General features: G+C 41.1%; 5 protein-coding genes and 1 long non-coding RNA gene across 11 annotated transcripts; 4 read left to right on the plus strand and 2 right to left on the minus strand.

The window, feature by feature from the left end:
• Positions 1–3,278: 3,278 nt before the first annotated feature.
• On the plus strand, positions 3,279–13,770 carry klhl41a (kelch-like family member 41a). The gene is made up of 6 exons (XM_055637997.1): positions 3,279–4,902; positions 5,454–5,611; positions 7,773–7,880; positions 8,785–8,970; positions 10,980–11,126; positions 13,608–13,770. Exons 1-6 carry the CDS (start codon positions 3,775–3,777, stop codon positions 13,717–13,719), a joined length of 1,839 nt encoding a protein of 612 aa, XP_055493972.1. The 5' UTR covers positions 3,279–3,774; the 3' UTR covers positions 13,720–13,770.
• A 563-nt stretch (positions 13,771–14,333) lies between these two features.
• fastkd1 (FAST kinase domains 1) lies at positions 14,334–49,425 on the minus strand. Of its 4 annotated transcripts, none has more exons than XM_055637993.1 (15): positions 49,297–49,425; positions 43,435–43,925; positions 42,381–42,449; positions 38,561–38,686; positions 36,053–36,451; positions 35,544–35,654; positions 35,302–35,433; positions 33,628–34,114; positions 31,943–32,057; positions 29,352–29,480; positions 21,814–21,945; positions 18,585–18,698; positions 17,612–17,756; positions 16,655–16,769; positions 14,334–14,924 (listed from the first exon to the last, which is right to left on the minus strand). In XM_055637993.1, the coding sequence occupies exons 2-15, from the start codon at positions 43,782–43,784 to the stop codon at positions 14,838–14,840; spliced, it is 2,511 nt and encodes an 836-aa protein (XP_055493968.1). In that variant the 5' UTR covers positions 43,785–43,925; positions 49,297–49,425; the 3' UTR covers positions 14,334–14,837. The 4 variants fall into 4 exon arrangements, with proteins under 4 accessions (XP_055493968.1, XP_055493969.1, XP_055493970.1 ...); XM_055637994.1 differs by lacking the exon at positions 49,297–49,425 and adding an exon at positions 44,693–44,848; XM_055637995.1 differs by lacking the exon at positions 21,814–21,945.
• A 120-nt stretch (positions 49,426–49,545) lies between these two features.
• On the plus strand, positions 49,546–93,887 carry ppig (peptidylprolyl isomerase G (cyclophilin G)). Of its 2 annotated transcripts, XM_055637991.1 has the most exons (14): positions 49,546–49,725; positions 60,384–60,457; positions 65,352–65,433; positions 69,035–69,109; positions 76,842–76,949; positions 77,813–77,857; positions 79,968–80,055; positions 80,846–80,875; positions 80,973–81,112; positions 82,343–82,544; positions 83,127–83,288; positions 86,702–86,789; positions 87,598–87,740; positions 90,657–93,887. In XM_055637991.1, exons 3-14 carry the CDS (start codon positions 65,373–65,375, stop codon positions 92,326–92,328), a joined length of 2,814 nt encoding a protein of 937 aa, XP_055493966.1. In that variant the 5' UTR covers positions 49,546–49,725; positions 60,384–60,457; positions 65,352–65,372; the 3' UTR covers positions 92,329–93,887. The 2 variants fall into 2 exon arrangements, with proteins under 2 accessions (XP_055493966.1, XP_055493967.1); XM_055637992.1 differs by lacking the exon at positions 60,384–60,457.
• Positions 93,888–102,728: 8,841 nt separating this feature from the next.
• cfap210 (cilia and flagella associated protein 210) lies at positions 102,729–134,213 on the minus strand. Of its 2 annotated transcripts, XM_055637998.1 has the most exons (10): positions 134,062–134,213; positions 127,274–127,351; positions 122,226–122,449; positions 119,903–120,076; positions 117,225–117,430; positions 115,498–115,654; positions 110,676–110,815; positions 109,587–109,779; positions 105,997–106,161; positions 102,729–103,595 (listed from the first exon to the last, which is right to left on the minus strand). In XM_055637998.1, exons 1-10 carry the CDS (start codon positions 134,126–134,128, stop codon positions 103,233–103,235), a joined length of 1,767 nt encoding a protein of 588 aa, XP_055493973.1. In that variant the 5' UTR covers positions 134,129–134,213; the 3' UTR covers positions 102,729–103,232. The 2 variants fall into 2 exon arrangements, with proteins under 2 accessions (XP_055493973.1, XP_055493974.1); XM_055637999.1 differs by lacking the exon at positions 119,903–120,076.
• Positions 110,822–117,936, plus strand: LOC129698765 (uncharacterized). Its single transcript, XR_008723722.1, has 3 exons — positions 110,822–110,974; positions 116,584–116,720; positions 117,883–117,936. It is a non-coding gene; the product is annotated as an uncharacterized LOC129698765 (long non-coding RNA).
• phospho2 (phosphatase, orphan 2) lies at positions 134,203–139,645 on the plus strand. The gene is made up of 2 exons (XM_055638000.1): positions 134,203–134,489; positions 137,651–139,645. The coding sequence occupies exon 2, from the start codon at positions 137,666–137,668 to the stop codon at positions 138,389–138,391; it is 726 nt and encodes a 241-aa protein (XP_055493975.1). The 5' UTR covers positions 134,203–134,489; positions 137,651–137,665; the 3' UTR covers positions 138,392–139,645.
• The last annotated feature ends 4,534 nt before the right edge of the window (positions 139,646–144,179 follow it).

Here is a 144,179-nt window from a genome sequence, read left to right on the forward strand (position 1 = left end):
CCAATCCATTAAGAATTTTATATGTTTCTATAAGATTCCCTCTCATCCTTTTAAATTCCAGTAAATACAAGCCCAGTCGACCCATTCTTTCATCATATGTCAGTCCTGCCATCCCGGGAACTAACCTGTTGAACCTGCACTCCCTCAACAGTGACTGATGTACAAGCACACCCAGGTCTCGTTCCACCTCTCCTTTTCCTAATCTGACACCATTTAGATTAGTAATCTGTCTTCCTGTTCTTGCCATCAAAGTGTATAACCTCACATTTATCCACATTAAACTGCATCTGCCATTCATCTGCCCACTTGCCCAACCTATCCAAGTCATCCTGCAGCCTCATAGCATCCTCATCGCAGCTCACACTGCCACCCAGCTTTGTGTCATCCCCAAACTTGGAGATGTCATATTAAATTCCCTTGTTTAAATCATTACTATATATTGTAAATAACTGGGGTCCCAGCACCGAGCCCTTGCGACACCCCACTAGTCACCGTCTGCCATTCTGAAAAGGACCCGTTAATTACTAGTCTTTGTTTCCTGCCTGCCAACCAGTTCTCTATCCATGTCAATACCCTACCCCCAATACCATGTGCTCTCATTTTGCACACTAATCTGTTGTGTGGGACCTTGTCGAAGGCTTTTTGAATGTCCAGATACACCACATCCACTGGCTACATCTACTTGTTACTTCCTCAACAATTTCCAGAAGATTTCCCCTTCATAAATTCATGCTGACTTTGACTGATCCTGTCACTGCTTTCCAAATGCGCTGCTATTACATCTTTAACATTCGACTCGAGCATCCCCCCCCCACCAATGTAAGGCTAACTGGTCTATAATTCCTTGTTTTCTCTCTCCCTCCTTTCTTAAGAAGTGGAGTTACATTGGTTACCCTCCAGTCCACAGGAACTGATCCAGAGTCGAGAGAACATTGGAAAATCATCACCAATGCATCCAAGATTTCTGTGGCCATCCCCTTGAGTATTCTGGGATGCAGAACATCAGGCCCTGGGAATTTATCTGCCCTCAGTCCGAACAGTTTACCTAGCACCATTTCCTGACTAATGTGGATTCCCTTCAGTTCCTCCCACACACAAGATCCTCGGTCCCCTAGTATTTCTGGGATATTGTGTCTTCCTTAGTGAAGACGGAACCAAAGTATGTGTTTAATTGTTCTGCCATTTCTTTGTTTTCCATGATAAATTCACTTTTCTCAGATTGTAAGGGACTTACATTTGTCTTCACTAATCCTTTCCTTTTTACATATCTAAAGAAGCTTAGTCAGTCAGCTTTTATATTCAAGCTTTCTTTCATGCTCTCCCCCCCCCCCCCCCCCCCCCTCTTAATTAACCCCTTTGTCATCTGTTTCTAATTTTCTCCCAATCCTCCAGTTTGTTGCCACCTCTGGCCAGTTTATATGCCTTTTCCTTAGATTTAACACTATCCTTGATTTCCCTTGTTAGCCACGGTTGAGCCGCCTTCCCCATTTTATTTTTTCGCCCCACAGGGATGAACAATTTTTGGAGTTCATCCATGCAGTCTTTAAACCTTTGCCATTGCATCTCCACTGTCAATCCTTTTATTATAATTTGCCAGTCTATCCTAGCCAATTCCATACCTTCAAAGAGATCTGGGACTAAAAGGTAAGACTCGGCTGGTGCTCCATTTGTATCAGATGAATTTAGTTTATCTTGGCATTATTTTAGGCACATCGTGAGCTGAAGGGCCTGTTCCTGTGCTGGACCTTTCTATGTTCAAAACCGCCCTCAATTTTCATTGTTAAATCTCACTGTCCTCATTTACTTCTCTGTTAATTTTGCTTTCATTTCTAACTCACTTGTCTCATTTGTAGCCTCCCCTTCCTTTCCTTCGCATTAATCGGTCTGGGAGAGCCCTAAATTTACCAGTGAACAAGCTCATGAATTTGTAAATATGGGGGAGCTAGAAAGTCATTGGATGGAATAGATAAAATGAACAAGTAGTATTGAAATTTTAAAAAAAAACACAATGCTGGAAACACTCAGCTGGTCAGGCAGTATCTGTGGGAAGAGAAACAGAAAAATGTTCAGATGGGAGACCCTTCACCAGAATGATAGATGTCTGGATGAGCAGGCAGACTGGTTGGGTGGACTGAAAGCAAAAAATTGAAAAATACATTGGTGTATTGGGAAACCATCAAGGTGCTGAAGCTGTGCAAAGGGGCAGCGTGTAAACTAAGATTCAGGTAGATGCCATATGCTGCTGACTATAATCAAGATTGCAGTAATCAAATACGGGATAAGTCGAAACAAAACTTCCAATGACTAGTCTCAGGACATTTTGAGAGGCAGATGGTCAGGTGGAAATGTCAAAGACTAAGAGGGCTTAGATTTAAGGTAAACAAAGTTTAAAGGAGACATGTGAAGCAAGTTTCTTACAGGGAGAGCGGTAGGATATAGAACACAGGCAGGACGGGGAGAGTTAGGTTTTGCTTGGCATCGTATTCGGCACGGACATTGTGGGCCGAATCACATGTTCTGGGTAAATGTCAAAGTAAAACAAAAACGGATGAACTAAAGCACATGGAAAGTGGGTGAGGGGGATCAGATGTCCAGGGAGCAGCCGACGATGAAATGCCATACATGCCATTTCCTGCACCGTGATATACTCTCAAAAATATATATATATTTGAGAAAGTATTGTCGAAAGTAAATTTCGTGGAATCTTAGTCCATGCGGTGCGGGGACACGAAAGACACAATCAAGACATCCTTCATTCCTAATGTATCGAGTTGAAAACTAAAACTAAAATGGTTGTTGGTTCTGTTTGTGTACATTTAATATATCGGGGTTCCCACTGCATTCTTAGCAGTTTGGTTGTCTATAAAGTATTTATAGGTAGTTGTGACACAATACATTTGCAAAATGTTAAGCATATTAGCAAACTTGTGATGTGGGAGATGAGTCACCTTTTTCTAAGGTAGCAGGACAGCGAGACGAATCTTAAGTGTACTCATGAGTAAGGTTGATAAACTTTCTAAATCTAAAAATGGACGAGCTGAGGTGACCACAACTTTCAGCTGTTCGGCAGCTGACCTTGTGAGTTACTTGGAAACATGTTTTTATTTCACAATATTTAAATGTGTCGGACTTCTAAATCTGCGGATTAACAATTGAAAAGCAAATTTGTAACTGATCACTAGACGTCAAATTGTAAGGACTGACGGCACATCAGAAGCTCCAGGTTGCATTCCGTTCCGCTGCCGCCTCAACGCAAGTCTTACAATAAGTTTACTCAAATAATGTGTACAATTTGTATTTTAAAGTCGTTTCTGAAAGGTTCTAGACTTTCGTCAATACTGGAAAAGCATTTATGAATAGTCGGTAGCAGCTGTATGGATATGACATGCGATTTAAAGTTAGCATGAAGAAGATGGTAGAAGGATTGCTGGATATTCGTGGCCCTGATACACCCTGGCAGTGATGCACTCTCAATATTAGAAGCATTCTAAATTTAAATCCCTAGTAATCGTTCCTTTGGTTATTGTCTGTTTGTCCTGTTTTACTTCTAAGCTCATCACAGTTGTCTCTTTCCGTCTGCGACAGCTGCCAGAATGATTTTTTTTTTGCAAGTCGGTGAACCTGCATTCCAACATGCAGTTTATTTCTATAATTAGCTGGAAGAGTTAAATTACAAGCGCTTCAAGTGCAGCGAGCCACAGCCATCTCACACCCTTTTCCAGCCAAGTGGAGCCCGGCAAACAGCGGCCGTCTTCGCCTCCAAATCCAGTTGCAATGGAAGCTCCACGGAACATGACTGAAGAGTCTCGCCTCTATCAAACCACCCTTCTTCAAGACGGACTGAAGACACTTTTGGACGAGGACAAGTTTGTGGATTGCTCGCTGCAGGTTGGCAGTAAGAGCTTCCCTTGCCATCGGCTGGTCCTGGCAGCCTGCAGTCCTTACTTTCGTGAGTATTTCTTCGCAGAAGAAAACGAGAAGAAGAAGGAGGAGGTAGTCCTGGAAGACGTTGATGATAATGTGGTGTCTATGATCCTTCAGTATCTGTATTCCTCGGAGATAGAACTGACCGATGAGAACGTGCAGAATATCCTGGCTGTGTCCAGCCGCTTCCAGATCCCCTCCGTCTTCACCCTGTGTGTCACCTATCTTCAGGAAAAGTTGACTATCAGCAACTGCCTGGCCATCTTCAGGCTGGGACTTCTCCTAGACTGTCCACGCCTTGCTATCGCCGCCCGCGAATACGCCTCGGACCGATTTGAACAAATCTACAAAGGCGAAGATTTCATGGAACTTGCTGCCCATGAACTGATCGGTTTGATTGCGAGCGACGCGTTGAACGTGGAGAATGAAGAGGTTGTGTTTGAAGCTGTCATGAGATGGGTACGGACTGACAAAGAGGACAAGGCCAAAAGTTTGGGGGAAATATTTGACTACATCCGTTTTCGCCTTATGCCTGAGAAATATATCAAAGACCATGTAGAGAAAGATGACATTGTAAAGTCTAATCCAGAGTTGGTGAAGAAAGTTCAGACCATTAAAGATGCGTTTGCCGGGAAGCTGCCGGAGCCCGCTAAAGGAGGAGACAAAGGCGAAAAGAAAGGAGAGGGTGCCGAAGACGTGGTGAATGGTGATGTTGGCGATGAAAATCTTCTCCCTGGCTTCCTGAATGACATTCCGCGACATGGCATGTTCGTCAAGGAGATGATCGTGTTCATCAACGATACAATGACTGTGGCCTATGATCCAAATCTAAATGAATGCTTCCTGGCGGCAGTCAACAATATGATTCCCAGAAATCACGTTAGCTTGGTTACAAAGACAAACCAGGTTTTTGTTATTGGTGGCCTGTACGTGGATGAAGAAGTGAAAGAACATCCTTGCCACTGCTATGTTTTCCAGGTATACTTTAATCTATTCGGTTTCGAAGTTAGTATTTGGTGTGTATATTTGAAACTGGCGTAAAGTGCTGGATTATCACAGCGAGTCAGGCAGCACGACAGGATAAAGCATTTGAAGAAGGGTCCCCACCCGATATGTCATCTACCCATGTTCTCCAAAGATGCTGCCTGATCCTCGTGAGTTATTCCAGCATTTTGTGTCCTTTTCTTGTAAACCATCCTCTGCAATCAATATTTCAATATTTGAAACAATCTTTCCTGTAAATATTGCTGGAAGTTTGTAAATTTAAAATGATTTCCCAAACCATTGCAAAACTGCTCAAATGAATTAATTTGTGTAAAAAATTATCTCTCAATTATGTACAAACATATCGTTTTTTTGGTTCTGCTTAGAAAGGGTAGACATTGTTATTATCAAGAGGTTCTGCACAAAGTATGATGCCTTAGTGAAATAAATTGCTTCTCCTTCTATTACTCAATCAAAAATGCATTTTGGATTAATTAAAACCATAAGGCAGTGAGTTAAAATGAATTTTAATTGTTGCTCACTAGTTTGACAACATTGCTGGTACATGGAATGGTTTACCACCGCTACCATCACCCAGATGCCTCTTTGGGTTAGGAGAAACCAAGAATTTCCTTTACGTGATAGGTGGCAAGGATCTTCAAAATGAACAGTCGCTGGATTCAACGTTGTGTTATGACATGGCGTAAGTTTAAATTGTTTCCATTTTGGATTAACTTTAGGTTTAAGTTTATTATTGTCATAAATACCGAGGTATAGGGAAAAGTTCTGTTTTGCGTGCTATCCAATCAGATCAGATAATACTATTCATAAATACAATCATCTGCCAACCAGCTGTGCTCCAAGGAGGTTAGTCCTATTCAATCCAACCTCTACATATAACTCAAGCTGTCCAGTCCCAGTAACATGCCTGTGAATCTTCTCTGCACCCTATCCAGTTTAATGATATACTTCCTATAGCTGGATGACTAGAACTGTACACACATTCCAAATGTGATCTCATCATCAACTTGTACAGTTGCAACATGACATCCCAACTCCTGTCCTCGATGTCATGAGTGATGAAGGCAAGCGTGCTAAAAGCCTTCTTCAACCCACAGTCTTCTTGTGTTACCACTTACAGTGAACTGTGTATCTATACTCCCCAGTCTCTGTCTCTGCAGGTCCTTCCCTGGCTTGCCTTAACAAAATGCAACACCTTGCAATTATACTTATTGACAAACTATAAAAACTGGCTTGGGAATTATATTATGCATATGTATAAGAAATATTTAAACTATGCGGGGGAAGAATAGAGCAAGAACTCATGGACAAATCAAATAGTGGTGAGAAGGCACTCAATAAGTGGATGAGAACAGCAAAACACAATCAGAAATTAGATGAGATCAAGAATAAGCACAATTTGGGAGCCAAGGGAAGGACATCCACATAACATAGATACAAAAACAATGTGCTTTTGTAATCATTAGAAGAATAGAAAAAAAGGGCGGAAGATATACTGTAGGTTCAAAATTGACCCTGTCTGCTTCCAAAATGGACAAAAATGGTGATGTAGCCCGGCCCATACAGATTTAACAAATTAATCTTTAGACTATAGATGTTAGAGAAACAGTGCAGAAACAGTGCAGAAACAGGCCCTTCGGCCCACCGAGTCCGTGCCAACCAGCATTCACCCCACACACTAGCACTATCCTACTACTAGAGAAAATGTACAATTTTACCAAAGTCAATTAACCTACAAACCTGTAGGTCTTTGGCGTGTAGGAGAGAACTGGAGTAAACCCACACAGTCATAGAGAGAACATACAAACTCCATACAGACAGCGCCCGTCGTTAGGATCGAACCTGGGCCTCTGGTGCTGTAAGGCAGCAATATTGCTGTGCCACAGAGCCTCCCGATTCCTGTAAAGGAATGACCTAATCTGGGGTGAAATCCTCAATACAAAAATCATGTATTTTAATGCAGATATCAAATTACTGAACAAGGAGAGAGGATGAGTAAGTTAAATGGTTTGATGTATACAAAATGTTGCTGTAAAATTGTTTTTGTTAAGCTGAATATTTTTTGTAAGATATTGAATAATGTGACTTTTATTTTAATATTGTGATTATATTACATTGATTAAATTCCATAATCATAAAGAAGACGAACCATATGATAACAGCATAATTTCAGCATTGCTTTCAATTCTAATACTCAGAATGGGGTTTCATTCTGATTTGGGAAATGACTGCCGCAGTTAAATGTTGCCATTTTATGGAGTGCACAAGATTTAACTGGGGCAAAGATAATGAAGATGGATTAAACAGTAAGGAGAAGTCTTTTTTGGATAAAACATTGCTTGTCCAAAACCATTCTACATCGAGACCAATAACTCATTGTTTTAAAAGCGTTTTCTCCAATTTTGATTCTTTATTAAGCTATTGCACAGTGAAATATTCCACAAATTACTGATGGTACATCAGCCTTGCTGAACAATTTTGTGTTATTCCCTGAAATGCGATTCTATCCATCTCAAGAACTAGACCAATAACCAATTCTCTGACACTCAAAACACATTTAACTCACCATCTTAAATGACATAATGCAAAACGATGCTGATGTTTAATCTGCTAATAAATAATCCGCTAATAAATTATTTTTCCTTCAGATTGATGCAAATAGGTTACCTTGTACTTTTATGTCTGATTCTCCCTAATTTTGGAAAGATTATTTTCTCTACCTCTTTCGTATAATTTTAAACAAATCAGTATTTTAAATGACTTCATGATATTTAAATCTGATAAAAAACATGTCTCAACAGTACTGTGATCATTTCATTTTAATATGTTATTATTTTTTTCAGCAACCTAAAATGGACTCAATCCAAAGCATTTCCTCTGAAGATTTATGGTCACTTTGTGATTTCACACAATGGATTGATCTATGTTATTGGTGGGAAGACTGATGATGCGTAAGTTGTGTGCAGATTGACTACATTAATCACGAGTGTTTTATTGTCATATGTCTCAAACAGAACAATGAAATTCTTATTTGCAGCAGCACAACAGAATATGTAAAATCGTACTCTGTAAATAATATAATAAAAAAGGACAGTGTGTGTGTGTATACATGCGCGCGCCCACACACATATTATATACATATATATATACACACACACACACACATGTATGTATGTGTGTGTATATATGTATACGTCTGTATATATATATACATATGTGTATGTATATGTGTGTATATATAGATATGTGTGTGTATACATGTGTGTATACATATGTATGTGTGTGTATATATATGTATGTGTGTGTGTGTGTATATATATATATATATCTATATGTATGTTTATGTGTTTATGTCTATGTGTGTGTGTATATATATATATATATACATACATATGTGTATATGTATGTTTATATATATGTATATATGTGTGTATATTTTATATACATGTATACATATATATATATATATATACATATATATATATATATACACACACACACACACATATATATATATATATATACACACACACATATATATGTACACATATACACATATACACATATATATATATATATATATATGTATATATATATATATGTGTATATATATATATATATAACAAATAGTTCAGAAATACAAAACCAATGCCTCCAAGTCTATGTAGTGCAGAGCATATTTGGAGGTTGTAGTATTTAATAGTCAGATGGCTGTTGAGAAGAAGCTGTTCCTGAACCTGGATGTTACAGTTTTCAGACTCCTATATCTTCTTCCCGATGGCAGGAGTGAAATGAGTATCGATTCCTTTCACATCAGCACTATTGATCATTTTAATATTTCTAATCTACCCACAGTAAATGTGTCAACAAATTATTTGTCTACAACCCTAAAAAATCTGAGTGGAGGGAGCTGGCAGCCATGAGCAAAGCCAGAGCTATGTTTGGAGCTGCAGTGCATCAAAACAAAATCTGGGTTGTTGGAGGGGTGACGGAAGAAGGCTTGACTGCTGCCGTTGAAGCATACAATATTGTGAATAACAAGTGAGTGAAATATCGTGCTTTTTCTGTTTAGCCTGCAAAGGAGCTGAAATATTAAACTATGATAGATGGACAAGAGAACAACCGGGAAAGAAACAAATGAATGATGCATTTAATTTGAGGTCTATAAGTTTACATTCACATATGTGTGAATATAATCAAAGTGATGCTCAATATAATCGTTTCCAGAAAGGTGAACACAAAAAACTGTATATACATATATATTTTGGAAACAATTGTGTACTGTAATGGCAAGACCATAGTTTCTTTCTGAAGATGACGGTAATTATCTTGTGAATTTATTTTTCATGTAATAAGATTTAGTAAATAGTGGGATAACATTAGGAAGATGGTCTAGTTTAGGGTTAGGAAATAACAGATTTAAGAGAGTGGAGATGAAATACTGGGCCAAATTGAGGAAAGATGAAAGATAGCATCAGGTAAGAGTCCAGATCCTTTTTCATCCTACCAGGCTGCAACCATTGTAAGACGCTAACACATGTCTCCTCGTAATGCTGTAGCTATGCCATTGCTCTCCCTCCCCCCTCCCAGTTGCAACAGGGACAGAATCCCCCTAGTCCTCACCTTTCATCCCATTAGCCGTTACCTACAGCACATAATGCTCCAACATTTTTGCCACCTCCCCCTGGATCCCACTAGTCACATCTTTCCATCTCTATCCCTTTCCGATTTCTGTAGAGACCGTTTCCTCCACAACTCCCTGGTTAACATCCCTGCCCGCCCAAATCACCCCCTCCCCATGTACCTTCCCCTGCAACCGCAGGAGATGCAACACCTGTCCCTATACCTCCTCCCTCGTCTCTGTCCAGGGACCCCAACAGTCCTTTCAGGTGAGACAGAAGTTCATTTGCGCCTCCTCCAACCTCATCTACTGTATCCGCTGTTCTAGTTGTGGACTTCTATGTATCAGTGAGAGTAAGCGCAGGCTGGGCTGGGCACTTAACACTTTCGCTCAGTCCGCATTGTTTCACAGTTTAATTCCCCCTCTCATTAACACTTTCGCTCATTGCCAAATGCAAATTGGAGGAACAGCACATCTAAATTCACCTTGGCATGTATGAATATTGATTTCTCTAATTTCAAGTAACCCTTGCATTCCCTCTCTCTCCATTCCTCCCCCACCTTAGTTGTCCTACTAGTTTCACTATCGTCCTGCTTAGTTTCACTGTTTCACTCGTTACCACATTCTCCACCGCCAACAATAGACCATTGCTTACCCTAGCACTTTGTGTCTATCTTTGGAATAAACCAGCATCTATAGTTATTTGTTGCGAGAATAATGTTTAGTTTTGGTAGATTAGTTAATATTATTATTTTGTTAGCGTTGAGAAAAAAAAATTGTATTTACAATTTAAGTTTGCATTAGACTTTTTAATGTAATGTATGTACTAAATCTGTCACATTTTATGAGACATTGGTATAGTGAATTTATCTAATGTATTATCACAGCCGTGGCAATACTGAATACCAAGCTCATGTGCTTCCATAGGGGTTTCAATGACAATGCATCAAATGCAGGAATATGTTTTGTCCATGAAAAAGCTAAACATACAGACAGCTGGCCAAACCCTACTTAAAGGCTATGTTTACAAACACAAACAGTTTCAAATTGAAAGTTTTATCGGCCATATTTGCCTCCATTATAAATACTTGCAGATGAATGCTGGTGCAAAATTATTAAGAACGAGCCAATAGAATCATCTACAGAAAGTGATTATTGTGGCGGTCTCTGGTGGTTAGCCAACTGGTGGTGCGAACCCTCGACTCTGGGGGTTGGGTCACGTGACTTGGTTTGTCGGGAAGAGCGGATCACGGGTCTCACCTGGGGTATATATACTGCTGGTAACGCCCTTGTCCCTTGTTGTGGTTCTGAGAGCTGTTCTGTGTTAATCTAATTCAGATCACTTGTTTGACGACACGAGTCTCGCTGTATTATATTGAGTTACTCAATTACTATTGAAGCATACAATATTCTTGTTTGACCACTGCAGGTGGGAAACATTTCCTGAATTTCCACAAGAGAGAAGCTCGATAAACATGGTTGATATGGCCGGATCACTCTATGCCATTGGAGGCTTTGCTATGATTGAACAGGAAAATAAAGAATATGCTCCTTCAGAATTCACTGATGTGTGGAAGTAAGTCAACATCATAGAATGCCAGTTGGCCTTGCATTTGTTTGGTCAAATTTTGTCTGAGAAATATTGCAATAGTTAATGCTGAGCTGAGGTTGCGCATCCGTTCTGAAAATGCATTTATTTTAAAGATTAAATAGAAACTAAATGTTGATACAGAAAAACGATTGTTCAGGAACTCAACTTTCATCATCAATTCAGGTCAAGATTACAAATGAAGCATTTAGGAAATAACTAACTGTTTCTTGTGACTTCCGAATGAACGAACCGTGATTTCATTTTTGGATCTCTTTTTTAAGAGTTAATTCAATGCCAGTGTAATGTTAGTAATACATTATGTGTTCTTAAATCTAAAAATTGTCCCACTAATTTTCTCAATTTACATTCTGCTTTCCATTCCCTGGTGATTAGAAATTACTGCTACAACATTGCCTCACCAATGACTGAAAATTTGATTGCATATTGCTGTTTCTTTTCAACATTTTGAAATATAAATTCAAATGTTCCTTTCCAGAATTAAAAAAAGACCAACATTTGCAGCCTCTTCAGCATCAGTTTGACCGAGCCTTTCTGATTGTTAGCTTTTGGTCCGCAGGTGCAACCACCTTATTAAAACCCCTATCTATGCTGCACTCAACATCCTGAAAGATCCTGAGAGCAAACAGCTCCAGTTCCCTAATGTCGGATCTGCAGGTGGACACACTTCCCACAAATGTAAATATCAAAAACACTAGAAGATTTCCTTCTCTCCCACATTCTGCAGGCAGAACATACCGCTGTCTTAACTGTCATCCTAACTGCACTAAGACAAAGAGTAAAGTTATAAACACCTTCCCTGATCTTACCTTCACTCTCTGCGCAGGCTCCTCACCGTAGCCTCTCAAGCTTTAGCACATCCTCAATCACCAAACTCCTCAAGAGTCACTCACAAAATCCGCTGTTCCACTTTCTTCCCTACAGCACTCAGGGCTTTCACTCTTGGAGACTAACGGCTATGTTTCAGATCTGCAGCGCTCCTCTTTTCAATGCCAGTCTCTGCTGTCCTTGCCTTTAGCCCCAAACGCACTATTTCACGTTCAAATGACTCTCACGTGGAATATAGGCTTACCTGCAAAATGCTGTGCCTGTTCTAGCTTTGTCAGGCTTTTTCTTACAATATCGAAATTAATCTTTCCCCAATCCAGGATTTCAATTTCAGGACATTTTAATGCCTGCAGTTTTTAAAGCACAAAGCCTTTTCCATTGAAGTTCTGCTACTATTTAACCCCAATCAACTGACTCCATATACAATACCTGACAAAGTTGAAGCTTTAAAGTTATGATCACTATCTCCAATTGTCTCCCATCAATACCTCTGCTACATGCTTGGTGACATTCCTGAAGATTAACTCCAGTTTGGCTCAAAAACATCTCCGTAAATGGATGCATTTCAAATATTCCACCACCGCTTGGCCTTTCACACTCGGGTAGAAAGTTGAAATTCTCAACTATTATATATCTTGGTAAAGAAGTTAAGTTTTATGGGGTGGGCTAAAATAATAAGATGGTCATTGATTTACGAGAATTTCTTGCATTTGTTTACCTATTCCATTCTTTTGTCTGTATCCCTTACTCCTTGATAATAATTTTAATCTTATGAATGATTTCCTTAGAAAAAAATATTCAAGGCTTCAGGAAATTTGTAGTTTTTAAAGCACAAAGCCTTTTCCATTGAAGTCCTGCTACTATTTAACCCCAATCAACTGACTCCATATGCAATGCCCTCCATAAAGTTTTGGAGAAAGACCCATCATTTATTTATTTGCCTCTGTACTCCACAATTCGAGATTTGTAATAGAAAATATCACATGTGGTTAAAGCGCACATTGTCAGATTTTAACAAAGGCCACTTTTATACATTTTGGTTTCACCACGTAGAAATTACAGCTGTGTTTCATAGCCCCCCCCCCCCGCCATCAGGGCCATAATGTTTGGGATACAGCAATGTCATATAAATGAAAGTAGTCGTGTTTAGTATTTTATTGCAGGTGAGGTGGTCGGTTTCAGAGAGCAGGGGAGAAGGGAGAAATGTAGGATCAGAGAGGGTACAGGAATAGGTGTGAAAAAGCAAGTAGACAAGGGGAAAATGTGAGAGGTCATGAAACATGAGGGGGAGGATGTGAAGACATCAGACACTGTGCAGTAAGTTAACTTTCTCCCTGTAAAGAACATGTAAAGTTACAAGGCTTATTGGCACATGTGGCCTGAGAAACAATTGCCAACACAATTAAAAAGACATTTTTTACTTGAGGATGATTGCTCAACCATGAACCATGAATTATTAATGTTTGGTGACTGTTCATTTTGTACGTTAACAACAATTCAGTGAGAGTCTTGATGCAGCAAGTGGTTTGTTAAATACTTTGCTAAAATTACAAGAATGATCAAACAAAAATAGCTAAAGCCTCGGAGCATAAATGTAATTTGTTTTTATCCTTTATTTAGATTTGAAGATGAGAAGAAGGAATGGAGTGGCATGCTGAAGGAAATTAGTTATGGTTCAGGTGCCACCTGTCTTCCTGTTCGCCTCAACATGTTCAGACTTACCAAATTATAAATTGTATCATCAATATTGCTGCTAAATAAAACACAAATGTTTTGTGCGAAATGGAATTTTACTCCACATATACAAAAAAAACTGTACACAAAATTGACTTATACAAATCTCAAACTGCACTGTTGCTCAGTCCGAATGCAGTCAATGATTTCAACATGATACTATAAAGGGTGTAGAGTACAAGCATACAAGTCCTCCCTGGGTTACAAATGCCTGACTAATGGGTAGCACAAACCTACAAACAAGCCTTGGGAGACAGGCAATGTGGATTTGCTATCTGCTGTTTAGCTGCAGGCATCTTCTGCCGGTAGGAACAGGGCGTTTATATGTGCGTTTGTCCACCATCTCACATTGAACCTCAAAAACCACACCAAGCACTCGCATCTTCCTGCACCCGTTTCCTCTCCCATCACAGCTATTTCTCTGATCCCTTCCCACTTTGTTTCCATTCATTTCTCATTTACAGACAATTAAGATGACAAACGGTTCCCAGGAACTGAATCCTGTCGTGACCAGTGGTGGATCTGAACCAATATGTAAGATTATTTGCAATGCTACACAAATTAGTTAAGTTGATTTAAAAGTAAAATAAATATTTCCCATATTCACAAAGCTCACATCATATCCTTTTAATTCCTGAAAACATTTTATATAAAAAAAATAGTAAGTCATTAAAATTGTGTCTCCTCAGAAGTTTTCATTCAGTAACTGAATTTCCTTCTCAATGATTGTCACATTAAAAGAATAATAGCTTTCCTATACTAATTGTGAGAATTGCATTGATTACTCTGCACCCCACCCCAGATTTAATCTGAAAGCATTTATCCTCCCAGCATCAGTACAAACATACATTCTATGAAAAATATAGTAATCTCACTCACAATTTTGCATATTAAATATGCCCAACTTCCAATCATGGAATACTTGTTACTAAGAATTATATTTATGAAATGACCCACATTTTTACATTACAGTGTAAACGGATTTCAATGTTTTGATAATGGTATGGTATTTAGAAATGGTTTAAAATATTAGAATACACTTGCATTATTAGGAAAGCCAGTAGATTTACACGTGAATGTGGTATAAAAACATTTTCAAAGTTTGATTTATGAAGATTATTCTGCAAATATCTTTTGCTTGAGGTATTCTATCCATGCATCCTTTGTTGACAATTCCATGGAATTCCATTCAAAATGAGGTATCTGTGAGGGCAATGCCAAGAAAGGCAAGATTTTAATATTTAACAGCAAAACTGACAAAAATATAATCCGAATAAGATATTTGTTTCTTTCTTCCAGTGACCTGTTGAGCCATTTGTAAAGCTAGATTTGTCAGGTTACCTAATTTGCTTCAGCAATTATTTCCGGTACAACTTTCAGACATACTGTGTGATTTAGTAAATTAAAATATGATTTAAAGTCCTTGGTATAATTAATTATTCATTCATGATAGGTGAGTACTGCTCACAAGACAAGCATTTATTGTCTCATCTTAAATGTTTGTGATAAGTTGGTTATGTGCTGCCTCATGGTAGTAAAATACTTGTACTGAAAGGTGGAAAGTTCCAGGAATATGATGAACTGACTGGAGGAATGGCACTATATATCCAATTTGGAAAACTGTGCGACCTGGATGGAGATTTGGCAGAGGTAGCGTAGCCCCAGACCCAGGTTCAATCCTGACTATAGGTGCCATCTGTACAGAGTTAGTACATTCTCCCTGTAACCACGTGGGTTTTCGTTGGGTGTTCCGGTTTCCTCCCACATTACTAGGATGTGCAGGTTTGTTGATTAACTGGCTTCTGTAAAATGCCCTAGCGTGTAGGATGCGAAAGTGGGATAACAAAGAATTAGTGTACAGGTGATCTCTGATCGACATGGATACAGTGGGTCGAAGGGCCTTTTTTTACACGCAGTATCTCAAATTAAAATTTAAGTTGGTGCCATTTAATTTATCGCTTAGCAATGAGATACAACTCTTTGCTATCTATCACCTTTCTCAGATCTGAGGAAAGCAATTACCTTTGATAACTTATTCCTATTATTTGATTTCAGTACACTCACTTCAAATTGAGATGGGCATGTGTGGAATCCAGGCATTAGAAAATCCTGAATAGTGGAGGGTAGAAAGGCAGCTGAATAGTTTCCTCTTATGTTCAGGTTCCACTCACCCAGAAATTCTGTGGGAAATCTTGCCCACGGAATTATCTTGATACAACTTAATTTCACAGTCCTCACAAAGACACTAACATACAAATGAATACCTTTGGATACTCAGACAGAAGTAATAATCATGAACATAGACACAAGAAGCTGGAGTAACTCAGTGGATCAGGCAGCATCTCTGGAGAGAAGGAATGGGTGACGTCTCGGGTCGAGATCCTTCTTTGGTCTGCTGCCTGATCTGCTGAGTTACTCCAGCTTTTTGTGTCTAACCGGTTTAAACCAGCATCTGCAGTTCCTTCTTACAATCATGGTTGGCTGCCAATTTGGAAACCGATGAGTGTTTCTTTTAAGCACTGCTTGTTATAAAGGAAAAAATCCAATTGCTGATTTAAAAGAAAACCAACTAAATGTTGACAGAAGGAATTGTAAATGCTGGTTTACAACAAAAGACAGTGCTGGAGTAACTCAATAGATCAAGCAGCAACTCTGGAGAACACTGAGATGACATTTTTATGTCAGGCATTTGCAGTGATTAGCAGGTGCAATGCTATTTTATATAATTTTACAAGACAAAAATCATTCTTACGTACCTGATAATAATTGCAAATGATGTTACAATGCAGGAACGATATTTTATCAAGGCAAACACAGTATTTTGCAACTAGAGCTTCTCAGGTTAATAAATTCAGATTTGAGTGCGTCAGGCACATATTCTTTTGATTCTCGGTGTCATCATTTATGTATTGTCTCAGAACAACAAACTATACCTGTATGACACGGTATCCCAGAATCTCCAAGTGTCTCTTTTTCATTGCAGCTTCTCCTTTAATATGATGAGAGTTCTTGCAGAAAGCTTTAGCATTGAGAAACTCTATAACAACTCTGTAGGAAAGAAACATCCTGCATTAATTTTTAAGGCAGATCAAATGTCAACTATTGAAAAGAAAAAACAGTGATCACAACTCATGTTTATAGATAGTTACGGAGAAGGAAAAGTCTGGACTTTGTGTGAATGTGCTCAATTGTGGGGGGATCAAATTACAACTATATTAAGAAAGAACTCGAGCTTTATTTTCAAGTGACCCTTGCATTCTCTCGCTCTTTGTCCCTCCCCATCTTAGTTGTCCTGCTAGTTTCTCTGTTGGTATATCTTCCTTATAACTTCTACAGCCAACAATGGACCATTGTGGGATCATTGGCCACCAGTGCCAGTTCTGATTTGTTCTGCACCTTTTCATACCTCTAGTTTCCCTCTCCCCTGACTCTCAGTCTGAAGAATGTTCTTGACCCAAAACGTCATCTATTCATTTTCGCTAGAGATGTTGCCTGATCTGCTGAGTTACACCAGCATCTTCGGTGTAAACCAGCATTTGCAGTTCCTTCCTACACATCTCAAGAGAATAGATTCTGAGAGCTGTTATTGAGTAATTACACATTTGACATGTGGGAGTTATTTAAAAAACTGATCAGAATTCAAGACCAGATTACTGTAGTCCTGATCAAGCTATAAAAACATCATTACATAAACAATTCCAGCATGTTCTGGTTGGGATTATTGAATAGAATAATAAACAAAAATATATATTAAAAATCATTATTATTTATTAATCGTAAGCTTGTTATAAAATATAGAAAATATCTTGCTAAAATAACCTATTTTTGTAGAGGTACAGTTCATGTATTTTCACAGGAAAATATTTTAGAAACGGTGGGTATACACAAACCTTTCTCCTCCAGGTGGCAGATATTTTTCTTCAAGAAATTCCTTGTCTGGTCTCCAGGGCTCTCTTCCATTTTTGGATAGAAATACAGTGTTCTGATCCACATAAGGAATAGGCTTTCGGTGTTTGTCAAGTACACATTCAAAGTCTGAAGCAATAGAAGATGCATTTAGTCATCCAGGTTGCTAATTGGGGATTTAAAAAAGCCATTCATGTCTTTCACTATATTTCAGTAAAAGGAAAGTACAAAATAACTAAACCGATTCTTTAGTATGAGCCAAAATCTTAAACTATCGGATATAAACTTTGATATTTTACAGGTTGTGGAGACACTCAGAAGCCAGGGAGGTACGGTGATGTTTTACATTAAAAGATTTTATTTTGAAATGCAAGTGCTGTATATTGCAGCGGTTGACAGGATTTAAAAAAGAATTGGAGAACATAATTTGATTAAAGCTTGTTACTGGAGTTTGTTCTTGTATTACAATTTGTTTGACCCAATAATGTTTTGTTTCAAATGTATAATGCATATTTTCAATATTAATGCATTTCATATTTAAGATGAAATGTATTATTACCAAAACAAAAGACCAATCACTGAATCAAAATAATCTTTTAGAAAAAGTACAGTTAAAAGCCAATAAACTTTAACTATCAAGTAATCTAAGAAATGATGAGGATAGATTATATCACTAGAATTTTCAAGGGCACAAAAATCAATCCAGCAAGAATACTAATTTAAAGGCACAAGGAATTGCAGATGCTGGAATCTTGAGTGAAACAAAGTGTTAGAGCTACTCAGCTGGGCCAGACAGCATCTCTGGAGGGAATGGAAGGGTGGACAGGTTTTGGGTTGGGAACCTTCGTCAGAGATGCTGCCGAACCGTCGAGTTAATTCAAAAAATCTATTTTACCTTCCTCTAAAGAGATATCATAATTATAATTAAAAGAGGCTGCTACAAGTGGAATAACATACCTGTGAAATAATAATATGGGGTGAATACAGCAGCTTTGACATAGTTACTTCCTCCCAGTAGCTGGCCCAGTATTTCGTGGATTTGCTGCTGCACTGGACCAATAGAAACATTGCCTACACAAGAAACAATTTATATGACAATTTAACATTATGTTGCACTCAAAAATACACATATTTGTTTGCATTTCAACAATAAATGGTTAAATTCAGCTAATAACCATACAACATCAATTTATTTAAAGAAATGCAAGATAAAAAGTTTGATACAATTCCCACCACTTAAACTCTGCACTAAGAGCAGGCAATGATCGATATGGTAGTGTCAATAAAACAAATCTTTTAAAATCTTTCTGAATGAAAGTTCCACCTGTGCACACACAGTAAAATACACAACCCCCCATAAATGCCTAATGATATCATGACTGCTCGTAGTAAGAAGTTGAATTAGTACCAAGGAATCCATGAGGACTCCACCAACACTAATGCCAGGGAAAAAAACGATGCTAAGTGTATATTTACTTTGATATTCTTTGTGAAAGCCCTTATAATTAAGCTCACTGTTAATAAAACCACAGACACTCCAAACCTTGGTGAACACCTTCTATAGAGGTCACACACAGCAGTTGGGATACCATACCGGAAGACCAGAGGCGGCCGACATACCCCCATCCACATAAACGGGACTGAGGTGGAGCACGTCTCCAACTACAAATTCCTCGGGGTACACATCTCTGAGGATCTGTCCTGGTCCCTCAACACTGCCAAACTGATTAAAAAGGCGTAGCAGCGCCTCTACTTTCTGAGGAGGCTTAAGAAAGCTCACCTGTCCCGTCCAGATCCTGTCCAACTTCTACCGCTGTACCATAGAAGTGGCGGCGCTGCCCTGGCAGCAGCGGCTCGCCTGCAGTCCGTTCGTTTTTACTTTTTTTGTGTTGTTTTTTTCGTTTTGTCTAGTTAAGTTTTTGGTTTTTAGGTTGTGTTTATGTGGGTGGGATGAGGGGGGTGGGGGGTTGAAACGGGGTTTGCTGTCTCTCCCTTCAGGGGAATGCGACTTTTTTGTCGTATCCCCCTTCTCTGCCTCCGTCTGCGCTGAGGCCTAATGGTGGAGCTGGCGACCTCGAGACTCCGGAGGCAGAGCCAGTCAGGACTTGCCCTGGGCTCGCTCCCGTGAGGGCGGCCCGGCTCGGGGCTGGAACGGCGCTCCCGTGAGGGGCTGTGACGCTCCCGTGAGGGCGGTCTGGTGCGGGGCTGAGACTCTCCCGTGAGGGGCTGTGGCGCTCCCGTCGGAGTGGCCCAGCTCGAGGGAGGAACGGCACTCACGTGAGGGCGATCTGGCTGGGGCTGGAACGGCGCTCCGGTGGCTGGGACGGCGTTCTGGCAGCGGTGACCTGAGTCCGGGTTTCAGCCGCGGGCCGGTGGCTGTGTCCGCTGGGCTGGAGGGCGGCAGCTTCGACCACCCCGGGCCGCGGTGTTTGAGCCGGCCCCTTTGCGGGGTTCGGTGAGCCGCGGGACTGTCTGTGCCATCGCCCAGTGGGGTATCGCCTCAGCGCAGAGGGAGAAGAGGAGGGAAGAGACTGCAGCCCCAAGGTTTTTGCCTCCACCACAGTGAGGAGGTGCTTGGAGGACTCACTGTGGTGGATGTTAATTTGTGTTTATTGTTGTTTATTATTGTATGATTGTATGTATGTCTGCAGGCACGAAATTCCGTTCAGACCGTAAGGTCTGAATGACAATAAAGGTACTATTCTATTCTATTCTATTCTAGAAAGCATCCTGACCACCTGCTTCACGGTATGGTGCAGCAGCTGCGCCACAGCTGACAGGAAGGCACTGTAACGGGTGGTGAAAGCCGCCCATCACATCATCGGTGCCCCGCTCCCTGCCATGGCTGCCCTTCACCACAAACGGCGTCTGAGACTGGTCGGGAAAATCATCAAGGACCCCTCACACCCCAACCATGGACTGTTTGCCCTCCTCCCATCAGGGAGGCGGTACAGGAGCCTCAGGTCTCGCACCAGCAGGCTAAGGAACAGCTTCTTCCAAAACACCATTACCCTGCTGAACTCACAGGCCTGGCGTTAGCCCCCCCCTTCTCATCAGTATTATTTATAGTTTATATAATTTACAGTTAAGCTCTATTCACCAGAATTTAGCACATGTCAATCTTTTGCACCTTAACAATTATCTGTATATATGTATATAGATCAATATATCCTCATTTGTATATATTGTTTTAATCAGCATTTTACTACTTTGCACTCTGGTTAGATGCTAAACTGCATTTCGTTGTACCTGTACTTGTACTTGTGCAATGACAATAAAGTTGAATCTAATCTAATATGTAATATCAATTTTTCATCACAAAAACAAGAATTAGTATGCCTGCGATCATTGAAAAATTGATAGAGAATAACGATTCAGGGAACTATACTGAAATCATGAACGCCCGTTATGTGATACAAATTTTGACAGTAAACTTCTGATATTTTAATAATCATACCTAATAATCTTGTGTCAGGCATGGAATACAACTCCTAATGAAATATGATAAATAATTACATGGAGTATAGAACCCTACCCTAAAGAATGCCAGTCCCCTTTTTAATACTGATTTACTAATACATACTTATGAAACCAAATCTTTCCATTCTGTTCTCACTTACACTGACCCATCAGCATGTTTCTCCCTAATATGTCCATTAACTATCTAGATGGCTATCCTTGCTGCCTTAGATGCATTTTGCACATAATTGGCATGCTCACTGGTGCATATTTCATATATTTCCCTTACAAATTGTGGTATGGTTCAGGAAGCACAATGGTTTAATTTGTTGCTTTTGCCAACAAATTCTGGGCCTGTGTGTAGTATAAAATACAGGAAAATAAATTATGCTTATAGTATTGGTGTTTAATGGTTGAGCTGATTAAGCAGTTGTGGGGGGGGGGGGGGGGGGGGGGGTCCCATTTTTAAACACCAATGCTGATAGCTGTTGACCACTGTTCTGAATTTGCCCTGGACTGCAATATAGCAAAGAAGGATATTTTCTTGAGGTAAAGTTTCCAGTTTGTGGAAAATATTCGATTAATAGGTCCTCCATAGTGCATGCATAGACATAATCTAACTGAAAACTTAACTAAAAGTATTAGATGTTCTTACCATAAGCAGTGAATCAGCATTAAAAGTAATGAAAATCTAAAATAAATTCTATATACCAGACCAATCACAAACCTTTATTTAACAGCTGCTGGCAGTAACGGTCATGAAACCAAGTGGTCTGGAATTCGGGGCACTCTAAACAGACAGCTCTGTTCAATTCCATTAAACGCAACCTGATCCGCATGTTCAGAACATCTGACAGAGCTGGTATAAAAAATGGAATTGTTGTAATTCACTGTGATGTTTTCATTTTTAACCAATTTTCTCCCCCTTTCAGTTATTAATTCCTTGCCAGAATGTTTCTCATAAAAAGCGCATTGTATAATGGAGTATTTAAGACAAGCATAATAAAACTTATTAACTGCACATAAATCACAGATTTGACCCTGATGTGAAACATTTAGTCCCATATGCTGTCAATGGACAGACTGACCAACTGTAGAGATGGAGGCCTTACTTTTCTGTATGCATCAACTACTTTTCAAAGTGCCTCGCAGACCTCAAGCACTTTTAAGATGCTACCCTCAGGATTTAAAAAGCAAGGAAACTGCAGCAAATGAAATTTGAAAATCAAAAGTAATTGTAACAGTACTAGCGGCTCATAAATCTAACTAACTCTAGATTATCATTTTACTTTCAACAGTTTTGGCTGTGGATATCCTAAGCACAATTAGGATAATGTCTAACATTTTTTAGGATGCTAATATAGTTGGCAAAGCCATTATGTATTGCTCATCTCTAGTTTTCTGAGATGATTCTAGAAAAATATTAAATTCAAAATTAATGGCTTGCCAAACCATTTCATATAGCAGTTGTCAACTACATTGATGCAAGATTGGAGCCACAAATATAAATTTATCATTGTTAAAAAATTTAGTTCCTGAAATATGGAATGTTTTCCAATTTGTAATTTTACATTAATGCAGATAATGTCTCTCAAAAAGAAAAAGTGATTGCTGCAAATTTCCATAGCATCATATAATGTTTCTAAAATGCAATATGCTTTTATGTGATTGGTGATATTAGAGCTGCTGGGTACCAGAGGTCTGCAGAACTGATGCCTGACTGGGGTTACAATCAATTATGTTCTTTGCAGGGATTACTAAAATTACAATAAAAACACAAAGTCCGTGCTATAACACCAGGATAAGTGCTCATCTAAGAAAAAACCAAGCGCAAAGGCAAAGTACTATCTAAACTGAATATACCAACTTATGCTAAGGACAATATCCAAATCCATATGCAATAAACAGCTGCCTACATGTTAACAAGCTGATTGTGTAGATGTAAGTATCATTGGGGTTATCATGTGGGCACTTCTCTTCACTGGTGTTTTGTTGAGTTATGCCTACAACACCTCGGGAAGGCTCAACAGTTAGTTCTGACCTCCCTCCTCAATACCTGCTCTCACTACCAAAGTTACCAGTATCTACTAAATAGAGGAAACTGCAGACAATTAACTCACTCTAACAAATGCTAAACACCTGCATCCTATCTTCCACATATCCTAGCCCATCATTAAACTCATAACATCACAAATATCAACCGCATAAAACCGGGATACATTTACACAGACTACACTTACAAAGATACTGCATGCTATATATTTTGTTTCTGCCCCCAACTGACACCATTTCTTCTCCACCAAACCCACGTACTGCCTTACTCTGCTGCCTTTACCATCTGCTTTATGGCCTGACGCAAACTCAGTCTGCAAATTCCTAGCTCTCCAAATAACAACGTGGTCGATCATGCTATGAAACCCCTACAACCCTCCTCTACCAGACGTACTCTTGCTCTCCATCCTGGCTGCTCAACTCCTGCTGCTAACTTTACATATCTAAGCTTTTTCCTGTCATAAGCCTCATCCACTAAGTTCTCCCATTTTATAGAATTGACGGTGTGTCAGTTCTATAAAATACACTATCCACTGACTAACTGACCACTACACAACATCAGGCCTCAAACGCGTGGTGTGGCGGCGCCTATCGGCAGCGGCACGACGACAGTCCGTCTGTCTTTTTTTAATTTTTGTCTCGTTAAATGTGTGTCTTGACTCTAGTTTTTATTATTTTTCTTTAGCTGTGTATATGTGGGGGGTGGGGGAAAACGTTAATCTCTTCCCTGTACGGGGACCCGACTTTTTCCCTGTCGGGTCTCTGGTATCATTGGGCCTAACATCGTGGAGCCGGCGGCGTCCTCTGGGCTGAGGGCTCCAGTCGCGGAGCCTGTGGAGTTGGCCGTCTTCGGAACGGGGAGAGCTGTGGTGACGCGCGGTTGCAATCCGACTTCGGAGTTTCGGAGGCTCCGGCCGCAGGCCCGGTGGACGGTAACATCGGGAGCTCGCAGGTCCCTGGTGGGAGACCGCTTTTCGGAGCTCCTGCAACGGTAACTTCCCCCACTGGAATTGCGGGGTTTAAAGGACTCGGAGCGGGGCCTAACATCGCCTCGCGTGGCTTAAACAGCCACAGGACTTAACATCGTCCGCCGGGGGCTTTAACACTGGGAGCCCCAGTTCGCTTCGATGCTGCAGTTGGACTGCTGGACCGCGGGAGAAGAACAAAGGGAAGAGATAAGACTTTGCCTTCCATCACAGTGAGGAGATGTTGGAGATCCACTGTGATGGATGCTTATGTCAATCAATCAACCTTTAATGTCATCCTGCAAGCAACAGTTGTACAGTGCAAAATGAAAAGACGTTTCCCAGGGAATACCGGAGCATCGCACATGAAATTTAAAACATTTCACACATAATAACAATAAAAACAATCCAGTCCCTGATGGAACAGTATAAATAGTTAAAAGCAGCTAAAACAACAACGTTCAAATACAGTAAAACCAACCATAAAAATGTCCGGGGCAGCTGATTTGAGTGGCCAGTGCCAGTTATTAACGTGGCCAGTGCCAGTTATTAAAGTGTCCGTGCCAAGCCGCAGAATCAGGTGACTGTGAGTACAGAGTGACTGTTTAGCAGCCTCACAGCCTGTGGTTGGAAGCAGTCTTGTAGTCCAGGCTTTGATGCTGCGATATCTCTTGCCTGATGGCAGGAGATCCAGGTGTATGTGGAGGGGGTGCAGTTTGTCCTTAGCAATTCTCTGAGCTTTTTTCAGACAGCGGCTCTGGAACAGTTCTTGTACCGAGGGTAGGGAGACGCCAATGATCCTCTCTGCTCCCCTCACTACCCTCTGCAGAGCCTTCCTGTCCGAGCAGTTGCAGGTGCAGTACCACGTATTTATGCAGTACGTGAGTACAGACTCCACCTTACCCCTGTAGAAAGTCCCGAGGTTGTTGGTGGGGAATGAGGCCTGTTTTAGTTTCCTCAGGAAGTGCAGTCGCTGATGGGCCCGTTTGATGGTCCCAGTGGTGTTCCTGCACCAGGTGAGACTGTCTGTAATTTGCACACCGAGGAACTTTATGCTCTCCACTCTCTCCACTGCGGTGCCACTGATGTTGAGGGGTAGGCGGCGCGGCTCTGGCCAGCAGCGGCCTCTGCAGCCTGTCTGCGTTTTTATTATTTTTGTCTGTGTTTTTATGTAGTTTTTGTTATTTTATGTTGGGGTGTGTGTGTGGGGGGATGGGGGTGGGGTGGGAAACTTTTGAATCTCTCCCTGCACTGGAGACCCGACCTTTTCTCGTCGGGTCTCAGGTGTCGTTGAGGCCGCAACGAGGAGCGGCCTCCAACGGGAAGAAGCCGGGGACTCTGGTGCCGACTCACCGTTGCCGTCGCGGAGCTGGCCGAGACCGGAGCGGGTGGAGCGGTGGAGGAGCTGCTGCTGCTGCTGCTGCTGCCGATGCCGCTGCTGCTGCTGAGTCGGAGGCTGCTGCTGCGGGTCTGCGGACGGCGGGAACCGGGAGCCCGCGGCTCCCTGGAGGGAGACCGCTTTTCGGGGCTCCTGCAACGGCGACTTCCCCCGCCCGAGTTGCGGGGTCGAAGAGCTCCTGGAGCGGGGCCTAACACCATTGCCCCGCGCGGCTGGAACGGCCGCGGGACTTTGCGAGCGCACACCGGGGGTTCCAACACCAAGACCCGGTGTGCGACCTCGCACCACCCGGCGTGGCTTCAATGGCCGCGGGACAATCGCCATCGCCAGCCGGGGGCTTTGACTTTGACTCTGACATCGGGGGGGGGGGGGGGAGAGTGCAGTGGAGAGATAAGTTTTTTTTGGCCTTCCATCACAGTTATGCGATGGATGTTTATGTTAAATGTAATTATGTTGTGTCTGGGGTCTATTTGTGTGTAATGTATGGCTGCAGAAACGGCATTTCGTTTGGACCTCCAGGGGTCCAAATGACAATTAAATTGACTCTTGACTCTTGGGTGTATGCTTTGGCTGCGCCCTCCTGAAGTCGACAACCATCTCCTTTGTTTTGTCGACATTTAATTCTAGATTATTTTTGCCGCACCAGTCCACTAGTTGTTTTACTTCCTCCCTGTACATTGATTCGTCATCTCCGCTGATGAGTCCCACCACTATTGTGTCATCCTCGAATTTTATGATCTTATTGTCCCTGAATCTGGCAACACAGTCATGTGTGAGCAATGTGAACAACAGCGGGCTGAGCACACAGCCTCGAGGGGAGCCGGTGCTCAGCGTGATTGAGCCTGAAGTGTTCTTGCCAACACGGACTGACTGCGGTCTCTCTGTCAGAAAGTCCAAGATCCAGTGACACAGGGTGGTGTTGAGACCCAGCAGGGTTAGTTTCTCCACAAGTCTCTGTGGGATGATGGTGTTAAACGCTGAGCTGAAGTCAATGTACAGGATTCTGGCGTATGTGTTTTTGTTTTCCAGATGCGTGAGTACTGTGTGCAGCGTGGTAGAGATGGCATCCTCTGTAGAACGGTTGGGGCGATAGACAAACTGGAGGGGGTCTAACGATGAGGGGAGGCTGGCAGTAATGTGGGGTTTCACCAGGCGTTCAAAACACTTCATTATTATTGGGGTCAGGGCGACAGTCACTTAGGCAGGCAACCACTGGTTTCTTCGCTATGGGGATTATTGTGGAAGTTTTGAGGCATGTGGGGACAATGGCTTGACTAAAGGAGATGTTAAAGATGTCTGTTAGCACATCTGCTAACTCCTCAGCACATTCCTTGAGCACACGTCCTGGGATGTTGTCGGGTCCGACTGCTTTCCACGGGTTGACCTTAGACAGGATTCTCCGTGTGTCCATCGGGTCTATGATCAGGACTGGCTGGTCGGTTTGTAAGCAGGGGCTGGCTTTCCCCTTGGGTGTGGTGTTTGCTGCATCAAAACGTGCAAAGAAGTTGTTCAGTTCATCTGGGAGAGAAGTGTCCGTGTCGGTTACCTGCTGCCTTGCCTTGCACCCCGTCAGTGTTTGGATTCCCTTCCACATCCTCCTGGTGTCTCCTGTGTCACAGAGGTGTCCCTGGATTTTCCCCGCGTAGGCACGTTTCGTTGCCCTGATTCCTTTTTCCAGTGCAGTCCTGGTAGATCGAAGAGCGGCTGTGTTACCGGCTCTGTAGGCTGCATCACGAGCCCTCAGCAGCGAGCGCACCTCTGCTGTCATCCATGGCTTTTCGTTTCCACGTGCAGTGAGTGAAGGTTTTCATTATAGTGACATCCTCGGTGCACTTGGCAATGTAGCTGGTTACAGTCTCTGCGTACTCCTCGATGTTGATGAGGTCATCATAGGATGCTGCTGTCCTGAACACATCCCAGTCAGTGTGCAGGAAGCAATCCTGCAGTGCTGAGGCTGCTCCCTCTGGCCAGACCCTGGTGTGTTTTCTCTCCGCTCTGACTTGCTTGTCTGTAGGCTGGTGTTAATAACACTGAAATGTGGTCCGAGTTGCCCAGGTAAGGGCATGGGGCTGCCTTGTAAGCCTCTGGGGTGTTGGTGTAAACCAAGTCCAAGATGTTCTCTCCCCTGGTCTCAAAATCCACACATTGCTTGAATTTTGGGAGCACAGTCTTAAGGCTGGTGTGATTAAAATCCCAGGCCACCACAATGAAGCTATCAGGATATTTGGTCTGGAACTCATTGATGACGTGCTCCCAATGCTTCGTTGGCCTTAGAATTTACATTAGCACTTGGAGCAACATATACAGCCACAACAAAAACAACGGAGAATTCCCTCGGCAGATAGAAAGGCCGACATTTCACGATGAGGAATTCTATCAGCGGAGAGCAGTGTTTCCCGGCTATCGTAGCGTTCACACACCAGTCCTTGTTTATGTACAAGCACAGGCCTCCACCTCGGCTCTTACCAGAGCTAGCTGCCTCTCTGTCCGCACGGAACAATGTCATTCCCTCCAGCTGTATTGCCGTGTCTGGGATATTACCGTGGAGCCATGATTCCGTGAAAACAAACACACAGCAGTCTCTTATATCCCTATATGTTGTTTTGAAAAGACGCAGTTCGTCAAGTTTGTTGTCCAGGGAGCGGACGTTAGAGAGGAGAAGCGAGGACACTGAAGGTCGGGTGGGGTTAGCTGTTAGCCTAGCGTGAATGCCTGCTCTTTTCCTCCGTTTCTGCCTCCTCTCACACCGCTTGCGTCTCCTCCTCCTCCTCTCTCTCCTCTCCCCGGTCGTATTCATATCTGCGGCCGATATGTTTGGCTTCGTAGCCGGTAGTAGTAGTCTATAGCGGCGTATTTGGTCTAGATCGCACCAAAACGCGTTCGTACTACTACCGTGGTTTGCCCCGATGTTTAGGAGCATGTTCCTGCAGTACATATATCTTGGACAGACTGGACAAAACACACAACACTCACTTTTTAATGCTCCAACTATCTCCCGAGGGGCCGCTGCGACTGTGCGTGCCGCCATCTTGGATATCATTTAGGCAGGCAACAACTGTGTTAAGTGTTTTTTTGTAATGTAACACTGTAGAAAATGCAATTTCGTTCAAACCAAGCTGTTTGAGTGACAATAAAAGTCATTCTATTCTATTCTAAACTAGTACTATTTATTTCCTGAAGAACAACAAGCCTTTCTACCTGCGTCTCCCAATCATTGGCTCCCCGTAACTGCGCTAAATCATACCTGCCTGAAAACTTCCCTCCTCTACCTTCCTCACCCTCACGGACAAAATGAATCGCTGCAGTCTCAGTGCTGATGCCTACTGAATTCACTTGTGCTCTGCTCCTGTCAATTGCTGCAGTTATGCACTTCAAGACCTGGTTATGCCACCAAGTATACCAACCCTGTGAAAGACTAGTCCTAAAACCTGACAAAATATGCCTCAATGTTTTCACCTCAGCACAGGGAACACACTGGGTCCCCACTTAACCATTGTTTGAGGTTCCGCAGTGATGGCAGCACATCATAAATAGCCCTTATAAGGAAACTTGCATGACCCCCTCCATGCACCACAGGTCCCTCCAGCTAAACCTCTTTTCTACACTTTCCCAGTTCATCCACTGTCCCTGCTTAGCATGAGCTACTGTCCTTATACACCGCACGAGAAATTTATTGTGAGTTTCCTTTGAGATTAGCAGCAATTGCATTTGCTTTACCACCAAACACCATTTTTTTAGGAAACAACTAAATAAATGATGCAGAATATCTCAAAGCAGCTGAGTGTTAAACACATTATTAGCAACATTAAAATGTACAAGTCCCAATGCAAAAATGTAAAAGGAACTTACTGTCCAGCTGTGAATCCAATTTTGCTAGGAAATTAACACTAAAAATAGTTCTAATTAGATCTTCTGGGAAGTAACTTGCAAGAGCTAGTGAGTAACCAAATAGCACCAGAAGATGAGGGTCAAATGCATCTGTTTAAAAAAAAAAAAGAATTGTGTTCATGTTGCATCTTGACTTCATGACATTTCAAAGCGCATACACCCACTAAAATAATTATTAGATGCAGTTACTGCTGTAAAGGAAAATACCCAGTTATTAATGTTCCAATGTCAAAATATTGAATATTCTAAATCAATTTAACAATGACAAGAAAATGAATGAAGTACTTCATCAATAAGGAAATACTGTATTGTCGTCATTAACACTGGAAGATTTAACAATAATGGTCTAAATTTTGAACGTTATTGCTGTATCCTTATTGCAACATCCACCTGCAACAGGGGCACAAAACTGTGATGTAGTCATCGAATTATCACTTAAAGCTTGGATAAAAAATAATTTAATAGTATTATTTATTGAAGAAATATTAATTCACAGAATTTAATTCCAAGATGGTAACATTCTACAGCCATCTTTGGTTATAATCTTTGAAAATTGTTCAACTGAAAAATTAGAGCTCAAAATTTGAGGAAATTATACCGTTTTTGAAAATATTTAGTTAGACATCTCACAGAACTATTGATAAACAATTGATCTGGTAAGTTGCCTAATATGCCTAAGTACCACAATGTATCATACACATTTGCTTCATATTTGACACCTTACATTTATGTTGAGACAGCATGTAAAAAGAAATACTTGCATTTATATAGACGAACAGGACATATCAAAGTACTTTAATACCAGCACAACAACAGGACATATCAAAGTGCTTTAATGCAACTAAATTACTTCTGAAGTAGTTAAATTTATAATATGGTGATATGACGGGGAGTGAAAAGCCCCACCTGGCTTTCTTGTTTAAAAGTTATCAAATGCAACCATTTAATGTCAGCTGCCCTGATCTTTCTAAGAGGAGAATGGACATTTCCAAATATTCCAATTTTTGTTGTTAAGCACATATTAGTGAAGCACAACTATTCAAAATTTCCAGAGACACGAGAGACTGCAATGCTGGAACCTGGTGCAAAAAAAAAGAAAGTGTGTGGACAAACTCAGGGGGCCAGGCAGCATTTGTGGAGGGAAATGGACAGTCAACATTGAGTCGAGAATCTTCATCTAGACTGAAAGAGTGGAGGGGGAAGGTTTGGATCGAGAGCTAGTAAGCAATTGGTAGATACAGGTGAGATGAGGCCGATTGCCAGGTGTGGCAAGGAAAGGTAGTGATTGCAGTTTAAGCTGGGAACGGATGGGGAGATCAAAATGTTGCTGATTCTGAATCTGAAGAAGGTGGTAACAGATGGAACAACTGAGAAAGGAGAGGGGGCGATCAATAAGGGAAGGGAGAGAAAGAGAATGCAGTGGGAGGAGTGCATGGGGTAAAATGGGAAGAAGTGTGTGTCTGCAAGAAGCAGGATAAATAGGGGAAGAGAGAAAGAGACAGAAGGAGTGCAGGTTACTTGAAATTGGACAATTCATTATTTGTGCCATTGGGTTGATAACTACCCAGGCAGAATATGAGATGCTGTTCCTCTGGTTTTTCCAGGGAAATTAAAATGGCTGGCAACCAGGAGATCCAGAGAGTGCAGGTGTTTGGCAAAGCAGTCAGCTAGTCTGCATTTGTTCTACAATGTACGAGGCCACATCAAGAGCACCAGATGCAAAAAATCATACCTGAAAAATGTCATCAAAGTTTCAACATCTATCTTCCTGGAGAAGGTGGAAGTTAGAAAAATGATAAAAATAATAGGATTAAGTTCTATCTTAATTATCTTCATTATTTTGGTTACCAAGCTACCTCTATATTGTTGATTGTTGCAAACAGTATTTAAACAAGAAGGTGGCCAGTGCAGCAATCCATTCCAATTTTCCAAACAACTTCAGAAACAAAGGTAAATTCAAATAGTAACTTAAGTAACTGCCAGTGAGTAGTTTGATTCACTCTACAATAAACCAATGCTATATGTAGATCATAAAATATGTATAAACTAATAATGAGCTAAAGAATTATGATACTGTATAATTTTATCGTTACTCAAAATGAAATCGAGGTTAAAGCAATCATAAATCATTTTGTGATGCATTATAGTAATTTACACATAGGGAAAAGGGATTAAATGTGCATTCAATGATTTTTCATATATTAATGAAAATGAATACTGTATCTGGAAGCGAATACCACAATGATTATTTTGCATCAACAGATGGTTGGTGCAATTGCAGCACTGTTGGTGCAAAATAATAATTGTGGTAGTCGCTTCCAGATACAGTAATCATTTTCATTAATATATGAAAAATTGTTGGAATGCAATCTAGGGCTGACACTCTAGCACCCATTGAGCACATGGAACCAAACATGCACTTCCAGTATTTCTACCCTAAATTTCGGTCTAAATATAAGTCAAGGAATTCATTGTACTATGAATAAAATATTTGGTGGGATTATGTTAAGATTTATCCGTAACACTTTCATGATATGCTGTATGATACTCACTGAAATGAGGCCTAGATCGCTGTACACATGACTCAAATAAATCTTCAGCTTGCGGAGGATCATAATTGAAGACATTGAATGGAAGCAAGATAGCATATGTGGCTGAAAAATGGATCTACATTAAAAAAAAAACATAATTTTTATTAAACATCTTTTGGCCACAAGATGGTTTCATAAAATGATCAGTTTGAGTCATTGTTCAACGAAAGATTGGTTCATATTAGTGAACAAAATATTTGATTGATAGCAAATTTAGTCCCCCGCATTGAGGGGCTATTTAGCCTAGAGCTTTGCTGGTGCTAGTATTAGAGGAGGAGGCAGAAGAGGGAAGACAAGGGCTGACAAGGGGAGAAAGAGTGGGTGAGGTAGGAAAAAGAGAAAGAAAGGCCAACAGGGGTAGAGAGAGAGGGGGGGGCATAAGAAGGAGCAAAAGCTGACAGAGGTGGGGGAGGAAGAGAAATTGTGTTGTATACCAGACTTGTAGAATGAGATGGAGTACAGGTAAACTTTGGTAATCAAAGAACTGATAAGAGAGGTTTAGCTTTAGTTTAATTTAGCGATACAGCGTGGAAATAGGCTCTTTGGTTCACCTGGTCAGCGCCGACCAACGATTATCCATACACTTCCAGACAGATTCTTGATTAGTAAGGGTGTCAAGGGTTATGGGGATATAGCAGAAGAATGGGATTGAAAGGAAAAGATAGAACAGCCATGATTGAATGGAGGAATGGATTTGAGTTGGGCCAAATGGCCTAACTCTGTTCCTAGAACTTATGAAGACTAGTTCTATCGTACACACTAGGCAATTTACAGAAACCTATTAACCTATAAACCTGCATGTCTTTGGAATGTGGGAGGAAACGGGAGTACCTGGAGTAAACCCACGAGGTAACAGGGCGAACATGCAAACTCCATACAGAGAGCACCCGTAGTCAGGATTGAACCCAGGTATCTGGGTTCACCTACTATGTTCTACTATATTAAGTAAATACACACCAAAACTCATTTTTTAATTATGGGTTAATAACAGTAAAAAAACTTATACTTAAATTTTGGAAAAATGCTAATATACCAACATTTAAAATGCGGATCAGTAATATGCTGGACACAGCACATTTGGAAGAAATGAGACTCCGGCTAATAGACAAACAAGACCTATTCTTAAGGAGTTGGTCCCCATTTATTGATTTCTTGGATTCATGTGGTGACATAGTATCATGAAAACCAACAGTTTCAGGTATGGGTGAAAGATGATTTAGAATATTAAAAAAAACCATCTCACTGTGGCAATGGAATAATCTCCCTCCTGCTTTCCTTCTTCACTTATTCCTTCTCTTTCACTTTTTCTTTATTGGTTTTTCACCCACGCTCACTAATCTATTCTTCACTTTTCACAACCTCTTTTTCTTCTCTCCTTTCTCACCTCTCTTTAAAAAAAAAGGGAAGTTGTACAGAGAATGTAATATGTTAACATCGTTTTTGTACCAATGCATTGTACTCACTTCTAATAAATAAAATATTTTTTTTAATTTTTTTTAAAAATCAAACATAACATAATTCACTTCACTGCCTTCTTACTTGAAGCCCTCGCAAAACTTACTGCAATACTAATAAAGTTTCCAGGTGTAAATAAAGGAGAGGTAAATATGTTTTGTTTCCTACAGGAGGTATAAACTGTTATTTACCTTGTTGATGTGTTGAAGTGTGACAGATGCTATTTGATCCAGCAGACCAGTATGAAGGCAATTTGTTTTGGTTAGAAACAGAGCTAACTCAGCAACATTGGACCAAGTTATTTGTCCTTTCAGTCGTTCAAAGCTTGCCATTGTTTCTTCTGCAAGAACTTCTTCAAACCATTCTCCACCAACATATTTAATCTCTTCTAGCAATAGATCCAAGTCATTTGCCTTTTGTAGTCTCTCCAAGCCACACATATTTAATTTTTGAAGAAGCTTCACATGCACTGCTGCTGTACTAGGCTGGTATGAGGAGCCATTCCGTACCCACTTAGTAATGGCGATAGCAAATGCATTCAAGTCACTTAAGTTGCACTGGGGCAAGACATCATCAATACGTGCAGGAATCAAGTGATCAGTTCGTGGAGAAGGAAGCTGGGAGAGGACACGTGTTAACATGGATATCTCATAGGGGACAACACTGACATGAAGATAGCTGGAAAACAAAAAGAAAAATGACAAAAAAAGAGTATTTCAATATTATCAATGTGCTAGCAGCTTTCCAGTGTGTGCTCATTAACGATGGGAAACATCCAATCGTTAAATATGCAAACCTGTTCTGCAATAATTTTCAAATTAAAAACAAGTTATTCATATTTACTGTGCTGAAGGAGATGAAGCAAGGCAAACCATGACTGATTGTACAAAGCAACTCAATGTGCAAAGTACCCTACATCAGTGGTTCCCAACCTTTTTTAGTTCATGGCCCCCTTGGGCTCTTTAATTTTTCTGTGCCCCCCCCTGACATTATTAGCGGAAAAAAAGTGGCCCCCTTCATTGAACCTGTGGCCCCCTAAATCCCCAAATTTTTCTGTGGCCCCCAAGAAATTTGCCATGGCCCCAGGTTGGGAATCACTGCCCTACATGATGCATCTGATGATCACTAATCAATAATTACAATATACCCGATATGACTTCATTTTAATTATAATTTTAAGGTTAAGAAAATGTTATGACATGCTTTGCTCTTTATCCAAATTTCAGCTAGTTACTTTAAAGAGACAATAATTCATCCCGTAGCATTAATGGAGTGTTCATCAAAGTTAATCTTCACTTACAAGAGAAACAGGCTAGTTGTACCAGCCATAACCACACCCTTTCAGTTGGCTCTACCACTATTTGTGTATTCATTCTTTCCTAATCTCCAGCTCTTGCTCTTTTCTCTCAATCTCTCCACCAGCCCATGCTCTCGGCACAATTTCGTAGTTCTGATGAAAAGTAATTAAACTTAAATTTTATCATTACTTCACATTCCACAAATGATGTCTGACTTGCAGAATGCTTCCAACATGAATTGCTTTCTGTTTCTATTAAAGGTCTATACAACAAACATGTTGTAAACTTAGCTTATTTCGGTTATATTCAGTTTCTCCCTTGCAACTGTGCAGGCTGAACCAGATAGGTTTTAATTATGGCACCCTTTGTATATATCATAGTAATTTTAGGAAAATAAAGTGTTGTATGTGTTATGAAAATATTGCTAAAAGGGTTTGCATGATTGTCCAAGATAACCAATTAATACATTTTTGAATCATCCATTTAACTTGTCTTTCTCAAATATAACTCATACATACTAATCATGAAAATGTGTGTAATAAGTAATTTTTCCAATATTCATTTTACCATATTAACATTTGCCTCAATTCTGCATATAGCTCTGGTTTTTGACAATGAAGTGACAGTAAAGCCTGCGTTATTTTTGCAGCATCCAATGGCTTGTACATATCCAAATGTTTGGACAAATTTGATGCAACTCTAAACAAGGAGAGAGAAAATGAGGAGAGATTAAAGATGATTATAAAACATATGGAGTCAATATATCGGATGCAAATCTTTACATTATGTTTTACTGTGATCTTACTTACTGCTGAATTAGTTGTGGATTTCTGCATTCCATCTCTGCCATGGTCTCTATTACTGCTAATGTTTGCGATGGGCTAAATTCTTCAACCATTAACAAGGCAGCAGATTCAAGTCTTTATGACAGGATAGTAGGGAGGAAGTGAAAAAAAAAAGGTCTGATGTAAATCTGTTAACTGTGCAAGCCAAACCATAATTACACATAGTTTGATATCTTTGAATTACATATTTTACCACATTTCTAATCAATTGAAATGAGGGGATGATAAATGTACATCAATTAGTTATAAACAAATATACTGTTTCCATTCGTTTTTGCAGCGATTTACGTTCAGAATGGACAAGATGATGAAATAAACATCAAGGAGGAATCATTAATCATCTTGAATATTAAGAGTTTTTTTTCACAAGAGTGAAAGAAATACTGAAGCTAAACAATACAACAGATTCTTCTTATACAATAAAAACATAGCAGAATATTTGGATGGCAGAATTGGCAAAGATGGTAACATACCTTTTCCTGACCACTGTCCCCGACAAAGGTCCTAAAACTGCAAAAAGTCTAACAAAACTTGTGGGATCAGTTTGAGTATTAATAAGTTCAATAAGTCTCCACTTAACAGCGAGCCGAAAGTCACAATTGTTGAAATGTAGAGACTGGTACACTCCAAGGATAATGCTTATATTATCAGCATCCAAGCCCTTTATGCTCTGAAGAAATATCGCATTGCATTTTTCCAACAAAGGACGATAGCTGAACTTCACATTGCGTAGAAATTGTACAATTCTGCGGCAATTGTTAAACTGAGAGGTGTACCCAGTGTCCAGTAGAAATTCGGCCTTTTCTATTAAACGATTCCGAAAGCATTTGGAGATCAAAGCAGAGATGCTTAACATTAATGATGAAAGTATTCTATTCAACAGAAAAACATAATTAGCTATGACAGAAATAATATTTTCAAATTAATTGTCATGTACAATATTTTATCTTCCATAATACAAGAAAACGTGCATTTTCTTTTCTGTACTGAGTATTTAGTAAATATTAATTGGAGTTCTACAGAAAACTATGAATGCATTTTTAAATTCTGCACAAAAATTACTTTAAAATATCTGTTATATGAAAATAATGCTGATTTTGTGTATATGATCAACATATATCACTTCCAAAGATCATATTTATAAGCAGTGATTCCATTGTCTGGCAACAGTCTTCTATGTTTTGGAGCAAACAAAAATCCTAAACAATTTGATATTCGACAAGAACACTACCCAAAAATATGATACATGACCTCCAGTGGTATCTGTCTGGAGTTTGCACGTACATCCTGTGACCGTGTGGGTTTCCTCTGAGTATTCCCGTTTCCTCCCATTATAAGGGATGAGGTTACGGTGTACTTAGAAGTTCACAATAAAATAGGCCAAAGTCGGCATATCTTTTTGAAGGTAGAGGACTTGTCTGATAAATTTGCTGGAATTCTTTGAAGAAGTAAATAGCAGGACAGACGAAGCTCAGTAGATGTTGTTTACCTAGATTTTAAGAAAGCCTTTACGGGAGGCTGCTAAGGAAGATGAGAACACCTGGGCAGATACCAGCAGAAGGCAAAGAATGGCAATAAAGGGTCCTTTTTCTGGTTGGATGACAGTGACTAGCGGAGTTCCGCAGGCTTGGTGCTGGGGCTGCTGCTCTTCATGTTGCAGGAAGCAGGAACTCTGCAAAGGACTAGGATAGGTTGGGAGAGTGGGCTGATAGGGTTAGTGTAATGTAGCAAAGTGTGGAGTCATGCTTTTTTGTAGTAGGAATAAAGGCGTAGATTGTTTTCTATATGGGGAGAGAATGCAGAAATCAGAGGTGCAAAGGGACTTGGGAGTACTGGTGCAGGACTCCCAAAAAGTTAATTTGCAAGTCGAATCGGTACTAAGAATGCAAATGCAATGCTAGCATTTATTTCAAGAGGGGTTGTACACAAAAACAGGGAATGCCGAGGCTCTATAATGCGCTGGTCAGGCCGCATTTGGACTACTGTCAGCAATTTTGGGCACCATATCTGAGGAATGATGTGCTGGATCTGGAGAGGGTCCATAGGATGTTTACAAGAATGATCCCAGGAATGAGTAGGTTAACATATGATGAGCGTTTGAAGGTACTAGGCCTACACTTACTGGAGTTTAGAAGAATGAGGGGGGACCTCATTGAAATGTACAGAATATTGAAAGGCTTGGATAGAGTGGATGTGGAATGTATGTTTGCACTCATGGGAACGTCCAAGACTTGAGGTTATAGCCTCAAAATTAAAGAACATTCTTTTAGGAAGGAGATGAGGAGGAATTTCTTTAGTCAGAGGATGGCGAATCTGTGGAATTCTTTGTCATAGAAGGCTGCTGAGGCAAAGCCAGTGGATATATTTAAGGCTGAAATAGATAGATTCTTGATTAGTACGGGTGTCAGAGGTTACGAGGAGAAGGTAGGAGAATGGGGTTAGGAGGGAGACATAGATCAGCCATAATTGAATGGCGGAGTACTTGATGGGCTGAATGGCCTAATTCCGCTCCGATCACTTATGATCTTATGATCCCAAAGAGGTGCAGGTTAGTTGGTTAATTGGCCTCAGTAAAATTATCCGTGTTGGGAGTGGATGAGAAAGTGAGAATACAAAGAACTAATGTGAACGGGAGATTGATGGTCGACATGGACTCGATAGGCTGAAAGGCCTGTTTCCATGCTATACCTCTAAGGACAGTGCAACTAGGAGAAGTTGAGGCCATTGTTGGCCTCAACTTCACTTTCCTGCCTGATATCCATGAGCTTTCAGCTGCAACCCTCCATGATGTAATTCTTCCTCATCTCAATCTTTAAAGGGCATCCTTTTATCCAGTGACCTCCCCCCATCCCCCTTCCACTTCAAGCAATGAATTACTTTCAAGTGCAGGTGACAAAACCTGAAACCAATGTGAGATTATTGACAATATATCCTGCTAACATAAGAATGAACAAATGGCATACTTGCCTATTAACATTTACCTTGCATCATATATAGATTCCAACTTCCTGCTAACAATATCGGCAATTTCTCCCATCAGTGGACTATGATATAAATGCTGATCTGTCAAACATACAGCAAACTTGGATAACATAGGCATACCAAATCTGTTATAAGAAAAACAGCGTAATTAAATGTGGTCTTCAAAAAAATACAAGGCACAATTAGTGTAGTTGGAGGAGGCAACATGTTCCTGTGAATTTTATGCGAGATTGTTAGGGTCTGATATCTGCCCGCAACTTCATCCCCAAAACATTTACTTCTCCCGCACAACATCTCTCTCAGACTTGAATATTTTAAATTACTACTACTCGGGGTAATAGATTCCACAGATTCATAATCTTCTGAGGGAAGACGTTTCTCTCCATTCCCAAGCTGAGTAGTCAACAGTTTACCCTGAGTTTCTGCTCCTGTAGTTCTTGATTCCACCACCAGTGGATCCATCCTCAGAGCATTTACCATATCAAGCCAACTCGGAGTCTTACATCATTCTAAACGAGCACATATTCTAAACCTCAATGAGTATGTAGTCATTTTGTTTAATCTATCCTCATAAAACAATTGCCCCATCCCCCAAATTAATCTGCTGTACGCTTGCTGCAGTTCCTACGAGGGATGTATATGCTTTCATAAATAAGGAGACCGATAAAATACAGAAAACCTAAGCGTGGTCTCAGGAAAGCCCAGAGCAATAGCAGCAAGACTTTCTTACCCATGTACTCTTTTGCTACTGCAATCAAGGTCAGTATCCTAATTGCCTTCCTTAATTAATTACCTGAATATATTTTGTTTCTTGAAAAAGTGCACCAGAACTCTCTCAGTTAAGAGCTAAAAACCAAAAGCTGGAAGGACTCAGTGTGTCAGGCAGCATCAGAGGAGGGAATGGACAGACACATTTTGGGTCAGAGTTTCTCCAGCACTCTGTTTTTTGCTCAAGACTTCACCATCTGGAAGTTTCTTGTGTCAGCGACATCTAATATACTCACACCATTAAACCTTTCTTTGTTTTCTGTTGGTGGTAAAGTTCACATTTTCATTATACCAAATCAGCCACCTTTTTGCCCATGAACAGGAAATAGTGGCCATTCAATTCATTCGACCTCCTGCTTCATTCTACAAGATCTCACTTGATTCCCTTAATATCCAATCATCTATCGATCTCTGTATTGAATATAGCTAGTAATAGAGCTTCTTAGATTGCAAATTTGGGTTGAAATTTTGGTCACGCTAATTCTTAACGACATCTGATGCCTTCAACACTAGTTACCTCTTCATAATTTCTTTCCACTTTCAAGAAGTCTTGTCCAGAATGTTTTGTATGTCATGTGCACCGGATATGAATTGGAACAGTGAAATTCTTACTTGCTAAATGAGATATTTTAGATTATTTATTGGTTGTATAGAATAGAGAATATCTCTATGTAACTAAAAGTCTTTGTGTGTGTGCCCACGATGTGTCAATCTGGTTTTCCTATCTTCTTCCAAATGCTGGGCCACAGCCTTCCCATTTTCACATATCCTACTCACATTTTTCCTGGTGTGGTGATAAACATCTTCCAGTCGCATTCCCACATATATTTCCGAAGTTATTAATCCTTTACATTTCAAAAACAGCCCCAAAAACTCACCCATGTCTCTCTCCCTCTACCCACCTCCCTCTCTGCTCCTCTCCATCTCTACCCCCTCCCTCTACTCTCACTCTTTACTCCCCTCCCCACCCTCTCTACCCCCTCCCCCTCACTCTCTACCTCCCTACCCCTACCCCCCTCTCTATCCCCTCACTCTGAACCCCCTCTCCCTCTTAACCCCCCTCCCTCTCTACCCCGCCTCCCTCTCTCTCTCTTGGTTCTTGGTCCTCCAAAATATTCCAAATGGAATTTAAACTGGAGGTGGTGAAGGGAGGGCTTAAGCCAATAAGGGTTATTGGGAAGAAAGAGCTACTTTAAATTTAGTTGCATTTGGTTGGGTAACTAGTTGGGTGGAGATTATTCCATGCTTTAATTGTGCGGGGGAAGAACGAATTGCTGTACACATCTGTCTTTGTAGCTGGGATCACAAATTGGATCGAATGCCCTCGTCTGCTCCTAATTGGTTTGGGTTTGGTGTAGGTCTTGTAGTCTATGTCGAGCTGACCATTTAACATTTTGTAAAAACAGGTCAAACGGTGAGCTTCACGTCTGTCTTGGAGAGGGTTCCACCCCAGAGAATTCCGAAGTTTGGTGACACTCGCTTCTCTCTCATAGGTGTTAGTAACAAATCGAGCTGCTTGTCTTTGGACACGTTCGATGGAAGAAATGTTTTTATTTGTGTATGGGTCCCATGCTGCAACTGCGTAGTCCAAATGAGGTCTAACGAGGGTGAAGTATAGCTTCTCCTTGACAGAAGTTGAACAATGATGAAAGTTGCGCCTCAGAAAGTTTAGGTCACCTGTTGCTTTCACCGTTGCATGATGAGTCTGACCATTCCAACGCAGATCATTCTGCAATTTGATTCCAAGATACTTGGTTTGTTTGGATTCTTCAAGGGTGGCACCAAGTATATTGTAAGACGTTTCGCCTGGATTCCTCTTTCTGGTGACACGCATGGTTTCACATTTGGAAGGGTTGATCTGCATGCCCCATCTCTACTCCCCTCCCTCTCTAGGAATTGATAGGGTGAAGAGGAGGAGGAGAGAGTGGTGGGGGATGAGGAGAAATGAGCCGTGCCTGCGCAGTTGGGGGCTATGCGTGAGCGGTCCAATATTGCGTTGGGGGGACTGCTTTCGTTGGGGAAATGGGTGAGTGGTGGACAGGGTCTGCACTTGGTCTAGTAGTTACTAAATAAGGCGCACGCTTAAGGGCCTGTCCCACTTAGGCGATTTTTTAGGCAACTGTGGCACCAGTCAATGTTGCGGTATGTCGCCGGAAAAAACGGCTTTTTGCACCCACCCCACGACAATGTCCATGACAAGCTACCACCTAGTCGACGTCAAGCTACGACAAGCTACGTCAACTGGCGACACAATTCCTCGTGACTTGGGACGTCCACCTACAACAACCTTCGATCACACAGACGACAACCTACGACACTGGAAGTCAATCTACCTCCACTAGCAACAAGCTACGACAAGCTACCGACCCTGTCGGCGGCAAATGAAGACAACTGAATACTTCTCTTGATGCCGGAACTGTCGCCGGGTGACATAGGATAACGTAGGTTGGCGCCAATGGAATTCACCAAGGTCATGACCCGGTGACAACAAACGTCACCCGGAGACTACATACAACAGCACCTACGACAGGAGAAGATAGGCAACGTCAAGCCCACTGTCATCGAAAGGTTTTGAACATTTCAAAGTCCAGCGGCGACAAGAAATAAGTAACGACACTTGAGGAGACCGTTCACGACAATACAGGCATCACCCCGCGACCATGTGGCGACAACCTATTTTTTGTCTGTTGCCAAATCGCCTAAGTGGTGTAGGCTATTTAGTGTGCCTAATGTAGCGACTATTACCTCAAATGAAACAATGTTTTGAACATGAAGAAACTGCCAAGTACTTAACATTAGGGTCACATATTTTAAAACCAGATGCTTAAATGTTAATATTTTAATGTTAGCACTTTATTATATGCATGGATTTTTGAACAACTAATAATACACTGAATTTCAGTTATGTTTTTGTATATAAATGCTATAATGTTTTCAACTGGAATTACTATGACCAAACATTTAACTACAAGTCAATAAAGTACTAAATTTAAACAAAAGTTAAAAAATTACTAAAAGCATAATCAATAGAATAAAACTTTACGCATTTACCTTTCAATTCTTCCCCAAGCCTCCATCACAAGTTGTTGGACTAGGGAATCATGTGGTTCAACATTCAACCTTTAATAAATGCACAAGTATATTGATGAGAACCATTATCTTGTAGACGTATTGATTTAACATAATCAGACACAACTTTCTGTTTATTTGGACTGTCTCTAATTTTTCAAATCACACCTTAATTGTTTGAAAGTAGGGAAAATGTGTGATTGACGATGACTGTGTGATTGACATTCTCACAGGTAAGTCCTAAAGTTTTGTTTTTTACAATTTGCTTCGAGGTTTTGGTTAGCATTCCATTGTTCCTCCTCAGACACCTCCATCATGAGTTTAAGAATCAGCACCTCAGGTACCCTGTTGTAGCACAGAGGAATCAACACTGGATTCAACAACTTCAGATAACTATTTGATGTCTAAACAGGCCAGTTTTCCCCTCAGTCAACAGATGCTGCTTGGTCTGTTGAAGATCTAAAAAATATATTTCATTTTGGACAGGCTGCAACTACCATGTTCTCTAGCTTTGTTTTAACTTTGTTTTTTCCTTCCCTCCTTCATTCTTATTAATTTCAATTTATTTGTACCTCATCCAGCTAGATCAGCTATATTAAACAAATCGTCAATACCCTCTCTCAACCATCAGCATCAACATTTGAGTAATTGAACCCTTCTTGGTAATCATCCTGTCATAGGATGTTATAAGATCGGTTTGTCTTCTCCACCTCTTTCTTCTCTGTTATTTAAGAATGCTAATTTTCTAACTTTTTCTGCTTCTGATGAAAGATCATCAAAATATATGTTAATTCTCTTTCCACAAATGTCATTACATCTGCTGAGCATTTGAGACCAGTGAATCTTTACTGCACTTCAACTAATGTCAAGTACATCCTTTCTTAGGCAGGAGACAAAACCTGAACACAATACTCCAGAGGAGGTCTCACCAAAGCTCTAAAAAATTGCAATACGAACTATATACGTAAATTTGATTGCTCTAGGTATTTTTTTATTCTTTTTCCAAAATTTAAAATTCTTCAGTGACTATAGTTACCTCAGTGCATTGTACAACATATCCACCAGTGTTTCATCATCCATCTGGTCAATCTTGTTTTCTGCTAACACACGAAGAACCATGAACTGTGAGTGATTTCTGATGTAGTCTATACTCCTCAGTATCTGTGGCTTTTCCTTTTGAAATTGCCAGAGGAGTTCTATTGCATGGCCCACATGCATCACTGCAAGTTTGGCTTTGTTTTTCCCAACCAGATCAAGTACTTGGTCCTCATTTGAACAGTTGTCTAGTTGATACCACAAAAAATCACTCCCCTTAACCCCTGGGTGGTAAAATCTCATTGAGAGGTAGTAAATGTGCCTGAACCGAAGCATTTTTAATGGAAGCATGATTTTGTACTCTTAAAAGTACATAATTCTTTAAATTTTCAAAACTAGCTATCAAAAAGTTTCTTTGATGTAATAAAAATGCATTTCTCCATACTCCAATAAAGTACACCTTTCATGGACCGTATAGGATATGTGCATTATCTGCAAAACAAAGAAATACAGTTAAGTGACAATAACATTTTTGTACATTTCTGAATTATTTAATTTTAAGTAATGGGCCAAATATCGTAGTTGACGCTGTCGAAAAATTACAATCATTTTAGTGTTAGATTTGTTATTAGTGTAAGACCACAGGACGATGAGTATGTGGAACAATTGCAAGAGGAAGCTTACAGAGGCAGGTACAATTACAAAGTTTAAAAGACATTTGGATAGATATTAACATAGAAAAGGTTCAGAGGGACACGAGCCAAACTCGGGCAAATGGGACTAGCTCAGGCCAACATCTTGGTCAGTGTGGTTATCCATATAATATAGTCAGAAAAACAAAGTGCTTTTGTAGCAATTAGAAATATAGAAACATAGGCAAAAGACAAAGATAGAAGTTCAAAAATGATATTGTCAGCTTCCTAAGTGGACAAAAATAGTGCTGTATCCCTGTCCATAATGATTTAACAAATTAGTCCTTTAAAGCAAGGTCCTCATTAAAAATATCATTAGAGGTGCAGACCAAATGTAATGCAGATATCAAATTATTGAACAAGGAGAATGGACGAGCAAGTGAAATTAGGAAGGTTTTTTTTTACAAATTCAAAAATCAAATAATCTGGATTTGCAGTTGCTATAGAATAGTTTGTTATATGACACAGAAAATCATGGAAAGCGACAAGTGAGAGTTACGTTTGGTTCAATATTTGGAATGGGTATAGATATTGAAACACTGAGCGTAAAGAGCCTGTCCCACTTACACGATTTTTTCGGCGACTTGCCGGTACCCATCATAGTCGCAGCAGGTCGCTGAAAATTTCAACATGTTAAAAATCCAGCGGTGACTAGAAAAAGATACGACTCTTTGGGCGACTACTCACGACCATACATGTCATGACATGTTGCCGGCAGTCGGCGAAAAAATCGTGGGATAGGCTCTTAAGTAAATATTTTGAATGGCATCCAATATGAAATAAAAGTTGGATTGAAAAGGAATGAAATTCCTGCCAGATGACAAGAAAACCAGACAACATTATTTGTAAGACACAGGAAAATCAAGCTACAGACAAGATACGTAAGGTAATAGTTTCACAAAAAGACATTTTATGGAAAGTGTTTAAAAATAAGGCAAGAACAGAAGTCATTCACGGAAGGATTTTTAGTGGCCACAATAGAAGTAACATAGAGATCGCACAAGTTTATTTATTTATTCCTTCATGGAATTTGGATATGATTATAGAAACATAGAAATTAGGTGCAGGAGTAGGCCATTCGGCCCTTCGAGCCATTATGCCACCATTTACAGCCCATCCCTATATGCACCCGGATGAAGGAAGCAATAAAGAGGCAACAACACGAGTGGGTCTGAGGGCACACATCGGCCAGGTAAAGATGGCAGATACCCTGCGTCTTCTTTCCCATCTCCTCCCACAATCCCTCCCGCACCCATCCCTCCCTCCTTTCCCCTACCCTCAGTCACTTCCTCCCTCCCTCCCTCCAATACTCCTCTCCCGTCCCTACCCCCGTCCTATCCCTCTATCCCCCACTCCTCACCTCCTCCTATCCCTCCTGACCTCTCTCACTGCCCTCCTCTCCCTCTATTCCCCATGCTCTACCTCCCCCACTCCTCTTCCCCTCCCCCAATCCCTCCCTCACCTCTCCTTCCCTCTAAACTCAGTCACTCCCTCCATAAAAAGCAGCATCTGCAGTTCCTACCTCCACAGGTCATTCATTGTTAGCTGTGGTTTAGATCCCGTTGATTTGGCGATTGGACCAGTTTGTATCGTTCGCGTGTGTGTTACTCAAACTCCATGCATATTGCTCGGCCACCCTGCAACCCGACTCTCTCCCTCCCTCTCTCTGCTCACTCCGGCTCAGCTGTGGCTCGGCTCGTCCCCGTCCTGTCCGACCAACTACTGCTGCCGCTCGGCCCGTCCCAGCCCTGCCGTCCGCTGGCACCGCTCGGCCCGTCCCTGCCCTGCCCACCCGCCTACCTGCTGGGGGGTGGGTGGGGGAGATGGAGTCAGTGTTCGTCACAGAGTTTCGATGAACTAGTGGAGAAGAGGCACAACAGAGGATGTACACCCTGTGGCAGCTGAGGAAGCACAATCTGCCCCAGGCAATGATGGCCCAATTCTACACGGCCATCATAGAGTCTGTTCTCACCTTCTCCATCATCGTCTGGTTTGGCTCAGCCACCAAGCACGACACCTGGAGGCTGCAGCGAATCGTCCGATCAGCAGAGAAGATTATTGGCTGCCAGGAAGCGAGCGGGCAAGATCATCTCTGACCCTTCTCACCCTGGCCACAATCTCTTTGAATCACTTCCCTCTGGAAGGCGACTCCGGATTGTGAAAGCTGCCACAGCCAGACATAAAAACAGTTTTTATCCACGAGTAGTTGCTCTATTCAACAGCCAAAAATCTGTAGCCTCCCTTTCATCTGGTATTTTGTTGGTTCACAAGCTTGATCAATGGTATTTTATCATTAATGTTTTATTATTATTAATGTTTAGTGTATTCTGAGTCATTCGTAACTGTCACTGAATGTCATGTTGTTACTTGTGGGCGGAGTACCAAGGCAAATTCCTTGTATGTGAATACTTGGTCAATAAACTTACCTACTTATTTACTTACATACGAAAAGAAAACGCCTCTGAAGCAAAATTTATCTTTAAAAAAAAAAATTGCAAACCATACGTGGGTTTTGAATTACATTTTACTCAGATGCAAGCCAATGGCATAATTGTTAGCTGTTAATTGGACATAATCAACCTCAGCAAATTGACAATATCCTATTGAAAGGGAGTGGGTGTTTAAGCTGTCAGGACATTTTATTATTTGCCAAAATATACATCTCAATAGCATAATGATAGAAAACTTACTTTTCCACACACCACTCGTAAGTCTGGAGATTTTTTTAATGATAAATTTAGCTTCAGAAGCAATTTCTTTTTGCATGTAAAAACCCACTTCAGAACCATGGGCGATTTTAAAATTTTACAGCCAGATTTATCACTTCTGAAACTTTTTAGCTACCAAAGGAATCAAGAAAAAACACAAACAATGCCTTACTGTTGATGAAATGCAGTGAGCAAACGCGATAATTCCCAATATTTTCAATCTTGATAACTGCATGGCCGTTCTACAAGCACTTTAGCTGTCCCTTCAGCTCTTGCTTCGCTTTACCTTCATTTCGCTTCACTTTTAGAAATTGAAGTAGGATAGATGGCTCTCACGGTTACCCCGACTTCCACAATTATTTACAGCGCAAAAATTCACCATTTTGGCGGTTTTTAACTGGTAGGAAAGTACGCGTTTCGTGTATTAACATATATATATACAACATATACCAGAAGCTGTGATGTCCTCCAGATGGATTGAACCTTCTGAATTTTGTAGTCGGCAGGGCAGTACCCTACATATCGCCAACTTGGACAATTTAACATTTTTATCAAGCCAATCAACCTACAAACCTGTACTTCTTTGGAGTGTGGGAGGAAACCGAAGATCTCGGAGAAAACCGAATCAGATCACGGGTAGCACATACAAACTCCATACAAACAGCACCCGTAGTCGGGGTCGAACCCGGGTCTCTGGCGCTGCATTTTGCTGTAAGGCAGCAACTCTATCGCTGTGCCACCGTGACTGCCCATTGACCGGATTGAGCGGCTCCGTGCGTCAAGCCCTTTGACCCGGTGACCTTACGTTCAACCCCCCTATGGCCTCCAGAGGCGATATCTCTTCCCTTGTGCGAGGCATTTCCAACATGCTCTGTCCAGCAGTGGAAGCACGTTACTTTGTGGTTCTTCACCCCGCTCCACCCCTTCCCATATCCACTCCACCCATCCCACCAAAGATCCTATAGCGAAGCAAGATGGGTTACTCTCACGCAACGGTGTAGTACGCTCATGGGCGGATTCATGGGTGATTTTATGACTCATTTTAGCAACCAGCCCCTGCCATCTTGCTCAGCCATCTCGCTTCCGGCCAAAGATTGGATCCGCAGCGGGGAGAGGGAGTGCGGGGAGAGGGAGTGTGGGGCCCGGGGCAGCGGGAGAGGGAGTGTGGGGTCCGGGGTCCGGGGCAGCGGGAGAGGGAGTGTGGGGTCCCGGGGCAGCGGGAGAGGGAGTGTGGGGCCCGGGGCAGCGGGAGAGGGAGTGTGGGGCAGCCGGGGTAGGGGGGGACATTGTAGTGTGGGGGCAGGCGAGGGAGTGCCGGGGGGGTAAGGCCTAATGGGGGGGAAGTTGCCTAGTGTGTGTGAAGTTGCGGGGAGGTTTACAATGTTTCTTATTTACAATGTTTCTTATTTAATGTCCCTTGTCTAGTCTGAAATAAAGTTCATTATTGGATTAGAAGAAATATAATTGTGTGTGTTATATGATTATATACATTTATATAATTTAATGTATGTGTGTTTATAAACATTTTATTATTTAACAAGAATTAACAGAATTATGAACTAACAGAATTACGAATCTAACCCTATCTCACACACAAAAAGTTCCCCCGCAATGTCAATTACCCTGCGAGTCGGGTCGGTTCCGGTTACTACAAAATCAACTCAAACACTACTTGTGAGCCATTTAAAAAGAAATGATTTAAAAAACATTAAAAAAGACAATTACCAGAGTCAAATTTTATTCTTGACAAGAAGTTTGAACTGACAGATTTATGAATCTAACCCACACAAACTGTTGCCCCGCAACATTGATTACACTGCCAGTCGGGTCGGGTAGGCTCAGGTTGCTAAAATGGGCGGGGAAAAATGCCCAGGATCCCCTCCATAGCGTACTACACGTCAGCCCATTGCATTTAGCAGGAGTAGCCTATCTTGCTCTGCTATAGGATCTTTGCATCCCACTACGTTCCACTCATTCCACTGACCCCACTACACCCCCTACCCCATGTACATCCAACTGCCCCCCATCCATTCCACCTCTCTCTCTACCCACTTCACTGCACTCACCTTCACACCACCGACCCGTTACACCCCATCAGGTAAACCCCTACCCTAGCTCCACTACCCACCCCCCACACCAGAAAACCCCTGGCCTCCCGGTACCCTATCGCCTCCTTCGCCACACACACAGCCTCCCGTGCCCGGAGTGTGGTGAACAAATGGCGGCTGCCTTGCGCCGCTGTCGCCAGCAGGCGGGGGGGAGGGAGGGATGCCGCGCCATCACCCCGCCGTCGCCATCAGCCGACAGCGCCATCTTGAGAGCTCGACAAGGAGCCGCATCAACGGAATGTGGCGGCCTGTTGGTCGGAACCCGCCGGGTTGCTCCTTTATCCCACACCCCGCATCTAACTCTCAATTTTCAATTTCCCTCTGCCCCCACAATAATAAAAGATGCGGGTTTTACCTGGCACAATTAGCTAGGCCACGATCCGCGGTCTCAAGTAGCAATGGTGACGCCACACGACGCGTGCGCATCGGGCAAGATCCGTCGACCCGCGGCTTCCGCGCAACCGAACTTGACATCGGGGAGACAGAGATGGACGACGCGTTTGACCGACGTCGAGGGTGACCAATCGGAATACCGAGTGTGCTTTGGAAAGGGGCGGGCGATGTGTCTACGCGAATCAGAGCGGCAGGCAGGCAGGCGCGGGACGGAATGAATCAAGTGTGGTTGTCGCAGGACGGTGCTTGCTGAATTAGGACAACGTTGGTACAAATTGAGGCCGAGTGCGGGACCTAAGCAGGTTAAACCACCGGATCGGTGTTTAGGATCGCGGCCCATAGGGTCCCTCTGCTTTACCGAACCGTGGGGCGGACGTTAATTGGGCGAAATGTGAGTGTTTTGCCGATTTCAAGACGCCTGAAACCTCGGGTCTTGACTGGTGTTTTCTTTGCTGTCTGCATTTGCTCAAAATAATCTTTTAACATTCAAGGGGAAAATATCTATTATTTACCAGGTGGCGATGGCGTAAACAACTTGCAGATTGTAAATAAACATCTTGTCTCTGTGAGCATGTTTGATTTCGTTTCGTTTCCAAACTTCGGGTGATGAACTGATCTAATAGTCTCCTCAAAATATTCCAGTCCCATGCAAATCGGGCCAGCTTGGATGTATACTGCCCCCAAAAGATAATGACGACGAGTTGACCATAGGATGTTTTTTTTTCAATCGGTGCAGGTAGAAACATGGAAACGTAGACAAATAGGTGCTAGCTAGCCAGCACCGCCATTCGATATGATCATGGCTGATCATCTAAAATCAGTACCCCGTTCCTGCTTCCCCCCATCCCCATCATATCCATTGATTTCTTTAGCCCTAAGAGCTAAATCTAACTATCTCTTGAAAACATCCAGTGAATTTGCCTCCACTGCCTTCTGTGGCAGAGAGTTCCACAGATTCACAACTTCCTGGGTGAAGAAGTATTTCCTCACCTCAGTCCTAAATAAACTGTGACCCCTGGTTCTGGACTCCCCCCAACATTGGGGACATTTCTCCTGCATTTAGCCTGTCCGATCCTTTACATTTTTTATATGTTTCTATAAGATTCCCTCTCATCCGAAATTCCAGTGAATACAAGCCGTTGACCCAATCCTTCATCAAATTAGGAGACCAAAATTGCACACAATACTCCAGGTGCGGTCTCACCGGGGCCCTGTACAACTGCAGTAGAACCTGATTGCTCCTAAACTCAAATCCTCTTGCAATGAAGGCCAACATGCCATTGGCTTTCTTCACTGCCTGCTGATACCTGCATGCTTATTTTCAGTGACTGATGTACACGCACACTCAGGTCTCGATTCACCTCCCCTTTTCCTAATCTGACACCATTCTGATAATAATCTGCCTTCCTGTTCTTGCCACCAAAGTGGATAACCTCACATTTATCCACATTATACTGCATCTGCCCATTCATCCAACCTATCCAAGTCGCCCTGCATCCTCATTGCAGCTCGCACTGCCACCCAGCTTTGTGTCATCCGCAAACTTGGAGATGTCATATTTAATTCCCTAGCCTAAATCGTTAATATATATATTGTAAATAACAGGTCCCAGCACAGTGTCTTGCGGCACCCCACTCTGCCATTCTGAAAAGGACCCGTTAATTCCTACTCTTTGCTTCCTGTCTGCCAACCAGTTTTTTATCTATGTCAATACCCTACCTCAATACCATGTGCTCTAATTTTGCACACTAATCTGTTGTGTGGGACCTTGTCGAAGGCTTTTTGAAAGTCCAGATACACCACATCCACTGGCTACATCTACTTGTTACATCCTCAAAAAATTCCAGAAGATTAGTCAAGCATGATTTCCCCTTCATAAATCTATGCTGACTTTGACCGATCCTGTCACTGCTTTCCAAATGCGCTGCTATAACATCGTTAACAATCGACTCAAGCATCTTCCCCACTACCGATGTAAGGCTAACTGGTCTATAATCCCCAGTTTTCTCTCTCCCTCCTTTCTTAAAAAGTGGGGTTACATTGGCTACCCTCCAGTCCACAGGAACTGATCCAGAGTCGAGAGAACATTGGAAAATGATCACCAATGAATGCATCCACGATTTCTAGGGCCACCTCCTTGAGTACTCTGGGTTGCAGATCATCAGGCCCTGGGGATTTATCTGCCTTCAGTCCCAACAGTTTACCTAACACCATTTCCTGACTAATGTGGATTCCATTCAGATCCTCCATCCCACAAGATCCTCGGTCCAGCAATATTTCTGGGAAATTGTTTGTGTCTTCCTTAGTGATGTCAGAACCAAAGTACTCTTTTAACTGTTCTGCCATTTCCTTGTTTCCCATTATAATGTACCTGTCTCTGATTGTAAGGGACCTACATTTGTCTTCACTAATCTTTTCCTTTTTACATATCTAAAGAAGCTTTTAGTCAGTTTTTATATTCCCTGCAAGCTTTCCTTCTTGTCCCCCCCCCCCTTCTAAATCAACCCCGTAGTCCTCCTCTGTTGAGTTCTAAATTTCTCCCAGTCCTCAGGTTTGCTGCTACCTCTGACCAATTTATATGCCTATTCCTTGGATTTAACACTATCCTTGATTTCCCTTGTTAGCCACGGTTGAGCCGTCTTCCCCGTTTTATTATTCGCTAGAGAGGGATGAACAATTTTTGGAGTTCATCCATGCGGTCTTTAAATCTTTGCCATTGCATCTCCACTGTCAATCCTTTAAGTATAATTTGCCCGTCTATCCTAGCCATTTCTTGTTCCATATCTTCAAAGTCTCCTTTCTTTAAGTTCATGACTAGTCTCTGAATTAACCGTGTCACTTTCCATCCTAATGCAGAATTCCACCATATTATGTTCACTGTTGCCCAAGGGGCTTTGCGCAACAAGATCGCTAACTAATCAATAGGTGCAGGAGTAGGCCATTCGGCCGTTCGAGCCAGCACCGCCATTCAATGTGATCATGGCTGATCAATCCATCCTCATTACACAATACTCAGTCTAAGATAGCATGTCCTCTAGTCGGTTCTTCTACATATTGGTTTAAAAAACCATCCTGTATACATTCCAGTAAATCCTCCTGCTCAGCGCTGCTACCAATTTGGTTGGCCCAATTTATATGTAGATTAAAGTCACCCATGGTAACTGCTGGACCGTTGCTACACGCAACCCTAATTTCCTGCTTGATGCTATCCCCAACCTCCTTAATGCTGTTTGGTGGTCTATGTATAACTCCAACAAATGTTTTCTACCCTTGGCTATTTCGTAGTTCTACCCATACCAATTCTACAGCATCCAAGCTAATGTCTCTCCTTGCTATTGCATCAATCTCCTCTTTAACCAACAATGTCACCCCACCTCCTCTTCCTTTATGTCTATCCTTCCTGAATATCGACTATAGCGTGCAAAGCAGTGGTGATAACCACCAGATTATGTACCTGGTTTTATTTAAATTCATATTTCCTTTTGTAGTTACATCTAACCAGAAAATTGTTCAAATTTAGGCTTGAGGTAAAATATTGAGATGTCCATTAATAAATGTCATGGCTGCATTTTATTTGAATTCCTTGAAGTCCAAACGATGTTAGAAATTCTTTGAATTAATTCTGAAATGTAGTGCCTGTACTTTCAATATAAATTGGGTATATGATCATTACCTTTACCAGAACTGAACTTATGAGTGATCATAACCCTTTTCAACAGAGAGCACTTCTATTTTAATGCAAAAATAAATATTAAGACTTCAACTGAAGCTCTTTATTGGAGTGTTTGCAATAATAAGGGAGACAATAAAGAATTGGAAGGGAACTCCTGAATTTGGAATTTAAAGCAAATGAAGGTATGGATGCCCAAGATGGAATACCTGTAGTAAAATGTGTAAGAAGGAACTGCAAATGCTGGTTTAACCCAAAGATAGACACAAAAAGCTGGAGTAACTAAGCAGGACAGGCGGCATCGCTGGAGAGAAGTTTTGGGTCAAGACCCTTCTTCTCCAGCTTTTTGTGCCTATCTATCGAATAATAAAAGTCAGGGATGTGTGTGAGACCAGAATTGAAGAAGCATAGAGAATCTTACAATGCTAAAGTACGAGATGAATATAGATTGGAGTGATTTGTGAACATGTATAAGTGTTCTTAAGAAAATAAATTAGCTTTGCTGGATGTGGTCATGGATAAGAGGTGAGGCAGGGACTGGGATGGGCAATGATAAGGATAGAATTAAGAGATCTTGATAGTTTGGTTGGAAACTCATCTATGAGTCAAATATGCAATGGTGTTTAGTCTCATTGGACAGGGAAGGATGAGTCAGTTCATCGGTGTTTTTTGGAACCCGATGTCTTCAATCTTTTCAATATTAGGACAGGCTTCTGCTCCTGCAACATTAAATGGGTAGGAATTAGTGATAAGGGAGGGGCCAAGAAGGATCTATCATATGTGGTTGATGTCATCTGCATACATATTATATTAAAGGTATAATGAGACTTGTGAAGCTGATTTAAAAGTTTCATCATTAAGTATGATTTGCGAACCTGTGTTAAAATATTGAGATGATGCCTTTGAAAGATGCCTGTGAACATTAATTAATCACCTGATTCTTTTGGGGTGCATAATTATCAATAGTGCCAAAACTTCTAATATTATTTCAACTAAGGGTAAGACAAAAATCATCTGTCCACACTGGTGTGTCTGCCATTTTGTCAATGATATATCTGGATAACTTTCTCTTGTTTCTCATTCTATTTAATATTCCCCTTACAAAATGACCATCCCTGTAAATTAAAGATTTATTTTCATGTCAATCATTTCCTAAATAATATTTTGAATATTTCTGTTTTAAATTTGTATCTTTGCAACCAGTGAAGTTAATTTTGTATCCAGTGCTATTTACACTAATAACGTCCATAATCATTCAGAAGACATTATCATTTCACTGCTTAATAATTTCAGTTTAAGTGTAATGGAGCCAAAGGTTAAAATAGTCATAATTGTAGGTTCTTGTAAATGTTGTGCACAGTAAAATTAATTGTTTTTCATATTTTTCCCATCATATTACAAAAATAAAAGAACAGGAGGACACCATTTATTTACCTGTTCCTTCATTAAATGAAATGAAGACTAATCCATCATTGTCCATGTCCCTTGGTATCTTTTTGTTTAAGAAGAAATTATTAACTTTAAAATTAACTTTGATCTAACATAATAATAGTATTTTTGGTATAATAGTAGTTTTACGTTATGTGCATTTTAGGTAGATATAATTCCATCATTCCATTTTAACTAGACAAGGCCCTCATCCCAACATAATAATTTCTCTCAATCTCTTCATGCTATCAGCTCCCATAATATCTTGGATCCTTTGGTTAAATAATTTCTTGGTTTTAAATTGTATGGAACACAATCACAAATTGTAATCTCATTGTGATGGTTGAAGTATCATTCTAGTATATCCATTGTGCATAGACACCAAGGACAGTATATCTTTTCTAAACTGTGGTTCCCAGTTCTTCCTACAGTTTTCCAGGAATAGTCTAAAGAAGGACTCTAAATGGTTGTAGTATAATTTATAATCCTTGTTTTCTAGATATTCCATCAGCCATTTTGATTATTTTTTCTCCACCTACCTATGACGGTCCGTGTATATGAATCGCTAGGAGGGAGAAGGAGTGGAGACACTTTTAAGAAGTATAATAAAGTTAGCTGGCATTTTACCTACCGGTATGTCTTCCTAGATCGTGAAACTCCAATGAGCCAATCAAAATGGCCGGTCAGCGAAGGAGATGGCCTCCGGCTGCCCTTGACTGCCTGGAAGTAAATAGCGACCCCACTCCACTGCACTACGAGTGAAAAAGACCCATGCCGACCAAATTTTACTTGCGGAAAACTTTTTCAATATGCTGAAAATTTTCTGCGACCTTGCTGAGGCTGCGAGTAGGCGGGAACCTCCCTCGAGCATGAAGGAAAGTTCCAGCCACCTCGTACGTCCTCCTAGGACCTCGTGTCGACCATGCTGCGGGTTTGAGTCAAAGGCAAACTCTGCTAAACTCGCAGCTTAAGTCGCCCAAGTGGGACAGCCCCTTTACCTATCCTGATCAATAAATTGTCTTCAAATTCACAAATCAATTTAAATTTTAACTTGTGATGCTTGTTTCATTTTCTTAATCTTAACTATACTTAACTGCTTTAAGCAAAAATCCATCCTGTTGACCCCATCAATTTACCTCCTGCATCTTTTCCTCACGCCTTGTTGTGATTTACAAAATACATGAATTGAGCGAACTGATATATTTAAATAATGTTTCTTCCATTACAAAATATAAACCATTATGTATAAAGTAAGTATAAGAGCTGGCCCAAGATTGACCTCATGAAGAAAAATGGAAAGTGCTGCTAAAACTCAGCATGTCCGTTGGCAACCAGGGAAAATAAACATTTAACCCAACTTAAACACAACAGCCAACATGTCCCAGCTACACTAGTCCCACCTTCCTGTGTTTGGCCAATATCCCTCCAAATCTGTCCTATCCATGTAACGGTCTAACTGTTTCTTAACCATTGCGATAGTCCCTGCCTCAACTGCCTCCCCGGCAACTCATTCCATACACCCACCACCATTTGTGTGAAAAGGTTACCCCTCAGATTCCTATTACATTTTTTCACCTTCACCTTAAACCTATATCCTTTGGTCCTTGATTCCCCTACTCTAGGCAAGAGATTCTGTGCAGCGACTCGACCTATTCCTCTCATGATCTTATACACAAATCTGTAATTTTAAAGTGGCACTCAGACTATCAAGCACAATTTGTCCTGGCATAACTTTAGCAACTTACACCTAGTTATCATTCTAGTTCTCAGTGTAATTTGTTGAGAATGTACAGACACCATATTGATATAAAGTGCCTTTTTCTTTACGCCTTAAAATTGCTTCATATTCTCTTACATTTTGTAACGTCTCCATTTTGGAATATTAAATGACATGTGGGGAAAATAATTGCTTGTATGTATATATGTGTGCATCATGTTTTGCCTTGTTTGACTCTAGCACAAATTAAAAATGTTATGAAACAGCAATGGAACAGATGGGTGTAACTACGAATAGAATTGTTTGTGAAATTCAAAAAGTAGACAGTAGGTTGCCAATTTTCAAAGGAAATTGACATGTAAAAAAGAAAATTCCATAATGCTTCTGATTATCTTGGATGGATGAAAACATAACTATTTTTTATTATAACATTAATTAGCATAAGGAAATTATACATTCCAATCATAAGCATTTTTTTGTAGAAAGCAATGTTTTTGATTGAGTCCTGCATGTGCAATAAGTTTGAGCAGTAAATTCATTCTGTTTTGTAGATGTAGCCTTCCAAAACACTAACTTGCTCTGGTGGAAATTGGAACTTGTAACATGCACCTGTGGTCCATTATTGCAAAAAATCTGTCCTTTATTGACAGCCGGAATGTTATAGGACACTAGACCATTGGGTCCCGTCCCTTCAACACGCGGTTGCAGGGGGGGGGGGGGTGTGTGCCCTGCGGCGTCACACACACACACACACACACACACACACACACACACACACACACACACACACACACACACACACACACACACACACACACACACTACCACCCTGCACACACACACACCACCACCCTTGATATTATATTAATATTATTCATTCATTCGCTCCCTTTACCCCATCCCCGCCCTATCCACTCATGCATAGCCCCCAACTCAGGCGCGTCTGGAGAGGGCGAGGGAGGGGGGGACAGAGAGAGAGGGGGCAGAGACAAAGAGAGGGGTGCAGAGACGGAGAGAGAGAGGGGCAGAGACAGAGAGAGAGCGGGGGGGAAGAGAGATGGGGAGCGGGGCGGGCGGCTGTGCAGCCGGGTCACGTCACTCGCCGTACGTGGAACACAGCGTGCAGACCCATTGTGATGTCATCAGCGAAAGACAACCGTTTTTTCAGATTTTTGAGCATTTTCTTGAATAACGCGAGAAATAATGCATTAAATTTTCAGATAAGGCGATTTTGGACTTCATGGGAAAAATCTCTACCGGAATATGTATACATTTTACCGTTAACGCGTAGATTTTTTGCGAAGATGTGATCACACACAAACAAATAAAAACACACGCGCGCGCACACACACACACACACACACACACTCATGCACGCCCGTGCACACACACACGCACGCACGCCTGTGCACGCACGCACGCCCGCGCACACACACACACACACACACACACACACACACAAGATCAGACTTTTAATAGTTACTAGACCAAGTGCAGACCTGTTGGGTGTGCTCCCCCAACACACCCGTCCCCTACCCGTAGCCCCCACGAGAGGTGTGGGGGGCAGAGAGGGAGTGGGGAGTGCAGAGAGGGAGGGGGTAGAGTTTGAGGGGTGGGGCGCGTTGTCAAAGGGAAGGGCTGTTTCCTGAACGCAATACTCCCTCGCTGCCGGCTCCAGGCAGGGCCCGAGTATGGGGGGGGGGGGGAGTGGTGGGGGGGAGGTGACGTCACTCGCAGCGCGAGCAAGAAGACAGTCGTTTTTTCCCCCAGCGTTTTTTCAGATTTTTTTACATTTTCATTGATAACTTGAGAAATAAACCATGAATATTTGAGATAAGGCGATTTTGGACTGCAGGGGGGAAATCTCTACGTGAATATGTAAAAATGTTACCGTTAGAATGTTAGGAAAAATAAACTTTCCGGACCAACAAATATGCACCTCACAATGTCCAAGATGATATATTTCTTGATTCTGTTGTTGGAGATTGTCGCCTCTCCATCATTTATGTTCCTTGGCATACCTCATGAATCCAACAACAGTGCATTCACAGATGTCAAAAGGAGTGATAGTTTGATAAAGCCTGGCATTGTCAGTGTGCATCCTGCTTACCTTGCAAAGACCAGAACTGAAGCCAGTGATGGAAAGATAAAGCTCACCAGTCCAACCTTTTCTAAATGTTAATAACCAATACTGTTGAACTATAGATGCAGTAAATAGTGTCCCAGATGATATACACAGGACAAAGTATATAATTTTGATTTGTATCAAATCGTTGTTAGAACTCAGTTAAGTAAGATAGAGAAACGGGAGGAGATTAAAAGATAGCTTGAGCAATAAATCCACGACTCATTCAGCTCAACCTTGGTTTTAAGGACTATCCATTATCCCTTGAATTTCCTCTTTTAAAAAAAAAGTTGAAATACTGTGCTGACTTTTGGTTTTCTTGCAAATTAGTGTTTATTGGGTCATGGGTACCAGGATGCAGTGAAAAAAATGTTGTTTTGCATGTATTCCAGTCAAATCATATCCTACATCAGTACAATCAAACCAAATGTGAAAACAACAGGTAATGCAAAAAGAAGGAATCAGTGCAGATTACATGTGTTCCAGATATAAAGAGAGTGCAGATTAAAAAATTGCAATGGTCATAATGAGGTAGATTGAGAGATCAGGAGCACATCCTTGGGTTATGAGATGACTATTCAAGAATCCAAAGTTATTTCATAGTTTTGCATCTGGTGGCGCGTCCTTACAAGATTTTGTACCTTCTATCCAACGGGAGAGGGAACAAGAAAAAATTATACACAAGGGCAAAAATATTAATTCCTACTTTAAAATATCATAGCCGTTCTTTGAATCAACAGAGTTAACTATTTACTTTAGAAAAACAAACCGTAAGCTATTTTATTCATCTTGGTCAAAATTCCTTATGTTTTTTAGGATTAATTATTTCAGTTAAATAGCTAGAGCTGAGGTGACAATTTGAAAGTTTACAGGAGCAGAACTAGGCTAAATGTTAGAGACTGATGAATTGTGGAACAAGTTGCTGGTTCATTTCATAGAAGTTAGAAATTTGGTAATAAATCACAATTTTAAAAAAAAAACCTTTCGACTATTTCTGATTTGGGCTTATTTGAGATTTCATGGGTCTGAGTGGGCAGTGCTCAAGAGACCACAGAAGTATAAGAAATGTGATTTTTAATCTTTTGCAATCCATTATTTCTGTATGTTTACAATCATCCAAGTAATTATGATTCTGTAATCGGTACAGTTAGTGATGTGGTACAATTTAATAGCTGCATTGCAAGTGTAGCAATAATTAATTGTATGTTGATGACAACCAGTTATATTCACCATTGACTTTTCATTGTATCTAAATGTCAGGCAGTTGTCTGTTGCCTTCCAATTAAAAATTCAAAACTATTGCCTTCAGCTTCCAACTCTGGTTTCCTATCACATTCCAAAGACGTGCAGGTTTGCATTGACCTGTAGATTTTCCCCAGTATGTCGGATCAAACTAGTGGGGCAATCGTTGGTCGGTGCAGTCCCGGTGAACTGAAGAGCCGGTTACCACGCTGTATATCCAAGCTAAACTATCACTCTCCTTGGCAGCTGTCTAACCTAATTGTTCACAATTATCACATTTTATTCAAATCAAAGTTTCATTTTCAATGACAGTACCCCCGCTTTGGAATTCTTTCCCAAAGCCTTTCTGCACGTTTACCTATGTCTACCTATCTTTACATCTTTTCAGACTCCTAATGGCCCATCGTTTGGTTATTTTCTTTAATGTTTCTTTGTATAGTTTAAAGTAATCTTTTGGGGCAGTAGTGGCCTGTAGTACCGTGAGCTATTTTGTACCCTTGCTATATGAATGTTTTATTATAATATTTGTAGATTGAGGAAAAATGTCAAAGCTAAATTCATCTGGTATTCTATTTGGTAAGAGGCCAAATTTATTTGGATAGACAGCAGGACAAAACCAAGTTGAATATTGATAATATGCTATGCGTGCAACAAGGAATAGGCCCCCTCGTGCCTTTTGAGCCATTCATTATGATCATGGCTGATGTATGCTGGCCTCAAGTCCTCTTTTGTAATCTCTTGGGGGAAAAAAATATACCTCTGTTTTATATGACAGATCCTTTTGGATCTTATATGTTTGAATAAGATCGTCTCGCATTTTTCATCTCAAAGGTGTACAAATCCAAACTCTCTTGCCTTTCTTCATAGGACAACCTCATCCCAAGAATTAACCTGGTGAATCTTCTTTGGACTGCCTCCAATGCTGTTATATCTTTTTTTGGGTAAGGAAATCAAAATTCTACACAGTATTCTAGGTGTGGCCTCCCCAACACCTTATACAACTTAAACAAATTCTCCCTATTCTTAAACGGCAATCGATTTGCAATAAAGGCTAACATGCTGCCTTTTTAGTTGCATTCCAGACCTGCCTGATAACTTTTGTGATTTCATGCATACAAACTTTTGCATCCCTTTGAACCACTCATTTATAGTCTCTATTCATTTAATAATCCATCTTTTGATTCTTCATACTGAAGTGCCTGATCTTGCACTTCCCCCTTTTAAAGTAAATTTACCAGGCTTTTGCTCCATCACAATCTGTTTCCTGTTGCACAATCGCAATGTCCTCATCACAACATGCACTTTACATTTTATTCCATCCTCCTGGTCGTTAATGTAAATAATTGAGGGCCAACTATCTCTGAGGTTCTTCACTGGTTTACCAGCTGAAAACGACCCAATTATTACAATTCCTTATTCTTTATGTGACGCCCAGTTTTCAATCCGTGCTATCACTGTACATCCAATACTTGATTTGTGCATTGAAATTTTGCACAATTATTTTATAATGGCACATGTAAAATATTTGGGGAGACTTTACAGAATTTGTACACATTTTCCCAATTGTTTTGCACTAAGGAATAATCATTGTTTCCATGCAAACCGAATAGATTTACTTAATGTTGTCCATCTTCTTAACTCTCCAGTCTTATTATTTTCCTCTGCATGTGGAATAAATCTTGCGTGTTCAAAAATTTGTTTTTCTTATATATAATCTTTTTGGAACAAAATTAAATATACTTGAAAATGGAGGAATACTGCAGGTGTTGAAAACCTGAAAATGAAACAAAATGTGTTAACGTTATAAGTGCTCACCAGGTGGCGCCAGCAATGGCTGCCTTGCCAACAGTCTGTATGTCCTTTGTTTCTTTGTATTTTCATTGTATGTGTTAAATGTTATGTTTTTAGTGTTCTTTAACTTGTTTTATGTGTGTGTGGGGGGGGGTTGGGGAAAACTTTTTCTAATCTCTTACCCTGACGGATATGCAATTTCTTTCCGTATCGTTTCTCCGTCCACATTGCGGCCTAACATCAAGGAGTTGGCGGCCTTTGCTGGAGACCGATTTTGAGAGTTCCACCGCGGTCACCTGCGGCCACCATCGCGGAGCTCGCGATCCCTTTGCCGGGGGTCGACCCCGGAGCTCCAACCGTAGGTGCTTGCAGACCTAACATCACGGCACCCGCAATCTCTGGTCATAGACCGACATCGGGAACTCCAAGCCGTGGGAGTTGCGATCGCCCCGACGCGGGAGTTTCGATTGCCCTGACGTGGGAGTTTAGATCGCCCAGACGCGGGGGCTTCGGCCGCTGGCTGCCGGAGTTTTGATTGCCCCGACAGATGGTTCGACTGACCTGACCGCAGGAGAATAAAGAGGAAGAATATTGGAATTTTTTGCCTTCCATCACAGTGAGGAATGTGGGGGATCCGCTGTGGTGGATGTTTATGTTACTTTTATGTAGTTATGTGTCTTGTTGCTATTTTTCCGTATGGTAATTCACAAATCACTTTAACTTTATCCGCCACCATTCAATAAGCACACATCGCGGTAACAAACCCATGCACACTCTGGTGTTAACGTAACATTTCACAAATGCACAAAAGAGAGTGGTGAATCTCTGGAACTCTCTGCCACAGAGGGTAGTCGAGGCCAGTTCATTGGCTATATTTAAGAGGGAGTTAGATGTGTCCCTTGTGGCTAAGGGGATCAGAGGGTATGGAGAGAAGGCATGTACGGGATACTGAGTTGGATGATCAGCCATGATCATATTGAATGGCGGTGCAGGCTCGAAGGGCCGAATGGCCTACTCCTGCAACTAATTTCTATGTTTCTAAAAACAAAATCATGTGTCTACGCATGCATGTAGTTATTAAATGTCCTACGATGATGTCTTATACACATTTTTACTTGCTTCTTGTATTCCCTTAATAATTTTATATGTTTCTAGAAGATATCCTCTCATCCTTCTAAATTCCAGTGAATATAAGCCCTGTCGACCTTTCTTTCATCATATGTCAGTCCCGCCATCCCGGGAATTAACCTGGTGAACCTACGTTGCACTCCCTCAATAGCACGAATGTCCTTCCTCAAAATAGGAGACCAAAACTGCACACAATACTCCATATATTAATGTTATGATCAACAAAAGTAATCTTGTAAGGCACTTTCTATACATAATATTGCCGTTTGGTGTTGTCATAAACTAAACTAAACTGAACTGATGTACGGTTCACTTCATATTTCAAATGAATGTTGTAAACATTTTCTGTTCATTTAAGAATAGAGCATTTTTGTCTAAACTTCAGCATTGCCGTATTTCTGTCATGTAATACAAGGATATTTACAAAATCTTCATGCGTAGAAATTTAAAAATTGGCTTTATGCAATTACAAATTTTGATCTGCTGCGTGGAAGTCAAAAGAAACAGTTCCATGCATTCAGATTATATATAATTAAGATGACAGTCATCAAAGCATGAGATGGGAGAAGAGGGGGTGACCAGGGTGAGACTGGTCCTTGATTATTCTGATGACTTTGCAGAGGCAGCGTGAAATGTAATGGAAGAGACTATTTGATAAACATAGAAACATAGAAGTGGAATCGAATGTCAAGGAGGATTCTTTCGAATTTCTACTGCTGCACACTAGAGAGCATTCTGACTGGCTGCCTCGTGGTCTGGTTCGGCAACTTGAACGGAAAAGACTGCAGAAAGTTGTGACCACTGCCCAGTCCATCGCCGGCTCTGACCTCCCCACCATCGAAGGGATCCATCGCAGTCGCTGCCTGAAAAAGGCTGCCAACATCATCAAAGACCCACACCATCCTGGCCACACACTCATTTCACTGTTGCCATCGGGAAGAAGGTACAGGAGCCTGAAATCTGTAACATCCAGGTTCAGGAACAACTTCTTCCCCACAGCCATCATTTGGTGATTCTGGTGATTATGTGGTTCTTGTCCTGCTGGACCTATCTGCCGCCTTTGATACAGTGGACCATGGTACCTTAGTATCTCGGTTACAGCACCTAGTGGGCATTTGTGGCAGTGCCCTGGGATGGTTCAGGTCTTATCTGGCAGACAGAACTATGTGTGTAAGCCTTGCTGGTTTTGAATCCTCCTCCGCTCCTCTGTCATATGGGGTTCCACAGGGCTCAATTTTAGGGCCCCTGCTTTTCTCACTGTACTTACTTCCTCTGGGTTCCATTCTTAGAAAGCATGGCATCTCTTTTCATTGTTATGCTGATGATACCCAACTATATATGCCGCTGAGGAAGGAAGGAAGATGCCTTTTCTGACAAATCACTTCTGTCTTGTCTTGAGGACATTAAGTCCTGGATGGCCCTAAACTTTCTAGGATTTAATGAAAAGAAGACAGGTGATATTGTTTGGCCCAAATGGCTGCAGCGAACCTCCCCCTGTTGACTTCGGTCCCCTGGCACGGTATGTGAAGCCAACAGTTTTGGACCTGGGTTTTAGGATGGACAGTGATTTTAAATTAGATGATCAAATAGGCGCAGTGGTAAAGTCCAGCTTCTTTCACCTAAGGCAGCTGGCAAAGGTGAAGCCCATTCTTGAGCGGCAGCATTTTGAAACAGTAATCCATGCCTTTATAACATCTAGGCTGGATTACTGTAACGCACTATATTTTGGAGTTGCTCGATCTTCACTGGCTCGTCTCTAGTTGGTTCAAAATGCTGCTGCTCGCCTTTTAACCGGAACTCGAAAGAGGGAGCACATAACGCCAATTCTGGCCTCCCTCCACTGGCTCCCGATGTACTTTCGAGTTCATTTTAAAATTCTTTTATTTGTTTTAAAATCTCTAAATGGGCTCGCCCCGCCTTACCTCTCTGAGCTGCTCCATCCATACTCTCCTGCCCAGTGCCTCAGGTCAGCTGATCAGCTGCTCCTGGAGGTACCGAGGTCTAAGCGGAAGCTCAGAGGGGATAGAGCCTTCTCTGTTGCTGCTCCGGCGCTATGGAACTCACTGCCGTTGCACATCAGACAGGCCTCCTCACTGTCCATCTTCAAAACCAGTATTAAAACACATTTATATTCCTTGGCTTTTGACCCTGCTTGAGACTTTCCTCCTGTTTTAGTGCGTTTTGGCTTGTGGTAAATTTTGCAATGCAAAATTTTGGCCAATGCAAATTGGCTTGTGGGTAAATTTTGGTTCAAATTTGTGATATCAGCTGCTTTTTGATTTTTAAACTTACTTTTGATACGACACTTCAGATACCAGCAGAAATTGTAAACCGGAAATGAAAAAGCTGAAAGCTAGTTCTCAACTGAGTGAAACTCAAATATAAATAGAAATTATTTACTCTAATTCATCCTCCCCTTTAAATTCAGTTTGCAAATTTTTGTAACAAAATGAACATAAGCTGTCGGATCAAAACATACTTAAAATATTACTTTTCACTTTTATTTTTCAAATATGTAAGAATCACATTTGTTCAATTTTCAGTTAACCATTATTCATTATACCATTAAACATTAACCATTATACACTAACCATTATTCCTAAAAGCAATCCTTGGTGAAATAGACTGGTCATCAGACATATGCCTCCTTAGTTACCCTAGGCTGATAAAAATAAACGCCCCTCCTCTGTGTTACTCTGTGTTTTCCATTAAATAATTTAGATTCCTACTGAACATCTATAACATCAATTTTCACCCACTTGCCATTTATGGCTACTGGCTAATCAATTATTCATATTTTCTTTAATTTAAATAATGGAATAAGAATTAACAGTACAGGTTCCAAAAACAAGTGATGTTTTTGTGAAGTTATCCATGATACTAACTTTAATTATGATGGCATCTGTTTCTCTGCAGTGACTTCGGCTTGTGCAAAACATGGGGGTGAAAACACAGCGTCCTCGGTGTTTTTTTGACATAACTGTCAATAATCTGTTCGGTAAGAGAAAGTTTTGCATGAATACGTAGATATTTAATATATTGAAATAATCTGTGGTCCAGGTTAAACCTTTTGATTTTGAGTCGTATTGTAATCAATAGTATTTTACTGATGTCATTCTTCTAGACTCCACTGCAAGGCTGGAACTTTGTTGCAAGGTCAAGTTGTATGATTTAAAAGAATGAGTACAATTATTTGAATCTGATCATTAAAAAATTAGTTTAAATCACATTGTGCAAGGATAGTGATGGTGTATTCTTTGAGACAATCAGAAGAACATATTGGGGGGGGTTGACAAATTGGGAGTATAAAGATGGAGTTAAAGGGAAAGTGAGTACAGGAAAAGTTACAAAAGACTCCTGAATTAATGGGAAATAAAGTTCAAGAAGGGATAAGAGAGTAACATCAGGGCCAATTGTGAGCGATGTAAGAGGGAGGTGAATACCAAAGTCAAAGTGTTGTATATGAATGCGCAAAGTCTAAGAAAGAAAGTGGACGAGCTTGAGGCTCAGTTAGAAATTGGCAAGTATGATGTTGTGGGAATGACAGAGACATGGCTGCAAGAGGGCCAGGGCTGGGAACTGAATATTCAAGGGTATACCTCCTATCGAAAAGACAGACAGGTGGGCAGAGGAGTTGGGGTAACTGCTGGTGAAGAATGAAATTCAGTCCCTTGTGAGGGGTGCATTGAAACAGGAGATGTGGTCAGTATGGATAGAACTAAGGAATTGTAATGGTAAAAAGATCCTAATGGGACTTATCTACAGGCCCCCAAACAGTAGGCTGGATGTAGGGAGCTAAAATTGGCATGTCGTAAAGCTAATGCTACGGTTGTTATGGGACATTTCAACATGCAGGAAGACTGAGAAAATCAGGCCGGTACTGGACCCCAAGAAAGGGAGATTGTGGAGTGCCTCCATGATGGATTCTTAGAGCAGCTTGTATTGGAGCCTGAATGTGTAAGAAGGAACTGCAGATGCTGGAAAATCGAACACTTCAGACTGACGAAGGTTTTCTACCCGAAACATTGCCTATTTCCATCGCTCCATAGATGCTGCCTCACCCGCTGGCTGAGTTTCTCCAGCATTTTTGTTTACCCTGTATTGGAGCCTACCAGGGAGAAGGCAATTCTAGATTTAGTGTTGTGTAATGAACCAGATTTGATAAGGGAGCGAGGTTAAGCAGCCATTAGGAGGTAGTGACCATAATATGGTAAGTTTTAATCTACAATTTGAGAGGGAGAAGATGTGAGGTGTCAGTATTGCAGTTGAACAAAGGGGACCATGGAGGCATGAGGGAGGAGCTGGCCAAAGTTGACTGGAATATACCCTATCAGGGATGACAGTGGACCAACAATGGAAGGTATTTCTGGGAATAATCCAGAAGGTGCAGGATCAGTTCATTCCAAAGAGGAAGAAAGATTCCAAGGGGAGTAAGGGGCGACTGTGGGTGACAAGGGTAGTCAGGGACAGTATAAAAATAAAAGAGAAGAAGTACAACGTAGCAAAGATGAGCGGGAAGCAAGAGGATTGGGTAATGTTTAAAGAGCAACAGAAGATAATCAAAAAGGCAATACGGGGAGAAAAGATGAGGTACGAAGGTAAGCTAGCCAAGAATATAAAGGAGGGTAGTACAAGCTTTAGGTATGTGAAGAGGAAAAAATTAGTTAATACCAAAGTTGGACCCGTGAAGACTGAAAAGGCGAATTTATTATGGGGAGCAAGGAAATGGCAGATGAGTTGAACAGGACTTTGGGTCCGTCTTCACTAAGGGGGACACAAACAATCTTCCTGATGTACCAGTGGCCAGAGGGTCTGGGGTGACGGAGGAACTGATGGAAATCCACATTAGGCAGGAAATGGTGTTGGGTAGACTGATGGGACTGAAGACTGATAAATCCCCAGGGCCTGATGGTCTGCATCCCAGGGTACTTAAGGAAGTGGTTCTAGAAATCATGGACGCATTGGTGATCATTTTCCTATGTTCTATAGATTCAGGATCAGTTCCTGTGGATTGGAGGGTAGCTAATGTTATCCCACTTTTTAAGAAAGGCGGGAGAGAGAAAACGGGAAATTATAGACCAGTTAGCCTGACATCGGTGGTGGGGAAGATGCTGGAGTTAATCATAAAAGATGAAATAGCGGCACATTTCGATAGCAGTAACAGGATCGGTCCGAGTCAGCATGGATTTACGAAGGGGAAATCATGCTTGACTTAATTTGATAAGGTCCCACATAGGAGATTAGTGGGCAAAATTAGGGCACATGGTATTGGGGTAGAGTGCTGACATGGATAGAAAATTGGTTGGCAGACGGGAAACAAAGAGTGGGGATTAACAGGTCCCTTTCAGAATGGCAGGCAGTTACTAGTGGGGTACCGCAAGGCTTGGTGCTGGGACCGCAGCTATTTACAAAATACATCAATGATTTAGATGAAGGGATTCAAAGTAACAGTAGCAAATTTGCAGATGACTCAAAGCTGGGTGGCAGTGTGAACTGTGAGGAGGATGCTATGAGAATGCAGGGTGACTTGGACAGGTTGGGTGAGTGGACAGACGCATGGCAGATGCAGTTTAATGTGGATAAATGTGAAGTTATCCACTGTGGTAGCAAAAACAGGAATGCAGATTATTTAAATGGTGTCAAGTTGGGAAAAGGGGAAATACAACGGGATCTGGGGGGTCCTTGTTCATCAGTCAAGGAAAGTAAGCATGCAGGTCCTGCAGGAAGTGAAGAAAGCGAATGGCATGTTGGCCTTCATAACAAGAGGAGTTTAGTATAGGAGCAAAGAGGTCCTTCTGCAGTTGTACAGGGCCCGAGTGAGACCACACCTGGAGTATTGTGTGCAGTTTTGGTCCCCTAATTTGAAGAAGAACATTCTTGCTATTGAGGGTGTGCAGCATAGGTTAACAAAGTTAATTCCCGGGATGGCGGGAATGTCATATGCTGAGAGAATGGAGCGGCTGGGCTTGTATACTCTGAAATTTAGAAGGATGAGAGGCGATCTTATTGAAACATATAAAATTATTAAGACATGCTAGAGGCAGGAAACATGTTCCCGATGTTGGGGGAGCCACAGTTGAAGAATAAGGGGTAAGGCCTTTGGAACAGAGATAAGGAAACACTATTTCACACAGAGTTGTTTGGAATTCTCTGCCTCAACGGTGGAGGCCGGTTCTTGTATCCTTTGGACTTGATCAGATAGCCATGATCACATTGAATGGTGATGCTGGCTCAAAGAGCCAAATGGTCTATTCCTGCACCTATTGTCTGTTGTCTAGAACAGCTGGTTTTGGCAATTGGAAATGGGTTACTTTGTGGGAGCATTATATGATCTCGAGTTACCTATCGCAAAATCCCCATGTGGGGATACCCTCCCATACTTGTCAATAACGTGCTTTAACTCTGACACCAAATGACTCTTGCTGTTCCATTGCAAATGTTTTACTTCTGATAAAGGCTTTTCCTGAATAAAATTGTCACTTTATAGCTTGTATCTAGATACAGTTTTGCGTATGTAGTAACTAGATGAATGCAATGTGACATTGAAGTAACAATTCTAAGACATTTGGATGTAACTGATGCATATATTTTCTTTACAGTGGGCAGAGTTGTCTTTGAATTGTTCTCTGATGTGTGTCCAAAGACTTGCGAAAACTTTCGTTGTCTCTGTACAGGTTAGTAACAGCATAATATAATAATGCTTTGTTGAGAACAGAGAAAGACATTTAGTTGTGTTAGTCATTATCTGGTGTTCAAGGATTTATCCTCAGTCTTTTTTTTAAACTACATGCTTCTCCTCAATAACATCTTAATAAAAAAAGTTGCCTCTAACACACATTTTTCTCTATCTCCCCTTTCCTGTCATCCTAGAAACCACACATAGCCCTAAGATTTGTCTTGGCTAGTCTACTGCTAAAAACATCATCGCAGACTGATTATTTCAACACAGTTTGCTCACCATGCTCATATGACCCACTGTAAACATGATGCTATATAAAATGTTATTGCACATTTCTTAATTCGCACCTTATCACAGTCATCCACCATTTCCTGTGCTTGCAGAATTGCGTTGAATCTCTTTTGATCTACTTTATTTTGAAATGGATCCTGGAATAGTACAGCATAGGAAGAGGCCCTCTGGCCTGTAATGTTTGTGCCGAACATGATGTCTCGTAAACCTGATCTCATCTGCCTGCACATGATCCATATCCCTCTATTCGTTGCACTGCCTATCTAAAAGCCACTTGAACACCACTGTTGTATCTGCCTCCACCACCACCATTCCATGGAATGTGTTCCAGGCCCCCAATTAAAAAAAAAACCAAACAGACAGGACTTGTCCAGCACATCTCTAAACAGTTTATAGCTATGCCCCCTCGTGTTGGACATTTTCACCCTGGGAAAAAGGTAACACCTTTCATTTATTTAGCACCATTAATGAATTAAATGGTGTCAGTGCTCAAAAGAGGAGTGGTATCAGACAAAATGAGAAACTGAACATTGATGCAAGTAAACGATGGGTTTATAGAATCAGAGTGATCAAATCACAGGAGTCCCTATTAAAACCATACCAGCTCTCTGCCAGATACAATTAGAGTGTCTTGGAGGAGGAATAAGAGAGATTTATGGATAATTCAGCACTTTCATCCATATTTGGGTCAAGGACAAAGGCATGGTTCAGGTGTGGAAAATCTCCCGTCTTTCAAAAATCAGGAGGTCTGGCTCTAAGTGGTCCTGATGGAAAACAATGAGCAACAATGATGTGTATTTGGAAACTAAGCACTTTATGATTACACCATTTACAATGTTATCAAACGCTTTGCTGATGACTGAGAAATTATTAATGGGACAATAATCAATAACCAGATGGAACTTGTCCTGCTGTCCGTGCATTGGGCACACTTTTAGTGCTTGCCCACAATAATGGATAGATATGAATGCTCTAGTTCTATGTTGTAGTTTTGCTGAAACATAGAAAATAGGTGCAGGAGTAGGCCATTCGGCCCTTCGAGCCTGCACCACCATTCAATATGATCATGGCTGATCATCGAACTTGGTATCTTGTACCTGCTTTCTCTCCATACCCCCCTGATCCCTTTAGCCACAAGGGCCACATCTAACTCCCTCTTAAATATAGCCAATGAACTGGCCTCAACTACATTCTGTGGCAGAGAATTCCAGAGATTCACCACTCTCTGTGTAAAACATGTTTTTCTCATTTCAGTCCTAAAAGATTTTCCCTTTATCCTTAAACTGTGACCCCTTGTTCTGGACTTCCCCAACATCGGGAACAATCTTCCTGCATCTAGCCTGTCCAACCCCTTAAGAATTTTGTGAGTTTCTATAAGATCCCATCAATCTTCTAAATTAGTGGTTAATACTGCAGCAAATCTTCACCATTAGCAGGGTGATGTTTATGGGGTCCATAGCCTTTGCTGCATGTAACATGATCAACTGTTTTTGTTTTGTTAAGTGGTTTGAGCTGGTTTGCCTGAAGATAGCCTTTTGAGATGGTGGAAGCTGGAGGAGGAGAGATGATTGCATTATCCATTCAATAGTTCAAGTTGAAGGTGTTGTTAAATGGTTCAGCCTTTTAAAGTGAGGTGCCAGATTCCATCCCCATTGATACATGCACAGCTTCCTCCTTGGATTTATTTTTTAATCATCCACCACCATTCGTGACTGGAAGAAGCAGTATTAAAGTTTTGACCTGATTTTATCAGTTGCTTTGTTCTGACTGTAGCATGCTGTTTCTGCTGCTGAACGTGCATGTAATTCTGTCCTGTGCCTTCACTAAATCGGCATCTCAATTTTATGTATGCCTAGCATGCCCATCCGCTCTACTCATTGGACAAAGGTTGATCCCTGATTTGATAGTTTAAGGGAAATACTGAGCCGTGAGATGACACTTTAGACTTTAGAGGTACAGGGTGGAAACAGGGCCTTTGGCCCACCGAGTCCACCCTGACCTGAGGTACACAGTCACCCTGTACACTAGCACTATCCTACACACTAGGGACAATTTACAATTTTACTGAAGCCAATTAACCTATAAACCTGTACGTTTCTTTGGAGCGTGGGAGGAAGCCGGAGCTGGAGAAAAGCCAAGTGGTCACAGGGAGAACGTACAAACTCCGCACAGACAGCACAGCACCCATGGTCAGGATCAAACGGTCTCTGACGCTGTAAGGGAACAAACTGAACCACGGCACCACTGCCGCCATGCATTATATCTGCTGATGGGCTATGCTGATTCATATTTTGACTTGAGTTCTGGTCTGAAGCAATCCCTTAAATATGATTGTAGGGCACCATTGTAACACAATAGTGTGTATTGTCAGTACAATGTTGGGCAAGTGACCTAACTGTCATTGGTGGAGCACATTAGGACCAGTGATCATAGTTGCAGTTATTTTAAAATAGTTATGGATAAGGACAACAGTTAAAGTTCAAAATTGGGGCATGGATAATTCTGACAGTATTAAACAGGTGTTTGCAAAAGTTGTTTGAAATAATTTGTGTGTGGGCAACTAGGAGTGCTTGGGGATGTAGCTCAGTGGTAGAGGGCGCAGTTCATGTGTGAGGTCCTGGATTCCATCCCCTGTGTCTCCAGGGTTGGTTTTTGGCACAGTAGTGCAGCAGGAGAGTTGCTGCGTTACAGAGCTAAAGACCCGAGTTCGATCCTGCCGTGGGTTTTCTCCCGGTGCTCTGGTTTCCTCCCACATTCCAAAGATGCACAAGTTTGTAGGTTAATTGGCTTCTGTAAAAATTGTCCTTGGTTTGTGCGATAGGGCTGGTAAATGGGTGATTATTGGTCAGTACAGTCTCGGCATAAAGGATGCAGGAGTATACTTAAGATGGAAATCAGGTGGGCTAAAACGGGACATGGTATTGCTTTGGAAGAGAAGATTAAGGAGAATGCAAAATGTTTTTGGAAGTATATTTAAGGCAAAATAATAACTAGGAAGAGAATAGGGTCCTTCAAGGACCAAAGTGGAAGTTATGTGTGGTGCCATTGGAAATGGGTGACGTCCGAATGAATATTTCTCCTCTGGTTTGTCATGGAGAATGACATGACGACTAGGGCATTTGGAAAAGTTAATGGGATGTCTTGGGGCTGGTCCGCATTACAGTAGATGAGATACAGTACTTCATGCCCCAAAATGTACGAAGGTACAAAAATCTCCGGGTCCTGATCAATTATATCAAGAACAGAGATATCTGGGAAGCTAGAGAAGACAATGCAGGAGACCTGGCTGAGATATGTACATGCTGAAACACTGGAGGGCTGTTATGTTTCAGCTCTATTTAATAAGGGCTGCAAAGAAAAACCTGGGGTTGATAGACTTGTAAGCCTGAGATCGGTGGTAAGTTACTGGAGGAGATTCTACAGGATAATATATACAGTTTGTGTATGTAGAAAGACAAGTTGATTAGAGATAGTTAGCACGGCTTTGATGAAGTTAGAAGGAGAACCATGTGCAGGCTGAGCAGCAGAAAGAACGGCCACAGATGGGGCTGAACAAGTGACAAAACTCTGCAGTGCCACCTCATCCAACCAAGGTTTCACGGTCAAGGTTTCAAGGTCAGTTTATTGTCACATGTACCAATTAAGGTACAGTAAAATTTGAGTTACCATACAGCCGTACTAAATGAAAAGCAACAAGACACACAACTACAAAAAAGTTAACATAAACATCCACCGCAGTGGATTCCACATTCCTCCCAGTGATGGATGGCAATAATAATAATAATAATAATAATAAATTTTATTTATGGGCACCTTTCAAGAGTCTCAAGGACACCTTACAAATATTTAGCAAGTAGAGGAAAAACATGTAAGGGGAATGAAATAAATAGTAGAGACATGACTAGTACAAAAATTAAAGACAGAATTCAATTCAAAACACAATATGAGGCAATTCAAGCACAGATGAAAAGTTAGGGGGACGTGGGGCTAAGGATAGGCAGAGGTGAAGAGATGGGTCTTGAGGCGGGACTGGAAGATGATGAGGGACACGGAATTGCGGATCAGTTGGGGGAGGGAGTTCCAGAGCCTGGGAGCTGCCCTGGAGAAGGCTCTGTCCCCAAAACTGCGGAGGTTGGACTTGTGGATGGAGAGGAGGCCGGCTGATGTGGATCTGAGGGACCGTGAGGGTTGGTAGGGGGAGAGGAGGTCAGTGAGATATGGGGGGGGGGGGGCAGATGGTGGAGGCTTTGTAGGTGAGGACCAGGATTTTGTAGGTGATCCGGTGGGAGATGGGAAGCCAGTGAAGTTGTTTGAGGACTGGAGTGATGTGATGCCAGGATTTGGTGTGGGTGATGAGTCGGGCGGCAGTGTTCTGGACCAGTTGGAGTCGGTTGATGTAGGTGGAGCTGATGCCAAGGAGAAGTGAGTTGCAGTAGTCCAGTCGGGAGGAGATGAAGGCATGGATGAGTCTCAGCAGCGGGAGGTGTGAGAGAGGGCCTGATTTTGGCGATGTTGCGGAGGTGAAAGAAGGAGGTTTTAATGACATGGCGGATGTGAGGCTCAAGGGAGAGGGTGGAATCAAAGATCACGCCAAGGTTGCAGGCCTGGGGAGATGGGGAGACAGTGGTGCCGTCGATGGTGAGAGTGGGGTTATTGATTTTGCTGAGTGTGCTAAAGTTCAAACTTCTTCCTGTTTGTTCTCCTGCGGTTGGAGCAGTCAAACCATCCACATTCGTGGCGACCAAAGCCTCCGCAGCTGACGATCGAATCCCCCCCATCGGGGTGATCGAAACTCCTGCGTCAGGGCAGTTGAAACTCTCGGCGCTCCCGAGTCGGCCTCTTCTTACCAGAGACCGCGGGCTTCATGATGTTAAAGTCCACAGGCCCCGCGTGTTGGGCCCTTTGATTATTAGCCAAGGATATCCACTGGGTGGCGCCAGCAATGCCTGCCTCGGCAGCAGTCAGTCACGTCCCTTCTCTGTTTTTATTATTTTAAGTATGTTTTAAATGGGTGTTTCAATGTTTCTTGGTTAGTTTATGTGGGGGAGGGGGTGTGGGGGAAATAGAGAGAAACTTTCAGTCACTTACCTCGACGGAGATGCTTTCTTAGTGTCTCATAGGTCAGAATAAATCTAGACAAGGGCAGTCACTCCTATTTAGTCAATGGAGAAGAGGCATTGGTAGAAGATGGTGTGTTCAACTAAAATAAATTCTGTGATACGAATGACAGGGCTGATTTATTGCTGTCACATAAGATGTCATTTGTGACCTCTAAAGATCATTTGACGCCAATAAGAGTTAATAGACCAACTGCGGACCCGTTGGGTCCCTGCTGATGGGAATGATTCAAACATAAACTTTCTAGATTTCTCTGGATTCCTACTTTTAGAGGTAACTAGACCAAGTGGGACCCGTTGGGCCCTGTCCCCCAATGCAATAATCCACCACTCACGCATTGCCCCAACGCAACCCATTTTCACCACTCACCCTTTCCCCCAACGCAATATTCCACCACTCACCCATAGCCCCCACGGGAGGCCTGGACCCCCAATGCAACCCGTTCCCCAACGTAAGATTCTACCACTCACCCGTTTGGTCCCTGTCACACGGGAGGCCTGGTCCTTCAACGCAACCCGTTCCCCAACGTAAGATTCCACCACTCGCCCGTTCCCCCAACGCAACCCATTTCCCCCAATATAATATTCCACAATTCACACATAGCCCCCAACTGCAGGTCGGCTCATTTTTTCACCCTCCCTCATTTTAAACTTAAAAAAAAATGCAATTGCACTGACATTTAATGTGATGTAGGTGCCTCTTTTGTTATCCAAATCTAATCATTAAACTTTGCTGTGTTGGGTTAGGCTGGCAGATTCTTTCCCTGAAGGACATTTACGGTGAAGGACTCGGTGTTCTGGGTTAGCAACATTGTAGCCGGTAGGGCATTGTGACATCATAACTGCCTAACTGCCAGTCTCTGTCTCAATCAATCCTTCCCAGGGGGGGCAAAAATCTCACTCTCTCCTTACTCCCCTTGAAGCTGCTGATCCCATTGTCACTCTGTCACCTCTCCCTCCCTCTCCTTTTCGCTACCTTCAGTCACTCCCTCCCTCACCTCTCCCATTTCGCACTCTCCCATTCCCCACCAGAGACCAGAGAAATAATATTTCTTATCCACCCATTCCCCCACTCCGTCAACTCTCACAGCTTGTGTATTGGCAGCAGAGACCACATTGTGATGTCATTTTCAGTTGTCGGAGTGTTCATAGCAGTGTATGTAAATGAGATCCCATTGTGATTGGAGGACTGGGAGATAGGAGATGCCATTGTGTAAATATCAATAAAGTGAAAAATAACATCAAATCTGAAGGAAACTTGATTAGATCGATGACGGGAAAAATCTGAGTACATGTTATTTTTGTGCTAACATGTACCGTTTTGGTGAAAATACACCACACACACACACACACACACACACACACACACACACACACACACACACACACACACACACACACACACACACACACCCTCCTCCTCTTACTCCTAGAGAGGGAGGGGGGCAGAGAGAGAGAGGCAGGGGTGCAGAGAGAGGGAGGGTAGATAGTGGGAGGGCAGAGAAAGCGGACCTGACCTGAGGACCCTACCCGGTAACCCGACAGCTCAGTCCCGTCCCCTCAACGAGGGGCGGGCCCGACTTGCTCGTTCTTTCTGCGTCTTTTGGAGCGGGGGGGTTGGCAGAGTCTTGAATAACGGGGGAGGTCGGGGGGGGGGGGGGTGACGTCACTCACAGCACGAGGAAGAAGACAATTATTTTCAGATAAGGCAATTTCGGACTCTACGGTGAAAATCTCGACCGGAATATGTAAAAAATCTACCGTTAGCGTGTCATTTTTTCGAGAAGATGTGATTATACACAAACAAACACACAAACAAATACATCCACATACAAGATCAGACTTTTAAGATATAGATATGATATAGATATAGAGGTGTCCAAATCTTCAAGGACTAGATCAGAAAGGGGAGCTGGGAATGGGAAGAAAATGTGATCGCTTGGTAATTGTGAGATTGCTGGTTGTGGTAACTCTGCCTTTACCGTACTGCAGAAACGAGTGACAGTGTGTCAATGATACTCAATTGTCAGTAAGATGCTTCAGGGGATCCTTACTTGTGAGATCTGTTTTATTGGTACATGCCCTATATTTCTTTCTTGAATCCCCTTGTTATGAAAAATGGTACAATTTAATATATTTTCCCTCACCATGTTACTTTTTTTCCCTGACTGTTGGAAAAAGGTCATCAATAAAATTGAATTTATTAATTGTATTTATTAGTTTTAATTTGTACAGACAGGACTGCTGTTTGTTGCATTGTGACAACTGTTGGTATTCTGTGCATGTTTTATCATTGATGCTGTTCTGCTCTTGTTTCAGGTGAAAAGGGAGAAGGAAAGAGTACTCAAAAACCATTGCATTATAAAGGTTGCCTATTTCACAGAGTTGTGAAGGATTTTATGATTCAAGGAGGTGACTTCAGTGAAGGTATAAAATCAGAAGTTTATTGAAGCATCATTTTAAAATTTAGTATGCTTCCCTTCCAAAGCCTCCACTTCCTAAATGCCATACTTCTTTCAATTTTCCAGTGTAATTGATGTGCAATCATTGGGTGGTTGGATGAGGAGGCCTCTTGGATGGCCTCTTATGTTTGCTACATTTGCTAACTATGATTAAAGTTCTGAGATAGTTATTTTACCCTCAAGCTACTGATTTAAGACCTGGTGCAACTGAGAGAAAAATTGATATTGATATGCCATAAGCTCTAAATGTACATCCGTCTGTTTTAGTCGAGCAGTCAATACCTGACATTAGGATTTTTTCTTTTGCTAAATAGTAACATGGGGGGGTTCACAGTTCAACAAGCTCAAACTTGGATAAATGAATGAGGGAATGAATACAGTTGGCCATAATGTAAATAAATCATTTGTGATTTGGCTTTATCCCTTACTTGTTAATGGAATAAAGAATGAATGCATTTTCCAAATTGGTATATCTGCACATTCGAGCCATCAAGACTTTTCAATATTGTCTTTCCACCAGACTTCTCAGAAATATGCAAACATGGCCACTCCAGTCCAAATTCCTGGTCTTTGTTCCTTTCCCTTTTCTGTAAAAAGTCTGTTACTCGGGTGTTTTATAGTGCACTTTGCTTGACATTGAAAAGTATAATGAATTGAATCCTCAACTGAAGTTCTTCTTTCTGGTAAAAAAAAAAAAAAAACAGGCTATATTTCCTTGTCGTCAATCATACACTGCCAGCAACCATTTTTTCATGACATTCCTTTAAATCATTTGTGCACCAACTGTGATATTATTGTATTTTTTTGAAAACGTTTCTGTTTTTTCAGGAAATGGCAGAGGAGGTGAATCTATCTATGGAGGGTTTTTTGAAGGTAATTTTTCTGTTGTGCACATTGTTGTCTGCATTTATGATGTATTTACGTAGAGTTTAAGTATAATTTTTTACTGACAATCCAGCACTTGAATTCTCATCTGCAGCTAGCTTCTCCACACGATTTGTTTAGTTAGTCCATGAAACAAGGTAACCAAGAATTCAACTTTTGTATTTCTATTATTAATAACTTGAGGTCTAGTTTAATAAAACATGGGAGCAGAATTAAGCCATTCAGCCCATCGAGTCTGCTCCACCATTTGATCATAGCTGATCTTGTGAAGGCTGACATATCATAGCTGATGTACTTCATGTTAATTTCTTTTGTAAAATTTTCAGACCCAAAATACTTTCATTCACCTTTTTGTACCATTTCCAGTTAGGCAGTATAAACCATAATAAAGATTGGAGTACTAGTTTTAAAAATTTGTACGGATCAGGTGAGAGGCAAGAGCTATTAATTTCAGATTTCCTACAAACTCAGTTGCATTTTGGCATTTGGAGTTAATGCTAACCCATCAACCCTGTTCTTCCACTAATCTACCTGTGAACCAAGTGTGCCCATTAACATCATCCTGATTCTCCCAAAAACCCACTGGAGGTTTTTTCCAAAAACCAAGACTGGATTTATGTGCAATCTTTTTATTATTGCATTTTTATATGATAGGTGAATAACAGGAGTGTAAGGAGCACATTGTTCTAGATTTTGCACATGTAGTGACAGCAAAACTTTTAATACTTCACCATCATAGTGACCCAGGGAGTATCCACATTCAACTAAATGCAAGAATATAGATGTCAATGATTCCCTGCTGTTCAATGGGCACACTTTTTTTCTAAATTCCTCTTTTGAGATCATTAGAAATCATCGGCATTATGAAAGCCTTAGATACTTACAAACTAAATAGAGGAAGAAAACATAGCAAAATAGGTGCAGGAGTAGGCCATTCGACCCTTTGAGCCAGCACCGCCATTCAATATGATCATGGCTGATCATCTAAAATCTGTACCCCGTCCTGCCTTTTCCCCATATGCCTTGATTCCTTTAGCCCTAAAAGCTAAATCTGACTCTCTTGAAAACATCCACTGCCTTCCGTGGCAGAGAATTCCACAGATTCACAACTCTCTGGGTGAAGATGTTTTTTCTCATCTCAGTCCTAAATGGCCCACCCCTTATTCCTAAACTGTGACCCCTGGTTCTGGACTCCCTCAACATGGGGAAGATTTTTCCTGCATCTAGCCTGTCCAATCCTTGAAGAATTGTATATGTTTCTGTAAGAATAGGATGGAAACTGTGAATATGTTACTCTTTGCGATCTGCGGATTAAGTGAGATCTCACTGGTGTACATTCATAATTACTACTTTACTACCGTTCTAGATTATTATTCCCTCGGAAATTTTTTTTATTTTTTATTTTCCTTTTAAAAGAAACATTATATTGGTATTTCATCTTTAATTGAAATCTCGTGTTTGTTTCAATCTTTATTTCATACTCTTTCAGGTGCTTAAAGTGAAATTAAACAATCAATCTTTTTCTCTCTAAATTGTGTTTGGTCCACGTGACACATCACTATCACTGGATGTCTGAGATAACTTACAACAGACCTCTGCCAGTAACTCGCATGGAGATTACACAATCTTTGTGGATAACATTCTCTGAGATCAACAGTGAAAGCTCTTTATGATCATCCTTGGGTCCCCCAATTTCTCTGTAATTGAAAACCAATTTTATATTTCTCTCTTTCATAGTTTTGATGAAGGATCTTTGATTTAAAACCTGAAGACTGTTTCTCTTTTCACAGACAACTGACTGGGTCCAGAATTATCTGCATTAATTATTGTGCCCTTGTCTAGGAAACAATTTCAGTTGGACCACTATGTCATAGAAAATGTTTATTTTAGATAATAATGATCTTTTTTTTTGCTCCTGTGTTTCCCTATACAATAAGGCAAAAAAGTAATTACTGTGTTAAATAACAGTGTTTTCATATGATCATGCCACCCTTCATGATAAATCTACCCACTGAATTGTCATAGAAATGTTAAAATATTCTGATATTGGATATTGACTAGTTCTGTAGAATGATCATGCATTTAATTATTGAAATAGATGAAAGTTTTGCCGTCAAGCACAACAAAGAGTTCCTGTTGTCTATGGCTAACAGAGGAAAAGATACAAATGGCTCACAGTTCTTCATGTAAGTTTTTAAAAATTACCCTATTGGAAATATTTGTTTTGGACCACATTTGTACTTTTTCAAGATGGCTGGTTTTGCTTTGGCTTCGTTTTACCAAGGAACTGTTGGGAAACAATAGCAGTTATCGCTACCTTCTAATTGCATACTGTGTCTGTCTCCCCTAACGTGACTACGGTGTGTGTCCCACACAATACCTAACATGCTTTCATAGCTGTTTTCTTTCTATCTTGCTATTTATTTTTGTATTCTTGTCCTCTCATGTTCTATATTGCTCTCAAATTCGAATGATGTTGTTCCTGCACAATATTCAAGACCTCGCCAAAATTACATAATATTTGACACTGATCTGCTAGTGACCAAATTTGAGTAGATTACACCTCTGTATGTACATTAAAATATGCTAGAATAGTTGATACTTGTGATGTTGCAGGAGATGTTCCATTCTATCAAACACAATGCGTGTGCTGAAATGTTCAATACCTTTAATAAACAGTAATTTAGACTTTTACAAATGTTTTCTGCACACATTGCCCTGCTTCCCATTCTTCGTGTGTACAGAAATGTATTTCAAAACACACAATCTTGCAGGGTAATGTATATTTTTGCTATCTCAAGATGTATCTGTGTAGTTTTACATTTGTGTTGTTTAATCTTTTTTTATAAGAACGATGTATTGCTATTGTATTTATCTGAAAGTCAGTGAATTTCAGTGCAGCTTGTACGTTGTCTAATTTTAGTTTTCTAATTTCATGTTTTGAACATCTACTTTCATAAATATTAAATCATGAAGAACTACTAAGCCTGCACCTCATTTAGATAGGTGAGTATATATTTTTAAATAAATAATGGTATCATTGTGCAAATGTGACTTGCAACAAACCCCCAAAAATTTTAAATCACCTTTCTTTCTTTCTTAGTGTACACGTTGTCTTTGGTCAAGTTATTTCGGGACAAGAATTAATAAGAGATGTGGAAAACCAGAAAACGGATGCAAATAGTAAACCTTATGCAGAAGTCCGAATCTTAAACTGTGGAGAATTGATTCCAAAGGCCAAAGGTGTATAAATGTTTATGTGTGTGCTTGCTCGTGGAAAGGACAAGAAACTTGTACTTTCTTATTTTTGTTTCAATTGCTGTGTGACAGTGATTAAATAGATTCATGTATTTGTGATCTATAAGATATTAATTTTGATAATTTTAAATGAAAAACCTTCCAGTATAAATATAGAAAATGGCCTTATAGTCATGCAGCATGGAAACGGGCCCTTTGCCCAATTCCTCCACGCTGCTCATGCTCCACCTAAACTAGTCACATTTGCCTGCTCTTGGCCCATATCTCCCGAAACCTTTCCTATCCATGTACCTGTCCAATTGTCTTTTAATTATAATTATAATACCTGCCTCTTCTAGTGGCTTCAAAAAGCTGGAGTAACTCTGGAGAAGGAATGGGTGACGTTTCGGGTCGAGACCCATCTTCAGATCAGGGGAGTGGGCGGGACAGATAAAATGTAGTCGGAGACAGTCAGACTGGTGGGAGAAGGGGGGAGGGGGGGATGGAGAGACACCTGTTCCAGGTGTCGGCTCCTATACGTCGGCAAGACAAAGCGCAGGCTCGGCGATCGTTTCGCTGAACAACTCCACTCACTCCGCCTTAAACTACCTGATCTCCGGTTGCTCAGCACTTTAACTCCCCCTCCCATTCTCACACTGACCTTTCTGTCTTGGGCCTCCTCCATTGTCAGAGTGAGGCACAGCGCAAATTGCAGGAACAGCACCTCATATTTTGTTTAGGTAACTTTCACCCCAGTGGTATGAACATTGACTCCTCTAACTTTAAATAGCCCTTGCTTTCCCTCTTTCTTCACCCCTCCCCGTTCAACGGTTCTCCCACCAGTCTTACTGTCTCCGACTACATTCTATTTCTGTACCACCGCCTCCCCTGAAATCAGTCTGAAGAAGGGTTTCGACCCAAAACGTCACCCATTCTTTCTCTTCGGAGATGCTGCCTGTCCCGCTGAGTTACACCAGCATTTTGTGTCTACCTTCGATTAAAACCAGTATCTCCAGTTCTTTTCTGCACATTTTGTCACGTGCACTGCAATATCTCTTCTGGTAGCTTGTTCTGTATACCCATCACCCTAGGTATAAAAATGCCAGCATTTGTAGTTCCTTGTTTATTATTTATTACACTTTCTGTTCATTTATGCATAAGACTTTAGGAGCATTTGAGTTTTCAACAATGAAATATAGTGTATTAAATGAATATCTTACAATTTTGCATAACCAGCCAAAAAGGAAGAGAAGAAAAGAAAAAAATCTTCCTCCACTTCTTCGAGTGAATCTGAGAGCTCCTCTGACTCTGATTCGTCCTCGGAATCAGAAAGTGATACAGATGAAGATTCTAAGAAGCGGAAAAAGAAACAACGCAAGAAAGATTCGAAAAAGCGAAAGAAGGAAAAGAAGAGAAGAAAGAAATCAGAAAAGAAAAGGTTGGTGTTAATTTCTATATGTTAACAATGTTGCTGATGATTCAGAGTAAACTGATGGACGATTAATAGTAATGGGAGAATGAAGTATTTGTGGAGCCTTGAGACTAAAGATTGTGGTTGTCAACATTTTTATTGCTGCCGATGGTCACAGGATATCATGGATACCCATTTTTGAGCTTCTGAATCTGTTCTGAGACTCCCGTGTAGCATGTTGGAATGGAATGTCAAGTTGGTGAGTGCTGAGGCTTTGTCTCTCCAAGGACTGTGAGGTAGTCTCACCCTCAGAATCCCATCCAACAACTTTCCTACCACTAACATTAAGCTCACCAGCCTGTAGTTTCCTTGCTTGTCTTTGTTGCTTATACAATAAAATAATCTGCAATTGGAATATTTGGAAATTAGGATGGTTCAGGTTACTTTTTATCTGAAAAAAGTGGATTTAAAATACGTTGGAATGTTAATAGGGATAACATCTCATGGCCCGGAAAATCTGCTAGTCTGGCATCACCAAAATTCTGAATGTCTCCAATTATAAGAGATTTGTAATAGCATTAATTTTTTTTTAACTTGACTGTTTTAAAGCTCATCAGATGAAAGTGCAGAAAGTATCACACAGGAAACTGTTGCCACTGTCTGTCCTGAAGAAATTCCACCTGTACCAGAAAATAGGTTTTTAATGAGAAAAAGTCCTCGTAAGATGGATGAGAAAGAGAAAGATAAGAAAAAAGAAAGAGAAAGAGAGAGGTTTGTATGACTATAAAAACATATTTTGTGTGTTATATTAATTCTTGTCAATATATTTCCGAAGTGCTGTATAACATCTCAGCATTAGTTCTCAAAATTATATATCCATTAAGCAAGTTCCATTTACACTTATTTTGGAATATGCTATTTTATGCAGTGAAGGTTTATGTAGTTTGTGTAGACCACTGAACGGGAACCAGAGAACAGGGCACTGGAATCCTCTGATGGCAAGTTACAGATTTCAGTTTAATAAATCTCTTATAAGATAAAGCTGTGTGGCGCAGCTGGTAGAGTTCCTGCTTCACAGCGACAGAGACCCGGGTTCGATCCTGATCTCTGGTTGTGTATGTGTGAAATTTGCATGTACTCCTGTGACCGCGTGGATTTCCTCCTGATGCTCCACTTTTCTCTTGTATCCCAAAGACGTACAGGTTTATAGTTGAATTGGTCTCTGTAAAAATCTGTAGGGAGTGGTTGAGAAAGTGGGATGACATAGAACAGGTGTGAGCAAGTGATCATTGGTTGGCATGGACTCTGGGCTGAACGGCCATTTTCTGTGCTGCACCTCTAAACTAAACTAAAGATACAGCTTTTAAGAAGGAACTGCAGATGCTGGAGATACAGCTGATTTAGTCATCTCGACAACTCTGAATAGGCTATGAAATCTACCTTGTCTGTTGTGCTGCAAGTATCCCAAGAACAATTATTGAGAAGTTACTTATCAGCCAGATTACTGAAATTGGCTATGTTAAGCAGGACCTTATAAAGTATATCTTGTAGTGAGAGAATACTAAAGTAAGAGTAGATATGACTTTCTAGAAGATAGTGGTGGCATTCTTGCAAAAAAGTTTTTGTCATGAATTAAATTACTAACAGTACTGTTTTGTCAATTAGTTTGTTTTTTCAATACATAAGTAACCGGTGTCATGTGCAATTTCTACCATGACAGTTGCATTTTCAAGTACATTCTAACATTAATCAATTTGCTGACATTCCATTCTTTACTGTCTGTAAATTTAAACTCATTTTGAATTTTTCTAAGTCTATCGAGATAAGTTCACGTGATCGGAGTAGAATAGGGCCATTTGGCCCATCAAGTCTACTCCACCATTCAATCATGGCTGATCTATCTCCCTCCAAACCCCATTCTCCTGCCTTCTCCCCATAACCTCTGACACCCATACTAATCAAGAATCTATCTATCTCTGCCTTAAATATATCCACTGACTTGGCCTCCACAGCTTTCCAAAGAAACTGTAGCAAAGAATTCCGCAGATTCACCGCCCACTGACTAAAGAAATTCCTCCTCATCTCCTTCATAAAAGATCGCCCTTTATTTCTGAGGCTAAGACCTATAGTCCGAGACTCTTCCACTAGTGGAAACATCCTCTCCACATCCACTGTATCCAAGCCTTTCACTGTTCTTCATTATGATCTTCATTAAGACATGAAATTGTATTGCTCACCTCCCTTATTCATTCTAGGCCAAGCCTCCTCGTAATCCAACAACATATCACATTTAAAGTTCTTACCTCTGTGTTTAAACATCTTCATCAGCTAACTTCTCCTATTTCTATGTATTACAATTCTTTCTCAACTCTTGCTCTAATTCCCATTAGAGCCCATCACCTCACTAAATTGCCCAGTCACAATATCACCATTCATGTAGCTCAGTTATGACAAGTGTTTCCATAACACAGATTAGATGTAAAGCAATTAGTGAATTGGAGAACACTATTTGCTTTAGACGGGCTGAAATAGTTAGAACATTATTTCAAATGGGACTTGGAGGACCACTTTAAAGTTTGGAAATTGATGAGCAGAAAGAAAGAACTGTCTTGGATTAAAACAATTTAAGGGAGAAAAACAGTTTTGACGTGACATCACTGCAGTAATCTGACACTTCTCTTTTAAGAAAGTTACGATTTTAACTGCAGGTTATATTGAAATTGACAACTGATGGCTTCTATTGAAACTTGAGCAACAATATTCTATTAAATGATGTGACATACAACCTTTAGTATTTTTAGCTTGCAGCAACAAAAGTAAATTTATTGCTATTGAAAAAATTCCTTTTTATTTTTGAAAATTTGCATGGGGGAAAAATAACTTTGTTATTGCAAGTCTAAAACTCTCTAACCCTCTTTTCCCCATTGACACAATTGCCCCTACAACAAGATTTTCTATAACGTGGGGCATTCTTGGGAATGCAACAATTGTTATAGAGCAGAGCTTCCTATCGATTGGAAATGTCTCTAATTTCTACATAGGCAGTAAGAGCATATCTTCATTCGCAGAGGTAAGAATGGAAACAGCCACACAAACTCTGCTTATGATACAGGAAATTGGAGCACAGCCAAGCTCATAAAGAAAACAATTCATATATTGATCAGGATTATTTTGGTGCTGTTAACAGGATAGATATTCGATTTGGAGACACAGAGTTGGCTAACTGATAGGACATACAATGATCTCAGAGTAATCGAGGGATTAGAGAAGAGCCATGGAGAATTAGTTAGAGTGAGACTTTTGAGCAGGGAGATGATGCTAGGCGTGAAAGGTAATGGAAGATACATGAGGAGAAAGTGCCAACATTTTTCACGCCGTCTGATTGGGCGTTCAGCCATGTGGGAAGGTCCCGAAAGAAGCAAGTTCTGCCAAATTAAGATTTACTGAGTGAAAAGAGCCAGTAGAAGAATTAGGGTTAAAATCCAAGGCAGGGTTAAACATTCATTCTCTATTTGGCCTGAAGTCTGCCACACAGTGGAATAGTTGACGGAGACCAATAGAGGACTTTTATTCAACTCTCGCATGAGTGTATGTTCGTGACCTTCATCATAGGGGCGGGACTTTATTTATATTCAAATTATACTTGTAGCGTACCAGATTCACACAAGGTGGAATCAGTCACCCACTACTGCTTTGAAAGATTTGAGTACAGCAAATTATGATTACGATTAAATGAAGAAAACTATTCTGTTATTTTGATATAAGATCAAATGCCATCTTCTACTACCTGATAATGGAATAGTATTATTATTTGCTGTTACATAACATGTTGGGCCTGATAGACACAAGATGCTGGATTAACTCAGTGGGTCAGGCAGTATCTCTGGAGAAAAAGAATAAATGACATTTTGGATCAGAACCCTTCTTCAGACTTAAAGTAAAGGTGAGGTGGAACGCTGATCATGGTGGGCAGTATCAGCAGGGCTTAAAGTGATGGGTAGGCAGTGGTGAATCTTATATTTTGTGTTTTTGAAAACTGAGTTTTAGAATATAATAATTTATAATAGCAATATTTCTGAAATATTTAGATTTTTTTTTTTGAATGCATAACTTGGGGCGTTGCTTTTTTTTCATCCTCGTAGTTCCATTTGTATAAAAGGAATAACTGTCTTTACTTTAAACAGCAATGCTTCAAATTCCCAAATTTCTACATATCAAAGGCGACTTCTGGTTACAAGATCAGGGAGAAAAATTAAAGGAAGAGGACCCCGGGTAAGTAACTTGTCTTTTTTCCCAAATCTGTTTTATCCTTTGTACTTTCTATAGTGTGGATAGAAATGTAATTATATACATTGGTCAGGCTTGACTTAGTGATCTTGAGCCATGTTCCACAAAGACTTTAGTACAAAGGGAATGATGACTTTGGAACCAGCTGTTAACCAGAGTTTTCACCATTGAGGTGGACATACAAGATCCTATTGGGATGCTTATAGAAAAGATGAGCGTCTCCCAATCTCCTGATCAGCATTTAATCACATGGCTACAAAAGTAAACTAGCCGTTTTTTAAAAAGTTGACTATATTACATGTAGCAGATATCTCTAGGTTTTTATTCGTGAAGTTCTTTTGTAATTTCCTGAATTTATGTATTTGCAAGTTTTTCATCCTTTTATGTCCAGCATGACTCATTCTAAGTCACATTGTTTGTTGTGACCCGTCCAGATTCTTGGGCACTGTATACAAGGTTGATACTCCAGTACAGTACTAAGGTTGTGCAAAAAAATAAATTGTATGAAGTCCATCTCCTTTCGATTATTTAATATGAAATATCCCAAGGGACTATTTCACATAAGCCCCAGATTCATATATCATTATCACATTGCTTTCTGTCTGTATATATATTGGCTGCTGAAGTAGCTACTCTTCCAAAGGGGCTTCACTGATTTAAGGTGCTTTTTAACGCTCTTGAATTGTTAATGGAACCAAGTAGAATGTAATTTCAAGTTCTTTTCCTGATGACATATAATTGGTATGGTTTTATGTCGACTGTTTTTACATGTTTTTAAAATCATTTTGTGTAGCGTTACAGAACACCTTCAAGATCAAGGTCTCGGTCAAGAGATCGATTTAGACGCAGTGAAACTCCACCACACTGGAGACATGAGATGCAACGAGCTCAGAGAATGAGAGTTTCCAGTGGAGAACGTTGGATAAAAGGAGATAAGTAAGTGTTACAAATATCCAAAAAGTGAAAGTATAACCTGCAGGTATGAGTTTTTGTCAATATCTCAGTTGATTTACAGATTCATAAAAGCATTTTAATACATATTAGCTGTTTTAGGACAGTCCGACTGCAAAATCGTTTTTATTTTTTTTATTTGAAACAATAATTTGTACAATAAATACAATCATTGCCTTTTGTTATGATCATTGTACCATCAATTCAATACATTCCCTTACAATGCATCAGCACCACTCATATTTCCTCCTTACCAATGAACCATGAAGCATTTGGGAGGCTGCTACACAAGACCAGCCCCACGGTATTAAATGTGGGTAGGGCATAGACTTCTGTCCTTCTGTGTCAAAGTCTGTTTGCTGTGCTGAGCTTCAGTGTGTCCCTCAACTTGTATATCTGCTACATGCCACTTGGCAACATTCACTTGTGGATCCCTCCTAACACTGGAAGACCAAGGTTTAGGCAGATCAAAGTGTGTGTTTCACCTAGCCTGTAGGTTCAAGAGACCCCTGTTGTGCAGCTGCTAGGGGCACACCTTGACAATGACTATTGCATCCTTTTCTAGACTTTCTTCGCAAATGCACAATGCACAAGGAGGTGGGAAATCCCCTCATTCGCACCACAGTCACTTTGAGGCCAGCATGCACTAGGACTTCACTCCCAGTCAAGTGAAATCTTGATGCCTATTTGTGATTTCCAGTGCTGATGCGTTCTCCTGTATGACATTGACGGTCAACCCAGGAAACCAGTCCACAGAATCCAATATCTCCTCCCCCAACAGGGTAGCCAGGATGTTTATTGCTGACCATAGCCTGATGCACGTGGTCAAAGTGGCTCTTTCTACATAGGATGGTTAGTATGGCGGGGTCCAACTAAATGCTGCATTGGGCTGCAACAAGACCAGGTCCATTCTTTGCGACAGCAGGACAGATAGAATTCCCCAGTTCCTCGAAAGACTTGCACATCGAGATCCAATGGACATGATGCATTCTGAATCTCCAGATGAAATGGAAGATGGCTTGGGTTCCCGCCGCAGCACAAGAGTCGGGTGTTGGCACCATGTACGGCACTGAGAGTTGAGAAGCTGATGATCTTGAGTATAGGAGCAAAGAGGTCTTTCTGCAGTTATGCAGGGTCCTGGTGAGACCACACCTGGAGTATTGTGTGCAGTTTTGGTCCCCTAGTTTGAGGAAGGAGATTCTTGCTATTGAGAGAGTGCAGCGTATGTTAACGAGGCTAATTCCCGGGGTGGCGGGACTGTCATATGATGAAAGAATGGAACGTCTGGGCCTGTATTCACTGGAACTTAGGAGGATGAGAGGGGATGTTATAGAAACATATAAAATTATTTAGGGATTGGACACGTTAGATGCAGGAAACATGTTCCTGATGTTGGGGGAGTCCAGCATCAGGGGCTGCAGTTTAAGAATAACGGATAGGCCATTTAGAACTGAGATGAGGAACGTTTTCAACCAGAGAGTTGTGAATTTGTGGAATTCATTGCCTCAGAAGGCAGTGGAGGCCGATTCACTGGATGCATTCAAAAGAGAGCTAGATAAAGCTCTGAGGACAAGCGGAATCAAGGGATATGGGGAGAAGGCAGGACGGGATACTGATGGTGGATGATCAGCTGTGATCACATTGAATGGCAGTGCTGGCTCGAAGGGGCGAATGGCCCACTCCTGCACCTATTGTCTATGTATATATCTATGGTTTTCTTCTTGCTGCAACATTCTGACTCTCAAAGGTCAGTTGAAAAAGCCGATCAATCTGTGGGTCCAAGCAGAAGAGTCACATCTCCCTATACAGGGAGGCTTTGACCTTAGTATACTCATAACATTGACGCCTCTTCTGGTCACGTTCTTCCAGACAAATTTGACAAAAGGCTTGGTGCAGCACACAAATGAGACAAGGGAGAACATTATCTGGGTCTTCATTTGAAGATTATGTTTTCTGTTACCCATCCAATATTTGGACCGCACTACTGACGGGCGGCCCAGTAGCGCAGCAGTAGAGTTGCTGCCTTACACAGCATGGAAATCCTCTATTTAATCCTGACTATGGATACTGTCTGTGCAGAGTTTGTACCTTCTGGTACCTCTGATCGCGTGGGTTTTCTCCGGGTGCTCCGGTTTCCTCCCTCATTCCAACGACGTGCAGGTTTGTAGGTTAATTGGCTTTGGTAAAATTGTTTTTAGAAAATGTCCGTAGTTTGTAGGATAGCGCTAGTGTACAGGGTGATCATTGGTCGGTGTGAACCTAGTGAGCTCAAGGGCCTGTTTCAGCTCTGTATCTCTATTAAGTATTGATGTCTGTGTAGAGCTGTTGGAACATATTCCTGATTTCTCTCCCTAGAGCCCACTTTGGGAGAGCATGTCCATTGTGTCTGTGATATTCTGGTCCAATTTGCCTTGGTACATGTCCATAGCCAATGCGAGCCTGTTCAGAGATATTCCTATTGGGTTCGATACCGACCTGATCCCAGGTATGTTTCCACAGACTGTGCAAGCACATCAGACCTCCTATGCTGCTGGACTGAATTCAGCAGTGAGGAGCCAGGGGCAAAATTAATCCAGTCCCCATCTTCATTACTGTTTGTAGCACAACCATATATTTTTGAATAGAGGCCAATCTTTATTCAAAAATGTAAATAGGTTTTGTATTTTACTTTGTGCCTTGTTTTAATTTCTGGCAGTTTAGGTATTTTTAAATAACATGTTTATATTTATTTGAAACATTTTAAAATAGTTTTTAGTTATCAGACATTTAGATATGTGTCCAAAGACCTTTGACAGCAGTGAGCTGTCAAAAAGCTTTCATATTATACGTTAACTGCAACTTCAGAAATATATTTAAATTAATATTTGCTAATTCCTTTTATTTTCCAACTGCTATTTAAAGGGGTGAAGTGAATGAAAAGAAAGAAAACGATGAAAGTAGAAGCCCAGGCAGAGGAAGAGAGGGAATGGCTGCAGAGAACAAGCCAGAAATATCGGAGAGTCCAAAAAGGAGCAAAGAGAGGGATAAGAAAACAGACCGAGATACTGGAAGGAATCAACGATCGAGGAGTAAAGAAAGGGAACAGAAGAAAACAGACAAAGATGACAAACTTGATAAAAGCAAGTCTAAAAAGAGAAATAGATCGCGGAGTAAAGAAAGAAGCAAAGATAATGAAAAGCAAACCAAAACCAGAAGCAAGGACAGAGAGCAGAAACAAAGCAAAGAAAGGAAGGAAAAATCACGAAGCAAGGAAAAGGAACATACAAAAGGCAAAGAGGGGGATAAATATACAAAATCAAGTAAGGAGCGAGAACGGAATAAAAGTAAAGAAAGGCGAAAACGTGAAAAATCCAGAAGTCGAGAGCAGAGCAGAAGTAGAGAGAGGGGGAAACGGGACAAGTCCAAATCAAAAACTCGTGAGCAAGAACAAAGTAATAGTAAAGCAAGTGACAAAAGAGCCGAATCAAAATCCAGCATCAATGACCAAGATGAGAATAATAAAGAGAGCCAGAAACAAGCTGAATCAAGAAGCCAAGATCGAGAACGAAGTAAAAGTAAGGAGAGAGGAAAACAAACCAAATCAAAGTCTAAGAGCCGAGACCGTGATGAAAGCAAAAGCAAAGAAAGGGCTAAGAGGGCCAAATCAAAATCTAAAAGTCGAGGGAGAAGTAGGGAGCGAGAGAAACGGGCCAAATCAAAATCTAAAAGTTGGGAACGAAGTAAAAGTAGAGAACAAGAAAAACGGGCCAAATCAAAATCTAGAAGTAGAGATCGAGAAAGGAGTAAAAACAGAGACAGAGACAGAGGGAGAAGGGCCAAATCCAGAAGCAAAGATCGGCAGCATTATAGAAGTAAAGACCGAGGAAGGCGAGCAAAATCTAGAAGTAAAGATAGAGAAAAGGAGAGAAGCAAAGAGAGAGAAAAACATGTAAATTCTCGGGGCAGAGACAGGGAACAAAAACACAGAGATAATTGGAGTAAATCCAATAATGGTGAGGAACACATCCGGAGTAAAGATCAAGACAAGAGAGCGAAATCCAAAAGCAAGGAAAGGGATAGGAGTCGGAGCAAAGAATGTCAAAAGAACAGAGATAAAGAACAGAAAAAAAGAGGGAGGTCAAGGAGCAGAGAGAAAAGAACTCCTGAAAAGGTTAGGTACGATGAATCAAAGAAAGAGGAAAAAATTGTAAGTTCAGAAGATAAAATTAAGGAGAACGAGTTAAAAGTTACTGAAGTTCAAAGTACAAATGGTAAAAAAGTACACAACAGAGAGAATGAAAAACTGAAAAGCCATAGCACCAGCCAGGTTAGGGATCAAAGCAGCAGCTCTGAGAGGTTGAGAGAGAATGAACAGAGGAAGAAGGAGAAGGAACGAAGTAGTAGTCCAAGTTTAAAGAGAAGGCGGGGAGATAGTAAAAGCAAGAAGTATGAAGAGAAGCACATAGCAAGCAGTGTATGTGAAAATGATGATAAAATTAAGCAGTCAAACAGCAAAGTAAAAGATCAGAACCATGACAAAAAGCACTCAAATTGTGATTCACCCCCGAGTTCCAATGAAGATAAAAGTGAATAAATGTGCTTTAAGGACAAATAATCAATTGCCAATAAATGTTTCCGTGATCTTTATTTTTCAAAGGCCTGTTTGGGACATGTCTTTTAAACTTTGATTTCTGTTGAGTTTGGGTTTTTTTTTTTGACAATCTGCTGCCTGGATTATTTGTACTACTGGACTTTTAATAAATTTGTAAAGTGGTGCAAAAGCTGGTTTCATCTAATGGTTTAATTTTCAGAGCATTATTATTTTTAGCTTATTTTTTGGTTTTTAAAACAAGTAACGTTTTATTACAGATTGAGTTTTGTGTTCTGCTTTGTGATAATTTACATTAACCGTCGATTTTTATTTTTAATGGCAATTGAAATTCTATTCGCCCGACCCAAAAAATTGTTTGAGAGAACTGGGTAGTGCAGTTCATGTGAAATGATTTAGCAGAGATTTGATTAAATATATCTGCCATGTTGGGAACAATCCAACATTCCTAACATGAAATTGGCACTGTTGCTCCGAGTGATCACAAAGATCTATAAACAAAAAAAAACGCAGATGCTGGCTATCTGAATTAAGAAAAGAAAATCCTAGAAATACTCAGCATTACTGGCAATATCCATTGAGCGATGTTTCAGGACATGAATTGTTGCCATACCTGCTGAATATTTGCAGCTTTTTCTGATTTTATTAAAGATCACAAGGATGATTGGTACGGCATATGTGGGACATTTTTGAAAAATATTGAAGCTGATTTTTAGCATTCATCCCATGCCACCCACGATCTGGAAGTGATGGATGACATATTTGCAATATTTCTCCGCTCTAATGAGCACAGAATGTCACTATAAATACGAATTTAACTGCCCGTTATAAACTTCACCTTCATGTATCAGTTTAAGATACTGCAGAATCTGTTAAGTGTTTTGTTTTTAGCTTAGTTAGGATGTCATAAGTAGCAGTGCACGAGCCAAACATGATTTGTTAGCTTTTTTTAATATAAATTTCTTGCCAATAGACTTGATTTCATCTTTTCCATTTGTTTGGGTGTTTATCCTACCTAAACTCAAAACTACAGATTGTTACAGATTCTGAGAAATGTACTTTTCTTAAAATTTTGATTTAATTGAATTTGAGTGATGCACACCCAGAGTGTTAATGGATCTCAGTTTTGACCTAAACCACAAAAATTCAAAAGTACTGGAGTACAAACAAAAATTGGCATAGATTGCTATGGAATGTATTCTTCTGTGTGATTGTTTAATAGTCTATGCATTGCTAGTACAGCAATGCAGAACATATTTCATAAAGTGAAATATCATGCTATCATATTTGATTCCAAAACATGCACATTTGGACAAACGTTTCGTATCTTGCTAAAGCTCTTAATCTGGAGAAACAGATACTCCTGTCTCCTCCTTTCATAAATCTAATGTATTTGGCAAAATATATTCGCCTAACAATTCAATCGAGCCGTTCATGGAAAACGTAACTGATTGCAAGTTCTATACACTAGCTTTTGAAAATATTTAGTTTTAATGTTTGAGGTGAGCAACGTTTAACATTTACTTCAATCTCTTTCCTTGAAACTGTCCAAAAATGAGCTTTATTGCAGATTCTATATTGAAGCATCATCTGAATATTTCTGATTTAAATTTGTTCATTTGAAAAGATAAAGATTAAAATCTTTATTTTTCTAAACTCATGGAAACAGGTTTGTTTCTCCACATAATCCAACTCTGTAGTACCTTTATGGAAGAATTTGTTTCTTTAGTGAACGTTTAATTACTCGTGTATGGCCCTTGTGATATTTTCTACAAAGTTCTATCATGCAATAAAATCGTATTGCAGGCATATCTTATTTGTAAAATTTATGATAAATTCTACCTTGCAATAAAATTATTAAAAGCTTCAAGTGCTATCTAATAGATGAGAATCTTTCATGTGTATATAGAACAATTATTTTGAGCAGTGATGTTATGTTTTAAGCGTATAACTTATTATGTTTAGTATAAACCTACCTTTCAAGTGCTAGAACAGCTCTACCAGGACTCAATTTGAGGGATCTAGGCTGCTGAAGTGTGTGTTAACTCGTGAAGAATCAAAGCAAATTGCTCAACAGAAACAAGTTGTACTTGTTGAGTACCCCGGCCCAAGTTGAGGAACAAATATTTTTTTACTTATTAATGGGAGTTATTAATGGACTTATTCATGACCGTCACTGAGAAGCCTGGCATTTATTACCCCTTGCTAATTATCTTTGAGAAATTGTTGAACTGCCGTCTTGAATAACTTTATTCCTTCTGATGTTCAGAATTCCAGATTTAGAAGTAGTAATAATATAACTCGGAGGGAAACCTGTAGGTGGTGGTGTTTCCTATACTTGTACCCTTGGTCTGATAGGTGATGGTGGCTTCAGGTTTTGGAGCTACTGATGTGTAGCTGTGGATCTTTTATGAATGGGGCACCCCTCAGCCACAGACAACCAGTGGGGAAAGAAATAGATATTTTGAATGATGGATGAAGTGTCAGACCTGGCTGCTTTTAGCTATATGATGTTGAGCTTCCTGAGTGACGTTGGAGATGCTCTTGCCGAAGCAAGGAAAGAATATTCCATTTTGCCCTGCAGATGATGGAAAGGCTTTTGGGAGTCAGGAGATGAATTGCTGCACGATACCAAACTTCTGACCAAAGCCGGAAACAATGAACAAGCAGATGCAGGAATTTTGAGTAAAATACAAAATGCTGAACTCAGCAGGTCAGGCAACATCTCTAGAGGACATGGATAGGTGACGTTGGACCCTTCTGCAGACTGCTTTTAGTTGGGGGATTGATGGGAGAAAGCTGGAAAAGAGGTGGGGCTGGTCTGTTTTGGTTTAAAAGATCAATGTAAAGTGAGAATCGGTGAGATGAAATATTGTGCAAACTGCGCATAAGCTACAGTATCTACTGTTCTACATAGTTCAATTAATCAACAAGTGGCCCTCCCTGTTTTATCGGTATTTATTATAAATCTTACGTGATCTTTCAGGAAACAGTTCAATCTTTCCCAATTTTAGGAGATTTTAAGAATTTAGCCAATCATTTCATGGTAATAATTTACAATAGTGTGAATTAATATATTAGCCATTTGCTACATGGCATGAAGAATTAAGATGTGATTAATTGCATTTTTAATCAGTAAATGGGAAAATGTAATGGATATTTATTAGGCTTATAAACCAAGTATTCATATAATGTGATCATCTTTGCACATGTGTTGATAAAATAGGCAAAAGACAAACCACCACTACATTTGTTTGACGAAAGATCTTGACCAGAAAAGTCACCTATCCACATTTTCCAGGGATGGTGCCTGACCTGCTGAGTTACACCAGCGCTTTGTATTTTTATTTTTTGTAAACTGGCGTCTGCATTTCCTTGTTTCTACGACATTTGAATGTTTTGCTATTTTTGGTTATTTGCTAAAAGTACACAGTTGGTAATAATACGAGACCTCAACACCATTGAAATAGCAGCAACTTTGTATGAATAAATACATTGTTATAGTAGCTTGACTAATTGGAATAACAACTCCAGAGCAACAGAAAAAAGGAACAATCAATAAAAAGCTGCTCCATCAAGGTACATGACAGTAAAGTGCAAGCAATGAAAACCATTTGCCAAATAACAAATACTTGCCAGATTAGAAGCAGGGATGGTATGGTGCATCTTATGGGTCGTCATTCCTATCATTTTAGCCCTGACAATGTAAAATTTCTGTCGACAACTGTTGAAGAAAAAATACCAAGAAATGTGGTCCCCAAAATTATCAGATGCAAGTCCACCTTCTAGTGAAAGGCAAAGCCCACAACATTTGTATTGAGTAGTAAAATATTCATGTAGCAGAGTATTAGTGAACAGATGGAGAGAAATATGCAGCAGTGTTCCTCTGGGGTCCTACATTGGGTCATTTTTTCCTAGTAATTGTATAATCCAAAATGTAGCAATGTTGTAAATATTATGGAGAGTAAGAGATTTCAGGAGATTGTGGGCTGATGACATAGACATGTGGAGATGCCATGTAATGTAGATATTTGTGAAGAAATCTACTTGTGTTAGCCTGAAGAATACAGAGGCAATTTTGTTTTTTTTAAAGCAAGTTCAGATAAACCTAAGGTCCATATCCCTTTATATAGATGTCCATGCATTTAAAGATGTGAAGTACTTGGCTTTAAAAATGGGAGCATGCTCAACCAATATACCTCAACTGGCATATTGTGTAGACTTGTGGGCTATATATAGTTGAAGCATGACATTAAGGCATTTAAGATGGGACAGAGGCAGTAGAACTAGATACTATCCTTAATATCTAGCTGAGTCTAGATAGTCCTGGGTTGAAGGACTTCAGTTACGTGAACAAGCTAGAAAAGGCCATAATTAGACTTGCGGAAGAGAGTGTGATGCTGACATTGTGTTAAAAATGTGGATGGGTTTGATAGAACTAGTAATATAAATCTCTTTTCTGAGACGGGCAAGTCAGTAACTGAGGGTTATTTTCTCTCTCAAACTTTTGACATTGGAATGTTTTCTGAAATATAGTAGGAAGCAGAACCTTTAAATATTTTTAAGGCTGAGTTCAATAGATTATAGGTAAGAGGGTGGAACATTATTAGCAGACAGAAATGGGGATTGAGGTTATTGATCAATTATCATCTTGTTAATGGCTGGAGAAGACAACCCAAGTGGCTGCCTTCAGCTAATTTGTATGTTAGTGCCAAAGATGATAAGTGGGACCAGATAAATGAGGGATAATGAGCAGACGGAAACAGTTGGGGGAGGGAAACAAAACTGCTAGTTGAGCGGTTGGGGAAAGGGGGCAGATTGAGAGAATCTGAGTGGATCATAAGAAAGAAAGTGGCAGAAATAATTCAGAATAACTGAAATAAAAAAATTACATGTTTATACCATTTGGGTTGTAGATTACATAGCCAACAAATTAAGTGTTCTTCAAGTATGCATTTGGCCATCTGAGTAAATAGAACTGTCCTGGTATGTTCAATGATCACGTCAGCTTTAGCTGCACTGAACTATCTCTTCAATTGTTGTTAGAATACGTGTAAGACAGGAGGCGGGTGTTTAGTATTTGTTTGAGTGTTGAATCAATTGTCTAGTTTATTTTACTTAGTAGATATTTACATAGGTAATTGCTTAGTAGGTGGCGAGACCATGTATTGAGTGGGGTGATTCTGGGACGACAAAACTAACGAGCGTTCCCGAGGTGTCAGGGGCCTAACTCAATGAAACACCAATGAAGGGAGGTGTCCACTTGATAATTCTAATGATATCCAGGCATCTACACGCCTAGTTTTTGTTGTCCCATAGTTTAACTGTGTGCAGGCATTTTAGAACCTCATGTGTGTAGCCAGGAATTTTCCATAAATGCCATGTGCCTTTTTTGATGATTTCACCAGGATAACGCCTTTTTCACAATCGTGTCTAAATCAGCCTTTTTTTTGCCGTTTTGCTAAAAGGTCGTGCTATTTTCTCTAGTTGTACCATGATCACAATAACATTTCCGATGTTAACATGTTAATATTAATACGTTATTATTAACGTGTTAACATAGTATAACTTACAAGAAAATTTCCACCACCGGGGCAAAACCGGGGGCGCCACTGTCAGTCGTTCATTCGTTCGTGCTGTTGCCCACTGGTTCAGTCTTCTCCAAGGTCTATTTAAGGAAGAAGTGCAGATGCTGGAAAAATCGACGATGGACAAAAAATCTTGGAGAAACTCAGCGGGTGAGGCAGCATCTATGGAGAGAAGGAATAGGCGACATTTTGGGTCGAGACCCTTCTTCAGACTGATGTGGGGGGGGGGGAGAAAGGAAGAGGCGGAGACAGTAGGATTAGAAGGAGAGCTGGGGAGGGGGAGGGAGAAGCTAAGGACTATCTAAAATTAGAGAAGTCAATGTTAATACCGCTGGGGTGTAGACTACCCAAGCGAAATACCCAAGCTTGTCTCCTCACTACAGTTACTGCTGGCTCCAGTCACAAATCTGAGTTTTCAAGTGATCTGTGCAAGGCATTCATTGATGCTGGAATTCCACCATGGAAATTGGAAAACAAATCTCTCAGAGGTTTTTTAGAGACATAGCCAGAGGAACCTATGCCAAGCGAGTCATCATTACGGAAAAATTGCATTGACAGCAACTTCAACATTGTTGTGCAGAAAATTAGACATGAAGTTGCATGCAACAAAATATGGATTTCAATAGATGAGACAACCGATGCTATGGGGAGATATGTTGCCAATGTGGTTATCGGTACACTGGAGGCAGGTCAACCATCAAAGGATTATTTGTGACATCAGAAGTATTGGAGAAGTCAAACAGCTCAACTATTGCTCAGTTGTTTACATCTTCACTTGCTGTACTTTGGCCAGAAGGTATAAAACACGAGAATGTTCTTCTGTTTGTGACTGTTCGTGCTTAAAGTTTTATTCCCCAAAATGTTGCATTTGACATGCTTAGCTCAAGGACGTCATAGAATTACCAAGCAGATACGTAGCTTGTTTCCAAATGTCGATCGCCTAGTTTCCAACGTAAAGAAAATCTTCCTCAAAGCAGTTGCAGTTGCTCAAGGAAATGGCACCCGAGATTTCGCTACCTCCTCAGCCCATTTTGACTAGGTGGGGTACATTGGCTCTTTGCTGTACTCTACTATGCTTCAAATTTTGAAAAGATAAAGTAAATCATCAACTGTTATGAAGAAGAAGAAGAATCTGCTGCAGTCAGGATCGTCGGTGAAATCATGCAGAAAAAGTCCCTCCACCGCAATCTTCTGTTTATTGCTTCTAATTTTGCAAACTTCCCACAAGCTATCACTTCCCTTGAGAAACGTGCTGAAACATTAGTGAATAACTTGCAGGTTTTCAACAAAGTAACTGACGATATTCGTAAAGTTCCTGATGATGAAGGTAAAGACATACAAGCAAAACATGAGAGAGTGATTTTAGCTAACAAAGATCTTGAAGAAATATAAAACATAGCTAAAGTTCTCAAAGGTAGTTGTAATGCACAAGATATTGACATGAATATAGAGTCTGTAGCTTGTTTCAGGTATGCACCAGTGACCTCAGCTGAGGTAGATAGAAGTTCTTCACAACTGAAGCATATTCTGTCTGACAGATGGCAGTTTAACACGATAATATGAAAAAAATGCTAGTAATTATGTGCAATCAGGCAACATTGGTCATTTAATGTAGTGTGTAGGGGGGCGCTGCACTGGCGGCAGCCTGTCAACAGCGTGTCCGTTTTTTTCAACTTTTTAAACTTTTTTAGTATGTTTAAAAGTCTGTTTTTAATGTTTCTTTGTGTGTTATGTGTGGGGGGGTAAGGGGGAAACCGTTTCGGCCGCCTCCTCCATGGAGAGGCGACTTTTTTTCAGGTCGCCTCCCCCGTGGCCTAACATCGAGGATCGGGCGCCCTTTCCCGGAGACGCGCCCGGAGCTTCAGCGGCGGGTGCAGCGTGGACTCTCCGCGCGGAGCGGGTGAGACCTCGCTGGGGCTCGCCGGAGGGGAATGCTCCGTTACGCTGGCCCGCGGCAGCCGGCAGCCTGAAGCAGTGGTCTGCAGAACTCCAGCTGGTGCGGCGTCTACAGCCCGGGATCCCTCGTGGAGGACCCGGGGGGGAAGAAGCTTCCACTGCCGGCCCGCGGCCGTCTTCTACCGCGGGCACGGTATGGGCTTACCATCTCCCCTGGAGGGGAGCTTTGACCGCCGGCCCTGCAGACTGCGGTGCTTCCGGCTGTGGCACGGCAGGTACTTTAAAACTTTGACCGCCGGCCTGCGGCCTACACCAGCCTGAAGCCGCGGTCTCTGGTTGGGAAGAGCCGATCTTGGACTCACCTTGACTTTGACTTTGTCCCTTACCATCTGGACGCCCGCAGCAACGGCTGAGGAAGGTGGAGGTCCCGACCACGGGGGAAAATGGAGGAGGACTGGCCAATTTCTGTGCCTTCCACCACAGTGATGAATGCTGTGGTGGATGTTTGTGTAAAATTTTTATTGTGGTTGTGTGTTCTTTATTACTGTACCGCTGCTGGCAACCCAAAATTCCACCGACCCTGGTTGTGTGGCAATTAAATTATACCTTTATACAGGTGCACAACCTTTTATCCAAAATTCCAAATAACGAAAAGCTCCGAATAACGGACATTTTTTCGGTCCTTGAAGAAAGGTCCTTGAAGACGTTCCCCGAGGGCGGCCCACAGAGGTGACAGCGGAACCTCCGGTCGGTCCTCCAACAAAGGGGAACTAAATCCCCATTCATAAAAGAGAAGGTGAGAGTATATTGGGTGAGTGTATATTGCGCAGGAGGGATAGGAATCATTGTAAATCATTGCTTAGGGCTTTTGGGGGGAACTTTAATTCTTAGTCCCCTATCTGGTCGGAGAAGCGGGGAGCGGGCAATGCCTTAACGGGTCGCCGTGCAGTAAGCTCCGGACCGCTGTGCCGTGGCTCCCAACATCGTGGAGCTGGGGCTGTGGCCGGCTGCACTGGATTTGGATTTGTAGCGCCGCGCAGCCAGGGGTAGAGTTCGCCGTGGTCGGAGCTACAACCGGCGCCACCCGTGGCCGGACCACCGCAGCCCCAGCTCCACGATGTTGGGAGTCGGCGGCTGGTCTGGGCTGCGGTGGTCCGGCCACGGGCGGCACCGGTTGTAGCTCCGACCACGGCAAACTCTACCCCTGGCTGCGCGGCGCTACAAATCCAAATCCAGCGCGGCCGGACACCCGCAGCCCCAGCTCTGTGATGTGGGAGCCGCGGCACAGTACTGCACGGCGACCCGGAAAGGCATTGCCCGCTCCCCGCCTCTCTGACCAGGTAGGGGACTAAGAATTAATGTTTCCCCCCTTCACCCCCACCACATAAAATCCCTCCAAACTAACTGACTAACATTTAAGCAATGATTTACAATGATTCCCCGGTCTCCAGGGAGGAGGCAGCCGCTCCAGACTTTCCAAGCCGCCAGCGCTACCTACTTAATCTACGCTAAAAATCTTCCATTCCGAAACCCGAAAATTTCCTGTATCCGAAATGTGTCTGGTCCCAAGGCATTCGGATAAAAGGTTGTGCACCTGTATTATCATTTTTAACCATATTTTGGTGGTGGAAATTCATCTTTTATGTCAATAAATGCATTTTTTGTGATTTTATTATGCCTTTTTGCCTGCCTATTTCAGTTTAGTGCCTAAATATCCTGGCTCTACTCATGTGGCATTTAGAATCTCATGTAGCTTGTGTGTCAACATGTAGATAGTTTATTACTGAAAATTAAGCTAATTATTGTCCTATGGCATAAGTGTATATAGATAGTTTATATACGACTTTGGCATTGGACTTGGTTTCTTGGATGTGCTTATCCTCGTGTTATATGATAAGTACTTTGTGTTTTAATAGTGATTTTAAATACATTTGGTTCCTTGATTTAATGTTTCCTGGGAAACCATATCTAAGCAATCCTTCCAACAAATATTGATCATGATATTCTCGTCTTTGGACATAAGAGTTTTTGAAAACAGATACTTGCATGTATAATTCACCAACATGGTGTGTTGTTCTTTTCCAGATTTATGTTTATTATTGTCACATGTACTGAGGTACAGTGAAAAGCTTTTGTTTGCGTACTATCTAATCAAATCAGATGATGCTATACATAAACACAATCAAGGCAAACACAAATACAAGAGCAAAGAGAAAGATACCAAAATGCAAGATATAGTTCAATACTGTTAGTACAGCTGGAAATAATGATAGATTTACAAAGTAGCATAATAGCAAAGATCAGAGGACAAATTTCATTTTATCTTTTGCAGAGGTACAAGTAGACCTCCCTGGTGGAATAAAACTGGGTGGAAAAAAAGGTTAATATTAACATAAGCATGTGACCTCTCACTTCTAGGCATGCTCAATCATAGTTGCAGAGTTCTTTTAGCAGAGAAAAGTTTTTGAATGACAATAAAGGGAATTCAAATTCAAAATTCAATTTTTTTTCACCCAGTTTTATTCCACCAGGGAGGTCTTACCTTCCACTACCTGCAACCTCCGGCAACCACCTTCAACGAGCAATCGCAACCAGCTTCGACTAAAAAATTACCGATTTCTAAAACGGCAACCTATTTTTAGTCGAGGCCGGTTTTGAATTTTTTTAATTAATCGCTGGAACATAGAAGAAGCTCGACTAAGCGGAAACCACTTTCGACCATTAGAGAGAGTGACCAAAACCTCCGGGAACCTCACGGAAACCTTGGGTGGGGCGCAAGGTCTCCAGAGGTTTCCGTCAGGCTTCCTAAGTGGGACAGGGCCTTAAGAGAAAAGTTAAACTCCCAACGTGAACCCTCATAAGCAAATATCTATGGAGTTTCAATAACTGATACACATTGGGTGTAGAAATGTATTGCTTCATCTTTAAAGTCACAATCCCACTTTATTTATATGCAGTGATGAAATACATTTCCACCAGAATAGTTCCAGCTACATTGATTACAAAGCAGGGCACCTGCATTTAAATACAACTGGATGTGGAGATCATTGAAGAGAGATATAGATAACATCAAAAACACCATTAATGTATTACTACCACTATTACTACTCAGTATTAGCAAATTTATACTCTGCTATTTTTCAAGTTGATGTCAAAAAGTTCACCAAAAGGTTTCCATTTTAATAAAAAATAGTTAATTGGTTGACAGGAGAAAGCTTCCGTAACATTGTTCATTGTTTGATATATTTTATGTGAATCTCAGAAATTCACAACTAGAATTACTATTCAAACATTGTTAATCTCAAAATGCATGGAGAGGGATAATTAAATTCATGGTTATAAAGTAGATCATACAAATTAATGTAATAGTGACAATCATTTTGTCATTCATACTTTCCAAAGCATTTACCATATAAAACCCAATGACTTTTTGGTTTTATCAATATCACATTTATCATTTGAGTGTTTTATTGGCTCTGTTGCACCAATTTGATCATTGGGAAGGGATCCTCCTAAGGGGTCCTTGGTTTGGTAACTTGGTCTAATGCCACCTTTATCCACAAACACAGGACCATGCCCACCACCAATGCCTTGTTGGGCAGCCTTAAGGAGTGGATAGACATTCCGTCCTTTTTTTGAAGCGGTTTCAATAACTTCCAATGCATACTTTTCAAATTCCCTCTTTTCAAATTCAAGTAGAGCCATGGTTTTTTCTTCATTTTCCAGTTCGGTTGCACGCTCATGTAATGCCTTTGCTTTCTTTTCAGCCTGCAAATGGTTAGAGAAAAATAAACCTTTTAAACACATTACTGAGGCGACTTGATTTTCTATTTGATTTGTTAAATAGAGAATTAATTATTTTCAATAACATTTGCAAGAAAAAGTGTCTGATCATTTCAAATAATCCGATCAATTAAGTCTCCATAAAATTTTGTCTCCTGCTTGTAAATTAGTTGTTACTTCACAATAATCAAAAATATAGTTTTAGTAATTCGTGTCAAGATATTGTATATCACAGACAGTTACTAATTATCAAAATTATCAGGTAAATCCAGTTATAAAGGTCCCTTTTCATTTAAAAAAAAATAAACCTATCACGCTTTGTGTCGGTTTTGTGTGTTGCTTCTATTGTCATTTCACATTCTCAACAATTAACAGGCCTCCATACCACAAGATTTCCTAATTAAACTGGGCCAGTTTTCAACCATGCAATGTATAATCAAGCATTCTGATTAAGGTCCATTTAAGTTTCACTGTGTATAAATGAATGTTGCTCCGACCGACACTGATTCAAGACTGCGGACAAAAGTTTTACATTTTGATGCCAATTAATTATATAAAAAGAGCTCTTCAATATACTATTTTCAGTTCAGTAGCATACTGATGTTTACAACACCGGCGGTGATGCATTATGTTGCCTTGTGATTCTATCAACTGAAAAAGATAGAAAAAGTCTTAAGTATATTCACACTTAGTACTTTGTTGCGAGTCGATCTTCGTCATCACACAGGTGGAAATACTTTTGCTTTGAAATTAAGTAACACTCATTTTTGGTGTACTTAACTAGTGTTTTGGTTTACCCTAACATGAAATCTAGTACTATCAAAACTAAACCATGAAATTGGGACATCCTCACTTTAAGAAATTATTGTGCATGATTCCTTTCAGATCCATTAAAACCCGATTTGTATGTTCACAGATAGAAGCTACAGCCTAAGTTTGCAGCTACCATCTCATGTACCCAATGCTTTTGGGATGTTGGTCCTACTATTATTGTGGTCTCTCAATGTGGAACTGTGGCATGGAGATGGGAACAAGAAACACAGGGGACAGTAAAAGAACACAGGGAATAGCAGATAAAAACACATAGGTCTCCAGAGATCACCTCCTTCCTCCAAGACATACATGGATTGACCACATCTAAAGTAATAGTTCTCAGGTTTATTCGGGGAGCAGCGATAGGGCACGAATCATTGTTTAAGCTACACGATGGCTGGTGAGAACTCTGCCCAATATCATCGAATGCAATTAAATTATGTTAGGAGATGGGTGTCGTTTTTATAAAATTACATTGCAGTAGTTGAGAATATACATCATGTGATACTCTCCTGCCAGTGTGCTATTGTGACTTAAAAATAAAGAATCTTCATTGTTAACTCTTGATATTCAATCTGAAATTTGAACTATTTTTCTCTTTCTAAATGCTTACTGACTTGGTGGGGTGGGAGATTGCAACCTTCACGTGGTCCGCCCTGTTTCGACGAATGCAATCAACCTGGCGTGCACAATCAAATAAGATCAAATAGAACAAGTTGTCCTACAACTTTAGGCTGTGCACTCCCTACACAAGAAGAAGAAGACTAACGGTGGGTATTTCCAGCAGGTTTTGCTTTTACGATTTCCAGCATCTGGAGTTTTTTTTGAGTCTCAGTTAAAAAAAGATTGTCGTTTTGGGTCTAATTATTCTGTACACCTATCAGTGTGTTGAAGCGCTGTCTCAAAAAAGAGGCATCTATCAGCAATAATTCTCACACCCCGGGATATCCCCCTTTCTTACTGCAATCATCGGGCAAGAGGTACAAAAGCCTTATGCACCACAATATCAGGTTTAGGAACACCTTCCCTGCAACTTTCAGATTCTTGAACCTGCAAACACTGATCCTATCTCAACAACACAAATCATGGTCCACCTCATGCACAATCATGCATTTGTTATTTTTCAAATCATGTTATTGCATTCATGTCTCTCTGTTGCAGTGTTCTTTGTTTTTTAATTTTATGGTGCAATTTATGTGCAATTAGATTTTGCGTGTTTGAGTTGATGAATGCCTGTGATGCTGCTGCAAACAAGATATTGCATTAGACCTGTACCTCAGTACTTGTGCATAAACTCAACTTGACATACTATTACATGTAGAAAATTTACACCTGATTAGGGTGAATCGTGACAGGAAGTGCCTGGACAATTTCCCAGTGGATGAGACCATAACAGGTTAAAACAGTGTGTAGAATGTATTTGAGCAAAATCAACATGCATCCAATATCCGGATAACATGAGGAAAGAAAAAAAATCACTGGCATCTGTTCTCACTATCTGGAAGGACATGATAAAGAACTAAATTGAGGGAAGAAAAATAGAAACATACTTCCCTATGTGAATAAAACTTACTATTTGATCAGTGAGGAAGGATTGCATACATCCACCCTCTTCCAGTTTCTTAAGCTTTTTTTTCCTTTCTTTTTCAAGATGTATATAATCTGCTTCCATCTTGGCATGACGAATTTCCAGTGCTTCTAATTTTTCTGCTTTTTCCTTTTCCTCTCGTTCTTTCATCTGAATGGGCATTATCTAATTCAGTTACTTTGCCACAAAGTACATTCATTTAAAAAATCACATTGGATTAAGCATTGTGTTATTTGAGCTGAATTATAACTACAGTGCTTTCCATATCCTTAACAATGTGTTTGCCAATATATTTCAAACTTATCTTTAATAAGAAATGTTGAATAAAAGGTCAATCTCAACTTCTTCCTGAGATCCCCACTATCACAGATGTCATCTACTGCCATTTTATTTCACTCCACATGATATGATGACATGTTGAGGAACATCCTTGGTGTACAAGTTCAAGGATCTCTGAAGATAGCAGCATAGTCATATAGGATGGTGAAAGTAGCCTAAGGGATACTTGCTTTCATTAATGGCATAGAATAGAATAGAAGAGCAGGGAGGTTTGGTACAACATCATGAAACATTGATTAGACAAAAGTGAAGTTCTATGTGCCATTCATGTTCCACACTACAGGAAGGTCATGATTGCAGAAGGTACAAAGAACATTCACCAAGATGTTGCCTTGGATAGAACCTTTCATTTATGAGAAAAGGCTGCATAGGCCGTTTGTTTTCCTTGGGGGAAAAAAGCAGGCATGGGCAACCTGATAGTATAGTAAACTTACCTTTTAACTAACCTCTTTATAATGGATTTCAGTTATAGTGGTTGTAGACATAGTTTGTTGTTTCACGGAATGACCACTACGTCAATGGAGCTCTTGAACAAATTTAGCTTAGAGATACTGCATGGAAACACCGGATCCATTCCGACCAGCGATCACACATACACTAGTTCTATCCTACACAGTAAGTGGAATTCATAATGTGTCGGGTGGAACTATCACAGTAGTTTTATCTTTCCTCCCACATTCCACGTTGCACAACTGGCCTCCACGGCAGAGCCACTGCCCCACAACACCTGAAACCTAGGCCCAGCCCGGCAGAGTTACTGCCCCACTAGGGACCGCCCCAGTAAATCTGGCCCACCCCACATAGTAGGGACAACTCAGTGTGTAGGATAGAACTGGAGTACCCGAAAGAAACCAGTGCAGCCACAGGGAGCACTTGAGGCCAGGATCAAACCCAGGCACCTGATACGGCGCAGCAGTGGCTCCATTAACAACACACAGAAGCCAACCAAACCACAAATCTGCACATCTCCGTTATGTGGGAGAAAACCAGAGCACCTGGAGGAAACCCACGTCGCCACCTGAAGTCAGGATCGAACTCTGGTCTCTGGCACTGTAAGGAAGCAACTCTCTCTGAGCCACTGTGCCATCACAAGGTATCGTTTATATTGTACCCTTTACTGTTTATTGTGTAGTGTATGTTTAAAAACTACGAGAGCATGGGTTTAGAGGGGATCTGAGAACTACCCTTTTTCCAGGGAGATAGGCTGGCACTTTGTTCTTTGAAGCAAAGGAGGCTGAGAAATGACTATTTTGAGCAGTGCAAGATGTGTGCCATGGATAAAATGAACTTTTACAGTCTTTTCCCAGGATAGAGGATTTTAAAACTAGAGGGCATTGCAGTAAGGTGAAAGGAAAGAGATTTAAGAGAGACCTTGATGGCAACTTTTTCCACTCGGAGGAAGGGCAGTATCTGGAATGAGCTTCCAGAGGCAGCAATCGAAACAGATGCAATTACAACTTTTTAAATAGTTTTAGACAGATATTTGGATGGAAATAGGTTTAGAGGGCGAATGGCCAAATGTAAGCAAGTGAGATCAGCCTTGAATGCCAAGTTGTTTAAGAAGGAACTGCAGATGCTGGAAAATCGAAGGTAGACAAAAAAGCTGGAGAAACTCAGCGGGTGAGGCAGCATCTATGGAGCGAAGGAAATAGGCAACGTTTTGGGTCGAGACCCTTCTTCAGACTGCTGTGGGGGGAGGGATGGGGGAGGAACGGCGGGAAAAAGAAAGGAAGAGGTGGAGACAGTGGGCTGAGGGAGAGCTGAGAAGGGGGGGAGAAAGCAGGGACTACCTGAAATTAGAGAAGTCAATGTTCATACTGCTGGGGTGCAAACTGCCCAAGCGAAATATGAGGTGCAGCTCCTCCAATTTACGGCGGGCCTCACTCTGGCCATGGAGGAGGCCCAGGACAGATGGGTCGGATTCGGATTGGGAGGAGGAGTTGAAGTGCTGAGCCACCGTGAGATCAGGTAGGGTGATGCGAACCGAGCAGGGGTGTTGGGCGAAGCGATCGCCAAGCCAACGCTTGGTCTCACCGATGTAGAGCAGTTGACACCTAGAATAGCGGATGCAATAGATGAGGTTGGAGGAGGTGCAGATGAACCTCTGCTGCACCTGGAAAGACTGCTTGGGTCCTTGAATGGAGTCAAGGGGGAAGGTAAAGCGACAAGTGTAGCATTTCCTGCAGTTGCAAGGGAAAGTGCCAGGAGAGGGGGTGGGAAGGGACGAAATGACCAGGGAGTTACGGAGGGAGTGGTCTCAGCGGAAAGCCGAAAGGGGAGGAGATGGAAAGATGTGGCCAGTGGTGGGATCCCATTGGAAATGGCGAAAAAGTCGGAGGATTATTTGTTGTATGTGACGGCTGGTGGGGTGGAAGGTGAGAACAAGGGGGACTCTGCCCTTGTTACGAGTGGGGGTGATGGGGAGTGAGAGCAGTGTTACGGGGTATAGAAGAGACCCTGGTGAGAGCCTCATCTATAGTAGAAGAGGAGAACCCCCGTTCCCCGAAGAATGAGGCCATCTCCTATGTCCTGGTTTGGAGCACCTCATCCTGGGTGCAGATGCGGCGTAGACGGAGGAATTGGGAGTAGGGGATATCCTTACAGGAAGCAGGGTGGGAAGAAGTGTAGTCCAGATAGTAATGGGAGTCAGTGGGTTTATAGTGGATGTCGGTCAGTAGTCTATCACCTGCGATGAATGCCAATTTGGTCAGCATGGACAAGGTTGGCTGATGGGCCTGTTTCAATGTCATACACACCTCTAAGACCTTATCACTCTATGACTAAAGAGAATTACATTTTTCTTTTGAAACCTCAAAGTAAAGCAAATGAACCATTTATTTTCTAGAATCTGCATATCAAAGAAATAGCCTTAACATTCAGAACACATATCCTTTATTTAATGATTCCTTACATTCTTTATATTCACCATGCTCATACGCTCATCCCATTCTATCTATTTAATATGGATGCCTCAAAGAATAATGCAGGTTTTATTAATATTATTCTGGTGAAATTCAACTGTGGCGGGACTTATAATGAAAGAGCAGTGAATTAGCTATCTGTTATGTGCTACCCATGATTTCATTTCTACTTATCTCAGGTAGTATACAATAATTCTTCATCTTCTACTGCACCCCCAGGTTGAAATTACCCCCACACTTTGATCCAAAGTTGAAGCTAAGTTATAATTAGGACATAATTAGGACGTAGAAAATTGTAACAAGCAAATACTTTACCATCATCATTCTGTGTTCTTCAATCGCTTTTATATCTGACAGTGATTTTTGTTCTTTTTGCTTCATTTCCATATCTCTTTTAGCCTCCTTTTCTTCTGCAGCTTTCCTAATACGTTGTGATTCATCCCGTATTTCTTCTTTCATTTGATCACCTATTAACTTCAACATCTGGTTTCTCAGGTCTTCCCTCTCCCTAGAATTGGCAATAAAACAAAAATGGACACAAACTTATTGCAACATTGCAAATCTCTTGCAGTTTCCCATGAAAATAATAAATAAAATAATTAGATATTACAAATAACCATTTTGAAAGAGAAAAAAATGTTTCTAATAGATAATTTTCTTTTGAAAATTGTAAATATGGAGAAAAGCAACATTAGTGGTGTTAAAATAAATATAAATCTTAATCCTGAATCTTGAAGGGCCAATTAGATTATTTTCCTACATTGGTATACATTACATTTCAAAACCAAATGCTGATGCATTTGGTGTTTCAACTATTCCCATCTGTTGAAATTATTAATGCGGAGCTATATAATTACTTTGAGAAAAAAGGAAATGCAGATACTGGTTTACAAAAAAAGACAAAGTGCTGGAGTGGCATCTCTGGAGAACTTGGATAGGTGCCGTTTTGGGCTGGGACCCTTCTGACTTTTTTTATAATTCCATTTGGACAATTCTGATTAGCCAGAAACCTGCCTGGATTCCTTCTCTGTGCCATTGAAGGTATTTAACTTTCTTGACTCTACCTGTGACTTTCTTTTGAGTAAATATTCACATTTCATTAAAACATTTGTAGCTAGATTTGAATTTTAGATTGCACTTCGCTTTATAAGTTGTTCAAAAAAATTCACTTTATTCCCAAGAGTGCACATCACCGCATTCAACATTATGGGGTTCAATCCCATAAGCAGATTTGCTATTTTCTAACATGTAAAAACAGTGGTGCAATTTCCTCAAACAAACCTACTCATTCTTGACTTTTTCCACAGCTCCCCATGCAATACGTTTGTTTTTAAAGCAACAATCTGTATATGATGTATTCCACATGTTTGGTCTGCATAAATGTGCTGGATTTATTTCACTTACTTGTCCATTTCTGCTTGTCTTTCTTTCCTAAGCTTTATCATTTTTTGTTTTGCCAATACGTACAATCTGATATCTTCATCTTGGAATTCCTGTTTTTGCTTTTCTAGCGCTTTAATAATATTATTGTTCTCAACATGTGCCTGAAAATTAAATAAAATATGAAAATGCGTTTATGTGATGCTTTTAACACAGTGAAACATCCCAAGCTGCTTCCCAGAAGCATTGTCATATGAAACTCTGAAAATTAACTACGTGAGAAGACATTAGGGCAAATGACTAAAACTAGATGTCTAAAAGAGGTGAGTTTTAACCAATGCCTTGAGAAAGGAGATAGAGAACAAAGAGGTCTAGAAAGGGAGAGAGTTGACATCCTTGGCAATGAAAGGCAATGGCCTCTAATGTTAGTGCACAAATTCAAGAATGTTTTGACTGTTTTACAAACCATGTTCTCGGGGTATCTAAATTTAAATCTAAATTTTATTAGTTGTTTAAGTTATGACATCGGATGGAAGCTGCATATCAAATCTCGTTGCACATATGTGCAATGACAATAAAATATATTATTATTATTATGATTAAAAGGCCAGAAATCTGGTAGTGCAGAGGTCTTGGAGGGTTGTTAGGAGTGTGCAGATCATGAAATTAGGAAGAGAATGATAATTTTTAAATTGAGAGGTTGCTTAACCAGTAGTGTTGTAAAACAGTGAGATCTTGGGGTACAGCTACATACAGTGCCCTCCATAATGTTTGGGACAAAGACCCATCATTTATTTATTTGAAGGTAGACAAAAGTGCTGGTGAAACTCAGCGGGTGCATCTATGGAGCGAAGGAAATGGGCAACGTTTCGGGCCGAAACCCTGTAAGCCACAATTTGAGATTTGTAATAGAAAAATCACATGTGGTTAAAGTGCACATTATCACATTTTAATAAAGGCCATTTTTATACAATGCAATGCCATGTAAATGAAAGTAGTCATGTTCAGTATTTTGTTGCATATCCTTTGCATACAATGACTGCTTGAAGTCTGCAATTCATGGACATCACCAGTTGTTGGGTGTCTTCTCTGGTGATGCTCTGCCAGGCCTGTATTGCAGTCATCTTTAGCTTATGCTTGTTTTGGGGGCTAGTCCCCTTCAGTTTTCTCTTCAGCATATAAAAGGCATGCTCAATTGGGTTCATATCGGGTGATTGACGGCCGCTCAAGAATTGACCATTTTTTAGCCTTGAAAAACTCCTTTGCTGCTTTAGCAGTATGTTTGGGATCATTGTCTTGCTGTAGAATGAACCGCCGGCCAGAGTTTTGATATATTTGTTTGAACTTGAGCAGATAGGATGTGTCTATACACTTCAGAATTCATTATGCTACTACCATCAACAGTTGTATCATCAATGCAAATAAGTGAGCCAGTACCTTAAGCAGCCACACATGCCCAGGCCGTAACACCCCCACCATCGTGTTTCACAGATGAGGTGGTATGAATTGGATCTTGGGCAGTGCCTTCTCTTCTCCATACTTTGATCTTGCCATCACCCTGATGTAAGTTAATCTTCGTCTTATCTGACCACAAGACCTTTTTCCATAAATGTGGATGCTCTTTTAAATATTCTTGGCAAACTGTAACCTGGCCATCCTATTTTTGAAGCTAACCGGTGGTTTGCATCTTGCGGTGTAACCTCTGTATTTCTGTTCATGAGGTCTTCTGCGGACAGCAGTCATTGACAAATCCACACCCGACACCTGAAGAGTGTTTCTGATCTGTCGGACAGGTGTTTGGGGATTTTTCTTTACTATAGAGAGAATTCTTCTGTCATCAGCTGTGGGGGTCTTCCTTGGCCTGCCAGTCCCTTTGCGATTAGTAAGCTCACCAGTGCTTTCTTTCTTCTTAATGATGTTCCAAACAATTGATTTTGGCAAGCCTAATGTTTGGCTGATGACTCTAACAATTTTATTCTTGTTTCTCAGTCTCACAATGGCTTCCTTGACTTTTATTGGCACAACTTTGGTCCTCATGTTGATAAACATCAATAAACATTTCCAAAGGTGATGGAAAGACTGGAGGAAAGACTAAGGGCTGAGAGCTCTCTTCTCCCTGCATTAAGGAGGCAATTAAACACACCTGAGCAATTACAAACACCTGTGAAGCCATGTGGGGGATGGAGGGGGGGGCTATGTATTAGAATGGCTTTTGACAAGGAACTGCATAGTAGGCTAGTCTGGAAGTTGAGATCACATATGATCCAGAGTGAGCAACACTATTTGATACAAAGTTGGCTTAAAGGAGGAAAGAGAGGTGATATTAGTGGGTTGGACTGGAGGCCTGTAGAAAATGGTGCTACCACGGGGATAGGTGCAGGGTCCACAGTTATTCATTATATTAACAATGTAAATGTAAGTATAAGTGGCATGGTTAGCAAGTATATATGGTGACCTATGAAAAAGGTTAACTATGATTACAATGGTATCTTGATGAACTGGGCCATTGGACATAAGGATGGCAGATGGAGTTTAATTCAGACAAATGAAATGTGTTGCATATTGATAGGATGCACCAGGGTGACATGCATTAAATGGTACAGCCATGGGAATTGTTGGGGACCAGAGAGACCCAGGGATGCAATGTACATATTTCCATGAAGGTAGTTATTTCGATAGTGAGGGTGCTGAAGAAGGCATTTGACACTTTATCTTCATTGGTGAGCGTATTGAGCACAACAGGAATTGGAAGTCATGTCACAGCTGTACAAGATGTCGGTAAGGCCAGATTTGGAGTGCGGATAAGAGTCTGGTTTCCCTGCTGTAGGGACATTGACATTAAACTGCAAATGGTGCAAAAAATATTTATTGCACCATTAAATGTTCAATTATTGCATTATGTGTCTGGTAATAGGTTACCAGGTCTGGGTTACCATTGGCTGGGTTGTTTGTCCTACCAAAATGCAACACTTTACATTTATCTGATTTGAACTCCATCTGCCATTGCTATGTTCATTGGCGTAGTTGATCAAGATCCTATAAGATCTTTAAGGTGAGAGGGGAAAGAATTTAAAAAGGCCTGGGGAGCAACATTTTCACACAGAGGGTGATGCGAACATGGAACGAGCTGCCAGAAGATGTAGAGGCAGGTACGATTAAACATTAAAAAGATACTTTAAAAGATACAATTAGGATCTAAAATCAACCAAGAACTGGACGGTACAGTAGTGCAGCTGGTAGAGCTGCTGCCTCATAGTGCGAGAGACCCATGTTCCATCATGACCTTGGGTCCTGTCTGTGTGCGTTTACCACATTCTCCCCATGACCATGCGTGTTTCCTCCAGGTGTTCCAGTTTCTTCCCAAAGTCGTGCTGGTTTGTAGGTTAATTGGGAATCTGTAAATTGCCCCAAATGTGTAGCGAGTTGATGCGTAAATGGAATAACATAGAATTAGTGTGAACAGGTGATTTCTAAACTAAACTAAACTTGGACAGGTACATAGATAGGAAACTAATTTCTACTCATTAACTTACTCGGTTAAGCAACTTGGTCATCATGGGCAATTTGGACCATAGGCCTTGTTCCTGCGTTGAATAGCTCTGTGACTAATTTGCTTGGTTCACAATGACTGCATCATAACTTTATGTGCTGCAAATCTTCTTTAATCTTTATCCTCTGTATGCCACATTTTTTGCCTGGACAGTAAATTCTCCCTCCCACTTTTCTGACACTACTTGGTCATGCTGCATTGCCCAAGTCCCCAAGGTTGTATTTGTGACTTAAGTTACTGCACTTTTTTCATGTATTGTTTTTTCAAAAGGTTTCTTGGCGGCCTTCCTCCTCATAAAGGTTTAATAGGTTCCTGTGAACACTTTTCCCTTTAGTCTTCTCATGCAACCAATGTCCATAAATTGAAAAGTTTATGCTCAACCTGACATGCTTTTGTAACTGTTTGGTTATGTGCATATACCAGGCAACCACATTAGAATCTAGGAATTATTTAAAATGAGTGCATTCAAATGTTTCCAGTTGGTGGGATGGTGATTCACAATACACCATACTGCTTAATTTAAAAAACCTCCTTTCTTAGTTTGCACGCAGTCAGAGTGATGAGGAAGGGAAATATTATTAATACCATTTAACAGATAGTCACTCCTATCCATTCTATCAGGCCGTATTTCCTTGGGGGTTTTGCTACCGGGAGGCCCCACACATTTTATTACTCATCCTCTAAATTTGTAAGGCACCATCACAGAAACAAAGAATCCAGTGTATTCCTTCAAAACATAAAATGTAATCTCTTCCAATATTAGCAAATAGAATGTGGTCTTCTTTTAGCTGCTATAGGTGATTAGGCTCAGCATACAGACATATTTCAAACCTGGTGCTCACTTCTTTGGCAATGAAACTCACTCTGGTAAGACGCGATTGGAGCAATACAGTTTTTCCACAGCTTCATTTTCATTTGGATGTGGTAAGAAACCCTTTTATTTGAAGGTACACAAAAAAGCTTGAGAAACTCAGCGGGTGCAGCAGCATCTATGGAGCGAAAGAAAAAGGCAACGTTTTGGGCCGAAACCCTTCTTCGAACCCTTTTATTTGACTTTGTGTACTAAAGTTGGACTATGAATTTCAAGCAAATTTATAAAAAAAACATGATAACAGCTGTTTGCATTGTTAATCCATAAATGAATCAATTTTCCCCAAATAAACCTTTGGGGATTACACAAGAAAGCAGAAAATATCCTAAATTAATATAATGTCTACTATGATAATAAGTCTTCCAAAGTTCTGGAACCGTATGTAATTGAACTCCTTGGGATAAAAAAAAGTAATTCAAGCTTACCATATGAGTGATCTTATTATTATATTTTTCTTGCTTCTTTAGTTCTTCAATTTTACTAAGTTCCCATGCATATAACTGTGCCAATTTCCTGATTTCTTTTCCTTCCATTATATCTTGTTGCTTCTCTTGTTTCCTTAGCACTTCATGTTCTTTTATCCTGCCATCAGACAAACTTGTTTAAACATCATTGTTATTACATAAGGTTAATGGGCAAATGAGCAAGTTGCTTGGATATCCCTTCATAAAAGGGCAGCTTACAAAAGATGCTGACAGTTGGTTTCACATATGTTTTGAGATTCGAGAAACTGCAGATGCAAACTGCAAGGACATTTCTATATTTTACTGAAAATATCTGTTGATATTTCCAATGATTCAGGTTGGTCTGTTGTGCCAAAATAAGTGGGTAAGTGATATTAAATGCTAGCTATTTTGGGGGCTCAGATGAGGTTAGGTATTTTAATTGTAACATTGCACTATCAGGAGAATATCTAAAACTCCCATTTTATGCAATGGATCAGGAGGTTTTTGAGGCAGGAGTGCTGCTGCCAAAACCACTCATAAGAATACCCACTTGTGTCCTTTACCAGAGAGTGTTACAGAGGCACAACAGTTAGAACTACTGTTTCACACTCCAGGGAACAAGATTCATTCCCGACCTCACAAACCATCTTTGTAGAGCCTGCATTGCTTTTCTCTGGATGGTCTGGATGGTTTCCTCACACATCCCGAAAATGTGTTGGTAGATTAATTGGCTATTGCATATTATCCCTTAGTGTGGTAAGAGGAGCTGATGAATATATAGGAAAGAAAAGGTCGCAGGGATACCAAAAAGAGGGAGGACAAATCTGATGGGAATTGCGCTGCTGAGACCAGCATGAACGAATAGACTGACTAGCCTCCTCTGTCATAAAGAGTAATTAACTAACAGAGGCACACATAAAATCCTTTCCAGGAAACAATGTTATCGTTCAATTATTTTGTCCTTGAAGCTTCTAAGACACGATAAAGATTTGAATCTCCAGATGGTTCCTACTTCACAGTTCACACTTCATCTAACAGTTATTCCCATTGCAATTTCTGTTTCAGGGCCGGAAAACTAGAAATTCCTGATAATTTTTGCCCAACATGTCTTAAGTTAATGGCTACGACTAGAGATGTCCTAAGCTCCAACCTGCAAGATCATGGTCAGCAGATTTGGATCCTACACAACAGATTGTATCTATGTATGTATTATCTGATCTGTTTGGATAGCATGCAAAACAATGCCTTTCACTGGAGCTCTTGAACATATGATAATAATACACATAAACCTAAACAAATCCTTCAAGCTTTCCCGATGAGGATACAAAAGGGCTACATTGGAAGAATCAGATGTTCTCCAACCCAAGTTTACTACATCATATTTTTAATGCACTCTTCATTGACTTATGAAGCTCTTATGTTTATTTTTGGTGACCATTTGCTACTCGCATGAAAAGAAACAGTTAAAATAAATATATTTGGATTGAATATTTCATGATCTTAGGATGTCCTAAAGCACTCTGCATCCTAGGAGTCATTCTGAATTGTAGGACAAACTGTTTCACAATGGGCATTGATAGATAATTATGAAACGTCAGTTTTTAGTGACAATGATTTAAATATAAATTGGGTTAGGGGTTTTCTAAGATTTACAAACCAAATAAATACATTTTTTTAAATGTAACTGAAGTCAATCCTTTACTCACTGTTGTTCATGGTAATCAGAAAGAGCCTTCCTCTGTTCCTTTTGTTTTAGTATTTTTTGCCACTCAACATCCTCACTTGTGTACATTCGGCGTTGTTTGTCCTCCAGAAATTGTTTTTCTTGAGTTTTAAGAAAATTTTCCTTGTTCTGCTTCAATTTAATCTGGGCTTCTCGTTCTTTTAGTGCTTCAGTAAACATCAGTGCAGCCTTCAAATATATATATATATATATGTGTGTATTAATTATATGGAACATTGAATGCTTATAATGTAGATTATCAAATAAAACTGTCTGCTCAGTTGGAGTTATATGATGAAAGCACAAAATCAAGGAATTTACTCATATCAACATGACTGAATTTTAGCTTTCACATTGTTTCTAATTCCACATTACCAGTAGTTTCCAGGCTATCAATGTGGATATTATATATTTTTATAACAATAATCTTTAAACATCAAATCCAATTTGTATAAATGTGCACACACCTGAAATAAAGTAAAAAGTATTGTTGTCATATATAGTTTGAATTGCAAGCAAAACTGGGATAAAATTCAATATTTGGTTAATAATAAATGTGTTTTAAAAAACTTGACAAAAATTTACTATATTTTTTATATTAACTATAATTTACAAAATTTACTATACTTCTTCACACCCAGATTCCTGTAAGGACTCCATTCCATTCTCCCAATCTCCATCTCCACTGTTCTTATGAGGAGACTTTCCACATCGGTGCTTCTGAGGTACCTTGCTTTTTTATTAAACCTAGCATGTTAAAGCCTGTTTAGCACAATTAACTGGGTTCTTGAATTCTATTTCCTGTACTTCTGTTCTCACTCCCTCTCCTACCAGGCAGAAGAAGAATAAGGTTCCCCTTATCCTCACCATCCACCCGACCACCTCCACGTTCAATAGATCATCCCTTGCCACCTTCAAACAAAATGCCATTATCAGACACATTTGTTCGATGACTCCCTTTTCAGTATTCCAAAAGAACCATGCCATTATGATTCCACCTTCATCTGCCACTTTCGCCTAATACTCCCCTTCTTATGGGACTTTTCATGCAACTGCAGGAGATGACACAGCTGCCCTTTAACAAACTCTTAACATCCAGGGAGCCAAACACTTCTTCCAGAAGAAGCAGCAATTCATTTATACTATTTCCAAATCAGTTTATTGAATATGAGTGCTAAAAATATTTTCTCCTCTGCAATGGAAGAACCAAATCCAGATTAGGCAGTTTAGTTTAGAGATACAGCGTGGCAACATTAACGCTATCCTACATACACTAGAGACATTTTACATTTACACCAAGCCAATTAACCTACAAACCTGTATGTGATTGGAGTGTGGGAGGAAACCGAAGATCTCAGAGAAAACCCACGCAGGTCACGGGGAGAACATTCAAACACCATACAGAGAGCACCCAGGATCGAACCGTGGTCTTCGGTGCTGCAAGGCTGCATCACCGTGCCGCCCCATTGTGTATCACTTTAATTCTCCATCCAACATATATTCTGCCCGTTCTATTTTTGGACTTCTTCACTGTTCCAATGAAGCCTAATATAAACTCGAGGAATAGACCTCGCCTCGTTTTGCAGCAGAATGCAGCCTCTGGACAGTGCTGAATTGAACAATTTCAGATCTGGTATTTTCTATTTTGTGCTGTTTGTGCAGAGTTTGCATTCTCCATTGACGGCGGGGGTTTCAATAGACCATAGGTGCAGGAGTAGGCCATTCGGCCCTTCGAGCCAGCACCGCTGTGGTTTCCTCCCACCTCCCATGGACATGCAGGTTTATAGGATAATTGGTCTTTGTAAAATTGTCCCTAATGTATAGGGAGTGGAGGGGAAAGTGGGATAGCATTGAACTAGTGTGAATAGTTCATCAATGGTTGGGCCAAAGGGCCTGTTTCCATCTGTATCCTTAAACTAAAACCAGACTATGTAATTCTGCAAAGTTGAATGGATCAAAGTTGAAATGTATGAACATATTTGGTGGAAATCTGAAGCTACAGCACAGAATCCCAGACAACAGCTGTGCTATATTGCCAAACAGAGATAGTCTTACCTCTGATTACTCCCAGTAATCTTCCCACCCAAATGCTCTGGTTTTAAGTTAAAATTGTATTTAGAATGAAATGATGTCATTGGATCGTGTTTACATTTTTTAAACAATGTTCTTCTACAGTCAAAAACAATTTAAAATCCAATCACAAGGGAGGGTAGATGGATCCCAGGAGTGGGGAATATCCCCAACATATCATCCAAGGATTTCATATCAAAAAAGAGATACAATTCTGAAGTATCACATTCAAGACATGAAAGATGAGTAAGAGCTTGATCCATATTTGCATTCATCCTCAACAGCTTGGGTTTTATCTGTATGTCACAGGAAGGATATCCACTATCAAAATTGAGGAATATTTTACACAGTTAATCTTATGATTTCATGATAATGAAACATGGGTTGGGTAATGTTAAAAGCAAGGCAAGTACAGAAGGCACAGTTACTATGACAATAAATTAATATTGTTATGAAAGACTACAAGATTAATAATTCTGATGCAGTAACAAAATTGCTAAAAATAATAAATTTCTTAACAGTCACTTAAAACTAATGACTTTTTTAATGCAAAAGAATATTTTCAAATTTAAAAGAAACATTATACTGTACATTAAATCCTTTCACTCTATCGGTCTGGAAGAAAAGTAGAGTTTTAGCCTTTTCCAGATGTTCTTTTCTTTTCTGTGCCATATATTTTGCCTCCTCCAAATCTATTTGTCGCCTCTCCTTTTCTTCCTTTTCTTTACGTAGTTTTCGTGCATTAAGTCTTTTTTGTCTGTGACCCTTGGATAGATTGTACATCTTTTTACACATAAGCTTTTGAATGGTGATTATAACATTTTGAACATGAGATATTAACTTTTAAATTACAATGCATTTGATCTACAGTATTTATAGTGTGATCCTCAATAGATGAATTTTGTTAAAATTCTAGTTCCAAAGTGGCATCTGATAATTTTACACAAAATGCAAGAGATCTTTAATATAGCTCTGAGGGCTTAAAATTATGCAGAGTTATTTACAATTAGTGACCACTGAACATGACAAAACCTATTTAAAAATGTTGGTTTAAATTCTTTATTCTAGCTTTTATGTTTATTTTACTTTTGCTCTGGGCTAAATAGCACAAGGTTAGTGGTTATTTTAAGAAATAACTTATATAATTCCAAATCTGTAGATGCCTCTGCCATATGTATATATAAAAAGAAATCTCGAATTGGCATTCAACCATCCACTTATCAAGAAACCATAATAGTAATAACTATCTCAATGAGGTTAAGAATGAATCAGCCAAGATATCACTGATGCTCAATGAACAGACCAGCCTATTTCTGTTTCTAATCTTACGGTTGGATTTTCAAAGAAAGTTCGACTAATAAAATACAACCAAAGTCTACCCAGTAACCTAAACCCTATTGTAATATTTTTGTGTGACATATTGGTGTTACAGGTGCACAACCTTTTATCCGGAGTTCCGGAAACCGAAAAACTCCGAAAACCGGCCATTTTTTCCCAGGATGTCGTCTGCACACCAAAGATCGCGTTTGGCGCCAAACTTGACCCGAAACGACCCACGGTCAACCCAGGTCTGTACTACTGTAGCGGCTGCCTCCTCCCCGGAGACCGGGGAGACACTTAAACATCCGTAAATCATTGCTTAAATGTTAGTCAGTTAGTTTGGAGGGTTTTTATTTGAAAGGGGGGGGGGTGAAGGGGTAAACTTTAATTCTTAGTCCCCTACCTGGTCAGAGAGGCGGGGAGCGGTCAATGCCTTACCGGGTCGCCGTGCAGTAAGCTCCGCAGCGCTGTGGCCGCCAACTCCCAGCTGGGGCTGCGGGCGGCGCCGGTTGGAGCTCCGACCCCAGCAACTCTACCCCTGGCTGCGGGGCGCTCCAAATCCACCGCCGCCCGCGGCCGGACGCCCGCAGCCCCAGCTCCGCGAATGTTGGGAGTCGGCGGGGAGCGGGCAATGCCTTACCGGGTCGCCGTGCGGTAAGCTCCGGAGCGCTGTGGCCGCCGAATCGCAACATTCGCGGAGCTGGGGCTGCGGGCGTCCGGCCGCGGGCGACGCTGGATTTGGAGCGCCTCGCAGCCAGGGGTAGAGTTGCTGGGGTCGGAGCTCCAACCGGCGCCGCCCGCGGTCAGACGGAGCCCCCAGCTCCGCCATGTTGGGAATCGACGACCAGGTAGGGGACTAAGAATTAAAGTTTCCCCCTTCACACCCCACCACCACCACCACATAAAATCCCTCCAAACTAACTGACTAACATTTATGCAATGATTTACAATGATTCCCCGGTCTCCGGGGAGGAGGCAGCCACTCCAGACTTTTCAAGCCGCCCGCGCTACCTACCTAATCTACGCTAAAAATCTTCCATTCGGAAATCCGAAAATGTCCGAAATCCGACAAGTGTCTGGTCCCAAGGCTTTCGGATAAAAGGTTGTGCACCTGTATCAGGACACCCACATGCATCAAATTATAAACTTGCTCAAAAATGGCGGCAATCAAAATCCTTTTCTCTAATGACATTCAACAGGGTCAATTTAAATCCCCGGACAAACTGAAATTATCTGTTCAATTAGAAAAATGCACGGAAATTGGGTAAAATCTCTGTCATCACTTTTATGTAAACTTGATGGACAATTAATGGACAATTAATGGGTCACTCAAAATTGTTACTGGAAGTGTGATATATTTTTTATCACAACACCCCAACCTTTCCTGATTTACTACATTCATTTTACACCTGTTTATCAGATGCAATCAACTAAAATCAACTATATCTTAGATAATAATAGAAAAATAGTGACTCCTTAATGCATGCAAAGGAATGCTACAAATATTAACTGGTAAATAGTGGTAAGCAATAAAATGATATAATGTTGTACATAATTACATACAGGTACTGTAAAATACTTAAAGAGTGCTTACTGCAACTGTGTTTGTCCAGTGTTTGGTTATTTCCTTCGATTGTAAATGTAAGGCTTCTTTTTCTTCCCTCTGGGCACGTAAAAATTCAGCCTCATGATTTATACCATTCAAATTATCCTGGATGCGTTGCCATTCCACTTTTGGAAGAATTGTAACTTGTCGCAGATCCGTCAGATTTGGAAACTGTACTCCGCCATGTTCATTCGGTTTGTCACGAACCTGCACTAAAATGTCCAAATCATGAAATTTCAAAAAGAGTCAATATTTACCACATTTACCAAAGGTACTTTTTCTAATATGACTCATCTGGTATAATTGGTAGGTGGTAAACCAATTACCAATTCATTATTAGAGAATTAATTACAGTCTTGGGTGTATTGCTTAAAGCAAATTACAAACTGTTTTAACCAAATAAATTTAGAATACCATTGCTTATTCATTCACCTTCATTGTGGCCAATTCCTGAAACTTCAGGATATTCACTCCCCTCCATAAGTACAGCTTTGTGACACATGAGCTGCAGTTGAATCTTTAATATTGTGTAATCTCCAATCTCACTTTTTATGACAGCAGATCTTCAACTCGCAAAAGTTTATCAAGGAAATCCTCAAAAAACATGAAAAATGAACTGTACAGATACGTGCTTTGTGAATCAGCGTTTAAATTGGTTCGTGCAATGGATTAGAAAAATATTAAATTTCCTTAAACAGCTGGCATATTAAGCCAAGCATTTCAACTAATTCCAACTAATATATATTCCTGGCCAATATTTGTTTCTCGGTAACTGTAATCATAAAGTATGGTCATTTATCGAGAAATCTTGCTGTGACTAAATTGGCAGTTGGACTTTCAACATAATAGCAATGAGTACCTTTCAATAAGTTCTTCATTATCTGTAAAAAATACTTTAAATCATGTTAACCTTACAAAACATGTTACATAAACACGTCAATTGAAATAAAAATAACTGTAGATGCTGGAAAACTGAAATAACAGCAAAAAAATGCTAGAAACATTCAGCAGATCAAACCGCATCTGTGGAAAGGGAAAGAGAGTTAGCGATTTTGACCCTGAAGGGTCTTTATCTTGAAAACTTAACATTTCAATTTCCACTGAGTATTTTCTGGATTTATTTCAATATTAGCACCTAAGTGTAATAAGTGTGAACTGAGATCAATGGTGGATACTGTACTTCCAACTCATCCCATCTGTTGTGCAGGAAAGACCTACAGATGCTGGTTTAAACTGAAGGTAACTCTCAGACACCTCCTCCTAGTTATCCTTGGACCATGATCCCACAGACAAGCACCAGGCCTTAATATCACACACCATTTCTGATTTCATTACTTCCGGCTCTCTGCCCTCCAAAGCCACCAACCTTATCATTCCCCAATTTTATCGTCTCCCCAAAACCCACGAACAAAACTGCCCTGGCAGACCCATTGTTTCTGCTTGTTCATATCCCACTGAATTAATTTCCACATACCTCGACTACATCCTATCCCCTCCCCTCCCCTCCCTCCCTACCTATGTCCAAGACACCTCACACGCTCTTCGTCTCTTCAATGACTTCCGTTTTCCAGGCCCCCACTACCTCATCCTTACTATAGATGTCCAGTCACTCTACACCTTCATCCCCCACCAGGAAGGTCTTAAAGCCCTCTGTTTCTTTCCCGACCGCAGAACCAGACAATTTCCATCTACTAACACTCTCCTCCGCCTAGCAGACCTGGTCCTTACCCTTATGGGACTGTCCCACTTAGGTGACTCTTTAGGCAACTGCCAGGTACTAGTTTTAATGGAATTCACCTACGACACCTGGCGAGAACCTACGACAGCAAAATTGTCGCCACTGTCGCCGGATTTTGCAGCAGTCGCCTGTAGTCGCCCAAAAAATCGCCTAAGTGGGACAGGCCCATTAGCAAATTCTCCTTTTACTCCTCCCACTTCCTCCAAATCCAAGATGTAGCTATGGGCACCAGGGCTGCCAACTCTCACGCATTGAGCGTGAGACTCACGCATTTCACAAAATTCTCACGCTCTCACGCTGATCACAAATTTCCCATGCTCAATTTTTTTTTAAAATGAAGTCATGAACAATTCAATTTGCCCAAGGTTTCCAGATCTCCTCCACACTCACCAATGAGAATAGTTTTCTGTCGGTGGGTTTCCTGTAAAGAACTAATTGTCTTAGACTCTTAAGCACACTATTTAAAATGGCAAACTGCAGTACATTTGCCATTCATGGAATCAAAATCTGCAGGTGCTGGAAATTCAAAATAAAGCAAAAATTGTTTTGGAGGTGAGTAAAAACCACGAGGGGAATATATATAAGGTGAATGCATAGTCTTTTTCCCGGGATAGGTGATTCAAGAGGGCATTGGTTTAAAGCAGGGGTGTCAAAACTACTAGCCCGTGGAATGATTTGGAGGGAAAAAATGTAGTTTAGTTTCTCCCCTGTAGATGGTGTTAGGTGAGACACCGCTCACACCCCCCACCCTCACCTCTAGCGGCTCTGTGTCTTTCGGCTGCTCTGTCCACACCCCATGGAGTTTTAACCCCAGCCCGGAGCAAGGAGCAGACCGGGTGAGCAGGGATGAATCTCGGGCTAAGGCTCCACTTCGATGCCCGACCCCCGGGTCACTGACCCTCACCTCCCCGGACCCCTGCTGGACAGAGCACTTGGGCTGGCCCGCATTCCCGGGTGGAGGGGGGGAGAGAGAAACGCTCCCTGGGCATCGCCAAGTCTCTGCTCACTCCGGATGTTGTCGTCGCTTCACTGACACGCATTCTCACACACACACTGGCACACGCAAGGTTTAAAGAGATATGTGCCAAATGGGGCATCTTGATCTGCATGAACAAGTTGGGACGAGGGGCCTGTTTCCAGGCTGTAAGACTTTGACACATTGTAGAAAGGGTGCAATTGCTCTGGAGAGGATCCAGGGGCGATTGATGAAGATGTTGGAAGGGCTGGAATTTTTTTTTCACTGAAGAAAGATTTGATAACTGGGATTGTATTCTCTGCAGCAACGGAGGTGAAGAAAAGACTTAGTTGAGATGAATAATATTATGAGAATAGGACCTGTTTCGCTTAACAAAGAGTGTAGGAAAGAACTGCAGATGCTGGTTTAAGCTGAAGATAGATACTAAAAACTGGATTAACTCAGCAGGACAGGCAGCATCTCTAGAGAGAAAGAATGGGTGATGTTTCGGGTCGAGACCTTCAGACTGAAGAGGTTGAAAACCAGCCATAATACACAATGACTGGAGACGTGTGTTATCCAACTAAGGGCAGAAATCAGAATCATGTGTTCATCTTTATTGACGTGATATCATAATAAATATATTACAGGGAAAAAAAAATAATGGGGTGGCATGTTGGCGTAGCGGTAGAGTTGCTGCCTTGCACCACCACAGACCCAGATCTGACCCTGACTACGGGTGCTGTCTGTACAGAATTTGTACATTCTCCCTTTGACCACATGGATTCTCTGGATAGTCCGGTTTCTCCCCCCCCTCCCCACCCAGTCGTTACGCTCCCTCGCAATTTCTCACTCTCAACTCTCACCCAATGTTGGCAGCCCTGGGGCACTCACATGGGCCCCAGCTATGCCTGCCTCTTTGTAGGATACCTCGAACAATCTCTGTTCCAGGTGTACACTGGCCCTATCCCCGAACTCTATGCAGAACTCATAGACTTCATCAACTTCATCTACTAATTTCCATCCTGCCCTCAAAATTCACTTGGACCATTTCCAGCATCTCTCGATCATTTCTAGATCTCACCGTCTCCATCACAGGAGACAGACTATTGACCAACATCTATTACAAACCCACTGACTCCCATAGCTATCTAGACTACACTTCTTCCCACCCTGCTTCCTGCAATCCCCTACTCCCAATTCCTCCATTACACCGCGTTTGCGCACAGGATTAGGTTTTCCATGCCAGGTCATCGGAGATGTCCTCATTCTTTAGGGAATGGGGGTTGCCCTCTTGCATTATAGATGAGGCTTTCACTAGGGTCTCCTCAATATCCCGCAGCTCTGCTCTTGCTCCCCCTTATCCCATTTGTAACAAGGACAGAGACCCCCTTGTCCTCACCTTCCACCCCATCAGCCGTCGCACACAGCACATAATCCTCCGACATTTTTGCTACCTCCAATGGGATCCCACTACGAGCCACATCTTCCCATCTCCACCCCTTTCCACAGAGATCATTCCCTCCGCAACTCCCTGGTCAACTCGTCCCTTCCCACCCAATCCATCCCCTCCCCAGATACTTTCCCCTGCAACTGCAGGAGATGCAACACTGGTCCCTTTACCTCCCCCCACAACTCCGTTCAAGGATCCTGATAGTCTTTTTAGGTGAGGCAGAGGTTCACGCACCTCCTCCAACCTCATTTACTGTATCCACTGTTCCAGGTGTCGATCATTTCGCTGAATACCTCCGCTCATGTCGCCTAAACCTACCTGATTTCCCGTTGTTGCTCATCAATTTAACTCCCCCTCCCATTCCCAATCTGACCTTTCTGGCCTGGGCCTCTTCCATTGTCAGAGTGAGGCCCAGCGCAAGTTGGAGGAGCAGCACCTCGTATTTCGCTTGGGTAGCTTACATCCCAGCGATATGTACATTGATTTCTCTAACTTCAAGTAGCCCTTGCTTTCCCCCTCTCTTTATCCCCTCCCCTTTCTAGTTCTCCTATCAGTCTTATCTCTGTACAGCCTACTCCCCTGACATCAGTCTGGAGAAGGGTCTCGACCCGAAACATCACTCATTCCTTCTCTCCAGAGATGCTGCCTGTCCCGGTGAGTTACTCCATCATTTTGTGTCATCCCAGATATTTACATTTACAAACAATGAGGATACATTAGCATACATTAACAATTCTGTATTATTCAGGTACAATTTAAGTATTATTTTTCTAATATTACTCAAAAATAATTTCAATGCTATGACTATTAAACAATTTACAATTTAATTCTGTAGTTATAATTTAACACTCCATGCATGGCTACATTTTTCAACATTAAAAACAACTTACCATTCACATCTCCAAGATCCCTTTCCACAGAACATTTTGGGGCACATAGCTTGGTCTTCTGACCTGAAAATATTCTACCTGCAGTGCATACATAATAAGTATAGGATCTGAAAAACGGCAGTCAAAAATATACAATTATGATAATAACCATTGCAACTATTAATGCTATTAACTTACGTTCACAAAATTGTTGACATTATCATGTTCCTCATTAAGAATCTTGTAGATTCTGTAAAGATTTGAGAAATGGAGTGCAATTCGTATTTGGAGCCAAAATATATGAATGATGGTAGATTGCACAAATATAATTGCAAGGTGACTAAAGATGGGAACGGAATATTCTGGGATTCTTGGAATTTTGGAAAGGTAGACAGAAGGAAATAGGAGATGGGGAGATCTTTGTACAAGTTACAAGATACATTTATTTGTCACATATACCAATTGGTACAGTGAAATGTGTGGTCACTGTGTAGCCATACGAATAATAAAGAGCACAGAACACGATAGTCTTTCCCACACATCGGGATCAAAGTTTCCCCACTGCGAGGGAAGGCTCCAAAATTCAGTCATACTCCTCTGTTGTCCTCCCGTGGTCGGGGGGGCTCCCGAACCCCCCACTGTCGCCGCCACGGGTGGCCCGATGTTCAGGCCCATTCGCCGGGGTGATGGAAGTCCGACGTCAGGACTGGAGGACATCCTCACCGGCTTGGACATCCGAATCGGCAACCTCCTACCGGAGTCCGCCACTCCCAAAGTCCACAGGCCGCGCTGGGCGGAGATTCAATGCTGGTGGCCCTCTGCAAAGGGTTCAGGACTCCGCGATGTTGAAGTCAACGCCGCCCGCGCTGGAAGCTCTGCAAACCACAACTCCGATGTTGAAGCAGCAAGCCCAACCCTCCGGAGCTTCAACGGCGATCCAGGTAAGCAATCACCCACTCCGCGATGTATCCAGTACTGCGCTGCCGCTGCTGAAGCTCTGGTCCAGGTCCCCCGCAGGAAAGGCCACTCCAATCCAGGTGGTAGGCCGCGAGCAGGGGGGCGAGGACACGACTCGGAGAATAGTCGCGTCCTCGCCAGTAAGTGACTGGGAAACGGTTTCCCCCTTACCCTACCCCCCTACCCCACATAAAAAAAGCTAAAGAAATCTACCACACAAACTTTTAAAACTGACAAAGATATTTAAAAAGTCAGAAAAACAGACAGAGACTGCCATCAATGCGGCGCCCCTAGTGTAAAGGTTAAGATTAGCACATAAGAAAAATGGTTTGGCTCAGAAGAAGAATCAGTTTGAGACAAAACAAAGGAAACTAATCATTGGTGAGAATAGGCTACAGGATCTCTAATGGCAGCTACAATGTAGGACAGATCTGTCCCTTGTGATCTTGTGCTCTTCCGGTTTGCATGTTTTTTCTATTTGCGCAATAATGGTACTCAATAACGCTACGATTTTTCGCCAGCTTACTTACCGTTCTCCTGTGCTGCAAGTGCAATAAGTTTTGTTCTGATCGATGATATATTGTAAAAGTTATTAAGGTTTAAAAATCATAAAAACCACGCATGCGCAGATTGCTATCTGTCACCGCCACGCAGATTGATCTCCTGTCAGTCAGGAAGGAACATCACCGTCCCAGCGACGCCCCTTCCTGGCACCATTGCCACACTGATTGGCTGCGCCCGCTGTCAATCGGCGGGAGGTCGCCTTGGTGAAGGAGTGACGTTGCCGTCCAAGGTGCTGAGGCCGCGCAGTACCTGGTGGAGAGGGTGGTGCTGCGAGCTGAGCCCGGGGACTGGACCCCGACTGGAGCCAAGGACGAGCCTGGGTCCGCCTTCAGGGACAAGTCCGGAGATGAAGTCGGGGCCTGGACTGGATCCCAGACAGCCGAGCTGAGGGCTGGAGTCATACCCAAGCCCAGGGCCTGGTCAAGGGGTACCAGCGCCTCGGGGGCCACCCGGCCGCCACCATCCTGCAGCACTGCCTTCGCTTCCTGCTCTGTGGGCATCTCCGGCTCGGCTGCCCGCCACCCTCACCCCGCCCCCAGCACAGCGAGCCCGGCTCTGTCGAGGCCCAGGTCCACGAATGTTTTGGCCACCTACAGCCAGGGCCGGGCCGAATATGAGAACCAGGCCGAGTTCCAGGCCCTGCTGCTGGTCTACGACATGGATAGGCACTGAGGCCGGGAAAGGGAATCGGGGGAGGAGGATGAGGGAAATGGTAGGAGGGAGATGGGGTGGTGGAGGGAGATGGGGGGGGGGGGGGGGGGGGGGGGCGGTAGCGCCGAGACACCGCGGGTCCCGGGATGTACAGCGCTCCAGCAGCTCCTGCCCGCGGGCGCGGACACGGAGCGGCCTAACGCACACACACCGTTACGTGGAAAGAGGGAGCGCCCAGCCCAGACCCACAGCACAGGAAGGGGAGGACAGAAGACAGAGGGAGGAGGGAGAGAGGGGATGAGGGAGGGAGGGAGAGAGGGATGAGGGAGGGAGAGAGGGGAGGGAGGGAGAGAGTGAGTGAAGGGGGAAAGTTAGAGAGTGGGGTAGAGGGGTGGGGGTAGGGAGCAGGGTAGAAGGGGGTCCAAGGTGATGGGCAAGGTGGGATGGGGGGCGGTAGAGGGAGAGGGGGACAGGGAAGTGGATTTGATGGGAGGGGATAGGCGTGAGTGGTGGAATATTGCGTTGGGGGAACGGGATGCGTTGGGTGACGAGGCCTCCATGTGACAGGGACCCAACGGGTCCCACTTAATCGAGTTATACATTAAGAAACAATGTGGGCTTGTAATACAGTTACAAGTTTTAATCTTCATATGGACTGAGCAAATTATCTTGACAATGGCAGCCTTCAGGTTGAGTTCATACAGTGTATTGGGGACAGATACGTGAATAATACATTGTGGAACCTACCAGGGAAATGGCTATTTTAGAACTGATCATATGTAAAGGGTCATTCTTATTTTCATATTCAATTTGAGCTAAAACCTGTATTTTAAAGTTAACTAGAAGCAGGCAGAGTTGACTAAAATGAACTGGGACAATTATGAAAAGGTATAGATAAATAATGAAGGTAGATAAAAATGCTGGAGAAATTCAGCGGGTGAGGCAACATCTATGGAGCGAAGGAATAGGTGGCGTTTCGGGTCGAGACCCTTCTTCAGACTGATGTGGGGGTGGTGCGGTGGGAAGAAGAAAGGAAGAAGCGGAGACAGTGGGCTGTGGGAGAGCTGTAAAGGGGAGGGGAAAGAGGGGAAAAAGCAAGGACTACCTGAAATTGGAGAAGTCAATGTTCATACTGCTGGGGTGTAAACTACGCAAGTGAAATATGAGGTGCTGCTCTTCCAATTTGCGGTGGGACTCACTCTGGCCATGGACGAGGCCCAAGACAGAAAGGTCGGTTTTGGAATGGAAGGGGGAGTTGAATTGCTGAAATAAATTGTTTAATTTATAAACAGTTGACTCTTATTTCTGCAAGTAATAGAGATACTAATGATTGTTGAATAAATGTAGTCTTATTTTTCCTTTATCCTTGGATTCTCCCTCATTCCCACTTTCTTTTTCCCACTCTTATTTTCTTTCTTTATGTATCCAGCTTGGTACTAATTTACTCTCCCATCCAATCAGTTTATGTTCTTAAATCTCATTCCGAGGACCAATAATCACAGCGAATCTGTCTTTAACTGCAACAGGCAGTTGAATGCCATGCTGAGTACAGCAGTTTGCAATGTAATTTAGCAAGAGCCTCTCATGTTAAGTGCCTTCTCCTTTCCTCGTAAGTACAGCAACATTGTTTTGCTTCCCTAAAGTCTCTGTCTATTTGGTCTCTGCAACATGTGCACATGACTAGGGTGTATGGCTCCTCATGACTTATGCCATGCAGTCAAAAAGTGGCTGAAATTCACAGTCAACCACTCCATCTGATACTAAAACCCTAATCATCATATCTATTCCATCAATTCCCCCTTGTGGGACAGCTAGCTCATTCATTGAATCACCCTTCTGGAACATTGTTGCACTCCTCTAATGCATATTGATAAGGATACCCAAACTGTATAGAATACACCAGGCATAGTTTTATCAATGCCATTTGTATATGCAGCAAGACATTTTTTTAAACTTTATTTTACTTGCATATTTCTATTCTGTACAAATGTATGTACATGGGGCCCCCAATCCTTATGAATCCCTCCCTCGTGTTATTCCATTCCTTCTACCAAAGTGGATAATTATGTGCATCTCTAAATTATACTTTGTTTACCATTTTCTCATCCAATTAGACTTTGACATTTGTTTCATGGATTCATTTTCCATTTAATTTTACTTTGTCAGCATACATGACAATTAGATGCCTCAGCTACTTCACTAATATAAATTGTGAATGGATAAAGGATGGTATAGTGACCATCTGTATTCTAATCAATACAGTCTGCCATCCTAAAACTCACCCATTCATTCAATTCTGTTCACTGCTCTGCCAATGCCTTAATCTATCCTAATATGACATGCGACAATAAACTAAACTGAAACTATATTCTTCTTAGCCTGCCCTCTAGATTGAGGATAACTTGCTTCCAACACTATTTCTGGAGATTCTGAAGTAACTGTTGAGGCCAATATGGGAACTCTGGCTCTTCCACAAATGGCATTGGAGATATCTGATGGTGCTGATAAGTAGGTTGTAAAGTGGTGTGCTCCTTCTGCTGTATATGATCTGGTGCTTTGTGTTTCCAATGCGTGTGGTCAATCAATAAGATTCCACTTTGAGCGGTCATGGGCCAAGGATTTGCAGCAGTTAGTGCGGATGTTACATTTTTAATGATGCATTGAACTTTTTCTTCTTTCCCCTTGGTAATCTGACAGTGCATGGAATAGAGTGTCTGTTTTGGGAGTCTGGTGATGGACGTGTGAATGTCATGGCCTGCCCAATGAAGACCATCGAGTTGATTTAAGGCCTCAATAATGGGAACTGTTTATCTGAGAGTGGTTGGTTAGATTCACTTCTCCTGCCGGTGGATTTAATTAATTTATTTAAGACATCATTGCTATTGTTGCAATACCTTAAGATGTCAGCTTTAGGTGGGCTAGATCTTAGAAGTAAATAAGACAAGTTGCCCTACAGACCATAATTTTGGTGCCAGTTTTTTGGGTCTTAATGTTCAAATATCTTGTCCCATAAAACTAAAGGCTATGCCGGTACTCGAAAGGTGAATTTACCATATAGGTGGCTCCCAGGGGAATTGTCTTGGGGAATTGTCCTTGTTGAGAAAGAATGCAAATATAACACAAAGTTGACAAACACTCTAGAAATGTGGTGTAATCGGCTTGGTTATGCTGAAAAACATAGTGTACTTACAAACATTACAATTTCAATCTTAGGTAATGGTGAAACCTGCTGTTCTTCAGCCCAGTAACGATGCAATTAATGAACATTTATTTCAATAATACCATACTTCCCAGTCATGTGCTAAAGCACCATTGTTCAGAGCGTCATTGTCGCAACTATATTCGCAATGAGAAAGTACCAGACTTCACAGACAAAGTATGCAGATTATCTTTTCCCAAATGTCTGAAGAAAGGTCTGGACCCAAAAACACCATCCGTCCATTCCCTCCACGGACGTTGACTGACCCGCTTAGTTCCTCTAACCAGCATAACGTGTTTTGCGTGCAACAACTTATTACAGCTCAATCCATCGCCTTGCATCCCCCCGTGAGTTCCTCTAGCATATCGTGCTTTGAGTGCAACAGAGTATTACAGTTCAATCCTACAAATGCAACATGATTTGTGACCGCCAGGTTCAAGAACAGCTTTCCCCCAACAGTGTAGGCTCCTGAACGCCACAAGACACAAACTATGAACCGTCTCGAGTTGCATTGAGGACTGTTTTACACTAGTATTGGGGTTGTTCATTTATTACTTTTCTTTTTGTTTATTCTGTGCTATAAACAACTGTGTTTAAATAGACCTATTATGCTGCTGCAAGTAAGAATATCATTGTTTTTGAAACATAGAAAATAGGTGCAGGAGTAGGCCATTCGGCCCTTCGAGCCTGCACCGCCATTCAATATGATCGTGGCTGATCATCCAACTCAGTATCCTGTACCTGCCTTCGCTCCATACCCCCTGATCCCTTTAGCCACAAGGTCCACATGTAACTCCCTCGTAAATATAGCCAATGAACTGGCCTCAACTACCTTCTGTGCCAGTGAATTCCAGAGATTCACCACTCTCTGTGTGAAAAATGTTTTCCTCATCTCGGTCCTAAAAGATTTCCCCCTTATCCTTAAACTGTGACCCCTTGTTCTGGACTTCCCCAACATCGGGAACAATCTTCCTGCATTTAGCCTGTCCAACCCCTTAAGAATTTTGTAAGTTTCTATAAGATCCCCCCTCAATCTTCTAAACTCTAGCGAGTACAAGCCGAGTCTATCCAGTCTTTCTTCATATGAAAGTCCTGACATCCCAGGAATCAGTCTGGTGAACCTTCTCTGTACTCCCTGTACTTTTGTTGTAAGTATGACAATTAAACATTGCTGAAGAAGGATCTCGACCCGAAACGTCGCCCATTCCCTCTCTCCAGAGATGCTGCCAGTCCCGCTGAATTATAGTTACACAAACATGCTGGAGAAACTCAGCTGGTGCAGCAGCATCTATGGAGCGAAGGAAATGGGTAACATTTCGGGCCGAAACCCTTCTTCAGACTTATTTATTACATTTTTGATATATTGCATCTTGTTGTGTCTATTGACACGCTTGACTCTCTTGATTTTAGGTCCGCTAACCTATTTGGAAGAACTCACCTGAATTGTTCCTCGTGTCACCTAACAGTATTCGATTTGGCGGCGTGATGTTCGCCGCTGTCGCCATTTGCTTGGAGAAGCAAGTCCAGGGTCCCAGGAGTTACTCGGTGCGGGCGGACATTTTACCCTCCCCCCGCCCCGCACCGCGTTGGGGATTCTGTTGCTCAGCAACCACACCGGAAGCGTGCGGGGCAGAGGAGCGTCCCCGGCGGAATGTTTCCTCCGTTGCCAGGCGACGTGCGCGGGGGCACGTGGAGTGGCGCGAACAATGAGTGGAGTGTGCCGGCGCCGCGCGTGCTCCGGGCCGTGACCAGAGCGGTGCCACTGAGCTACTGCTCCCCTCCCTCGCACCCACCCAGGGACGATCATTCGTACCAGATGAAGCTCTTTTGAGGAATATATTGTTTCTTTGAAGAGTCGTACGCAAGGTATTTTTTTAATTTAAGCGACTGAAAAATAAGAGGTTGCTGCAGGCTTCGGAAAGCTCTGGGTTATTAATAGTGTCCGCCTTGTGCTGGAGGTTTGTTATTACCCTTGATCCTTGCAATGAACTTGGGCAAATAAATTCTGCCCTCTTTTGGGCCTACTTAAACAAGACAGTTGGGAGAGTAGTGCGAGTAAATTGCACCTGCAGCATTTCTCCAAACGGTTAAGAAAATCCGGAATTGATCTGTAAATGTTATAATCCTATAAATTGGTTCAAGCATCGATGTGGTTTATTATTAGGAAACACGGGAACACATGCTATAAAATGGGATTAAAATTTGCCCTCTTTCTATATCTGGTGTCCTTCACTAATGTATTTTTCCTGGTTATAGAAAACTATCTTTTATTTTGTGGTTCGTTTTGTTATTTTTCTTTTGAAATGTAATTTTATTAATGGCTTTGATACCAAGTAATTAGTAAAAACAATATGAATGCTGGAAAAACGCAGTCGGTCTTTCTCAATTCTGATGAAGGGTGTTCAACCTGAAAATTAACGGCTTCTCTTTCTACAGATACTGCCAGATGTGCTGATATTTTTTTAACACCAGCATTTTGTTTTTTTAAATCTCAGTATAATATACCAACCTAGATATTTACCCTTAAATAAATTGTACCCTTCTAAAGAGCTGTTCACAGATAATATAAATAACTAAATCCTCTATTTTGTGAAGAAGGGTCTCGACCAGAGAAAACATAGAAACATAGAAAATAGGTGCAGGGAGTAGGCCATTCGATCATCCAACCCTTCGCCTTCCTGCACCTCCGCCATTCAATATATGATCATGGCTGATCATCCAACTCAGTATCCTGTACCTGACTTCCCCCTTATCCTTCTCTCCATACTTCCCCCCTGACCCCTTTAGCCACTTAAGGGATCCCTCCCTCTTAAATATAGCCAATGAACTGGCCTTCATATGAAAGTCCTGCCATACCAGGAATCTTTGGCAGAGAATTTCCACAGATTCACCACTCTCCAGGTTTGTGCCCAAAAATGAAACCTCCCTTTTTCTCATCTTGATCCTAAATGACTTCCCCCTTATCCTTAAACTGCGATCCCTTGTTCTGGACTTCCCCAACATCAAGAACAATCTTCTTGCATCTAGCCTGTCCACTGCCCCCCCCCTTAAGAATTTTGTAAGTTTCTATAAGATCCCTCCTCAATCTTCTAAATTCTAGCACGTACAAGCCGAGTCTATCCAGTCTTTCTTCATATGAAAGTCCTGCCATCCCAGGAATCAGTCTGGTGAACCTTCTCTGTACTCCCTCTATGGCAAGAATGTCTTTCCTCAGATTAGGAGACCAAAACTGTACACAATACTCCAGGTGTGGTCTCACCAAGACCCAGTACAACTGCAGTAGAACCTCCCTGCTCCTATACACAAATCATTTTGCTATGAATGCTAACGTACCATTCGCTTTCTTCACTGCCTGCTGCACCTGCATGCCTACTTTCAATGACTGGTGTACCAGGGCGATGCATTTTTGGGAGGTTGGAAGGAGGGTATATACAGTTAATAGCAGGACTTTTTACTGCAGCAATGATGTGCAGAGGGATTTTGGAGTCCAAGTTCATAGCCCACTGAATGTGGCAGCACAAGTGGATAGGGGTTTAAGAAGACGTATGGCTGCTTGCCTTCATTGCTAGGGACATTGAATATAAGAGCCAGGAAGTAATGGTGCAGCTTTGGACAACTTTAGTTTGGCTGCATTTAGAGTATTGTGAGCAATCCTGGTTGCCACATTACAGGAAAGATGTGGAGGCTTTGGAGAGGGTGCAGAGGAGGTTTACCACAATGCTGCCTGGATTAAAGGGTTTCCGCTACAGGGAGGGGCTGGATAGACTTGGATTGTTTTCTCTGGAACATCGGAGTTTGAGGGGAGACTTGATAGAAGTATATACAATTATGAGAGGGATAGACAGTCAGAATCTTTTTCTCCAGGGTGCCAATGTCCAACAGTGGAAGGCGTAACGAAGGTGAGAGGGGCAAAGTTTAATGGAGATGTCCGGGGCAATTTTATTTTTTACATAGAGTTGTGGGCGCCTGGAACCCACTGCCCAGGGTTGGTGGTAGAGGCGCTGATACCTCTACCACCAACACAGGTGTTTAAGAGGCTTTTAGATTGGCATGTGGAGGTGTAGGGAATAGTGGGATATGAATCATGTACAGGCAGATGTGATCAGTTTAACGGCACAAACATTGTGGGCCGAAGGGCCTGATCCTGTGCTGTACTGTTCTATGGATGTCCTCTTTTGATAGTTCGTCATATTCTCTCCTTTCAGATAGTCATCCAGCTTCCTTTTGGGAGCAATTAAATTTGCCATGAGGTTGACACTTCCAGGTTTGGAAGTGCATTTATAGATCCTAACCACACATTATGTTTAACTTTAAAAAAGAAAATCCTTGTGTCTCTTGTGTTTTTTGCCAATTACCTTCATCAAACAAATTCTTCACTCTGTAAATTAGAACATTTTCTTTCTGCTCGGAATATGGAGAATTTTTTATTTGCAATCTCCTCTGTTCCAAGTAGAACAAACTCCAATTTCTCCAGGCCATTCATGTAACTGAGCTCCTTCAGACCTGGTAAACAAAAATGCTGGAGAAACTAAGCGGGTGAGGCAGCATCTATGGAGCGAAGGGAATAGGCGATGTTTCGGGTCGAGACCCTTCAGTCTGAAGAAGGGTCTCGGCCCAAAACGTCGCCTATTTCCTTCGCTCCATAGATGCTCTCACCTGCTGAGTTTCACCAGCATTTTTGTCTACCTTCGACTTTCTACCATCTGCAGTTCTATATCCTGAGAATAAACTGGAACAAAAGTGAAATTATGGCAATAAAACCCCGCAAGAGCCGACACACCTTTTAATATTCCTTTTCAGAATTGCTACAGAAAAATTTAAATATCTGGGTGTCCAAGTAACCAGAAAATATACTTCTTTATTCAGTGCAAACTTCCCGCCTCTAATTACTAAATTAAATGCTATTATCTCTGAACTAAATATACAATATAGGGTAAACATGCAACATGTTTATTATTTTACCTTTTTAAAATAAGACATGTGTGCAGTTATATAAAACACTTCTTCCTTTTTGTTTTTTAAAATAGGAGGCTATCCAGACAATGAAGAGTTTACTCGTTTTTGATTTTGACCACACAATTGTAGATGGGAACAGTGATACTTGGGTTGTGAGATGTACTCCTAAAAAGAAACTTCCAGACTGGCTTCGTAAAAAATATGATGGAAAACACTGGAATGAATACATGCAAAGCGTCCTCAGTTACATTGGAGACCAAGGAATCAAAGAACCTGAGATAAAACAGGTTATGGAATCTATACCATATTGTTCAGGAATGGTTGATCTCCTAAAGTTCATCTGCCAAAACAAGGATAAAGTTGACTGCCTTATTATTTCTGATTCCAACACAGTTTTCGTCAATTGGATCTTAGAGTTTACAAATACAAGGTTGGCTTTTGATAGCATTCTCACAAATCCGGCAACCTTTGATGAACAAGGTTACCTTAGAATTAAGAATTTTCATTCTCATTGTTGCCCACAATGCCCTGATAATCTTTGCAAGAGAAAAGTGTTAAATGAGTTTATTGCTGCTCAACAAAAAGTGGGAGTACAATATAAAAAAATAATTTACACAGGTGATGGAGCAAATGACTTGTGCCCCATTGAAAGTTTGGAGGAAAGTGATGTTGCTATGGTCAGAAAAGGGTACAAGTTGGAAAAGCTGGTTAATGAAATGGTTGAAATAGACTCTTGTCATATGCGACCATTCATAGTGATATGGTCTTCAGGTGAAGAAATCCTGTCTTATTTGAAAACATACCTAACTTAAGTCTCTGTTTTTAAACAAAATAAAATTAAAGCCACCATAAATGTTGTATTTAATTTTATAATTCAACAATTCATAAAATTGTAAAAATTACCGAAGAATAAAGATACTTCAGTGTGCCAATTTTATAGTTTAACGATTTCTAACAATCAAACTGTGGACTGAATTTTTCTTAGTGTAGCCTTAACTTTGTTAACTTTGGTTAACAAAGGAATTTGTCCACAGCATAACTTATTAAAAAAAATATTGGGGTTACTTTCCCAGCTGGAGAATGATAGATTAACCAAGACTATAACAATCTTGTTAAATTTAACTAATTCACCCTTGCAAAACAAAGTTATGTTCCAATATTGAGAAGCAGGTTGATATACATATCAATAAGCTCTGTGAACTGAAATTTTTAAGAGCATAATCGTATCATAAAGATGCAGTCTATAAACTCATGTTGCAGAAACGTAATTGCACATGAAAATCTATGGTTGTATGTCTGGGGAAACGTGTTCGATTTTGTGTAGTATTTCCTATTGGTAGACTATAATGCAAGATCTTTGAGTTGTTCTGCTTGCTTCTTTTTAAAGTGTATTTATGGAGGTTGATATCCTGCATGTTCTGTGCTCAGGAAGGAATTATTAATATAAAAATAATATGAATTTGTGACTATTTTACACCTATTCCCACCTCAATTTACTATATCGATTTATTTCAAAAGTGAAATCAGCAGGTAAACTTGCAGAAATGAAGTGTTCATCCTTTGTGGTAGTTAAACATCTATAAATTATGAACTTAAGACTATATGAATTGAGTCAAATAATGAATGTATAACTATACCTACATTTTTTTTTGTAATAATGCACTATTTTAGAAAGTGGTGACATGCAAGAGAATAAATAAATTAAATAAATAAAGATAATTAATAAATGTTTTATTAAACCACTGAATTTTTCATTTTAGTTTATGGTGTTTATGTCACACATTGTGATCCAGTTGAGTAAATGTTAATAACATTCTGACATTTTTGAGAAAACTCATGAAGCCGTTTGATCAGTCATTTACAGCAAGCTATATGTATAAATAAGACTTCCATTATCTGTTGCATTTAGTGAGAGTAAAAGATTCAGTTCATCAAAGGTTTCAGAGATAGTAGACCCCAGCTCTGAATAGAAACTTTTATCTTAGTAAGTTGTTATTGGTAAGTAAATTGAAAGCTTACTACTTGCCTTGTTTCCAGGCAACAATAAAAACGTTTTTTTAAAGGAACCAGGTACAATTTCTTCTTAAATCATATAGAGAAAACATGATTAATTGTTGGACTAGATATAAGAATATCCTTTGGGCATTCTCTGCCATTCATAAGATCATAGTTGATCTTTGCCTTCCATGAACATCCTTCAAAGTTAGTACTATGTTTTGTTGGTGGAATGTGCCCAACATAATCTTGCCCTACACAATCAGAATTACAGTATGAGTATTACAAAACTGCCAATCGCCACAGAAAAGGGGAATGCATGACTAACAAAATTATCCATGTTCCTTCAAATAATACTTGTAGTGCACATAAGATTCCCTTTAAAATAAGCCATACCGAAATATTTGACAGAAACTGCTAAGATTTATAGAACAATTTAATCTAGCAATTATTGTAATTACTAAAAAAAAAAAATACTCTGAGCAGTGCTTATGTTTGCTGAGGAGAACTATTTGTTTTAAGTTTCACACAGCAGAATCATCTTTACCTCCACCCTTTCTTTTTTATCATTTGCCCCAACCTGAATCCCTAATGACACCCAAATGTTTAAAGTGATTCCACTTGAACCGGCTTTATCCAAGGTCAACTACTGAAGGTGTGCATATTGATTTGGTAAATTGATGGGAAATCTTTAATAGATATTACTAGAGTTTGTTATCTTTATATGACTCACAAAGCATTGAAATAGGCCCTTCAGCCCATCTTCTCCATGCTGACCCAGATGCCCCATCTAGGCTAGTCTCATTTGCCTGCAGATGGTCCATATCAATCTCAGATTTTCCTATCCATGGACCTGTCCAAGTGTCTTTTAAATGTTGTTGTAGCTGCCCCATCTACCTCTTCAATGTTACCGCACTGGACATACTCTGATGCTGATCATGTCCTGGAATAGGGTGGCAGGCATGATCAGCCTCAAGCTTATTACAAAGCTCAAATCTCTCGCTGGGAAGAGATTTCAAAGAAAGAGTGAGGGAGATTTCCAGTGGCCATTTGGCATACCAGTGTTGGGATGAAACCAGAGCACCCTGTTGAAACCCACAAGGTCCCAGGGAGAATGTGCAAACACATACACAGGACCAAAGGGTCAGGATTGAAATTGTGGCTGGAGTACGATCTGTTGCTTCACTGCACAACCAAAGAGACTGCCAAGGAAAAAGTTATCATTGACGATTTTGGTGCTTTTGCGCTTATAAAGCATACTCGGCCATAAACACTGTCAAAATGTCGAAACAAGGAACTGCAGATGCTGGTTTACACAAATGGGCACAAAGTGCTAGAGTAACTCAGCGGGTCAGGCAACATCACTGGAGAACATGGATAGGTGACGGTATGGGTCAGGAACCTTGTTCAGTCTGAAACATAAATTGATAAATGTGAGGTTATCCACTTTGGTGGCAAAAACAGGAACCGAAGGCAGATTATTATCTAAATGGAGTCAAGTTGGGAAAAGGGGAAGTACAACGGGATCTGGGGGTCCTTGTCATCAGTCCATGAAAGTAAGCATGCAGGTACAGCAGGCAGTGAAGAAAGTGAATGGCATGTTGGCCTTTATAACAAGAGGAGTCGTGTATAGGAGCAAAGAGGTCCTTCTACAGTTGTACAGGGCCCTAGTGAGACCACACCTGGAGTATCGCGTGCAGTTTTGGTCTCCCAATTTGAGGAAAGACATTCTTGCTATTGAGGGAGTGCAGCGTAGGTTCACCAGGTTAATTCCCGGGATGGCAGGACTGTCATGTTGATAGAATGGGGCTGCTGGGGTTGTACACTCTGGAATTTAGAAGGATGAGAGGGGTTGTTATTGAAACATCTAAGATTATTAAGGGTTTGGATACGCTAGAGGCAGGAAACATGTTCCCGATGTTGGGGGAATCCAGAACCAGGGGCCCCAGTTTAAGAATAAGGGGTAAGCCATTTAGAACGGAGATGAAGAAAAACATTTTCACACAGAGTTGTGAGTCTGTGGAATTCTCTGCCTCAGAGGGCGGTGGAGGCTGGTTCTCTGCATGCTTTCAAGAGAGAGCTAGACAGAGCTCTTAAAGATAGCAGAGTCAAGGGATAGATAGTGGAGTCGGGGGAGAAGGCAGGAACGGGGTTACTGATTGTGGATGATCAGCCATGATCACATTGATTGGCTCGAAGGGCCGAATGGCCTACTCCTGCCTACTCATGCACCTATTGTATATCATCTATCCATGTTCTCTAGAGATGCTGCCTAGCCTGCTGAGTTACTCCAGCATTTTGTGTTCTTTCATATACACTGTCAACCAGTCACCATGTTACCCTTGCTTCTCTTACTGCCTACATGCCATGCTCACAACCTCATGCACAACAAGATAACTTGCAGAATTGAAGTGAGGATGATTGGAAGCTGCACTCTAGCAATGCCGTTCCAACATGAATGATTTTCCTTTCATTGAAGGCTTGAAATAGCAGCTGGCTAGAGGATTAGAACAAGACAAAAGTGGCAGACAATTTGAATAATTTACTTCACATATACAAAGTTTTCAGAAGGAATACAGAAAATTTGGAATCAAACCAGGAAAAAGAAGTTATGATGAATGATGGTTTGCAGAGAAGAAATAAATGATGAAAATTAAAGAAAGAATATCCAGATTAGTGTTGCCAAAGATATTTCCAATGAAACAAAATATAATTGATGTGTAGAAAAGAGCTGTGGTCAAATAGCAACAACCTAGCTTATTCTACCCAGAATAAATCAATTCTTTCAGGTTACAACTTAGGGTTTAGGCCCGAAACGTTGCCTATTTCCTTCGCTCCGTAGATGCTGCTGTACCTGCTGAGTTTCTCCAGCATTTTTGTGTACCTTCGATTTTCCAGCATCTGCAGTTCCTTCTTAAACACAACTTAGTCCATAAACTTCAACTATAACATCAGTTATAGTAAAAAATCAGTTCTAGTTTCTAGTTCTAGTGTAGAGGATAATGCTAGTGTACGAGTGATCGCTGGGTCGGCGAGGTCTCGATGGGCAGAAGGACCTGTTTCTGCGCTGTATCTCAAACTTAAAAGAGAAAACAGACAAGATAAAATGACAAAAGGAAATGGTGTAAATCAAAAGAATACAAGTGATGAGACAAAAAACAATAAGCAAAAGCAAAGTACAGCAAAGAGGTATAAATTAAAGCAGCAAAATCATTTTCTGGAAAATAAAACCTAGGTACTAGAGTTCCTTTGTTCAGCACTGTTTCATCAGCACCTCAGATGATGAGGACTTCACAAATCTTTGGCATGAGAGAGATTTACTCTTGCAAGCACAGAACCATCTTATGGAGCTGTCAAGGGCTCGCTTTAGAAAAGTCTTGTGATTTAAAAAAATCAAAACAAAAACAAGACTGTTTGATGTCAGCAAAATTATCTCTATAAAACAGTGAAAAGTTTGGAAAATTCTTTAGGAACATTTTAAAATGATGACCTTATTGTTGATGTTCACCATGGACCATTTAAATATATGCTGTTTGTTTCCCAAGTGGTTGAAGGCAGCAAGAGATTTCGTTACTCGAGTCACAATTTCATTTGCACGATGATAGTCTTCAAGCAAAAACTGGCAAACCTGCAATCGTTCAGTAACTTTTTCATGTGCCGGATAGTTGCTTTGTATTTCCCCTTTTCCACTTTGCCAACTTGGCAGCAAATAGTCTTGAAGAAAAGAGGTCACATAGTTTATAGGTTGCCAAAGCATGCTGTTCGTTTGCCAATTTTCTTTTCCTGAGCCTTGAAATCTGTGCCTGCTTTCCCACTATTGCTCTGAGAGTTTTGTAATTTTAATACCTGTACTAGTGCTATTTTTATTCCAATAGACTTTTCACAACTTTGATTTCGGGAGTAAATTTTTACATGTAAGAATAAGTTGTCCTTCTCAAGGCCACTGTGACTGTGGTGTTTTCTCCCCATTCTGGTTAATAAAGTTCCTTTGAAAAATTGATGGATCATTGAGGAAAGCCACCTTGCAGCAAACATCTCCATCAGTTGAATAGAGAGACAAAAGATTTAACTTCAACCCCTTAAAAGAGTAATAGCGTCCTTTAAATCCACTCACTTCCTCTACATCAAAAGGATGTAGCCAAGGGAACCCTGATGGGTTCATATTTGTCAGTCTCTTTCTGAGAAATATGGAACACCTATTATTGCAGTCCAGCTAAAAGTCAATCCCTCTCATCTTTAAAAGTTGTATATAAAATAACAGCACGAATCATTAAAGTACGTCACTTGCCTCTGGCATCTGAACAGGTAAGCAACCCTCCACCACCATGTTGTTACCAACCAATTTTAGATCCAACATTGAATTTTCCAATTTTAGGTAACTACAAAACCCTTGCTACTTACTCCCCCTGTTCCCCCCTGTTTCTTATGTGGACTTTACCCCTATCTTCCCCTTCCACCTACATTCCTTTCTCTAGCTTCACAATTCGCAACTTTCCAATCCCTTTCTAGCACACCTTCTGTCTTTTCATCTCTGGCCTTTGGATAACCATCTGTCCAGCAATAAACATCCTCACCTGTGTTGGCTTATTACCTGCCAGGCTTTGT

The sequence above is a fragment of the Leucoraja erinacea genome, chromosome 7, assembly GCF_028641065.1.
Source record: "Leucoraja erinacea ecotype New England chromosome 7, Leri_hhj_1, whole genome shotgun sequence".
Taxonomy (NCBI): Eukaryota; Metazoa; Chordata; class Chondrichthyes; order Rajiformes; family Rajidae; genus Leucoraja; species Leucoraja erinaceus.

What these genes read in the sequence shown, in the direction of transcription:
- fastkd1 (XM_055637993.1), bottom strand. Translation starts at nt 43,784, where the DNA reads ATGCTTCCATTAAAAATGCTTCGGTTCAGGCACATTTACTACCTCTCA. An exon ending in GCTTGGGGAAGAATTGAAAG is followed by an intron (nt 38,687 to 42,380) that starts GTAAATGCGTAA and finishes TTCTTATAACAG; the next exon opens with ATTTGGTATGCCTATGTTAT. An exon ending in ATTGGATTCACAGCTGGACA is followed by an intron (nt 21,946 to 29,351) that starts GTAAGTTCCTTT and finishes TTTTTATACCAG; the next exon opens with CTCTGTCAGATGTTCTGAAC.
- phospho2 (XM_055638000.1), top strand. Translation starts at nt 137,666, where the DNA reads ATGAAGAGTTTACTCGTTTTTGATTTTGACCACACAATTGTAGATGGG.
- klhl41a (XM_055637997.1), top strand. Translation starts at nt 3,775, where the DNA reads ATGGAAGCTCCACGGAACATGACTGAAGAGTCTCGCCTCTATCAAACC. An exon ending in GGTGGGAAGACTGATGATGC is followed by an intron (nt 7,881 to 8,784) that starts GTAAGTTGTGTG and finishes ATCTACCCACAG; the next exon opens with TAAATGTGTCAACAAATTAT. An exon ending in TACAATATTGTGAATAACAA is followed by an intron (nt 8,971 to 10,979) that starts GTGAGTGAAATA and finishes TGACCACTGCAG; the next exon opens with GTGGGAAACATTTCCTGAAT.
- cfap210 (XM_055637998.1), bottom strand. Translation starts at nt 134,128, where the DNA reads ATGGCGACAGCGGCGAACATCACGCCGCCAAATCGAATACTGTTAGGT. An exon ending in ATAATAAGATCACTCATATG is followed by an intron (nt 110,816 to 115,497) that starts GTAAGCTTGAAT and finishes TTTAATTTTCAG; the next exon opens with GCACATGTTGAGAACAATAA. An exon ending in CCTTCCTCACTGATCAAATA is followed by an intron (nt 103,596 to 105,996) that starts GTAAGTTTTATT and finishes AACCATTTGCAG; the next exon opens with GCTGAAAAGAAAGCAAAGGC.
- ppig (XM_055637991.1), top strand. Translation starts at nt 65,373, where the DNA reads ATGGGGGTGAAAACACAGCGTCCTCGGTGTTTTTTTGACATAACTGTC. An exon ending in AATGGCTCACAGTTCTTCAT is followed by an intron (nt 80,056 to 80,845) that starts GTAAGTTTTTAA and finishes TAAATCATGAAG; the next exon opens with AACTACTAAGCCTGCACCTC. An exon ending in CCTGCACCTCATTTAGATAG is followed by an intron (nt 80,876 to 80,972) that starts GTGAGTATATAT and finishes TTTCTTTCTTAG; the next exon opens with TGTACACGTTGTCTTTGGTC.